Source organism: Pseudopodoces humilis, chromosome 2, assembly GCF_049639895.1.
Source record: "Pseudopodoces humilis isolate 2021_Gansu_Grassland_sample_001 chromosome 2, ASM4963989v1, whole genome shotgun sequence".
In the NCBI taxonomy this organism is placed as follows: Eukaryota; Metazoa; Chordata; class Aves; order Passeriformes; family Paridae; genus Pseudopodoces; species Pseudopodoces humilis.
Window position 1 is genome coordinate 20,984,185 of NC_142201.1, and position 144,179 is coordinate 21,128,363.

The 144,179-nt window shown below is 37.1% G+C and overlaps 1 protein-coding gene across 1 annotated transcript; it reads left to right on the forward strand.

The window, feature by feature from the left end:
- Positions 1-420: 420 nt before the first annotated feature.
- PUDP (pseudouridine 5'-phosphatase) lies at positions 421-76,602 on the forward strand. The gene is made up of 4 exons (XM_005516613.3): positions 421-730; positions 24,747-24,965; positions 44,912-45,141; positions 76,014-76,602. Exons 1-4 carry the CDS (start codon positions 649-651, stop codon positions 76,188-76,190), a joined length of 708 nt encoding a protein of 235 aa, XP_005516670.1. The 5' UTR covers positions 421-648; the 3' UTR covers positions 76,191-76,602.
- Positions 76,603-144,179: the final 67,577 nt, after the last annotated feature.

Consider the following 144,179-nt stretch of genomic DNA (forward strand, 5'->3'; position numbering starts at 1 on the left):
AAATACCCAACACCTAAACCAGCCTTCAATTAGCCGTTCCTGCACTAAGCAACCTGTAAGAGATTTTCTCCTTCCTCACAGATTTTTTTCTCCTCATTACTTTACTCTTTCCTCACAGTTTTACACAGATTTACACCTTTTTTTTTTTTAACTACCATCTGGTGGTAATATTACCCCTGTATATCTCTACACAGGCATGCAGAAGACACACTGTCTAATGTGTCAACTTGAGAGCAACTATTATGTCTTTCCCGCCAGCAGCACTAAACGGGATTTAAGAATCACGAAATAGGCTTGGTTGGAAAGGACCACCGCGGGTCTGGTCCAACCTCCCTGCTTAAGCAGGGTCATCCCAGAGCACACTGCACAGAATTGCATCCAGACGGTTCTTGAATATTTCCTCCACAAACTCTCTGAGCAAGAAGCGCTGTTCTGCAAGGGAGGAGGCCCCAAGAAGAGAAATGGACTTTGCTGAAAAAGTAGAACAAGACAGACAAAGGTACCGCTGACCCGGCCCGGCCCGCCCCAGGAAGCTGCCACAACCGCCGCCCGTCCGACCGCCCCGTGCCGCTCCCGGCCCGGCAATCTGGCCCCGCGGCGGCTCCATCTGCCTCGGCTCCTGCTGCGCTCCGGCTGCTCTGACTCGCCATGGCCGCTTCCTCCTCCTCCTCGGCGGCCGCGCTGCGCCCGGTCACTCACCTGATCTTTGACATGGACGGGCTGCTGCTGGGTGCGTAGCCTGAGCCCCTCTCCCCTCCACGGCCGGGCCCCCGCTCTGCCCCGCGCCGGTGGGCTCCACCGCGCCGCCAGGCCCGGCCCGCCTGCCCAGACAGCTTGAAGCCGTAGCTGGCGGCGGGCAGCCGCTTTCCTTTCCCTTCCCTTCCACCTCCGCCTCCCGCGGCCTCAGCGGCCCCCGCTGCACTGCTCATTCATGGCCTCCTCGCTCCGGGCGGGCAGCCAGAACGCCTCGGGCGGCGCTGCTAAAACCAGAGTGAAGGGGATTAAAGCAACAGGAAACGAATTCATTCCTTCTCCTTCCGCTACTTGCTGCCTTTCGGGGGCAGATTTCGCCTTAAAGTAACAGAGCTGGGACTGCTCTGGCTGGCGGAGGGCTGAGCGAGGTTGGGGTGGCTGTGGGGAGAGCGGTGAGGGGCAGCCTGGGGCTGAAAGGCAGGGAGAGCGGGTATGGAGGAGAACGGGCATGCAGTGTGGGGCTGAGGGACCCCCGGGCCGCGCACTACCGAAGGCCGGGAGCAGCGGGTCTCGGGGGACAGCACAGCTCTCGGCAGCGTTTAGAGCTATCTGCTCCAGCTGAACAGCCTGAAAACCGCTATGATAGTCTTCTCTTAGCCTTGGTATCAGTAGACTTTCTGCTTTTGCAGGGTTATTGTTCTGTAACCTGACACGTCCCGTGCTAGTGCTACAGATCGATTGGATCTTGAGGTTTTTGAGGTTTGAATAGTCGCTATAACTAGTCTCAAATAGCGTGAGGACACACACACACGCACACACGCACACACACACATACATACATGCATACATACATACATATATATATATGTGTGTGTGTATGTGTAATCCTATGATCCGGAACCAATTATTTTAATTTCATTCTTAGAAGTTTCAGGAAAGCTTTTTTTTATTTACTACTGCTCTTTGTCAGAAGCTGGAAATCTACTTCACACAGACAATAGTCAACAGGACAGTATTGGTAATTATTCACGTATGTGATTTGTTCTATTTTAAAAAGTTACATAAAAAGTATGTATTATATTTCAGAAATCTTCCAGGTGCAAGGAGTTAGACTGAAAATACTCTTCAAATATCTTCCAGTACAGAGGAGTAAAAGTGACAGTACCTAGGTGATTTTCATAATGTGCACTTCATTTCAGAGGACTTCAGTTTGTTTCAGCCTCTGAATACTATGATGCTATGAAACCTTTAACATTTTTGGTGAACCTGTTTGTTTTGTGATGAGCAATGACCCTTGGGAGGCAAAAAGGCAATCAGGAGACTGCTTGGACTGTCGCAAGATTCCTAAATATTTCAAGAAATTTGGAATAATTTGGGGGAAAGAATGATAAGAGGTATACACAAATTAGGTTCATTCTGCCCAACCTATGTACTGTAAATCTTCTGAATGAGACAAATGGTCATATTGATGTTAACCTACATAAGAACCCCATAATTTTCTTATAAAATTTTTAATGTGTCATATAGTGTTCATTGGAGGTGATAAAATGAACAACATACATATTTCAAGAAGCTACAGAAATAGGCCCAAAATTACTTCCTTTCAAGAGCACAGATAAAAGTTTTGGTATTGAATATTTATTATTACTAACTTTTGTAAGTGCCCCCGTAGTTGGTTGCAATTTTTAGAATCTGAAGCTTCAGGTTTTGAAAAAAAATTCCCCAGCAAACTAGTGTCTGCGAATGTACATGACTATTTTTAGATGTTTTCACCTAAACCCTACTGATTTTATAGAACAAATATAAATTGAGCTATAAATGATGAGAAGAATTGAGCATTAAATTAATTTGATGTAATGTGCCATGAACTTGCTTTCTGTCATTGATATACTTGATATACTTGCTTCTCATTAGGGAAGGTAGGATATCTTCTGATAGAAAGATTTCCAAAATCCTTGTGAATGTAAAATCCTTAAATGAGATCTGAGGTGTTTAAAAGGTTGTTGACTTTGGAAACAATCCAAGTGTTACCCTATAGAACCTACATCCTATACTTTACTGGCTAATGCTTGGCTGTGTGAAGGTGTTGCTGAGTCTGATCAACTGATATTTTACCCCCCTCCCTCTGTAATATAATTGAGGCTGATTAAGTTGTCCTTGAGTCCCACCTTGATTATCGGCTTACTTTCAATAAAGAAGTTACTGCCTCTGAACTGCCTGTGGAACTGCTTCAACCCTTTCCTTCAGAGTCCTTCTGTATCATTGTTTCAAAGGTTATCTAATACCGTTTTTTCCTGCATTTCTAATCAATGCAATCTACCCTTTTTTTTTTTTTTATTATTACCTAATCTTTCTCTTTTAGCTCTTGGATGAAATCTTAGGGGTGATCACGCGCTGTTCACCCGTCTGTCAGCTTCCTGCAGGCTCCCCTCTGTAACGCTCTGCTGCATGACACCTCCCAAGGTCAGGTGGAGAAAAGCCTCTCTGTGCCTCCACCTGCTCCTTTGTGCCTCCATGTGCTTCTGCAGGCACCTGCCACAGCCCACAGCTCAACTCCATCCCATCTTTTCCTGAAACATAAGGATCATTGAGTTCAGCTCCTCACAGGACTTCTGAAAACTAAAACAGAGGACAAAGAGCCTTGTCCAAACACTCCTTGTACTCTGACAGCCTTGGTGCCATGATGCTTGGGGGAGCTTGTTCTACTGACTGATCACCCTCTCACTCAGCTTCATTAAATAGCATAATTGATTAGTGTTGCACTGTATAGTAGAAACCAGAGGAAAAGAAATTACTACATCTTAATTTTTGTTGTGCTGCCATACTTTCTCAAAAAAAACGCAACAATCCCCCCCAGCACTTCAATTAAAGCATTACATTTCTGAAGTTAAATTTCTACTTGATTTCCTACAGCAAATAATAACATCAAATGCTCAGAATAGTAGATTGCTTTTTCTTAAAATGTGATAGTCTATTCCTACAGAAGAGCACTGTTCTAACTGCTAATATGTGGTATCGTTAAAAATATTAAACCTACTTATGTGCGCACTTATTCAACACATAGTACAGGGTTAACAGGTAGTAGTAATAACAACAACAGAAACTAGAGATATTTGATACCTAAATAAATCCTGTTGTTACACTTGTACAGTTTGGATCCTGGCATTTTAGCATATTGTAAAAACATACAAAATTAATGCTAAAGATAGAGAAGGAAAAATTTATTTTACTTGTACAAAATATAGAACTAGAGTAATGCCCCCAGGATCTATCTTATAAACTTACTGCTTAGATTTCTTTTGAAGCTATGACAAGTGGTTTTGTTATATAATTGTAGCCAACAGCTACCCCACTACCAAAACACAAATAGGATTGAATGTTTCCTTTGTTGATCTGTGCTTAAACTTATAAGGGGCTGAAAACATTTAAAATTCTCTGCAAGCTGCATGTATAGTATTAACCTTTCCCAACTGACAAATGAACTTAGGAAAATGGCTGCAAAAATAAGATGTTTCTTAGCATTCTTAGCACTGTCCTTAAAGCTAGAGCTAAACTAACATGCAAAGAACATGACACTTCATTGTATGAAGTTTAGTCATGTATTTATTTTTGTTTAAATTTCTGCTAGGGGTCGGAATTGTTTTATTTAAATTATTGTCCTTGCCAGTGCCCCTTAGTGTTGGAAAACCATTGTGGGAATGGGCTGGCTAGGACTCAAGAGTCAGACAGATTTCCCAGTGAAGGAACCAGGCAGTAGCTTCAAGCCCTGGGAAACATAACTTAGGGAGAACCTTAGAATTCCTCCCATAGTTCCTAGTGTTGTTATGTTAAGCCATCCAAGTCCTACTCCCCTACTGGTTACTTGTGTTCCCTAAAAGGTTTTGTTACTAGAGTGTTCTGCCCCTGAGAGTATATAATGTTGCATCTTCCTTATTTCTCACCTTCTGGAGTTCAACCTTATACTACCTTCAGTTTCTGGGCGTCCATCCCTGTTTTATTTCTCATTAAGTTTCTTTTTTGGGCAACACTGCGACAAACACTATCTTTACATGAGATAAATCAGTGTGTTCAGGTAGGAGAGGTGGTTCCTAAAGGAACTTAGTTTTGCAAGATACCTTCACCATAACACAAAGTCATGTTGAACTGTATGGGCACAGGTATGGCAGCTTGTGACCATTTATAGAGGGATAAAAAGTAGTTAAGACAACTGGGATCAGAAGTTGCTGCTTTTATAGCCACTGTCTCCGTTGCCTGAAGACCACTGTGTTTTGTGCCACTTCTAAGACACTCCTGCATGTCTCGCCAGACAGGTCATCTCTGGTCAATAATATAGACAAAATTAGCTTGCAGTTAAATTCATTCTAGTGTTGTGAGATTCACAAGAATTTCAGCATGTTTTCTTTCTCCCCAGTGTTACCTACTTATTGTCACAAGGTCAGAAGTCAAAAATGTACTCTTACTTTCATTTTATTGTACAAGTTGCCTAGCAGATGGCTGTTAGAAGAAAACTGATGAGAGTTCCATGCTGGAGTTTGCCTATGTGCATGCTGTCTTTTATTTAAAACAGCTTCCTATTTCTTCTGCATCCAATCAAATAACACCAATTCAATTAAACATCGGACCTCTCTAGATTGATCTATGCTTTAAGTGCAGGAATTATCTTCTTAGGCTATAACCTGGCAATCTTTGTAAGCCTATTTTCTGCTTCTGCATAGTGGAAACTTACTTTCTTGTCATTCTCACTTTCCATCTGATTTTGGGAATGAAGAAGGAAGGGAAAATACTTTCTTGCCCCTGTGTTCAGTATTTGTAATTCATTGCAAAACTAAAGAGATTAAGGATATTATTAGATTCAAATACCCTATAGATGCTTCATGAGCAAATCTTGGACATAAGTAAAACAGCTCCTCATTGAGAATTAACTAACCATAAATACAGTAAATAAGATTTGTCATATGCTTGAAAGCTAACATTTTAATTTAACAGCAAGAAAAATTTTGGCAAGAATATAACAAACATACTAACCCAGAGTCTGACTTCTGTTATTCCCCTGACTGATTTGCAAATTGCCCATCCATATGGTTGCTTGTTGTTTGTGGTTAGAATAACCCAGAATCAGACCTAAGTTAGCATTCAACAGGGAGAGTTTTTTGTGGGTTTTGGTTTTGATTTCTGTAATGGCTATCAAATTTCAAAATGCCATGGGCAGTATTAACAATGATAATTTTTTTCTTCTTGAGAAATTAGCCAAGAAATGTTCCAAAGCTAAAAGATCCATTATTTTATTTCAATATTGCACAAAAATTGCACACAAATGCAATTTAATTTTGGTGCTTATTTATTAGCTGCTTCAGACCCAAAGCATTTGGTTATAAAGTTTGAAAAAAAAAAGAAAGAGAAACTGCACGCCAAACAAGTTAATCCCAAGAGTTTTCCTATTTCCCTTTTAATAATGTGGCTTATGTTTTCTGACTGTTACATGATTGCAATTGTATAGAGAGCCTGTAGTAAGTGGAGAGGTATGTTTTCAAAATGCTGGGACTGTAAAGGTTCTGTTTAGATGTGCATACAGCAGTTTGACCATTTATAAAAAATTAATCTCTTCCTGTGCCTAAAAGCAAAGATTTTCAAATCTGTTTGTAGATGATAAGGATTTGTTGTGTATGTAAACTGTTTTGTGTATAAAGTTGCAATTATTTTGCTTTGAATGTAAATAATAAGGTGTCATAAATGGAAGAGAATTTCACACAAAGAAAAGGTGCCAGAATTTTCCATTATAATAACACAATTTCTAGCTGCTGTATTTGAATTTTCTTCTTACTTAAGAAGAAAAAGAACATTAACAACCCTGGATTTATTATTCTACATACTGGCAATAGTTACACTCTGTACCATCTTGGACCCTGCTCTGCAGCTCTTGTTCTGAGTAGCTGTAATTCATTCACGTAGCCTTGTTGTGAGTTGGCTAATTGAGCTCTTGAGAGTGGAATTTTTCAGAACATCTTAATTTGGGCAGGTTTCTGGTCTCTGTGTTCTGCTGGTATATTTTCTCTGAGACACAATCCTGCTCTTGAATACTGGCACTTCTAATTCCTCATACTTTTAATGGAGGAGGGGGAGGGGTGATTGTGGTTGTTATTACTTTTAACGTTTTTCTTTTATGTTGGCAATAGACCTTAATGGAGATGATAATTTTCACACTATGACCATTGCTCTTTTTAAGAGCAGGAACTATGATAACTAAAAATATGAAAGCAATTAAGCCAAATATCTTCTTTCAAACTTTATTGCATTCATTATGGACATCTCTGGCATGAAGTAGATACTGCTAGTGATTGTTGCTGCTCCTATTATGTGTTTATGTACATCTTCATATTGATACTAATTTCTTTCACAAGACAACTAAGAATTATGTAACCAAGATTATTTTTGTGGCTTACAATGGTTCTCTCAGAGGCTCCTGACCTTACTTATCCCTTTTCTCCCCCTTTGATAATAATAGTAAGAAAATCTGACTGTTCTGACCTAAGGTTTGTTTGAGGAAGTGTTAACCTTCACTGAGATTTTTTTTGATACTTAGGGGAAAACCATCCTGTATTTTTTATCTCTGTTCTTTGCTTCCTTTGCTTCGATAACTGGTGAATAATGCATCTTTTGTGGCTTTCTTTTTGATGGCTGAAAACTTTTTGCAACTTTTTTATTTTTGGCAATATTTTGTGACTTGAAAAGTTGCATACCTGTTGACAGTATCAGTTGTTGCTGTCTCCATGTATGTTTTCTGTTCTTGTACAGCTTTTAATTTTTTATTCCTCTTATAATGAATACCATCTTCAGTAGTAGTTTGGCAGTATATCTGGTAATGCATTTTGGAAAAACTTTCATCCAAGTGTGCATTGCTCTTTCTCAAGTACTTTTCCAAGTTACTGTGATAGATCATAGCTGTTTACCTTTCTTCCTCCTTCCCATTAGCGATATATGACATATTTTTGTAAAAGTCATCAAGTAAGTAATAATAGACTGTGTCTCATGAAGCAAGTTTATTTCCAGTTCTTGAATGATTTCCTCTGGGCACTGTGGGAAGAGACGGGATGGAGTTGAGCTGTAGGCTGTGGCAGGTGCCTGCAGAAGCACATGGAAGCACAAAGGAGCACATGGAGGCACAGAGAGGCTTTTCTCCACCTGACCTGGGGACAGGAGGTGCCAAGCAGCAGTGCCCTATGGAGAGAAGCCTGCAGGAAGCTGACAGATGGGTGAACAGCGCGTGGTCACCCCACAGAAGGACATTTAGAAATCGTGTTGCTGACATGGCATGGTCATGTAGTGAGAATTACCATGTAAGGAAATACTGTGCCTTGAAAAGTGGATAAAACCAGTTCTTTTCTTTGAATAAACAATTCTGTTTCCCTGCCAGTCTGAGTCTGTGCTTCAGTCGTTAACGGGCATCACTTATGGGTCAGCACTCCAAACATTGCCTTTTTCTCTGCTGTTCATTTTTGAATTGCCTCTGCCTGTGTATTGGTCTTTTGGATTACTTTCACATGCAGTTTGTCTCAGGGTAATGTGAGGCATTTGAGAGGAAAGCCTACTTTATTATTTGTCAGTCCAGTCTTTCTGTCTAACATCTATGTGAGTTCACTCATGACCTTTGTAATTATATAATATGGACAGTGTTACAGTGTCTCATTCTTCCAGCTCATTAATGTGAGCTCTCTGACCTGCTGTAATAGGGCTGCCTGTCACCTTTGCTCTCCAGAGGATGGGCTCGTGCTAGGCCTTTGCAGCAGCCCTGTGCTTGCACGTGCTGCACTCATGGGTTTGCTGCCAAGCTTCTCAGTCCTGGGCATGGATTGTCTGCTGTGCATAAATATGAGTTCACTCAGGCTCTCTTTCAAAGTGTCACCATATTCAGAAAATAATAGCCTGTACATGTCAGGACACCTTTTGGAATGTTGTGTCTTTAAAATTATGTTCTACTTTAATTGCTGCATTTGTGTCTAGTGTAAACTGACACAGAGTACATATTCAAACTAATAAAATATATCTATTTGATTACTGACCAGTAATAAGTGGGATTATATTTTTTGGATTGGGACATTTTATGAGTTTGACACTGGTACTGGTCATTTAGGAACATTTCTAAGCAAGAGGAATGAAATTGTACTAGAAGAATGAAGAGAAAGATAATGTGTGTTTGATGAAAAAAATAGGATTACAGTGTATCAGAAGGTTTGAAGTACAAGAAATTACTGATTTAAAGTGGAGCATGAGTATATGGAGACATATTTCATTCGATTGAATTGTTCTATAATAAAGATATTTTTCATTGTTTGTTTTGTAATTTACATACAGAAACCTCCTTTGACCTGTCTCTCCATGGCAAGAGAGTATACTCATGCATACCTGTAAAGTGGCATAACTTTGGATAAAGTCAGCATTCTGCTACAAGATCATTATTACAAAAAGTTACACCATGTGAAATGGTGGATCTTTTCATGCTAGGACTGAGTCTTCTCTATAGCATTATATTATTACCAGACTAACAAAATGTTCTTTGCTTTATGGCTCAGGGGAGATGGAGCCATAAAGAGCTTATCACAATGTAATAAATTTCTAGTCTTTAAAAATTAAAAACAGTGTTTCATGGGGAACATGTCTTAGGAAAATGAAAGTATTTGGGCCACTAAGGTATTGTAGTATATCTAATTGCTATTCTGCTGCCTAATAACTTGCACTGTTATTATTGTTGCAGATCATATTTTTCTTATATTTATCCTTCTACCATTTTTAATTTGAACATTTTCATTTTTTCATGAATGAAGGCACCTAGGATTAAAGAAGTAGTGTTCCTGTTCTGTTTTTGTGCATTCTAAAATTTCAAGTGCTTTATGCGTCAGTTGATTGCAAATTGTAGAATATTGAAAAATTTAATTTCTTAGAATGTTTGATTCAGAGTTGATTTTGCATAGTTACCAGATATGGATATATGGATATCATTCCTTAGATATGTTATGTTAGTATTGCTTTTGTCTCAAATGCTTTTCATAAATAGCAGATCTTTGAAATGTTCATTACAGTGTTAGGCTTTCTATATTGTTAATTCGTTCTTTTTTCTAGGTATCTGTTTCTTTTATGCACTCTAGAACATTTTAAACAATATTCTTTATGTTTGGAAAATTTCCAGTGCTCTACAAAACCCTACAATTCCTGTATAAAGCTTTAGAGATACAGGGGATGTCTTTTCACGTGTGTGTAAGTATACAAAGGAGAGGATTCTTTCAATTTAGATAACTGTTAAGATAATGAGCAGCTCTTCAGTAACTCTGAAGTTGTCAAAGAAAAATGCTTTAAAGATATGTCAAAAATTTCTTGAAGAAGTCTTTGCGTAGTGGAGAGCTAAGAGTAAAACTGGATTATAGGGTTTATGTTTATTAAACTAGGCCTTGTTTTTCCCTAATCAAAACTCTTGTTCTTAAGAGTTGGCATTTCAGGTTCTGTTGCGGGTACCTGTCTGCATTATATTGGTTAAAGTGCTCTCAACATAAATCCTCATGTTTCTCCCACCTCTCCCATAGGCAATAATACAAGATGTTAAATTGTGTGTTAACATGGTTTTTCTCTCCTCATTCCCCTGGTTAAATGAGAAGTAGCTCTATGTTCTAACTTAGAAGTTTCTATTAAGAGGGGAAAAATAAAAACAATATTCTTAAATTTATCACAAAACTGTGGAAGTTATTCCTCTCTTAACCCATTCCCTTTTCTAATAGTGTACATCAACATGGAATATTTTCATTTTCTTCCTTCTGTTATAATTGCAGTTTTCAGGGACTAATGTAAGTATTCCTGTTTGACCCAGATGCTTCTGTATTTGTATGTAACAAAAAATGAAGGCATAGTGTTTATTTTTATCTGGGTAATTTTCAGTCAATATTTAGTTTACCTTTTCTTCATACTATTTTACATACTGAAATTGTGAGCTTCAGTTCTCTGCTTTACATTATAATTGTATATATGAGAAACTACATTGACAGTCTAATATTGCTTAGTATAGCTCAGGAGACTCACAATAAGAAAAATACTTTCAGTACCCATTCATGCTTTCAGCGTTGGATCCTACATGTACCTTTCTTCTCTCATCCTGTTCCTTTAAAGTGTTCTTGTGTTGTGAATTAAAAACAGGCTTGCTTTAGAAAAACAAAAAATCCAAAAGTTTGTAAATTTAGGTTCAACTGAGATTTGATCTGATTTTTCTAGAAGTTACTCTCACTACCATCTTGATAGTCTCCTTTTATCTGAGTCTTCTTGACTTGGCAGCTGATTTGATAGTGCATATCAATAACTTTTCCCAGATCTCAAGTTTGGGAATTTGCCATTGTAATGGTTTAAATTTGCTAATTTCGTTTTCCAGCTAATGCACCAAATAAATGTCGTGGTTTTAAAGCAGTAACTAAAAAATTACTAGAAAACTTACTTATTTTTTGCTATGAGATATGGATTAGAACAAGAGCAAAACAGGCTTAAAACTTAAAAGGAATAAAGAAAGTTTATTAACAAAACTACAAGAATAAGAAAACCAGAATAAAACTCCAGAAAACCCTTTTTTCCCCCACTCCCAACCATTGTTTTGTTCACATGACAACATAGAGACAAAAAAAACTTTGGTGTTTACAACAGTCCAAATTCTTGCTATAGTCTTTCTGTCAGTCTTTGTAGAGAAACAGAAGTCTTCTTCTGCTAATTTATGGAGTTTCTCACAAGAAAACTATTTCTGTTATAGCATTCTATTTCTCTGATGCCAGCTGCCCAGAAAAAATCTGCCATCAGTTGTCTCCTCCTATTTCACATCACTCTGAGGTGTGTTATGGGTCAATGAGTCTAGGGGTGTCATTTTTAAGGATGAGTTATTCAAAAGCAAAAAGTTCTTTTCATCTGTCTTTGTGAGCCTCCCTGGAAACAGAAGTTTTCTCTTTGCCTCTCTACGGCCCCAAATCTTTAACTATTACTTCTCTCCTTCTGTTCCAGCATTTCACTGTATCACAATTACTCCACTTTTTGTTCAAAATCCACACTTTGAACAATCCATTCCTCCCAATATACTCTGTCATGAATTAAAGGAATTTTTTCTTTCAGAACACTACTGTCCATCTCCATAGCTTTGACAGAAAAATATTTCAGCTTATAAAGCATCTCTTTATTCTCTCTTCCCTATCTAAAACTTAACTCTTTTCTTCACTGTCTTTGATGGTTTTATGGTCTCTTCTTCATGTTGATTATCCCTCTCTCTCTCTTCTCCTCTCTCTGGGAAAAAAGGATTAATCTGTAAGTCTCATCCAGGTAGTAAAACAGTTAAAGTCTTAGAAAGCTGCAGATATTCATGGTGTCAGGTTTCAGTTCAGTGGCAGAAACTGCAAAGTAAGTCAGGCCGGCTGGCTCCGCTTTTCTCCCCCCCGCCCCAACCTCCGCGGCCTTGTCCGGCCTGGGGGGGGGTGGGGGGGAGGGGGGGGGGAAGACAGAGCCTGTTACCTCATCAGAAACCGGAAACCAAAGAGAGAGAAATTCCCGGTCTTGAGTCTTAAAGTAGGTATTCACAAGTTGATCTCACTTTTCAATAGTCAGAATTACTGTCAGTTCTCAGAAATGGCTAGCAATTGGTCAGGAAAAAAAACTCCCATCAGCCTCCAGCAGCTTCAGCTTCCCTAGCCCCAAAACTATCTTAAAGGTAAAGTCACCCTAAGACAGCCATTCTTTTTCTTAGAGATGAGGTGGTGTCAGATATCAAAGGTATAATATGGAGTACTGTACAGATACTATACTCTCCATGGGCAGAAGTAAAGGAATTGGTTACAATATCCTATAGTTCTGTTTAAATAACAGGAGCTACTGCCTTCCTTCAAACTATAAAAAGTGATATTGATAATGTAGGCCCAGAAGCATAAATCATATATTCAACAAAATAATTTGCAATTACTTATTATTAAAGCTATTGTATAGCTGTACTTAATGGCAGTCTAATTTTGGAAAATGTAACCCACTTTAGTGGTCTATAATGGAGCCTTGGAAACAATTTCAAAGTACCAAGGAAATTCTTTTTTTCACAGAATAATAATGCTGATGATGCAATTTAATGGCTTTAGTACTGACAGTGTAGATGCTTCCTATTTCCAGTTAAAGAGCTACTTAAGCTCCTCTGTGAGTCCACTGTAGGGAGTTAAATTCTCAAGAGACATGCTAGATTTTCTACAATTAATAATTAGGATTAAGAGTACTGTCAAGAAGAAATCCCCCTCCTGAAGAAAACAGCTTTAAATTTTTGTGTAATTTCAGTTTTATTTGTTAGTGGCAAAATTTTGAAGTTGTACAGTATAGAAATTCGTAACAGAAATTACGAGAGGCTGGCAGCCCTGTAACAATACCGCCATGATCTGTGTCATCCTAACACAAGGAGAAAATCTCCAATCTCTTTGCTTGTGACAAGATCAATGACTAAAGCAAACCTTTGTATTAGAGAGTGTAGACAGTAGCCATAGTCAGTAGTGTGTAGTCCTCTTTTCTCTGATTGCAATGTTCTATACAATTGGATTATTTTACTAATAATAGTTGCACTTCAGAAAATAGAAGAAAGAAAAGGTATCTTCCCTTGTTGATGGATTACCAGGTTTGCATTTTTGTGCAGTTTTTAATCTCTTTGAAAACTACTAGGTTATTAGAAAGATGTGGCCTAGAGTCTGTGCACCTCTTGCAGAAAATAAAGGTCTTTGGTTGACCAGCTGTTTTATTATTATTGAACTTGTATGCCTCATAGTTATTTTTTCCTTACATTTAGGAAACATGTAAGTTATCCCGTTTAACTAGTTATGCAGCTCTGTTTGCCTAGGATGTGTTCTAACAGTTTAAAAACATAATGGCTCAAAAAGTATATGGCTTTTTATCTAAAAGTCATTAGGTTCAGTGACTCAGTTGAATGTATTCAGCAAATAAATCAGACACTTTTCCTTTTGCTGATTGTGGGAGAAAGACTACTGGATATTTTTTCCTTCTTTAGTTTTTAGATAGAGTGAAGGAAGTTTAGTCTATTTTTATAAATAAAGTAAAAAATCTCTTCTATCTGCTTATTGAGCATATAATTTCCCAGCCTGTCTTTTGCAAGCACTGTTACAGTAAAACTAAGCACACCCCAGCGTAGTAACTCCTGTGTCAGGCTTATTAAATTTCAGCCACTGGAGAGTGAAGCTGTTTGTGTCTCAAGATGTAAACTTTGACCTCAGCTTGCAGAACTGAGGCAGAAAGGAAGAAAGATTGAGGGAAATTACTTCTAGTTTAGTTCTCAGTATCTCTTTTTATTTTCATCGCATTACTCATATGGAAGAATGAAATGATGGACTGAAATTTCTTGCACTCTTTGAGTCTCTGAACATATATTTTTTATTTCATTTAGTAGGATACACAGCAGTGTTTCTTGTAACTCTAAGCTGTCACACTCAAAACAGAGTCATAACCTAATATTTCCATTATGCCCAGAACCACTCTCTAGCAAAAGAAGATTCAGGCTCTCCCCTTTGAGATAGCTAAAAATATAACCCTAATAGCTACTGTCAGAGTCTCCTTCCAGCTTTCTATTTCTCCTTTAGTCCTCATATGAATTGGGTTCACTGACATGTTGGTGAGATTCTCTTTCCAAACCTTTTTGTAATTCCAGTGTTCTTTCAGGATTGCAGTGTGAATAAGTTTTATGACTTCTTATAAGACATCTCTGATACCTTTCTATTATTTTTCACCTATTTTAAACAAGAGATAGTAGTATTTAGGTTAAATGGATTTTGATGTTTGAGGACCTTATGCTATTTTAAAGTTGTCATAATGTGCTAAAATAATACAAGGTCTGTTTGACTCAAGCATAGGAGTTAAGATTTCTTGATCATCTCCTCTTTGCCAAGAAAATTACTCTCTTAGAAAAGCTTTAAAAGCTAAAATATTTTACTTGAAAGTGGGCACTGTATCCAGTACTTCAGCCTTTAGGTACTTGACATGTACAAAACTTTTAAGTGTTGTCTGTGTCACTTCTACTGCAATAAAATAATTGTCTGCAGTTTTTAAGATCTGATTATTGAGAGATATCTCTATCTGAATTAAGGTGCAAGCAGGATCATATGCCAAAATCAATAGTATGGATTTTATTTAACAGAAAATGTGAGGTAGAAAGATAAAAAAGAGAGGAGAGACAAACAGACTGACAGACAGATTAAGCAGACTATAGTCCCCACCTGTGGATCCAGCAGCATCCTATTGGTCCTTTTTCACCCTGAGCTTCTTGGTGGTGAGGATCCCAAAGTTGTTGAAAATTTTTCACTATTTATACGTTTAAGCAAGCAAATGAATTTATGTTCATTGGCTACATAGTTCTCTTACTCTATTTGTTAAATCATTCCCTCACTTCTAGTGCTAGTTAATCCCATGCTCAGTCTTTCTGGGTTTTGAGTCAGTGGGTTTCTTGAGTCAGTGGGTTCTGATCTCCCCCTGCCGTATTTAGTCTGACCTAATTTTAGCAGTGTTGTTCAGTTTGGTTTTCCTCGTCCATTATCAGTGATATATTCTTCTCCCCCAGCATTTTTTACCTCCCTCTAGTCTGAGATAACACTCAGACAATAGTACCACCTTTATCTTTTCTCAAGTTCCTGTCAGGTGGCTTAATTTACAGTCCAGGAATCAATGCAGGTATATTTGGGGGAGGCAACTTCAGTGGTTGCAGATGAGTGATTGCTTCTTTACACAGTTTGCCACAATGGGCAAAGACCTTCAGTGGAACCAATGTTTGAGGCAGGCAACCATAATTTTTAAATCCTTATAGAACCAAAGAGGTTGATAAAGTTTTTTGCAGATTATTGTTCCTGGGGTGGTTTCAAACAGGTGATTTGAAATCCTTTCACAGGTCTTTTGCATCAGATTTTTAATTCTGAAGTGTTTCTTCTATGTCTTACTTGATCTGTAGTTGATGCCTCGTATTTGCTATTGTTTTTCAGGCTTCCTAATCAATCTGTGTCTGCCATATTCTCATTTTATCTGAGTCTTCTTGACTTGGCAGCTGATTTGATAGTGCATATCAATAACTTTTACACAGAGATTTTATGTGATGGGACGTAGAAATTTTGGGCAACAATTTTCATGACAGAAGGCTAACTTAAAATATTCTGGTAAGATTTTCCGGTTAATGAAAGTTAATTCAGTCCATTTTTAGTTATATAATAACTAAACTAGTTGTAGTTCTAACTATAGAACTATAGTTAAAATTAATACTAATAACTAACTAGTATAAGTTCTGTACTAGTATTACTAGGTAGACAAAACATGTATGCAGAGAGGCTAAAGCTTTTCAGCAAAATTTCAGATACATGCTGGGAGAAAAATGATGCAGCTCTTTAGCAGCAGGTCTGAGAATTAGTGTGTAAATACTCATGAAGAAAATTAATGCTGTTAAAAATCTGGTTTTGTGCGCTAAACTCTGTAAGTAGCAGTTTGTTGGGGAATATTGTTACAAAGACCTAGTACTGATACAGTATGACTGCGCTTGAGTAGCAGGCTGGCCTAATTTACTGTGAATAGACATTCCTTTTCCCATATGAGGAGTTGTTAGTGCACATATCTGTGTGGTTCAGGTTCTGGAGTACGAATGGTATTTTAGTTCAGAAACACAAAAGCATTGTGTATTGGATGGGACTATGAGCAACCTGATCTAGTGAAAGGTGTCCCTATCCTTCTCATGGGGATTGGAACAAGTTGTATTTGAAAGGTCTCTTTCAACCCAAACCATTCTGTGGTTTGTGTGCCTGTTTCTCACTGGGTTCGATGGGGCTTACTTAAAAGTTTCTATGGTCAAGTATAAGTTTTACTTCATCCTGACAATCATAAACAAGCTGATTATATTCTAAAGCAAACTGTAGTCTTGCAGTATTTTCTTTGCTTTTACCAATGGTGTTGGGACACAAAAAGACCATAATTTGTGACACTTCCAGCTTTGGCTGGTCTTTCTCTTGGCTACAGGCTGTATTTGATCTAAGACTCAGTTAGGACTTGCCTCTGGCATACTGCCAAGTTTGGAGGCAGGACAAATTTTGCTGTCGTATGAGGCCTTTCAATAGTCTATGAGAATAGCCCTCTATTCTCATCCTCAATCCCACATGGGAGGTGAGGGCTGTGGTAACACATCTCAGAGAAGCTTATGGCTCATCTGTGTGGAAGTCCTCTGTTACGTTGCATTGGAAGTTCCTTTTATCATTATCTTTTATCATTATCTATATATCTATATAACTATATAATTCTACAGTTTTCAAACAGTCATTGCAGCTCATAAAACAGTTTTCAGTTTGCTGTATCATACTTGCCTGATGCATATCAAAGGTCCGATTCTTTTTTGTGCATTTTAGGTTATAGTTAGTATAAGGAGTTCTTGGTATAGAACTGTTAAAGAATTATTGTGACCAGGTCTTCTGCAGTATTTCTCTCACTTTGCCTCTTGTATGTAAATCGTCAGCCAGGATGAAAAGTCCTCACTCTTGGAAAATAAAGCTATTTGATGATTTTTGATTTTCTGCTCTTGGTGTTATCACCACAGAGAAATCACTCCATCAACAGACTTACCTCAAAAATTTAGGCACTCTTGAGTGGACAGAAGAGATTGTCTTTATTAATCTGTAGTTCTCTACACCTCTGTGTATGTTTGACACATTGCCATCATTAAATTTAGGACATTGTCCAAGGCCACAGTAGAAAAGTAATGGTTTTGTTTTCTATTGAAGTCACTCTGTCTTTTAAAATGTTTCCACTGTTGAGGAAACAGACATTTTGACAGTATTACATAATGTAATTTAGAAACATGTAACACTGAAAGTCAAACATCTTGAATTTGTTGCAGCTTGATCAAGTCTTTATATGTATAATCTCTCTGAGAATATTTACAATATATATTCTTAGAAAGATGAAAGCTTTCTGAGAATAAGGAAATCAGTATTAGGAGAGACCTGTGGTGTGCTGAAGAGAATTTTCCCTATGGCCTCACTTTGTTGTGTTTTTTTTTTGAGGAAGGAATAAAGTTTCCTGACTCTTTTTTCCCCTTTCATAACTATTTTTTTTTTCATTTTTGCTCGTTTAGATTGTGGGTTAAACAGAACAGAAAAGCTCTGGGATATATTCTTTAGGGAAGGTTATGTTTCTTATAGCTATGTTATAGGTAGCTCTTCCCAGAGAAGTATGTATTTACATTTGTCTTTGCATGGCAAAGTTTTGGTAGTGGAGGAGTTGGGTGGAATGGTGGGCTGCTTCTCTGAGAAGATGCCAGAAGCTTCCCCAGTTTCTGATGGGGAGCCAATGCCAGCCAGATCCAAGATACACCTGCCTCTGGCTAAGGCTGAGCTCATCAGTAGCATGGTAGCACCTCTGGGGTAAGAGATTTAAGAAGGTGAAGGTCACCTGCTGAACAACATCAGCCAGGGCAGAGGAGCTAGAACGTGTGAGAAAAACAGGCCTGCAGACATCGAGGTTGGTAAAGAAGGAGGGGGAGGACATGCTCCAGGTGCTGGAGGAGACCTACTTCTGCAGAGGAAGGAGCAGCAGAGATGTGAGATAAAGTGACCACAACCCTTCTTCCCTGTTCACCTGTGATGCTGCAGGAGCGGAAGTAGAGAAGTTAGGAATAAAGCTAAACCCAGGAAGAAGGGACAGGTGTAGAATAAGGTTTTTTAAATTTTGGTCTTACTTCTTATTCCCCTGCTCAGATATAATTTCCCCAAATTGTGTCTGTTTTGCGTGTGATGGTAACTGGTGGGTGATCTCTCCCTGCCCTCATCTTGACCCATGAATCTTTTATTGTATTTTCATTCCCTTGTCCAGCTGAGGGGGAGGAGAATGAAAGAGTAGCTTGGGCTTTGCTGGTACCTGGCCCAACCAAGGCCAACCCACCAGACTCTTAATTAAGAAGATACAATTGGCTATTCTGCTCACTTTGGTAAGAAAATGATCCTTCTGGTTTGATCTACCTTGTGTGGGAGTGGTTTTATACAGATGCTTTGAACATCTCATTTCAAAACAACTTTTTAGACCTTGTTTCAAACAATTCCTTGGGCCAGTGAACTGCCGCTCTGTGTTACCAGCAATATCTCAAGAAGAAGAGGTACCCCCCTGGTGAAAGGCTTACTTCCTTGTGAATATGCTATGAGCTTATAGGGTGTTCAGAGCTGGTAATTGCTCCTCTGGTTGAGAACATTGCTTGTATAAATTTCCAAGGTATAGTAGCTCATATAATAATGACAGTGTAATGTTGCCTGACTTGAGTCTCCCCATACACATTTTAAGAAGCTGTGTCTCTGTAAACTGTAGATTTCCACCCAACAAGCAGGGTTTTTCAGGAACCATATCTGTTCCACAGATATTTGCTGTTTGCATAGTTCTGTCTTTAGTGGTTAAAGGCCTAAGAAAGCATTGTAGGCAGTTTCTATGAATCAATAGCTTTTCTATTTTTAAACTAATGAGATGTTGTCACATAGATGATGCTTAATAAGTACAGTTTTAGAATGTTTTGTATTAAGTAATGTATATTGCCTTCATATTTCAAAGTTTGATTCCCTTATGCTCTGGAATTGAAATACAGACTTCTCTTTATGTTTTCATATGCTTTTTTGCATTGGTGCCAGAGTATTTGTTTACAGCTCCACATTGGAAGAGTTTGCATGCTTTATTTGTGAACTCTTTCTTTCACTTCCCTGTGGCATTAAAAAAGAAGGATAAGGTGTATATATGAATACAAGATAGCATTAAGATATGTCTACTGTATTAATGTAAACTAGAAGCCTTTTGAATTTGTTCAGAAGTTTCTTCCTCTCCTCATAGAAATACCATGTTTCTCTGCATATAAAATGAGAAATTGGCTTCCTCTGTAGCTGCCATTGAAGAATTCTCCCAGTAATGTAAGCCCACAGGGGAAAATACGTGATACTCATTTGGGAACAGTTTCATGCAGCTGATATTGTTTGAAAATCAAATTTACTTCCTTTTTAAACCTGTTAGCAGTAACTTGAATTCATGGGAGGATCTCTCAGAGAAGGGCAAACAGACTGACAACACTGAATTAGCTAGTAGCAGCATGTTTCTCTGGACTTAGTAAAGTAATCACAATGTAACATGTTCATCTGCCTTGGAGTGTACTTATATTAATATTCAACTACAAGGGAAAATAAGAAGTAGGTTTGCAAAAATTAAAGCTCCAGAACAGTCTTATACCTTCTCCTTATTAAAATTAATAATGGATCTTTTCAGTGAGTTTTTCTAAGTGCTAATCAAAAATGTAATGATTTACAAATCATTTTTCAATTAAATTGGAAGCAGTAATTTTAATTTTCAGCAATTATAATATTTTTTTCTTTATCTTTGGAAGTTATGGTTTATCAATCATGTAGAATGGTTTACTGAATAACTTGCTCTTTATAAGTGGCTTATGATTTTGAAGTAGCCATTATTTGGTGCTTGATGTTTATTTTAATAGATACTTCACCTTCCTTTAACTTCCAAGGAACAATAATATGAATTTAAGTGGTACTGGTTATGAGAGTGGATCAGTGGGAAGGTATAAGACATGAATACCGCAGCAACATTTCCCTTGGTTTGGTGGTCCAGATTGCCTTTAGGTTCAGTTTGCCTGGTTGGGTGCCTCAGCCTTGACATTTAGGCATGGCTCAAATATTTCACTTGAGCATGTGTGAAACCAGTGCTTATTTCCTTCTGTGGCAGTGAAGTGAGTGTGTCTAAGAGGATAAATTTTGATTTCATTTTTCTTCCTAAACAAGTTCATGGAAGGAATGGGGGAACACTATAGTAAGGAATAGAACATCCCTTTTCCTTGTGTAGTTTCAGTGCTAAGCATTTTGAACCAAGTTCCTTTAATGAGCTATTAAGCCAGGAGGCTTCAGGTTGATTTGTATTCTTTGGCTAATACTAATCCTGTTAGTTTTATTCTTTAAAATACACTTTTGCCTGTAAAACACAGTTCTATACATACACCATATATAAGTAAATATATAAAAATAAATGCCTGTATGCTTATGTGCAAGAATATAAATGGTTTATCTGTATAGAAGTGTGTATATGTACATAACATAATAGCAAAAAAAATGTCAGGGTACGTTAGAAAAACAGCCTTAGGCCCTTAGGATGGATTGAAAGACTGAGCTTCATTTTCTGAACTAGTGCTCCAACAGTTAGGCTGTTCTGCAAAAGGTAATTTCTGTTGTCTGCCTTCTTCATCCCTACTTTTACTGGGCTGCTGCAAGTGTTTTCAAGGTCAGTTGTTAAACTGCTGGGTTTTTTTCCTTTTAGCCATCATGGGTAACCATAGTCATGCACTTTTAAACTAGCTTTCATAGTAGTGAAAGTGTGAATGGAAGAATGTTGAGGGAGCAATGCAAACTGACCTTTTGACACAAATTGCAAGATTGTTGTCTACGACAGATTATTAAAAAAATAAAATCTTCTCTATTTTCTGTTTGCTTAGCTAAGTCAGGAGGCTATCTAGTTCTTAAGTGATTCTGGTGGTTTAACTTTTTGCAGTTTCAGACCTGTTTCAATGACAGTTGTATACTTGCTACTCTTTTGCATTACTCATACTGGTTTTATCTATCTTGTTTGGCCGATACTGTAAGAGGAATGTCTCAGATTCTCTCTGAAAAAAATAAGGGAGAAAAAATAATAGAGAATGAGTTATGCACAAACACTTATTCAGTGACATAGACTATTTCTCCCTCAGCAACCATTTCTGGTTTTGTGTTTTGTGGACTTTTTGGGTCTTTTTTGAGATGGAACTGCAATTTATAAATTGTGGGTAGTAATACCTTGACTTCTTTGTGTTGAGAGGATGTTCCTTGTTCCATTCCATGTTTGCTGTTAAGAGGCCATTTATTTCCCATTCTTTTCTCTTTTCCTGCTTACCAAAATCACCAGTAGAATCTTCCAAGTTTGTGGATACCCATGTGGCTTTTATCTTACCAGTGGTGCTTCCTAAAATTTGTGGTAGTCCACATAGCATTTGGAAATGTGTTGAATGGCTCACTGATACTCACATCCTCAGCTGTTGAAATCCTGAAATATTTCAGGAATTGGTTCATTTGTGTAACTGAATGAGCTAAGAGCAGATCCTGTCTGGGGGGAGAGAGGTCGTAGAATGGCAAGACGGATGAGAGATCTCTTTCAGGTACAGAGACTTAGCTGAGACATCCATTCCCTGGCTTTCATGCAGTGCTGCAGCATTTGTTCTCCTCCTGAGCCTCACAGACTTGACACAACTGGTCAGTGAGCTGCTCAGCCATGTCTTTTGTGTGCTTGGGAGAGGAAGAACTGAGTACATGATTTTGCTGATACTGAAATAGGTGGGCATAAGGATCAATGACCGAGCATGTGATGCTCTGGACTAGACAAAGCTAATGTTTCTGATGGGAAATCTGTAACTATTTTGGCTTTGCCACTGCTGTGTTTAAATCCCATGTTCTTTAACACTGTTCATTTGATACAATGGGAGAGTAAACACACAAAGGCCTATGTTATGTCTTAATCCAGAAGTGAGAGAAAATGTGAATGTCATTACTATAACTCTATATGTAGAGGAAATATCTAATCTTGATTGGTCTAGTCCCAGTTGTCCACATATCAGCTCTTGTATAGATTTGTTTGCAAGTTAACAGTTTATACTGTACTAAATGCCACCAAATGAGTTGCTAAAAGGAAAAATTCACACTTCTATAATCCAGTTTATAATTATACTTGTCTCCTGTACCCCAACTGAGCATCTCAGTAATTTGTATGGTTTTTTACACTGTTGCATACTCTGAAGAGATTATGGGACTAATATGAAAGACTGATAGGAAAGCAAAATCATAGTCACCTATGTGTTCATTCAGTATTGATGGTAACAACATCTAATGAGTCTTTCTCAGTCCTGGGCCAAAATGCTGGTAAAAATGGCTTCCTGTGTCTAAATTTGGCTAAATTATACAGAAAATATATACTGAATACTGAAAATGCTTCTCTTTCACTTGTGAATAGAAATCTGCCTCATGGGTATGGACACAAGAAACCTGTTGCTTAATTTAAAATTTTTCTATTTTATCAGTTTTCTATCCCTTACAAACAAACAAACAAAAAAACAACCCCAAAACCAAACTGAACAAAAAACCAAACAAAAACAAACAAAAGAAACCCCTGCAGTTTAGTTGTCCAGAGTCTGATTTTGAATTACTGAAATATATTGAATGCATACAATTAAAACTCTGTTTAAGATGGTTTAGGCTCCTAGCAGAAGGATAAATCATTGGTGTTTTTCATCTGGGAAGCTTAATGCAAAATTGAGATGTGTTATTCAAACAAAGTACACAAAGCTAATGATTAAGATGAGCTATGGCTAAAAGGAGGGTTCATACCTACTGATCTCATCTTCTTGATAAACTAGAGATTATTTTAGAATAACAATAGCATAATATTCAATTAGAAGGTGTATAAATAAATAAATACATAAATACAAAAACTAAATTCTGTATCCATGAAGTCATAATTTCCTGTCTTAAACTGTCTTTATGTGTAAGTGATAAAGATGAGGCTTACATACTATTTTGATGTTTGCTTTACCTCTAGCCTAGGTAGATCTGCACATCTAATTGTGACTCTGCAGTGATTCAAGCAGGTCATCCAATCCATATATTCACTATGGTGTGTTGCCAAGTGACTTCCAGGTCCCTCTGAATTCATGTCAGCATATTTTTGTGCCAGATCACAAATTGAGTAATCCAGTGCCTCTGTCATTTTGGTCACTTTATTTGTATTTATTGTGGCTGGCTTTTGCACACTTGAAACACCACCAGTGGAGCTGACTGTGCTTTTATATTGAAGAAGGGTCACTAGAAAAATGACTAGAAGATAATACGTGACTAGGGGATGAATATTACTCGTTCCCAGTGAAATGTAGTGAGCAGATGGACAGTATGTTGTGCTGATAATGTCCATCTAAAAGATGTTTCAAGAGATGAGAGATAGAAATAAAAAGAGTATTTTGAAAACTTACACATTTATTCAAAATTGCAGGAGCTAAGAATTCTTGCTTTTCCTTCCCTTTATTAGAACAGGCCACTGCCACATATATCCTGTTGTGTTCTCAGTTTGTATTCCGGATGGATTTAACAGCAGTAACTGACTTTTCAGAGGAGACTACTTAAAAAGATAAACAGATGGCTTTTCTACCTGTGTTTGAGATCTTTGCTGAAATGAAGACAAGAGCTGGAAGTACATTTTGTCCCCATATTAGTGTTAAATTAAATGTTAATGAACATCTTTTTCCAAAATTTGTAGGGGGAGGAGGGGAGGAAAGGGCAAATTCCTTTTTTTAAAAAAAAACAGCTTTAAACCTAAAACCGCCTTTGACATATGAGCTGATAGTATCACTGCCAAAGCTGAGTCTGAAGTTTACTCTTGTCTGAAATCCCCTGGAAATACAAGTGAGTGTGTTTTGTTTGAGTAATCTCTTGCAGTGGTGCCAGCAGCACTGTAGTAATAATAACCATAATGTCTTTGAAGACACTTAGAAGCTTCCTCTCAAAGGCACTCTTAAATAATTAAATCTTTTTTTCTTTTTTCAATTTACATGGAATATGTAATGGCATCCCCCAAGTACCAGATTTCCTTCCTTCCTTTTCTTTCTCATGAAAAGCATAAATAGAGTATTTTAATTAAGACACTGCTTGCTATCTGGGATAGTAAAGAAAGGTAATGAAAGAGCAGCACCAGATATCTATTGAGTTACCTTTTGTTTATGCAGAAATGACAGCTTGAAAGACCTGGGTACCTCTGAAGTGGTGGTAGAAGCCTTGGTTCACTCCTGCAAATAAAGGGAGACGTTTTATCCACTGTGCTACGTGCCCTCTGGCTCCTGGCAGTTCATGCTCTGACCATTTATGTGGTGTCTTAGCAAGACCAACTGCCTACTTGTTTGTACATAGGTTTAATTTTTATTTTTTTATTTTTATTTTTTACAGATACTGAATGTCTCTATTCAAAAGTGTTTGAAGAGATCTGTGGGCGTTTTGGAAAGACCTATAGCTGGGATGTGAAATCCTTGGTTCTAGGTAGACAAGCCCTAGAAGCAGCAGAGTTTATTCGAGATACTCTAGACCTTCCAATAACTAAAGAAGAGTTATTAATTGAAAGTAAAGTGAAGCTGGAGAAGATATTCCATACTGCTGAGTTGATGCCAGGTATGTTTCTTTGCAGCATTTATAAACTCTTCATGCAATTATTTAAATGCTAATCAAGGTAGAAGTTTATAATCTGCCTTCCACAAAGCAGTTACTCTTACAGATTATGTTTCATTGCTCTTGTTTTAGAAAATTTACCTAAATCTACCTGTTTATTTACCTGTTTAAAAGGATATTTTACCAATTAAAGTTGAATTTTTTTTTCCCTGTTTACTTGGGGAAAAGCTTTTTTTTTCATGTTTTAAAAGAACAAAAAAGACTAGATTCATGTTCATGCATTCTGTTTGGTAAACTAGACAGTCTTTATAATTGTTGTTGGCAGCTGTGTTTTACCTGGCTATGAGCATAGTGTGACTTTGTTAAGCACAGATCCATTTGCCTGCACATCTAAAAGTATATGGGCCCATGGGTTATTTCTGTTGGGATTAATCTCTCCTAACCCAAAAATTGTAATTCAAGTACAGAGGCTGAGTGTGTCAGTGGAGAAGGAGGGTTTTTTAGGTTATCCTAAGACAGGTGAGTTCCCTTACCTTCTGAAGATATGTGCCTTTTACCAGTGATTGTGCAGGATGCTCAAGTGAATAGCTTCAATGAGATAACTCAAGGTAAGCAAGAGGATGAATCTTACCTGTAGTGTGAATGCATTATTTTGTATTCAATTACATTTAGATTTGGAATGCTTAGAGAGAAATCTTCAGCCATGCAACACAATCAATAACTAAAGCTAGGATTGCTGTTAATTTTATGTACAATGTAAAACTTTCTGGAGCAAGTATCACTAATTAATGATGGGAAAAAATAACAAACAGAAGGACTATAAAAAAAGTATTAGAAATTAAATAACTGCATGTTACTGTAGGTGTTTAACAGTTAACATTTTTTCTCTTTGAATGTGTGCTCATTTGTTCTGACAATTTCTACAGCACATTAATATTTTAATTCTTAGATGCTTTTTTATACCTGGTTTCATAATGGATTAAGATGAAAGTGATAAATTAGGAATAAATAACAAGTAGCAAAAATAAAAAATGTGATTTTTTTCAGTGGCTTAAAAAATTTAGTATATTGTATGTCTAACTTAGTTCTCTCTTAGTTATCTCTCTAATGTCCTTTATATGGAGGATTTTTCAAATTGCATTCACTTCACTTATAGATCCACCTGAAAAATCTTTAAGCCTAGTAAAACTTTCCAGAAAAAAAAGAAAGTTGGATTGATGTATTTTTCATTCTTCATCTCAAGCTTCTGGGACTGACTTTTCAAATATATCTTTTGCAAGCCAAACAAAGAAAATCTTGTCTGGATTTATAAAATGCCTGATGAACAGACTGGGTAAAATGTTTGGTGCCACAGAGAAGAGTTGCTGTAAAGAAACAACATGAGTAATTGATGCTGTTAGGTGGATATTCCATCATGCCTGCTGTAGACTGTGATAGTGTGGCTGAGCTGGCTTGAACAGAGTTAGAAAGGTGATGGAACAGATTAACCAAAGGAAACATGAAGTTTTCTACTGTTCCTGCCTTCAAAAAGTGAATTTTGGCCTCACTGAAGCTGCACTACTATGCATGAAACAAGCAAAATCCGTACTAGGAAAAGCAAGTAAACATTTTCTTCATTGTTCAACTGATTATCTTTTCAGTTCAGCTAAATACCCATAATAACTTTATTCAGTCTATATTCTAAACTAGAATTGTGAACTAGGATACAAGCTGAATTGCCATGAAGTTTAGGATACCAGGTTGATGACAGCTAGTAAGCTAGAAGAAAATGTCTCCAGCTACTTTCTATTCAATTTCTTTAAGAACTGTTCTCCAATTAAGCAGACTTTTTAATCTGATTCTGTCTTTTTGTATCTTCTGAGGATGTTTATTAATGGATTGTAGATTTATTCTACAGTCACTTAATGTTCTTGAATTAAGAATAGGCTTCTTGCATGTGTTGTGCAAGATGTAAGATTGTGGTACTGTTTTGAGTTTGCATTTTTCTCTCATCAAACTGATCTTTCAGATGGTTACAGGTAAATACAGGAAAGTGAAAGTTAATTGTCATATTAACAGTGTAAGAAGACTCTAAAGTGCTGTACCTCTGGTTATCTTTTGACAGTTAATAGACAGGTGAGGTTCTCTTTTTCAATCAATTCCTAAAGGTTGTCCAAAAAATTGGATTGAAATTTGATTTGGTGGAAAGCACTGCTGAACAGCGACCAGTGATGTTTGAAAAGGTGACTCAAACAAAGTGGCACTTGTTTCTGGATGAGCTATGCAGATGATCTTGCCAAAGATGATAGCTCTGTAAATTCCTAAAGCAAGTGAATGACAGATATGTCAGTGATGTTTAAGGATAGTGTGGAAATTGAATATTTAATTGGCAAAGCAGTGCTTTGTCGGACAAGTTAGAAACATATCCTGGTTCCTGCTGAGATAGTTTATTTTCTTCTTAGTAGCAGGTGCAGTGCTGTGTTTTGAATTTAGTACAAGAATGAAGTTGATAACACACTGATGTTTAAGGAGTGCTTACCCCAAATCAAGGATTTTTCATTTTCACATTCTCTGGCAGTGAATAGGTACACAATAGGCCAGGAGAGAGCATGGCCAGGACAGCATATCTGAATGGCCATATTCCATACCATAGCACATCATGCCCAATATATAAACTGGGGTTGCTGCCCAGGAGGGGTACTAGTTGTGGATTGAAGATGGTCTGGGCATCAGTCAGCAGTTGGTGAGCAATTGTATTGTGCATCACTCTTAGATTTTATCTGTCTCTCCCCCTCTTCCTTTAGTTTTATAACCAGTAATATTAATATTATCATTATTACTTTTGACTAATAGTTTTGACTATTAATCTGTTCTTATCTCAACCCACAAGTTGTTTTTTTTTCCCAATTCTTCTTTCTGACCCACCAGGTAGGATACATGCACTAAGTGAGAAGCTGTGTGGTACTTAATGTCCAGCTGGGGTTAAACCATGGCACAGGCTATATGACAGGCATTAGTGTACAGCACCTCTGAGACATAAGTGGCTGAAGACAGAATTTTGGCTATTTCAGTATGACCAAACTGACAAGCTTCAGTACATCAGGCTGTGGTCAAAATACGAATTTCATCTAAGAAGAGGCTCCATCCGTTTCTAATATGGAATTTTCTGGTAACTATTTGAGAGTTTTTCACAGTTAGATTTATTTTTAGCTCTGAAGGAATCTTAAGGAATGGTAATTTGGGTTCAGTGGAGAAAGAAATTAATCCAAGATGACACAAAATGACTGGCCTGCCACTGTGCTGCTTTTCTAAATATTTCTGTCAGAGTATAGACATTATTATCTACAAGAGTAATGCAGTAGGCTTTCTGTTTCTGTAAATGCATTTTGAGCATTTCTGTGTTGCAGGGAAGTGCAGTCAGAAGACGAGGGAATGACAAGCAGAACAGAAGAAAACCATGCATATGTATATTTACCTATATGTGTATAGGTGTGCTTTTGCATAAACCTAGAATATATACAGGGTGAGAAAAGCTGAACTCCAAATCATACAGCTGCCAACAGTTGCTATAATCATGTCAGGATTATGAAACTACTGTTATTTTTTCACTGTAGTCTCTGGGTTTTGGCTTATCATCCTTATCAAAAAGAACAGATCTTTTAAGGATTGTGTGGCTGTGTATGCCTTTCAGACATTTTCCATTCCTGGGTTGTTTTCATAATAACTGGGATTTAGTTGTTGCACTCTTCAGCCAGTGCAGAATGTTACATGCAAACTATTTTCTAGTTCAAGTACAGCTGACTGTCCCTTGCAGCCTTGAAGAGATAATTTTACTCCTCAGTTTCAGTGCCAAATGAAGCCAGTCAGAAAGCACAAGAAGAGAAAAAGGGTAACAGTTAAAATTTCAATGGCAACTCACTCCAAATTTTTTTTTCTTGAACATTTCCATTCAGCCAGCAGTCTAGTTTGCTTAACTACTGCTTCCTTGATTCATGTTGTGCCCTTGACAGTTAAACAGACTTCCTACCATGATCTTTTCTTTTCCTTGCTGTTTATGATTTAATGGTAGGAAGCTCTAGTGAGTCCATGCTGAATTCAGTGAGCCTGTATCCTCTAGAGATCAGCCAATTAGCTGCAAACTTGGAATGATACTTCCTGTTTGGCTGATACTAAACATTTGGCCTTTACATCAAGTCCTAAAGGACTGTATCCCAAACATGCTTTTGTCAGGAAATCAGCAACACAATTGATGCACGTTTTGAATTATGTAAAATTTAGTACTTATATTCTTTCTATGGTCATGCATGTGTCAGTATGTCCAGATTAAAATGAGAGTAATGATTTGATGAATAGGAAGTCTCTCTGACTAGAAGGATCCTCTGATACTTTTTTAGGGAGTAATAAGATGAGAAGACAAAATTCCTTATTAATAGTCATGGCCTTCCAAAGTTGGGGCATAGGCTGGTAGTTTCCACATCCACTTTTGTAGCATAATGAAAGGATGACATACCATTGCAAAAAGCATTTTTAAACAGTATGTCATTAAAAATGAAGCAGGTTGATCTGAGAGTTGTGTTTCCGTAGTTTCATGAGATTCAGAAATGAAATGAATAGAATAGAATAGAATAGAATAGAATAGAATAGAATAGAACTATTTCGGTTGGAGGGGACCTAAAAATGTTTTCTATTCCAACTGCCTGTTCAGGGCTGACCAGGCAGTGGATTACCCCACCTCTGTCACACTGTCACCTTCACAGCAGCAATCCTGAATTCAATTGAGGATTGAGACCAAGTGTATAAAATTAATAGCACCAGTGATGGGCTTGCCATTGTTGTAGCACATCAGACTACATAAAAAAAAAATAAAGTAATTTTATTACTGAAGTTAGCAAACAGCGTCTCCTTTTTCTAAGTGAGGTTGTTTTGTTTTGCTGAGTGCTTTTCAGAGGCTGCTGAGGTTTCTTGCCATAGATTCGTTTTTGTGAATTTAATGATTATCTTGGAAACTAATCAACCTGACAAAGCTCTGGATGCTAACGTTAACTTTTCTTTGGTTAAAGAAGGTGATGAAACCTTGAAAAGCTCTACCACATTCATGTAGTATCATGTCACATTCATGTGGGAACTGTAAATGATTTTGGAAAAAAAGAGTAGTCTTTTTAAATATAGAAGCTATATTTATCCTTAAGATTTCTGTTTGTGTACAAGTGGACATAAATCATCAAGACATGCATAACCTATGCACTGTTAATTTAAACACTGCATGGACCACTTTGGTTTCCTTTAGTCTTTTTCTCAGCAATAAATCTTTTTTTTCCAAATATATACCAAACACCCTTGGACAGCTTGTTTTGTGTAACATTACAGCAAAATGAAGTGGACTTGACTATGGGTGTCTAAAGAGCCTTGATTTTGGCACAGAGGTCATGTGTCCTCTTCTTCTTGTGCTGCTTAGTGTGAGTAGAAAAGTAACTGTATCTACACAGTGGTGAATGAAGAGAAATGCTATGATAGATGTATGTGTGGAAATACTGAATGTCTTGTGAGAAAAGTGCGAAGTTGTATTTGACCATTGCCATTTAACATTCTTATTGGCAATGTGGACAGTGGGGTTGAATGCACCCTTAGCAGATTTGCTGATGATACTAGGCTGTGTGGCCCAGTCAGCATGCTGAAGGGAAGGGGTGCCTTCCAGAGGGACTTGGACAGGCTTGGGAGATGTGTCAAGGAAAACCTCATGAAGGTCAGCAAGGCCAAGTGCAAGGTCCTGTACCTGAGCTAAGGTAATTCCAAGCACCAATACAGACAGGGAAGGGAATGGATTGAGAGGAGCCCTAACAATAGAGGCATGGGGGTGCTGATTGGCAAAAAGCTGAACACAACCTGGCAATGTGTGCTTGCATCCCAGAAAGCCACCTCTGAACAGAGCTGCATCCAAAGAAGCATGGCCAGTGGGTCAAGGGAGGCGATTCTGCGCTTCTACTCTGTTCTTTTTGAGACCCCACCTGGAGTGCTGAATCCAGCTGTGTGGCACCCAGCATAAGATGTGCACCTATTGGAAAGAGTTCAGAGGAGGATCATGAAGATGACCAGAGGGATGAAGCATCTGTCCTTGAAGGCTGACTGAGAGAATAGGGGTTGTTCAGGCTGGAAAAGACTCAAAAGAGTCAGCACCTTTCAGTATCTCATATGAAATCTGAACAAGGACTTTTTACAAGGGCATGTAGTGACAGGACAAGGAGGGAATGGCTTCAAACTGAAAGGGAGTAGGTTTAGGTTAGATATTAGGAAGAAATCCTTCTCTGTGAGAGTGGTGAGGCACTGGAAAAGGTTGCCCAGAGAAATTATGAATGTTTCATCCCTGAAAGTGTTGTATGGGGCCTGGAACAACTTGACCTAGCAAAAGTTGGCCCTGCCCATGGCAGGGAGTTGGAACTAAATGATCTTCAAGGTCCTTTCCAATGCAAAGCATTCTATGAATTTGTACACAAACTACATAAAGAAAGAATATAGTGACCAGTATAGTTCTTCCGACAAATATTTCAGTTCACAGGTCTGAAAATCTGATGAATAATACAGTGTTCTTTTAGTAGGTCTGTAGCCCATGTTGTTTCTTCTTCAGAATATGCTACATCTCAGCTCGAAGACTTAGCTAGTGTTGTTGTATTAGCACAGGCTACATGGTGTAGACAAGCTCCAAAAGTATGGTAGTGAAAGAGAAATAAACCATACATGTACATCAGGGAAGGAAAAGGGAAACAGGATAAAAGAGGTAGCAGATAAACAGATTAGCCAAAAATGATGTGAAAACAAAAATAAAGCCAACTATGTTTTTGAATGAATGCAAGTAGTTCAAATTAAATAAATAAGTTTCACCACTCCAACTACCCCTCCCAAGAAAGCATAAGCATGTGTAGATAAAATAAAATATGCATAAAGAAGGATCTGGTTGCCCATGAAATATAGTTTTTGTTCTCTGTTAGAAAGAGCTTTATAACACATTTCCATAGTCTATTTTTGCAAACCACCACATTTCTTATCAAAAAGTTTGGGAAAAAAATCTTTCTTTTGACTTAATATTACAGTTAACAATAAAATAAATACGAATAATAGTACTCATTAGTACATAGTACAAAGGAAAGTGGTCTTTATGGATTACTTAAATAAGGAGAATGAGTATCTTTTCAACAACAAAAAATAACTGGCAACCAATTGATTGTGATTATAAAATACAGACAAACATAGCACAGGATTGTAACTGGATCAGTTACTAAGACCATATACTTGCAAAAGTATGGGGAGAGGGATAAGACAATCTGTAAAATTTCCTAAATACCTCACTTTTTCTTAAGTATTTTTGTACTATGTCATAGGATACCCAGCAGCACTGGGTAGCACTAAAGTCATTACTTGAATTATAATTATTTGAGGCCAATGTGAGTAATGGTTGTTGGACTCGATGATCCTTGTTGAACCCTTTCAACTCAGCTTATTCTGTGACTCTGTGAGATGAGAAGTAGTATTTTTATTAAAATAATTAAAGAGTAGAGAAGCTTTTAAATATAGTAAATCATTTTCATATCCATTTTAAATTACCCATTTTCTATTTTGAGTAGTTTTCAGAGTTCACGTGTTTACTTTCTATAAAAACAACAATCAAGAGAATGACACAGAGTAATCACTCTAAGTGTAGCTGAAGTTTTTATCATTTCCATACATGTAACCTTTAACTTTCTGTAATAATTTAATTTGAACCTCCACTTGAATCTGAAGGATACACAGAATCTATGGAAACTTTGCAATATGACCTGATTTCATTGACTATCTGGTGCTTGCATTTAATTAAGATCAAGAAATATACTGTATTTATGGTGTTTTGTTTGTAAGGGGGCACTATTATTATTATTACTATTATTATTACTTCCTGTCTTGAACTAAAGTAATCCTGCATTATATTGTTTCTTAGATTATTAGATGGCTGACACTGTAATTGCTTTAGTAAGGACAATGATCATTTCGAAGAACATGAGGTATTACTGTATATGATGGTTCTCTCTTCCAGTTTGCTCAAAATATTCTTCAGTTGGTTAACACTTCAGCTAATTTAGTTGTAAACTATAAAGGATTACTATGTGTGATGGTCGGGGCAGATCTGAAAGCCCTGTGAGCCGTTTGGATTTTGTTTAAGAGTGGGACAATGTGGAAATGTCTGCTATATGTCCTTCCTAGCAGAGAATGTTAGCTTTCAAATAAATTAAGAGCAGCAATACACACACACATTTGCTATTTCTCTATTGCCTATTGATTTTTTGATTTTCTTTATGAGATTGCACTGTGGATAAAATACTATTAATCAGAAGTAAGATGTAATTGGTACCTAAGTGCCACTCAGGGAAGAAATAAGCAGTGGCAAGAGGGGTATACACGGTGATGTTTGTGAAAGGATAGGCTGTGGGAAATAGAAAAGGTAGAAAACTCTCAGAATCAAGAGTTCATCCCTTCATTGTGCAAAAACCCATCACAGTATGGGGGAGACATGTCCTGTCCCAGTGGGGAACCAGATTAGAAGTAGGCCTTTAATAGTGACCATGTCAATGCCTGCCATTCTAAAACTGTCATGAAAACTAATAACCCTGTCTAGATTGATTAATACACTTTATCAGAAAAAAAAACAAAACTAAGTATCCTTAAAAAATTAGTAAAAGAAAAATTACCAAAAAAAATTACATCATGCCCAAAAATAGTCCCTAGAATTTCCCAGTGTTTGTCATCCACAAGAAACTTCTAAGTCCTAGAGATTGCTTCACGACTTAAAGAAGATCAATGAAGAAATCGAAGACATAAGACCTCTACAACCTAGACTTCCTTGTCTGTCAATAATTCCAAAAGACTAGCTCCTTGTCATCATAGATTTAAAAGACTGTTTTTTCAACATTCCACTCCACCCGAAGAATGCACCGAGATTTACCTTTTTAGTTCCAGCTATCAATAGAGGAGAACCACTACAAAGATATCACTAGAAATCTTTACCCCAAAGTATAAAAAATTCTACCACAATCTACCAATATTTTGTTATACAAATGTATTATACAATTTTGTTATATGTATAATATATATTTCCAACTCAACAGAAATACACACAATCCCTAATTCTACACTATATAGACAACTTACTCATTACAACACCAACACAGACAAAGATAGAACAAACTCGTAATAGTGTTGTTACTGAAGTCAAAAATGCTAGACTAGAAATTTCTATGTCAAAAATACAAGAAATCCCACCCTGAAAATATCAGAGATAAAAGATAACAGAACAATCAAGCCACAGACAATACAACTCCAGGCCGGTGTCAATACCTTACAAGATTTACAGCAGCTTTTAAGAAAAATTAATTAAGTCAAACCTGACTTAAAAATTACCAATAAAAAGCTTAGCCCGCTCTTTAACTTACTAAGAGGAGACTGCGACATCTAATCTCCCAAAACACCTGAAGAGCAGGCAGCCCTTAAAAAAATCATAAAAGCTTTCCAAAAGAGACAAGCCCATCGTTTTTCTCCAAAAAAGCCATTTTTTCTCGCAGTACTGAAAAAAAAAAAAGCAACTTCATTGCCTCATCTTCCAAGAAGATTCTTCTGAAAAAGACCGTTTGTTAATAATAGAATAAGTTTTCTTCCTTACAGGTCACCAAAAACAATTTTTACAACTATAGAAATAATAGCACAGATTATAATCAAAACCAGAACAAGATTGTTAACCTTAACAAGATAAGACTTTACAATTATTTATTTACATTTAAAAGAAATTAATAAATGCCTTTATTAGGCATTACAAATTTCAAATAATTTAAAAAATGCATTGTTAAATTTTTCAAGTGTTTGTTCTATTCATTATCCAAGCCTCAGATTGTTACAAGTAAAATTAAGTTTTAGGAAAAAACCCATGCTAAGTGAAAAACCTTTAAGTAATATAACTCTCTTCACTTATAGATCTAATAAAACACACAAATCAGTAGTAGTATATCTAAACCAAATAACTAAAACATAGAAATCAGATATTCAAACAGTAGAGAGTTCCCCTCAAATTACCAAACTAGCTGTCATTTAGGCCTTTCAGCTTTTTCCAGAACCTGTAAATTTAATTACAGATTCTACTTATATAGCCAAAGTAATTAAAAAAATCGAAAGATGAGTTTTAAAAGATGTTAGCAATGATACCCTGTATCACTAGCTTTCATGTCTTCATACAATTTTGCAGCACAAAATTAAGCAATATTTTCTCGCTCATATTGTCTCACTCTTCACTTCCAAAATTTCTACAAAAAGAAAATACAAGAACAGACAAACTAACAGTAGTTGTTTCAAACACCCTACCAATCATTTTTAAACAAGCAAAACTAAGTCATGCTTTTTTTCACCAAAATGCACAAACATTTGTGTGAATGTTTCACATTTCTAAAAGTCAAACAAAAGCTATCATTAGTACTTGCCCAAATTGTCAGCTTTTGCAACCTCCTGTCTCTACAAGAGCTGTCAACCTGCAGTTTCCAAAACCTGCAATTATAGCAAACAGTTATCACTATATACCCTTCCTCTGGAAAATTCAAAAATATCCATGTGTCAGTAGACACCTTTTCAGGCGTGGTCTTTACCTCTATCCACCCAAGAGAAACAGCCAATCATGCCTGTCAACATTTTTTGCAAGCATTGGCTTCACCAAGTGTACCCCAAAAAGTAAAAACAAACAGTAACCCTGCATATACAGCCCAAAAATTAACCACATTTTTAATAGACTAAAGTATTTATCACACTTTTAATATTCCCTACTCTCCCACAAGTCAAGCAATTATTAAAAAGACACATCACACCCTAAAACACATTCTAGACTAACAGAAAGATGAGCTTGAGCAAAGCTTTATGTTTTTAATTTTTTTAATAGCTCTTTTGCAGAACCTGATCTGCCAATTTTTCGGCATCTTTCAAATAATACACAGGCAAAATTGAAAGAAAATCCTCCTGTTTTAATTAGAAACCCTGAGACAAGACAAACTGAAGGTATTTTTCGAGTAATAACTTGAGGCAAAGGGTCTGCTTCTGTTTCCACAGATGCAGGACCTAAGTGGATTCCAGCAAAGAACATTTAACTATACCACATACAAGAACGCATGGACAATTTCAAGAGCAGAGAAACAAGCATGCAGACGTGAGCCGAAGAGAGAGACTATGGGTCATGCCTGATGATCCTTGTTCACCTGTAGAACCTACAAACCTTGATTTTTATGTCAATGGAAAAAGTGTAGGAATTGTTGGTTTCATGGAGCTCTTTTGGCAAAAGCTTAGTATCCATTGTGTTACTTAAGGATAGATGGGTGTATTCCCCATTACATTTGTAAAGGTAAAATTACTCTTTTTTTTGTTACAATTAGCTTGCCCCCAAACAAATTTGAGAGTTGAAATATATGGAGAAGTCCTTTGCCAAAAAATAACTCATGAAAAGTATAGAGCAAAATTGATTGCTATGCTGGTGCTTGCTAGTTTTATTTACTTCTTGCAGTGTGGATTTGCCCATGGAACAACCAAAAACAAATGTTTGGGTTGCCTTAGCCAAGGCTGCAGGCTCAGACTCCATATGTCTGTCGAATTCGAACCCAGAAGAGCCTTTTTCGACCTGTCTAGCTGGTGTGCCAGCAAAAGATTGGCGAGGTGAGGTTGCCAACAGGAGCAATCCCGTGATTGATTGAGACATTTGGACCAAAGAACTTCCCAAAGTAGTATCTGAACCCCAAGAATTAACAATAGGTTTCTGCCTTACATTTTCAGCTGGTGATTGGCAAGAGAGCAATCCTCCAAAGTACAATGTTACTCCCCTTTACCTTGTACACAGAAATTGGAATTTTTCATGTAATTATTCAAACACTTAAGATGAGCTTTCCTAGGCTGACCAATATACATGACAACTATCAAAAAGATATTAGTTCATTTGTAGAGATAGGGCTTATCAAGGCATTCCATCATACCTTGAAGGTAGTCCATGTAGCATTGGAATGCTTACTGTGATAGCACCTAGTGCTAAAGCAGTCGTTAAGAAAAAACACAGGGAAAAAACATTGCCTATCAATATAAAGAAAATTGTAAGAGTAATTTTAGACCCTAGAACACTGCAAAAATGGTTTCAGCCAAGTTTGCTTTTACCCCAGCTTGCTTCAGCTATGGCATTGAAACAACTGGATCGACTCGGGTGTTGGCTGAGTAAACAAACCAATGCCACATCTATTGCAATCAGTGACATGCTGACTGACGTTGGCAGTGTTAGACACGCCACCCTACAAAGTAGAGCAGCAATTGATTTTCTTTTACTGGCACAAAGACACGTGCCATTAAAGAATCGTGTTGTATAAACTTGTCTAATCACTCCAAGTCCATCCATAAAAACATACAAAAGCTGAAAGATTTAGCATCTAAAATCAAAAGAGATGATAGATCAAAGTTAGGCAGCTTGCTTACGGGATAGAGCTTTGTACCTTAGTTAAGAGAACTTTGCAAGACAAGTTTATATGTATTGATTGTTTTAGTAGTGATATTAGTAACAGTGCCTTGTATACTTCAGTGTGTGCAACAGATAGACAGATCCATCAAAGAAGCCTTTGTGATCTAAGAAAAAGTTATAGAAATAAAATTACAGAGAATTCTCAAAATCTTACAGAGAGATCACATAATGTTGTACAGTTGTCTGCTGATCCCAAGGTAGTGTATGCAAATGTAGACATAGATAAAAGCTTTGACTCAAGACCTTAGAACTGGGAAGACTTAACAAATCAAAATAGCACTTACTACCAAATTTAACTTGCGTCCTGAGAATCAACCAGATCTTTTACAACATTAAAACTGCTGTAGTTTAAAAACATTTCAAACAAGCAAAAAAGTGCCTTAGACAAGCAAAAAGAAATAAGTAATGAAAAACTTAAAAATTTGTTAATCTAACCTTGTGTGGAAAACTTGTAATACTGTTTTGCTAGATGAAGAAAAATGCACTGTAGTAGAACTATGTAATGCAAGGTAATTAATAATTGACAAAGCTGTTGAGAAGATTTCTTTGTAGTTGTACCGAGAAGGGGGATTGTGGGAAACAGGAAAGGTACAAAACTCTTAGAAGCTGTGTGAAAGCAAATCTCAGAATAGAAGAATGCAAGAATAAAGACATGCAAAGACAGGAAACAATAAGGCTGTGTTTTTGAGCTGTGTGGAGATAGGCCTTAGAAAATATAGTAAGCAAGATAATAGAAGAATGTAAGTTTAATAATGAAGCTTTATCCATTGTTCTTAAGGTATGCCAAGCAGGCATTTTTAGAGGCAAGGCATACATGTAGTTTTAATGATTGGCTTAAGCAAACTCTTAAAAGCTTTTAATATTATGCTGTTGGCTAGAAAGTTTTTAAAAAGGCATTGTAACCAAAAAAGTTTGGCTGTTGCTGTTATGGCATGAGCTTTCAACATCTTTCATGTCTCACTTTGTATTGATGAGGCTGATGCTGAATAAAAAGCTCAAGGAGTGCCTGCCTGCAGCCCCATCCGATTATTGATAAAATAAAGATCCAACATATGCCATTGAAAAAGACACTGTTTATTTCTGGCCTTCTCAGCCATGTAGGAGATTTTGTAATGTAATTTTGAGGCTTAATTTTCATAGAATCTACCTTATAAATTCTAGATGTTTAACTTACTATGGTCCTATTTGCAATGTATATTTTTTCTTGAGAGAAGGTGGTGTGAAGTTCATTTTTAAGGGCTTTTTCTTACATAGTTTATGTTCATCTTTTAGGATTGAGACATTAGAGAAGACAGGGGGGCTTTCTGTGTAGGCCTGAGCATTTGTGACCGTGATCCTGCACTCTGTGCTGACAGTACACAAACCAGCTGTTTTCCTGAAGCTGGAAGACTGTAGGATTTCGGCTGTGTGTATAAGACCATCAAACAGTGGATTTTCAGGCTAAGGTACTGTCAGAGCTTGCTGTGTGATTGTCTGTATGATGATATTATGAATATGATATGAATGAATTCAAATGAATGATTCAAATGAATCAACTGCAAGCAGAAATATAAACACCAATGTGGGTGAGTGAGGGTCTGCAGTGACACAGAGTCCCCAGGCAGGTGCAAAGGAGAACCACTTTATTGCAAAAATCAGGCCTTGTTAAGCAGTTAGCCCATTATCAGGTACATAGTTTTAAATCATGACAAGCATACTTCAACCATACACCACAATGTGAACACACAATGGTTACATAACTTCTTTTTCTGCCCCTAATTCAGCTGAGTCACTTTCCCACAGTCCTTTTCTACTTAAACGAAGTAACAGGCCTGAGCCATGATTTTACAAGGCCTTCCCTTTGTAAGGTTTTACCTATATGCGACACACCAGACATTCAGTTGGGGAACAGAGGAAACTGAAATTAAGGTTCAGTCCTGAAGCAGCATGTATAATTCTCTTCCTTATCTCATGTTTTCCCAGTTTTGCATGGAGATCACTTGTTTATTTTGAAAAACATTCTTATATAGTACTGTAACACGTTAATAGACAAAAGTTTGGTTGGAGACTAACATTTGAAAAAAATAGAAGAGCGTTATAGTCTTTTCTTCTTTATATGAAAGCATTTCAGTAGAAATAGATCTGAATCTGGCCATGCAGAAGTGTTACAAGAACAGTGTTTTGTTCAGGGATAGATAAATGCAAGAAAAGGGATGGTACAAAAATTTGAAATGATATAAAATGTATCAAAAAGGTATGTGCTGTTCACTGTTGTAAACTATTGTACATGGCACAGAGATCATATTTGTATAAAGCTGAAACGAAAATAAAATTTCCCTTTGCTTTCCATCAATTTCAGTTTGTTTTTAGGAGTTTCATCTTGTTAATTTTCACGTCATGATCAATAATGTCATTTGATTATAAAATGTGATAGCTTAAAAGGAATATTATAGAAACCAGTGTTGTAATAGCATATAAATAATTAGGGATTCTCATTAGATCACTTTAGTGTAACATTATTTGGTTTCCTGAACTCTTGTTGTGTATGTTTGTATTAGTCAATTAGAAGGAAAATGTGACAGTTAGCCCAAGGGTTTTGTAGTTCAGTGTGTCTTATTTCCAGTTTGTCAGTTGATCCAAAGTATTAGTCACCATATCAGCTGAATCTAAAGAGAACAACACTGCATCTGGAGTCTAATGGTGGGATAAAAGTTTGTTTTTCAAAACAAATAATATGTATGCTTTTCTGCAATTTTTGGAACGAAAGAGCCAATCTCTTTCTTTTAAATGTGTCTGTTGTCTCGGAAGAAATAGGTCCTTCCCTTGGTTTAATTTGTTTTCCTTTCTTTTCTTCAGGTTGATAACTTCATTGACATTTGTGATTAACTGGGTTTTAAAGATGCTGACATTTAGAGTTGATCCTCCTTTGCAGCTTCTGTAACAAAACACTGCTTACAATTCTTTTCACCTATTTTTCTATGCAAGTGTCTGGTGCTTAACTGTTGTAGTTAGTATATATTAAATTTCTGTGTCAATCTAAAACTTATTTAAAGAGCTAGCATAAAGATACAGTACTTACCTCTTTGATTATCTGAAAACAAGTGTACATTTGGAAATAAATCATAGCAATGTGGGTTATTTATTCCTAATTTTTTTATAACTACTTGAAGAATTTATGTTGTTCTGCAGAAGATATTTATTGCCTTTGTGCCATATTTGGAGTGTATTCTTATGCTGGAAAAATAGAGAACCTTTATTGTAGTATAAAACACTCGCTCATGGTGAGAGACTTCTCCAGGGTCAAGCTGTTCAGGTATAAGCAATTTATTATAAGGGTAAAGAGAGGGAGAGACCTGTTTCTGCCACCAGCCTCGGCATACATGTGGTCAGGGAGGGAGAGAGAGTGGAACGGGGAGAGCAGGAGAAGTGAGGTTAGAGGGGGAGGGAGGAATCAAGAGAGCATGAGGGAGAGCGGGGAGAACAAGAGAGGCTTAGGAGAGAGAGGGAAACAAGAGTAGAGTAAGAGGGAACACAAGGGAGTTAAGGGAGTGAGGAGAGTAAGAGAGAGAGAGGGGGGAGAGAAAGAGGGGAGAAAAGGGTATGGGGAGAAAACGAGAGTTAAGAGGGTGGGAAGAGTAAGAGAGCGAAGTTCCTGTTACAATACAATATATGTCTTTCTCTAGTGAATATTCTAATTCCCAGTAACCAATCACGACAAGATGCACGCACTAAATAATTTACATATATTAAATATAGATATATATTAGATATAGCCTGTAGGAACTACTATATTACCATACAGTGTTACATTTCAGTGTAAATGCTTTACAAATTCTTCTCTTGCTGCTTGACCTTTGGATTCTCTGTCTGCAGAAGGACATTGTTTCTTCAATCAGGGATTCTTCTTTAGCTGGCAAGGCTATTGTTCTTTAGATATTTATTAACTAGCACTCAGTATCCCATGACTCAAAGCTAGCTCTCATTTCTACTTCGATTCTAGGCTTCGTATTTTCAGAATCTTTTGCTAAACAATCATATTCATAAGGTTTCCCTGTTTCATCCTCCCCAACAAGCCCCTTTAATTTTTATTCTTGCTGTATATGACAATGATTTCAGTAGGAGAGGTGGATGGTAGTCCCCAGGAAGTCTGGCAGAGGGGTCCCTCTGGGAAGGATGGGCCTCCATCCCTTACATGGTAGCCATAAGAAAGTTGGAAGTTAGGGAGATCATGGGAATTTTCAGTATGCTTCTTCATAGCCACTAAGTTTTGAATTGGTTGGTTTTGATTACCATGTCACTGAAAAATCTTTGTAGCTGTACATGTAATGATACAGTATTTGCCAGGGGATGTTTTGTTGCACTGTATTTGGAACAGTGACCACACTGTGTTAGGCAGAGTGACAACACAGACTGTCTAGCCTTAGTTGCAAAAGAGAGCACATTTTTATCTTCCAGATCTTCTTTTATAGACAGTTCTGAGAAGGTCCGAAAAGGTAAAGCTTGCATTGGTCATCAAACCAATACATCACCATCATTGGACAGTTAGGAACAGCACCCCTTGACCATTTCTTGCAAGTAAACAACAAGGAGACAAACAATACCTACAAAGGTTGTTCTCCTTCTCTACGGACTGTTTGGATTCCTCCTTATGATTTCCAGGGCCAGAGTGAGAAAGCTGTGTACTTGACTAGCTCAAGCTAGTGCCTGAAGCCTAAAAATCTCTTATTTGACCACTGTCAGTTCCCACAAAGTTTCTTACAGATCCTTAAAGTAGTTCCTCAATTCCCCTTCTGTTGATGTTTTCTCTTAAAAAACATTAGAAAGATACTAAGGAAGATATTATCTTCTTAATGAAGAATTATATGCTGAATTATTACAATAATTGTATCAGTAATTTGATGAGGTGGCAAAGTGTCTAGAGCTAAACTGGTGGTAATTGATGCAAACAAAAATGGATTTTCCTGATCTATAGCTTTTACAAAGAGGAAAGCAAACCTGGAATGAAAATATTTTTCAGCTGCTACTGTTTTGAGCTTGTCAAGTTACACTAGCTATTCTTCCAAGTACAGTTAATTTTTTTTTTCTGGGTAGCTGATTTGCCCCCTGCATTTTTTATTTTTTTTCTATCTTGCTCTATTTACATGTATGCAAATAATATTTTTTTAAGTGGCATGTTTTCTGAATCATGTAAATATTTTCTCTCTGGAGATATGAGGGACAACTGCATTTTAGCTCCCTTGTTGTGAGGGAAGCCAAAAAGAGAAATCAAACACACATGCATACACATTTACACACTGAAATCAATACATATGCTTGAGGAATACAAGAGAGACCCCTGAAGAAATAGCCTTTCTGCAGCAATGCTTTTCTGTGGCTGGCTACCTCCAAAAGAAACACAGAATAAACATACCCAGTGAGAGATGAACTGAAGCTGTGATGCAGTAGGACTGAAGAAAATTAGCTTTTTGAAAAGAGCACAGCTTTAGAGAAAACTAACCATATCATCACAAGGGCATAGGAGATAGGAAGAGTCTTCTGCTTGTGTAATCTTTGGACTGCTTTGTGTTACTACACTTACATATGCTAGCCTTGCTAAACATTGGAGTTTAATAAGTTCCTGAGAATGAATGCATTTTATTTTAGGGAAGAGACACTTATACTACTGCTTCACATTAAGGAATCTTAGTGCTTCCATTAATTTAATGTAGAATTACTTCACATGATTCAGAATGAAGATATAAACTATCTGGTATAAAAAGCTGGCTTGTATTTAACATTGTATTTCAGTGAGAGGGCATAGGTGCATCATTTGGTAAAAAGTGCACTTGCTTAGTATAACTGCTTAAAGGAGCATGCAAAGGCTTTTAAATGGCTGATGTATTGACCTTAGAGGAGCAGTAGTGCTTGCTGTGTCTGTCCATCTCAAAATCTAACATTGGAGAAGCACATGTATTTAAAGTTCAAAGGCCATCATCAATTACAAATATGGAGCTGGAAATGTCAGTTCTTAATTGTTTGATTAGATTCTGGAGAATAAATGAGAAATCTGTAGAGAGTCATACCTACAAGTCTTATTTCCAGATAGGTAGATTAGTTACCACACTTATTCACCAATCTACAAACTTTATTATCAGTAGTACTTACAGCTTCTCAAAGCTGGGCATTTATCAAGTACAAGCCTGTACTTGATAAAAATGTATGGCAGATAACATGGTTGTTTATAGAATTGAATGGCTCGATCACAAGGGAAATACAAATCAAAGTATGGTGGCAAAGGAGGAGTAGGAATGTTTTAAGGGAGTGGAGACCAGACATAACGACAGTGAAACAGGAGGAAGAGAATAAGATTATTTTTGTATAACCAGGCATGAAAAATAGGATAATAATTAATGTAGTTGGAAGATGAAAGCAGAATTGTGCTCAAGTTGTTTCAAAGAGACAAAGGTTAACTGGAGTCTACTTGAACCTAAACTACCTGAAACTAACATCCTGTGTCCAGTACAGTTGGGATTAATGCCAAAAAGCACAGCTGAAATGATTTTACAGGTATGGAGGATTTTCTCTAGTGAATTGATATCCATACTAGTTCTTCATTAGATAATGCTAATTTTTTTTGTCTGGGAAAGGTATCCAGCATTGAGAATTCTTCAGCAAAGGAGCATTAAATCCCCTCAGAGAAGACTCAAAACTTGCACCGAATAACAAAGTATGTTTCCCTCTTACACAGACTGGTTGTATTTTCACTGTTCACTGCATTAACCTTCCCTAGAAGACTGGATCAGGTTGAAGTTTCTACCCATTAGGCTTGAGGTGTTCATTACTCTGGGTTCACAGCATCAATAGATAAAGCTCTGGTATTAACAACTGTGACTGACAGCTGCTCTCCTCTGCCCAGTGTTACTTGCTTTAGTAATTGCAAAAGAGAGAAACTGAGCTCTAACAGGCTGGTTTGAGACAGCTAGATACCTACTTCAGTAATTAAAACTCTGTAATCCAATGAGAAGAGTATACCCCTTTGATATATACATATATATTTATTTTTTTTTTCCCCAGGAGCATAACTGTATATGAAAGAAAATGTTCTCTCAAACTTGTAGAGTTTCAACTAATAAACTTACATAATGTGGGGACATTGCTTAATGAATTTCTACTGGGTCTCATTATGTAGTGTTGTTACATTTTTGACGTATTTTGGGAAAAGCATTGCTTGATAACAGAAAAAGTATGTATATAACCTAAAGAATGTTCTGTGATTTTTGAGCATAGAAAGAATGTTACAGATAAAGCAAGAATTTTCTGTTACACCTTTTCAAATAGTTTTATTGCATTCAGTAAAACGGTATTGTTGAAATATTTCTAAATGCTTTGTAATTTGGTATAAACATTAATATACCAACTTACAAGCATATATATAAAAACTAAAATGTATATGTTTGTCTTGCAGGGGTCAGTAAGCTGATCCATCATTTACACAAACACAAGATACCCGTAGCTGTTGCCAGCAGCTCAAGCGAAGAGTCATTTCAGAGAAAAATAACCAGACACAAAGATTTTTTTGGTCTTTTTCACCATATTGTGTTGGGAGATGACCCTGAATTGAAGCGTGGCAAGCCACATCCTGATCCATTTTTACTCTGTGCAGAGAGATTTCACCCTCCTGTACCACCAGAGAAGGTAAGAGGGGGAGGACAGAAATTAAATTTAGGAATTTTCTGTTCGGGCTGTATTTAGATGATTTTTTTTTTAAGGTGATAAAGACTTAGATTCATATAAACATTATAAAAATTAGCAACCCCCATTTTCAAAGATGTTTGTGGTGTTGAAGAGAGATTTCCCCCCACTACATCTAGAGTTTGTTATGCAGACTGCTCTGATTTGCTACATGGCAGCATGCAGTAATAAGAAAGTGTAATGATTTTCTGCTGTATACATAAATCTGCAAGCTTAACTTCACTATTCAGAATTTGGAAACAATTATTTAAGCATAGGTGAGTTTATTTTTCATACATTCATGCCTGCTTTAGCTCTTAAGTGTCAAAACATTAAATACAGTTCTTTGTGAAGAGGACAAATATTTTTTCCAAAGCTACATCTTTCCACCAGGAGTCTAAATCTCTGAGATCATAGTTCTCATTTCCGATTCAAACTTATCACTTTGAGCAATCTTTCTCAAACAGTAGATGTGTTTAGTTTTCTTGTCTTTGTATAACTTTACAAACTATTCTGAAATAGAAATCTGTAGGGAGAGTATTTCACATAAACTGAGAGTTAGTTAAAATAGTGTCTTCATTTTGATTTTAAATTAAATTGCCTTTATCCTTAGAATATTTTTCTCACTTCTTCTTTGTCCCAAGTGGAACATAAGTTCTGAAGTTTTGGAGCTAGTTTCATTACTGCAGAAAAATGCATTGCATCCTAATTTTAAGGAAAAAAAATTAGGTAGATTAGACTGTAATTACTGCTCTCTCAATAGAATTATTGGAAAAAAAAGTCTACACAAATATATATGGAATGATTAGCTAAGATTCCTCACCTTTCATACTTTGAATTCTCACCCAGAGACTAAATGGTATTTTCATTGCCTGGAAATACAAAGTGAAGTTTGATACACTGTGGTTTATTGTTGAACAGAGTTAACCAAACTTGGTTTCAGTTTTGGTTTGGTTTGGCTTTTCTTCTGTAACAATTTCTCTTGATATTCTGTATGTATGAATCTACTTCATTTGTAAGATTGCATGTTCAGAAACAAATGTACAGAACCAAGGAAATGGAATATCAGCTGTGTTAATGGCAAATTAAAATATAATTTCATGGGAGGAGCAGAAGGACATCTTTCCCAAAACTCTTAGTTTATGTGGTTCTACTTCATAAAACCCACAAGGTGGTAATACTTAAAAAGAGCAAAAACATTAAAAAACAACCCAAAAGAAAGCAATAAAACCAGTGAACCAGTGACACTGTATAGATACTTGTATCCTTTAGTTGCGTTAGCATTGAAAAAAATATATGAAGAAATAGTAGCATCTGTATTACATTTAATATTTTAAACTTCAAAGGTGTATTAGACAATCAGTCATGGATTGTTAATTGTAGTTTTGTATTTTTAATTTTGTTAACTTTTTTTTGAAGAAGGGCGTACATGTTTAGATACATATTTTTCCTTTGTAAAAAGTTTACAGCATCAAATTCCCTTAGTGCAGATAATTCAGCTAAACTTTTTTTCTTTTTTGTTTCATCTACAAAAGTCACAAATGTTAAAGTGTGGGAAATTCCCACATGCAGAGAATTCCCAAGAGGAAGGAAATTAAAACAGTACATGTGAAACTGTCCAAAACATTTGTGACCAGTTGCAGTGTAATGGTGTCATCTGCAGTGTTTTGACCAAGCAGTGAACTAATAGAGCTACAGGTTTCAATTTCATGTCAGCAATCATTAATATGCAATATTGCAGCCAAGTATCAAGAGGTAATGTCCACATAAGCAAATAATTGGACTCAAGCAAAGCAGGTTGTTAGCACATCATAGGCAGTGCTTAGTCCTATACATCTATGCTATATATTATTTTAATGTTTTCTATTGGATTAGATTTACTGTGATCCCAGGCTGAGATAAGGTTCTTTGGAGCTCTATATATTAAACATTGGAGGTTGCTTGATGAGTCCCTGCAGAGAACTTCCACTGGAGCTGCCCTCTAGAGCAACCTAGTACATACGAGAACTACCCAGTGAAACAAACTATCAAGAAGAAAGTGAGAATTTTCAAGTTTGCTTCAAAAATTTGTTGCTGCTGTTAGCAAAAAATGCAGTGTAGGCCTAGAAAACCAAATCCAGAATTTAGCTGTAGTGTCATACCAGCCAATGGCTATTGCTGTGCAGGCATACTTCTGCAAGTAGACCAGTATTTTAGTGACATATGAATGAGTATGATATCTGCTTTACTGTCATTGAAGGATGCCATAAATATCCATTGTGAAATTTCTTAGATCTTGACTTTTTGATTTGCAGTCTTTGATTAACTAGGAACTTAATAAGCATAATGATGAAATGATAGCACAGGAATTTCCAAAAAGATACAACCTGCAAATTCAGCCTAGGTCTTCTATCTTGTGCTGCGTGAAGCATCATATGAACTTCCAACACTAGTAACAATGCACAGTCATATAATTAATTAAGTAAATCAGTCAGGTAATCAAAATATGATCTGGAAATTAAATACTAGAAATTTTGTATTTTAATGAAATCTATTTTTTTAAAAATATATTTCAAATTCTTCTCTCAAATGCACAGCTGCAACTTGTATGAAAGCCATCTGGAGCTGTACATCTGTAGAAACAATGTGTTCTTGAATATTATAGAAATTTCAGGCACAGTGTTCAAAACACTCTGTTCTTTTTCATACATTTTATTTAGATGACTGAAAAACACTTTTCATACTATTATTTCTCTTTGAATTCTGGTCAGGGAATTCTTAAACAAATAGTACATTAATAAATCCAGGGATGCTAATGAGATGCACTCTGAGTGCTGAGAAATCTGGAAGATATTGAAAGACCGCTTTCCATAATCTTTGATCTATCATGGTCACTGGGAGAAGTGCTCAAGAGCTGGAGATGGCAAATGTCACTCCTGTGACAGAAGGATAACCCAGGGAACTTCAGGCTTCTCAGCCTCATCTCAATCCCTGGAAAAAGATGATGGAGCAACTATCCTGAAAATCATTTCCAGCCACAGTAAGGAGAAGCATACCATTAGGAGTAGTCAGTATGGCTACACCAAGGGAAAGTCATGCTTGACAAACCTGATTAACTTCTTTGATTAAGTGACTGTCCTGGTGGACATGGTGAGATCAGTGCCTGTTGTATACCTGAAATACAGTAGTGCCTTTGACACTCTCACCCATATGATGGGGATGAGCAGACAAATGCAGTTCAAAATGTGGTTTGAGAACTGGCTGAGTGGCCAGGCCCAGATGGTTGTGATCAGGGGTACAAGTCTAGCTGGGTGCCAGTGATTAGTGGTGTGCTTTTGGGGGTGAATACTGGGTATAGGCCTGTTTAACATCTTTAGTGGTGTGGATGAATTAAGAGAATTCTCAATAGGATCTTACTACTGCCTATTAATAACTTAAGATGGACTGTAATGAAGGAGACAAACTTTTTTCAGCAGTGCCCAGTGACAGAACCAGAGGCAATGGACACAGACATGCACAGGAGACTGTCTGAGCTCAAGGAAACACTTTTTTTTTTTACTGTGAGGATGGCCAAGCACTTCCAAAATTGCTCAGGAGGTTGTGGAGGTACTCAAAATTTGTCTTGACACAGTCCTGTGCAACAGAGGAGGTTGGACCAGATGAGCTCTGGAGGTCCTTTCCAATCTCACTCATCCTGTGATTCAGTGATTAACTTCACAGATTTGATCTGGGGGGAAAAAACCGAAAAAAAGTATGTTTGCTGAACAATATTTTTCTGTTCCACTTTAATTTATAGGGCTCACATTACTTAAAATCATGCTTTTAGAATTTGAAATACTAGAATATTAATTTTTTATTTAAAAGAGTTTATAGTAACTGGCCATTTGTATGTATTTTTATGATTTATACATCTATGTAGTTATATATGAAGTGTAACTTATCAGTTATCTTGGAGAAGTTTTTCTTCATAATAACAAAAATTGTATGCAAGTAAATTTATTATAAATATGTCTCTGAATTAGAGGATTTCTGTCATCCTCATGCCAACATTTATACATATTCCAAATACACTTTTGTCATCAAAACCACACCGAATAATTAACTTCCTGCTTAAGGGTGTTGAAGGCTAAGGCATTTTCAGTATTTTGGTTGATTTGCCTATAGCTTTTCTGTAAAATAAAGAACCTTAGTAGTAGTTTGAAAGCAAATAAACCCATTTATATTCACTTTTTAAACAGAGGGATAGATTGTAATAATACAAATGGTCATAACTTCTTATGAAGAATCAATCTGTTCTATTTTAAAAGTTCCAAGTGATGTAAATCATTGCCTTAATTTAAAACACTATTTTTTTGCAGTTTCTTCCATTTCTAATTAATTAATTGATTCCATAGTTACAAATAATCTCTGTACCAAATCTAGAGAGAGCTCATTAAAATTTTTTCAGACTGATTAAATGGCATTAGGATTTATGAGTCTCAGTGGGCATTTTGACATAGAACAGAGAAGTTCAAAGAAATTTTCTGTGCCTTTTTTGCTCTAGAAGATATAAGGAAAGAACAGTAGATTCAGAACTTCTTGACATCCAAGTATTTTGTAATTTTATTCTATATTGTACAAATAAAACAGGATAAATAAGGCTGATTTAGCACTTAATGTGACCACTGTTATTGTAAGCTTTTGTAAAAAAGGATGCTAAAACCATTTTTGTATCATCCCCTTAATTTTTTAACTTTTTCTACTTTTTTTCCCGACTCCTCCATTTTTAGTGTATGCATGTAGGGTGTATATTTTACTCACTATGGTGTTCAGATAAGCAAGTATTTAATTAGTGATGTTGCTGTTATTCATTGTGTATACCTGGAGGTTGAATACATTAGGAGTACTTTATTTCAAGTACAGAAATTACAGACATGAACAGCCATTTTAGCTGGTGCACTGAGCTGTAAATTGGAATCCCTGCTGTTCAAATCAAATGTTTTAGTCACCATAAATCTGTCCCTTTTCCATTTTATGAATTAATTGGCTTAAACTCTTTCCTGAATGTTTACAATTCCCAAATATTTAATTTTAGAAATAAAGGCACAGAATGTAAAAACACGGACATTTTTCAGCTTAGTTCAAATATACATCAATGGTTGTTTCAAGTTTGGCTCTAGTCTTTGCATAGGCCTAGATTACTCATTTTTTCTCATCTGAAACAGCCTTCTAAATAGCTTTTCATGGTATAAACCATTCTGATTTACCTAAGCCCTGCTGTCTTCCTTGGACTCACAGGTCGTATCAGCTGTTCTAGGATACCATTAGATATTTGGTTTTTTTCCAGTGGATATACATATATATATATATATATACACACACACACATCTGTGATGGTAATGCTCAGAGTATAAAGTTTAAACCTGGTAGGCTGCTTTCAGCAGGAGAGATGACAAAGAATTTGTAGATGGTAACTGTTGTTTTCAGACAGTGTGGTCTGACAGAGGCAGATACATGCCAGTGGCTGTTTATTATGAAGAGGGATCAGTGTTGCTCCGCAGCTCTTTCTGGCTGAAGGTGCATTTTGAGGTAGAAAGCAGAATTTGGTCCTTCTTTTCAGAAGCCACTGGGCTTCCTTGTCTGTGCTGATGTGTTACAGTTCATTAATTAATTAGGCATTTGATGGGTTAGAGTCAATAAAGAACTTATTGCCTTGTTTGATTTATTGATGCCAACTGCAGTGTAGATATGTGGTTACTAGACTGAATGAAGGTCTGGGATGTATGAGTATTTCTGGGTCTGTTTTCTTCTTGTCCGTCATCTGCAGGGTTGTACTCTGTCAGTGTTCCTCTTAGCCTTGCATCCTGTGCTACACAGTGACCAGCTTCCAAACACAGCAGAGAAGATTTTCCCATGGCAGAAGTGTGTAGTGGTACACCCCGGGAGGTGGCAGGACAGCTGAGCAACTGATTCAGTGCCACGAGAGGTTGAAACCACTGCTCCTGAGTACACACACCTTGCTTAAGTGTTCTGCAGCAAAAGCAGAGTTCACTCCCTTAACGAATTTAGATTACTTAGGTTTCACTCTTATTGTACATAGAGTGATTAAAAGACAAATGAACTATGTCCCAGCATTTGTGTGTACCCAGATTAGTTTAGTTCTGTCACATAAAACATGCCCTGAAGTGCTGAAAGTGGATAGCAGGTGAAATCTGAAAAGGTATATCTATGGACTTGGTAACAGAATGTTTCAACTTATCTGCCTTCTAACCAAGATGAGGTGCCAAGTCCAAGGTAACTACCTTTTTCTGATTTTGTAGCTTTTTGGATAAATGTGGTTTTTTTGCTTTTATGTATGTATCCAAAATTGCCCAGTCTTAACAGCTTGTGTCTTTTTATCAGGAACTAAAATTACCTAGCAGTTAGTCTTTTGTAAAGCGTAATTGGAAAAGTAGTTCCAGCACATTTCTACACTGCCAAGAAAAAATTCTCCATAGAGAACACAAGAGCAGTCTGGAACTTCTGCTTTCTTTTTAAAGCAGATAGAAGAGAGTTTTATCTTTGTCTTGTCCACTGTGTGGGCTGCCTCCTGAAAAAATGGAGAAAAACATTTTATTGTGCACTTTTGAACCTGAGAAATTCAGTCTCCCAACCTTTGGGCTTCCTTGGGAATAATCCTAGTTACACATGATACATCAGCTCTTTGCTCAGAAAGGTTCTTGGCTAGAACTTTTTCCTGAATTCCTGAAGACTTTACTTTTCTTATTCTGCAATGTGACTGAAGGCATTTCTAGATGGCAAGTTGTTTTTTGATTAATTAGTATATGTTGCTGGACTTGTTCTTGAATTCCTGCTATTATGGGCCACTGCAAAATAATAAATAGCATAACTTTTTTTTTACGGCTTCCTCTCCCTGCTGGAAAAGATATTGATATCAGACAAACACTGGAAGAATTTAAAGGAATAAATTATTAATAAATCATACTTCTAAATTGCGTACTAAGAAATTTAAAGAAATTAGGCATTGAATAATATAGTTTTATATATATTTCTAGATTTTATTACTTACTGTTTACAGTAAGATTAATTAATTACTAAGATTAAGATGTAAACTGTAAGTTTTAAATTCTAGAAAGGTATTGGCTAACACACCTTTAAATTCTTACAATACATTTCCACAAAAAAAAGTATCAGCTAACAAGCCCTTAGTTTTGTACAGTACACTTCACAGCTCTCACAAAAACCTCTTCAGAAGGTGCTGGCTCACAAATAAGCCACCACACGACCGCACAGAGGTAATGAGTTGGGGTGGGGGAACTGAGCACAAGTCTTAAAGGGGAGCAGGAAGTTGGCTCAGGACAGCACTGAGCCATTCCATGGGACCCTCTCCTCTAATCACCTTTCCTGTAGCTATACTCTGAATATTTGAGACAAAACATGCTTAGGTCTGGTCCTCTACACTACTATACACAGGCATCTTTTCCCTAAATTCATTATAGGCCACTATTTTATACTTAAAAGATAATTAAAAGAAGCAGATTTTTTGTTTGTTTTCAGGGTTTCTTTCAATTATCATGCTCTTAGTTCCTGTGGTTGATTTACTTCCTCCCATTTCTTCTGAAGAATGTGTACATTGTGTGTTCACATGTGCACTCACCCACTCTCTCGACCTACCCCTCCCCATGCTGGCAGTCCTTATTATATATTTGTGGAGGAAAAATGAGATGTTGTATGGCTTGCAAGTAATTTAACTTTTAAGTGTTCCAGACATTGCCCTTGTTACTGCAGTGCATGTTTATTTATGGATGTATTTGTCTAATGGAGATGAAGAAAGTCATTGAAATTCCATGCAAAAAGTAACCTGGTCAAGGTTTGCTTTCATTGAAGGTATCTTAATGAGTGGAAGAGGAAAGAAGGATTATAATTAGTTCTTAGTCTTTGGGGTACTCTACTTGGGGGGTGGAAAGGTAGGAATACTTTTTTTTCCTTGCATTTGTCTTGATAATGTATCAAGTAGCTGCTAAGGGACTTGATGAAATGTGATGCAGAATAATAAATTATGCTCTGCAGCCTTCTTTGCTTCTACGTGAGGTGAGTGTGTAAGCACAAAGAGGCTGGTGCACCTCCATATTCAAAAAGCATTATATTCAGATTAGCAGGTCACTGGAGATACGTTGCTAATTGTTTTAGGGAACTCATTATGGGTATTATCACATATTAATTATGCATGGTAAATAGGAAAACAGAGGGAAAAAATCCTTGTTTTATGATAACTTGCTCACTGAGTTATCTTTTCTTTCTTTCAAGACCTTGAGCATTTTCTTAGAGATGCCAAACAGCAGTCATTGAATAATTAGATTTTAATTAACAAGAATTTTCACAAAAAAAGTGTTTTTAATGTCTTTTGAGTTATAGTGAGCATGAATCCTCTTTCAATAAGATCTAGTGCACTGATTCTCTCTCTATCTGGCGTTACCTTTGTAATCACCCAGAGCTGCTTGTAGCAGTGGTTTTCAATGGTTTCAGTACAAAGAATGAAGACTAAATGAAGGAATTGCATTGTTGGTAACATTTTTTGTTTGCTTCTCTGTAAATTACTGTAATGGGGAAACCTCTGGAAACCTTTGAAAGACTACAGTGAGCTATATGTTGTTTTAATGCACTAAGGCTAGGGAATGATGAGTTTATTTTTTTGCTGTTAGTTTGTTTAAGTTACTTGTTCTTTGTGGAGATGTGTAGGCAATTTTCAGAGAGCTGGTATTACCTGGTAGGGTTCTTCTTAATCTGTTGTGCGATAAAGAATTTGTAAGAGTCTGTCTTTTTGGCATGATTGCATGGTTCTACATATAGAACCATCAATTAACACTGGTAAATTATTTATAGTCTAAACAGGGCAAAATTTTTGCTCAGACTGATTGCTACATCACAAAATAAGTGCACTTAGAAGGTGAGTACAAAGTGTACTCCATAAAGCAGTATTGGAGATTTTTTTCATTATTATTCTGATAGGTGTTATAAAGATAAAAGACCTTGTAGTATACAAAAGAACTAAAGACATGAGGACTTGTCTGCTGAAAAAGAATGCTTAACATTTCCATTTCACCATCTTTTTATCTTAGCATAATAGTGTAATTCAAAGCTGAGAAGGAAATAGTTCAAGTTAAACTTCAGTAGTGAAGTGCTTCTGATTTAAAGTAGAATATAATTCCAAGAGGTGATAGAAGTGCTGCCCTCCTATTCCATTAAACAAAAATGCTTTTCATTTTTGTCTAAATGATACTAAATATAGGAATTGCTGTTCATACTCAGATTCAGTGTCCATATTATTTGGTACCATCTCTGATGACAGCTAATAATCACATCTTAATAATCACCTTTTAGTTAGAGGGGGTTAATTCATCCACTTAAATTCTGTTGCTCTTGTATCAAGTTGTTTTTAACAAAAACAGACAGAAAAACAGGCTACAGTAACCCTTCACAGGATCTGTGGTTTTTCTTGATGCTGATGTGTACCTGGGACAATGAATTCGGTATATGTTGCATATGTTCCAGTGTCAGCTTTTTATATGCTATGAGTGAGAAAGATAAGAAGTAATTGATCTGCCACTCGGTATTGTAAATGCTGCTTGTCACATCCCTTTTTATTTTTTGCTCCGTAAATTAAGCTTTTTAGAGTCTGTTCAAAACCTCACCATCTGAAAGGGTTGTTGTATTGGGATTTTTTGTGGGTGTGGGGGCAGATATGGTTGTCTGTTTGAGGTTTTTGTTCTTCATAGGAATTCTGATTGCATTTCTTCAGACTCTTCCTATCAAAAACATTTTAATATAGAATAATGTCTGTGGGATATAGTACATAGATCATTCCAGATGAAACCATTTTATATATGTCTGTGACTATAAAAAATATCAACCAAACTCTAAGTTTTCACTGATCTGGTCTACCAGGTTCTGAGTTTTCACTGAGTTGTTTACAGTGATGTCCAGTATTTAAACCAAATGTTTAAAAATGTATATGTCATTTATTTCCGTTCAGCTAATGTGTACTGCCACATTTCTTGACCATCTCATTTCATATGACACTTGACTGCCCAGTAGACTAATTTGTCACTCCAAATTTCTTGCAGTTGTTATCCCAGATCTACAAAACTCTGTGTTATCAGCAGATTTTACCAAGTATAGAGATTAGGATTACTAGTCAATACTTCCCTGAATAGCACCAGAATTATTTTAAAATGCAGCGGCAACTATTTTCTAAGACAGTGGCATGGTAATGGAAATGGCTTTTGATGTTAGTAACTCCTTCACTTCATAGGATAGTTGCTTCAAAGCCTCAAGGTTTTGCTGACTAGCAAAGACTAGTAGATGAGATTTCATCCATTGCTGAAAATATCTTTATTACAGAACATGTTTTCCTCGTTAGGAAATTGTCTTCTTTGTCCTGAACAGACACCTGGTTACAGTGATCTGTTCAGTTTGTCTCCAGAACATATTATGGCATGCTGTAGCTCAGACTGGAGACATTAGAGGTTGCCTATTGTTCTGTTCAGAACTATTACAGACTCAAAATATTACTGATTCAAAAAAGTGCAATGTGCAAAAAGCATAATAGTATATAACTTACCTTAATGCTTTTCACTTTCAATAATGCAGTTATCCCAAGCCAATTAAAACAGAACCTTTCATTTTAGAAAGAATGATCATGTATTTGAGGTAGAATGTATTTGCAGTCTTTAGATTAGCTACAATATATAATTTGAGGACTGATATCAGTTGTGCGTTTTTAAATTTCCAGGCCAAAAATTTTTATTGAGAAGATTTTTTTTAAATTTCAGCAAAAAATGTTTGCAGTTTTTTTAAGATGTTATTCAGAAGATAATATTTTTGCAATTATAGTAATAAGTAGTACAATGGTCATATGATAATTCCATGAAGAGTTATATTGTGTAGAGTAGGTGTCTGAAATTTGGAAAGGTGGAATTCCTGTAGTCAGGCATGCTAGAAGTCAGGAATAATGCTATGACTACCATACTATGGCCAGTACTTCATCTGGGAATGCTTCCTTGGTTTCCTGATGTTTGTATACCGCTCAGTTTGGTCATTATATTTACACTTAAGTACACATTAAACCATGAGAAGATAAAAAGCATTATATTAATGTATGCTGGATCACAGGCATGGAGCCTGCTCTGGACAATTGATGGAGCACTGTGAAATATATGTAAATATCTAAGACTATAAGATGTACAGATGTAGCTTGCAGAAACTAACAACTACACACACACACTGATAGGCATTTATTTAATGAACATTGTGGCTTTTTTAGTGAACAAGATTCTAACTTTTTATTTTAGATGGCAAGGAGGTATTGCCCCTCAATTCTCCTCAGAGTTAGAGTTAACAGAGGTCATTCCTGATAGAAATAAGAAGTAAATCAGACAGCTCTGCTTTTAGCTGTGTTCTCTGCTGCCCTGGTCCAACAAGGAACAAAAGCGATTTAAGCAAGACAGGTTTTTGTTAATAGCCCAGCAATAAGAAAGGGAGGAAGAAGAGCATGTACCAATGATTCATAAAGAGTGTATTTTTAAATATACTGCTGGAGAAGGATGAAGACTGTAGGCATGAAGATTGTACAAGGCACAGGGGTCAGCATGATATAAGACATACAGCTGAAAGTGGGAGAAAGAGATAAAGAATGCAATTAAGTGAAAGGATAGAAGATGTTGAGGGAGTAGAAGGAAATAAAAGCAAGACATAAGTAATTGTGGGTAAGATAATATAGGGCCTTGAAGGTGAAAATGAAAACTTGAATTTGTAACTGCACTAAGTAATCTATATGCCTTCATTATAAATAATAGAGTTAATAGTGTGCAGTAGCCCATTTGTCCTTACAGTTTTCTCAAGCATTTTTTAGGGAGTGTAGATGAAGAGTGAGGAAATAGTATATAAGTTAATGACATATATACTGAAATAGTAAAAGCATTTACTTTTTTGAGGCTAAGCATTCTGTCTCAAGAGGATTGGTAGATGATGTGACAGTCCTAACATTACAGCAGAAACTCTTCAAACATTTAGGATGCTACATGTCTAAATTTAAAACCTCATGAAGATAGTGGAAAGAAGAGTCAGCTGCAAACGTGCACTTTGGCACTCGCTCAAAGAAGTTTTCTTTAGAAACACCGATGTCAGAGTTTCATATTCTGTTCTAGTATTGCATTAACTAGTAATTCTGAAGTGTTTGGACAATTTATTAATGTCCCTTTCTCCTGTCAATTGATTTATTTTTTTTTTCCCTTATCATCTTAGCAATCAGTTGAAGAGCAAGTATGCTTGAAAAATGATTGTTGACTTTGAGTAGGCTTCTGGAAGACTGTTTTAGTGATATCTTCATATTTACAGCTCCTCTTTACAGCTGATATTTGTAAGTGACAGCCTTAATTTTCTTTAAGATTATTAATATTTAGTGCAGTAACTTTCTTGTTTCTCTGATCATGTTTAAATAATACAGTGCTAATGAATGGTGAATAAAATGTTCCGTAAGTCAAATACTTAGAAAAGGCCTTCAGTGTAGTTTGTGTCAGAAATTTTGAAATGTGTCTATTACTTGCTAGAACAATTCAGTCTCACCAGCTTTCACACCATTTTTAAAAATCTGTCAATTGAGTTCTTAGCTTCTCTGTCTGAGTTGAGTATGTGATCTGGCTTTGTGTAAAGTGATTACTAGTAAGAGCTTTGGGCTCAATGTCAGTCCAAGGATAAAGAAATCCATCACAGAATGCTGTATTTTAATAAAAGGATTTTAGTTACTCGGCAGTATAAAGACATAATAATGCTTGTGACATGCTGTGGTGTATTGCTTTAGGATCAAACTGAACATTGGAATAATAGCAGCATTGAGAAGAAAGGAAAAATAGGATGTCTGATTTGAGCATTGCTTTTTCTTCTATTGATTTCTATATTTAGCATAGTGTATGGCATGTCAGGCCCTCGTTATAAAGACCTGTAAAAGAAAGTACTTGGATTCCTGCTCTTGCATGTTAGGAATCAAGCAGCATGTGATTCATAAACTTGTATAGAATTGGATGGATCCTAAGGAAGATCCACAACCAGATGCAGATGTTAGGGTTTGTGTTAAAGGCTTGTTTGCAGACCAGAAGAGCTGAGAGAGGTGACAGCAGGTGGGGGATCCCAAATCACACCTTCCCAACAGTTCCCACACCTGTCACAGAAGTCATCATCACATCAGGGGCTCATCTCCATATGGTCAGGGCAGTACAGATTCCCAAAGGTAGACAGAAGCTCAGATTCAGGACTCAAAAGGAGGGCAGCCTTTTCGGGCATTTCCAGGGCTGTTCCAGAAGCGCTATCAAGGTAAATCAATTCTGGGTCAATCCTTTTGAACTGAGGAGAGATGCTGCCTAGGGTGTGGTGTTACCGCTGAAGATCAATAGATCACGCGAACAAAGGTTGAGGTGTGATGAAAACAAGAGCAGAGTTTATTTTTCCTCCCAGGATTTATAGGCTTCCTACCACGGCCAGGGATTGGATGGTCAGGATAACACTTTCTCACTGCACTGGCCATGAGAGGTGCCCATTACAAGACGTGTAACAGAAAGAATGTACACATATCTATGGTTATAGTTAATGTCCTGGGAAAGTCTTTAGAAAACTATGTTAGCAAGCTCAGAAGCTGAGTTTTCAGGGCGACATCTCACCCTTTTTAGTTTAACAAAAAGAAAAGAAAAAAGAAAAATGAACAAAGAAACTAGCAAAATTATAAACAATCAAAAATATAAATAATAGAAAAATACAATACTCCATACAATCAGAAGGCTGTAATTTCAGGGTGATATCTCACCCTTTCGTTATTACAAAAAAACCCAAAAAAAACCAGAAAAACAACAAAACTCAAAAATAAATGACGCAGTTGTCCAGCATCAACACCTGCTTGTAGATGGCTCTCAATTTGGTCACAGAGGCAGAATCCACGGCCAAATCGAAAGGTGCCTGGGAAAACTTATGAAATGCTATGACAGCAGTCTGTAATTCTATCAATTGGGCTCATCCAGCCTCATGACTCTCTAAAAAAAAACTAAAAACAAAACAAACCAGCGACATCAATGGAAAGATTAATGTAATAAACCTGAGGAGCAGAAACTGCTCGCAGAACCTCCTCCAGCATCTACTGTGCCTGTGGGTCAGTGTCAGAGGTGACTTTAAAATCAGAGTCCCCCTTTAATAGACCAAACAAGGGAGACAGTTCTGTCGTGGTCAGTCCCATATAGGGATACAACCATGTAAAAGTCCATTAATATTTGGACATCATTCATGCAGTATCTGTACTGAATGCAAAAATGATAATTGCACCTCCAAATGCGGGACTGTTTGTCCCAAAATTATTTTAACCCTCAAATAATTTCAGGGAGGTTGTAGAGATGAGCAGCAGGAAACTGCTTGCAAACTCCAGAGATGGCTAGAGCCCCATATCATCGGCAAATGCCGGCAAATTTTGCATGCCTTATGGCAAAAACTCCATTGATATCTCTGTGTGGGCTCAGCATTAATGATAGCTGGCACCAGAAAGACAAATTTCGGTCTGTCATCGGGATGCAAAGGAATCATAAAAAACAATCCTTCAGATCCACGATGAGGACTAGCCAATCAACAGGAAACATGGCAGGTGAAGGCATACTAGCCTGCAACATCCCCATGCTTTCCATCATAGCAGTAACTTTCTGGAGGTATTGTAGCAACCTCCATTTCCCAGACTTCTTCTTGATACAGAAAACAGGAATGTCCCAGGGATTGGTTGAAACTCCAGATCACTGTGATCCAACTGTTCCTGCATCAAGTCACAGATGGTGACTAGTCTATCATGAGAGAAGACAACAGAAAATGCTGAACAAAGAGTCAGTCTCAAGTTCTTCTTTGTGTTGAATGTGTCAGCATCGGGTCCATCAGCAAACCAGACAATCATGATGTCCATGCCAGTGTCAAAACCCACGGAAGCTAATCTCTGACAGCATCTCACCAAGGATGGACCCGGTGCAGACCGTTCAGGATCACCCCTGGCTGTCAGAACAGCAGTCCAGTGTCCCAGGGAGGTCCAGGGAACCCGAAGCCACCATCTCCCCGCAGCTGGGTCTCAGCTCTGCGAACATAAAACTCAAAAGGCAGAAGGTGAGCAAATCCAGGTCCCGCAGGGATAGAAACAGGAAGCAGGAGTGTGGAATCCATGGCAGAAATGCACCCCAGGAATTCCGAATCGATGTCCCCTAGGTGAGCAATGGTGCCTTGGGCAGTGATATTCAACCACGCCACAAGAAGAGCACTCATGCCCTCACCCACCGGACCAAAGCATTCGGAAGCACATGGAATGCCTGATACACATAGCTGCACAGTCATTTGAAAAGAGGACAAAGTCCACAGGCCAGCCAAAGAGGCTCCAGCAGCCTGGGACCCCTGGCCCGTCAAGGCCACCGGCTTTTCCCCCGCGGCATCACCACCCGAGCCAGTGGTAAACAGCTCAGGACCTTGGTCTGCCACAGCCACAGGAGGCGACGGGGGAGGGCTGGCTCCAGCCGCAGGCTCAAGTGATGCCTGGGAACCCGAGGCGGGGGGGTTTGGAAGCAGTTCAGCGCAGCCCGCCTCCAACGCCGGGAAGGACCGAGGCGCTGGTACAGGCACAGCCTGCGAAGCCGCGGCATTGTCCTCCTCCGCTGCCAGGGAACAACCCGGGCTCGCAGGGGGAAAAATCGGCAGCGTGGGGTCCGGGCCCGGCCCGTCCCCCACCGCGGGGCAGGACACGGCCCAGCCGCAGCAGGGACACGGGACAGACCCTGAGGCATCCCCCAGAGGCAACGCCGCCCCCTATTCAAGCACGTCTCCATCGGTCTGTGCCGGGAGGGCACACGGAGGAGGCGACCCCGCCCCGGTCTTTCACCGCCAGGGCGCGGGCCGAGGCGGCGTTACACCCCCCGGGTCCGCGGCGCCCCTGACAGCCTGCCGGCAGGGATCCAACCCCGCCCCGGGCCTACACCGCCGGGGCGCGGGCTGAGGCGGGGTTACACCCACCGATCCCGCGGCGCCCCCGTTCAACCTGCTGGGGGCCCCGGCGATCCCGGGGGAGCCGACCTCGGGACCCGACCTCAGAAAGCCGCACCTTCGCCAGATCCCGAGCAGCCGGAGCAGCCGGGGCTGATAACCGACCAGGAGAGACTCGATCAGGGAATCGCCTAAAGCCTCCCAAGCTGACTGCGAAAAAATCGCGTCAACCACAGGGAAAAACCCCTCAGTTCTCCCATACTCACAATCGCTGAAAGTCAGCATACAAGACATCAATCCCTCTTTGATCATGCACTGCACGCCATATCTCCAGAACCAGGCCCTCCGTAAGAGAAAGCCCAAAACCATCCATAGCCACAGGTTAGACAGTACCCTGTAACACACGTGCAAGACACGGCGGGGTTCACCAGATGTTACCGCTGAAGATCAATAGATCACACGAACACAGGTTGAGGTGTGATGAAAAGAAGAGCAGAGTTTATTTTTCCTCCCAGGATTTATAGGCTTCCTACCACGGCCAGGGATTGGATGGTCAGGATAACACTTTCTCACTGCACTGGCCATGAGAGGTGCCCATTACAAGACGTGTAACAGAAAGAATGTACACATATCTATGTTTACAGTTACTGTCCTGGGAAAGTCCTTAGAAAACTATGTTAGCAAGCTCAGAAGCTGAGTTTTCAGGGCAACAGTGTGGCACTCAGTATGAGATGCAGAGGAAGAGAATTTGGGGTTTGATTAGGATTTATTACAGGGAAATAGAGGGATAAGAGAATAAAAAAAAACATTGGATGTGTAAATAGGTGATACATTTGTCTGGCCATACACAGCTCCTTACTAGTGCAGTGTGTCCTGTGTTAGCAAATTCTATTTCTAATTTTTCCTGGCTGAAGGGTATCTGGTCTGTGGTCTCTGTGTCTGTGACCAGCAACCAGACCCAGCCAGAGACCCATGTGTTCATGGTGCCAGCAGCTGGAGTGAGCACAGATGTGGGTGCTGGTAACTGGGCAGAATGAGGCGCCAGCCCACAGCCTGGGACTGCAGGTCACAGGGGCCCAGCCGAGGCACCTGCAGAGCCAGTGGCCAGGCTGAGTACAGGCATCTGAGCACTAGAGAAGAGGCAGCTGAATGACCCTGTGAGTCTTTGGGACTACTGAGTATAACTGCATTGATCTGTGTGTCTAGCCTTATGTGTGTGTGTGTATATATATATATGTGTGTGTGTGTTTGCTGGTGCCTGCTGAGAGGTACATGCTCAGCCTTGCTACTGTTTGGGCTGGGGGCATGGAGCTATGACTGCCTCCCCTTTGTCAGGCTATTAGATGAGGCTCTATCCCCAAAGAGCAGTAACCCATTCCCTAGCATCACATGTTTCTCTCTATAAAGGGAGAGTGGATAACCTGGTTGTGTTCCAGGTAGATAACACACTCCCTCTGTTTCAGTCTCCTAATGAACTGCCTCCTTTCTAAACATCTCTCAGAGCCATTTGAGCTGAGCTACATAGGAGAAAATATGCAAAGTAAATGTGAAGCTGTGCCCCTATTCTGTTTCCCCTTCCCCTCTCCATACTGCCTAAAGGTGGGGGATGTTTTTTCAGTTGAAGTAGTCACCATAAAAAGTCTGTTTTAATTTCTAACTATGTTTTTTATATATTTGTGCAAGTAAGTTTGTAAATACTTCTTTTTTTTCGCTTAAAATTTCTCTTTCTACCCTGCCTTCCTTGCTTTGAGAGGAGGAAAAGGAATAGATTGGTTAAGCAGAATCTGGATTTTCTGTTTACAGAGCAGTAAATGTTCTGAAATGAACTGCAGTTGTATATGTTGTAAAATTGCTTTTGTTTGACAGGTTAATAAATCTTAGTCAAAGGTCTGAATGACTAGAGATATTAAAAACTTGTGTTGCCTGACAAAACCAAACAAGCCAACCATCCTTTTGTATTTCTTTATAAATACAGCAAAGGGCTCAATATTATTTCAATTGACCATGGCTCTCATTTTATTTGGTAAGCCTTTCTCTATGAGTCTTCCACACAGTTTGTATTTTTTTAGGGTGGGTTTTGGTTGTTTGTTTGTTTGTTTGGTGTGGAAACCATAAATCAAAGTCACCTTAATTGGCAAATGTTTAAAATGCTGTACTTCAACAAGTACCCATGTTCATGGTGTAGACACCTTCCATTGTCTTTTGTAGCTATGAATAAGCCCAGGAATTTTAGAGAATTTAAATCAGTGTTTTCAAACATATACCTACATTCCTCTTGTGGGGTTACTGTTTTGTCACTTTCATGCATAGATGTATGAGACAAGTCTACCCTATTATTCACCATGCAATAAGGATCCTTCCAGCACCTGGATTTAGGTACTCTGTCCCTGGATCCCAGTCTTGCGCTTCCATCATTCCACAGAGTCTCTTCTGTGCACACAGATCTCTTAGACAGCCCCAGATGCCACAGTCTTTATAGCAGCTGGCCAAGGCTGCCCTGTCCCTCCAAGAGCCAGGACTGGTTGTGCTCTTGCCCATAGAGTCATGCCTGGCTTCCAGGACACTTCACCCCCTTGCCAGCTATTCCAGCATGCTCTTTGCTAGCCCTCACACCCTCACTTGCCCACCCTTCATCAGTGCAGTGCTGCACTGTGGGCCCGGGGGTCTCCTGGTCCCATGGCAGGACTGACACTGAGACCTCTATGCTCAGGTGTGTGCCCTTGCCCATGAAAACCATTAGAAATGAAGTTTAATTGGAGGACACAGGACAAACTACACAGACTGATGCAGGAATGGCCAAGAACAGATGGCCCTTACTGATACCCCACCAGCCACAGGGTGCCCTGACCCATGGAGCTTCTCCTGTTGGCATGTCTGTGTGGGTCTGGCCATGTGGCACCTGGAGTGGCTGAACCAGGGCCTCACAGAGCTGCTGGGGATCATTCTGCCCCATCAGGCAGTACAGGAATGAGCTTCTGGTAGGTTAATGGGGTGTGTAACTGCTGGGGTGTCAGAGCAGCTGGCCATGGACATTTCAGGCTCCCCGCCATGTGCCCTTGTTCCTGCCATTCTTTTTCCTTTGTACAGTTCTATCATATAAACTAATGTGTGTGTGCATATATGTATGTATTTCTGCATATGGAAATGAACCAATCCCTCTCTGTAGAAATTTGGCAATTTTAGGTGCTTATGTTCCATACATGCTCTTTGAAATTAGTAGTAATGTGATGAAGTAGTAATATGATAGTAGTAATACATGTAATATGATTAGTAGTAATATGGTGTTTCATAACCATAGAGTATTTGTAAGGAAAGATTCTTATTAATTAAGATCAACCTACCTGAAATGTGTTCCTTTTCTTCAAACAATGTAGTCAGGAAGGCAACCAAAGCAAAGAAAAAAAAAATAAATTACAGGATGTAGAACATGAAGAGAACCTTGGCTGGAAGCCTGTGGCACTACCACTGCAAAGCACAAAGAACATCTGATTGAGAAAAACATTTTAAGTGTCATGATCAACATCTTCACTTTCCATCAAGGTATAAGATACTGGGTCATCTATGTGAACTAGCTCAAAATGACAATTGTCACTTGATTTTTTTTAAGATTTTCTTCTTGTTCCTTTGGGTAACAAGAAGTTAAAGTTAAAATGTGACCTAGTTGAGCATATAACAGTGTTTCTAGATAGAGTAAGTATTTCTTTCCAGTTTTAATCCATCATCTTGATATACAGTAGAACTACCTGTTAAATTCTTACTTTTGTTGTCAATGAGGAGACTGTACTCTTTGGCTTTAAAAGTATTGAAGTGGTTTTATTCTGTAGATGTAGGGTCAATGGAAAAAAAAAATTCTCTGTGTCTTTTCTCACACTGTTCTGCTTACTAAGACTAGAATTTACAAACCTTTGAAGACTATGAAACCGGTATTTTCAGCCACACCTTCAAGATCTGCAGACCCAGAACATAAATCCCAGAGTCAGTTCCATGTCTGGATGAGATTTTCAGTCCTCAGTCTTTAGACATATTTGCTACTTGATTTATCAGTTTTCTCCATTCAATGATAAATCTTACCTATAGCTCACTAGAAGCAGCTGGAATCAATTAGCAAAGACTTGAAATATATTAGAAATAGAGTATAATAGACCACTATGACGTCTTAAAACAAACAAAAACAAAAGGAGAAAAAAAAATCACCTGAGCCATTTCCTTTGTGCTGAATCACAGTTTGAGATTCTCTTTTGCTTGTTCATCTGACAGGCCTATCCTCTTTTATTTTTGTAGTCACAGCATATTTTACCTGGTAGCCAGAACATATAATTCAGTGGACTGTGTTGCAGTTATACTTCTTCACCTTGACACACCTGCTGCAGTCTGGTTTCCCTAGGGAATCTTTATATAATGTCTGGGTGCTGAAGTTTCCAAGTTATCAGTAAAATGCTGCTTGTAGCACTCAGCTGCTTGTCAATTTATCCAGATTCTTGGCAATATCTTGGCATCTATTTCTGAACTGATTGTATTACTGTAATAGAGGTACTTTCTTTCAGGTCATATGTTGTGATGGTTAGAGCAATGTAAAAACACTCTTTCCAGTACCCTGTGGTAGTATAATATATAAAGACACATAATTTGTTTTTAAATAGAAGAAAAGCAGAATAGACTGTGTTTATGTAGAGACAACTTGGATTTTTTTTCCAAACAAGTTTGTGTTATAAGCACATTAACTCTCATTTCGGTGCTTCTCTGTAATTTGACTGCAGGCATCTGCAGAGAAGGCAATTTGTCTTTGACTTAACTGTGAAGAAATGTGTTTATATCAGTATTGGGGTGAGTGAGACACTTCCTAATAGAGTGTTTTATATTCTCATCATAGATTTTCTAACGGTCACATGGCAATAAGTTTTGTCTGTATTTTTTGCACATTTGTCATTCAGATCTTTAAATTTAGAAGTTCCATTACAATGACATCTGTCTCAGCACCAATGAATCTAGCTGCATGCTTTTGAACAGGAAAGAAAACCCGACTGATTTCCTGTGGTCAGAAAAAAAGTTCATTACAATGTCTGGTGGACATGAGCTGGTAATGTGCCATTGCAGCAAAAGTGGCTGATGAGGAGGAGTCTTGTGAGCAGACTGAGGGAATTGATCCTGCCCCCATACTCAGCACTGGTGAGGCCATACCTGGAAAATACTGGGTGCAGTTCTGCACTTCCCAGTACAAGAGAGCTACTGAGCTGCTGGATGAAGTCCAGCAAAGGGACACCAAGATAATTAAGGAGCTTCAGCATATCACATTTGAGGAAAGGCAAAGTGAGCTTGGAGAAGGCTCAGGGAAACATTACTATAAGAAAATACCTGAAGGGAGAATGCAAAGATCCAGGCACTTTTTCGTGGTGCCCAATGACAGAACCAGAGGCAATGGAAGCAAACTCAAAGACAGGAGGTTCCCTTGGAACATCAGAAAACACTTCTTCACCATGAGGGTGACTGAGCAGTGTTGCAAATTACCCAGAGAGGTGGAGGAGTCTCGCTCCTTGGAGATACTCAAACACTGTCTGGAACTTGTCCTGGGCTGTAGGTGTCCCTGCTTCAGCAGGAGGTTGGCCCAGGTGACCTTCAGAGATTGCTTCCAATCTCAGTCACAGAATCACAGAATATTCTGAACTGGAAGGAATCCACAAGGAGCATGAGTCCATCTCTTAAGTGAATGGCCCATATAGGGATTAAACCCACAACCTTGGCATTATTAACACCATATTGAAACCAGCCATCCTGGAATCATGTGATTATAAGTCCATACAATACTTATATATAATTTGCATATTTTCTGTGTATATGTGCATATTATTTGGGGTCCATTACATAGAAATAAGTAGTTAATAATTGTATAGTAAAATAATGTGGCAGCAAGCTTTAGAGTAACAATTCAAACAGTCTCAGAGATGTGGACATAATTTAAATGGGAAATCAGCCCTCATCCCTCTTCTAAAGACTCACTCAAACTGTTAAAGGTCAGCAAATTCAGGATACTTCAGCAGATTCACTAAATGATTCTTACTTTTAATATAAAATCATTATGGTGTTGTATGAACAAGTAGTTTTCACTTAAGCATATGGCCTGATGAAGTGTTTTGAGGACTTTGCCCACGAGACGTTGTTTTACAGGCAAATACGCGGTAGTTTTTCTTTTGAATTAGTCTGCCATCTGTCAGCTTTATACCCTGTTGAATCTGAACATTATCCGTGGTTGAAATATACAGAATGGGAGGGGGTTTTAGATAAAAATGTTATTAAGAACATCTAATGAGAACCCAGATAATGATAAACTTGTTTCTTTGAAGGACTGAGTACCCAAGAGAAGTTATGGCAGAAGTTGTATGACAAGCATAGCAACTAGTTGCTGATACCATGGCCTGGTATTCCCAAAGTAATGCTAATGTTAAGCCAGTGTCATGGCTCTGTTAGTTACTGACCTAATATATATCCTAAACTGAACATGCCTTAGCCACAGACAGAGAGAGAGAGACTATCTATATAAAGACCATATACACCATACATTTATCCACATGCTTACGTACACAGAGTTAAATAAACATGTTTTTCTATTTTTGTTCATTGCTTACTCTGATGCACTCATTTATATGCACACCTTATTCCTTTCATGGAAAATGATCTGTTACTCTTCCTGTCAGCATGCCTGAGTCAGAATAAGAATTGTGAGAGCCTTTGGTTGAAGTGACTGTTAGCATTCTCTTATCTGGTAGAGCTAGTCTAATAGAAAAATAGGCACAGCTTGATAACTGTGTGTCATCTATGCATTTTAAAAAGTGTTTCTATGCAGTATGTAAAATAGCTAGATCATATTAAGGGAATTTTGACAAAAGCATCTTGAAATGTTTTAAGATTAAGATTTAAATAGCTTTCTACATATGAATTAATTTTAAGAGTATATTAATTTTCTTATTTACAGAAATATTTGGGCTTGAACTTTACAGTAGAAGGAAATTTTCTAGAGGAGAAGTCTTTTAATGATTGATTCACAGAAAACTGCTAGATATTTACTGTCTTTCCTTCTCTGCATTTTTCATAATTTGAAATACCTAGGTAACTATTGCTTCCCTAAAATAAACAAAGGAAGCTGTTAAAAACAAGCTAGAGATGAATATGAAAAACACAACTTTTCAACTGGAATCTTAAAAAAATATGAGTTTTTTAAACTTTCCTCTTAATATGTAACACATTCTTATTAAAAATGTTGTTTTTACCAATAATAATTGTATTTATCTAGTAGAACTTGAGTGCACTTACAGTTAATCTCTCATTCAGGGTTAGGAGAGTGGGTCCATTGAATTAATTATTTCTCATAATAAATAGTTCAAAAAGGGTATATCATACATAGTGTATTTAGAAATATGGGGTTTATAATTAATTCTTTACTTTTGGTGGTAGATTTCACATTCTTTAGAAATATTGTATTTAGCACACAAATAATTTCTCAGGTAAAGAGAATTATGTAAGAAATTTTGAGTTTTGAGTTTCATTTCCTTGCAGAGTCAAAGCAGCTTTACAAACTAAGCGGCTGAGGAATCATCTTTTGAAATCACGAGGACAGTTACTTAAATAGATCTGATTATTGATGTAATGAGGCTTTTCATTTCAAATATGTGGTATTTTTAGATTGCTGTTGCAAAAATAAATTATGGAATTATGACATTCCTAACCATAACCCAATGACCAAAGGTAGGCTATTGTTGAAAGAGCACATTCGTAAATACTTGCACAGCCATTTTGTGGGCTTACATTTACAATCAGCTTTAGGCATGCCAGGTATAAATGGTAGGTTGAAAAGATGAACCTGTATGATTCAAATACTGCCCAATAGGAACTTTTATATTCTTCTTAACTTTAGGAGTTAATATTTTTTCCAATGTAGTTCTGTACATTCTTCTCCACTTTCCTCTGAAAATCTATATTGAGAAGAGAGAATTGCCATTTTTAATGTTTTGGGTTTTTTTTCTGTAGTTGAAATACATAGAAAATAATTATTATAATTTTGGTAGTGTTTTGTTTGTTTTATTAAAAGGTGGTAGTTTCTGGCTCTGTGCTTGGAGTTTTGTGCTAATAATCTTACATATTTTCTACAATAACTTTCAGTTTTGAATTTTGAAAGAAAGGCTCTTTTCTTCCTGATCAGGAAGAGTTAAAGTGTAATGCAGCTGGATCTCACCAAGTCACTCCAGACTGGTGACACTCTTGTGTACAGTTCAGTGAGAAGCTTGTACTGGATAGAAAATAAAGGACCTTTTCCATGACGTTTTTGCACTCCCAATGAAAACCTGTTTAAAGGTTAATGCCTCTTCTCACCCTTTCTCTCTTTATTGAAGAAATTAGAGAATGACATTATGTCTGAAGCATACGTGGGCTGTTATTAACACTTCCATCAAAGATTATACAATCATTAAATAATGTTTAGATCAATTTCATGAAAATTTCACTATGCAGGCTGATCTTTCTGTGTGGGAAAATAACACTGGTCAATGAGGCATTATAGAACAAAAAGAAACTGTTGCCAAAATAGATGTTTTTAAAAAATTAGCCTGCTCCATGAGAATCAAGTGTCTTCTGCAGCACCTGCTGAGGCAGTCGTAGGCAATGTGATGCTGTCCAGTTACCCAAAACAAACAGGAAGGGCACCTACTCTGGCAGCCTGCAGCTGTGAGTTTGTCCACATTCCCTGTGGAAAAACGTTCATTGCTTTTATTCAGGAAATACTTTTGGTGCCTGTCACACCGTATTAGAAATGGCGAGAAGTACGACACTGACCCTCTTAGCTGCATTGTCCAAGAGAGCAAAGTTTATTATTCTTGTTCTTCTTTTATAGACATGTTCGAGAAGGTGCAAGAGGTAAAACTCTCATTGGTCATTAAAGCAGCACATCACCATCATTGGTTAATTGGAACACCACCCCTTGACTGTTTCCTAAACAACACCTGCAAAGATTGTTGTCCTTTACCAAGGACTGTTTGGATTCTTTCTCATGCTTTCTCAGGCCAGAGTGAGAAGCCTGTGTGACTTAGTCTCACACAGGATCTGTTCCCTGCTTGCTTTTTGCATTTAGCATCCACAGGTGCCTACTTGCAGTTTCAGTTTGAGACTTAGAATTTGGATGCATCAAAACAGCTCTTCTTTTGGGTACCTGGTTTGAATCTCTGATGTGTTTGCTCATGAGGTGGGCCCAGCCTCTTCTTCAAGGTGTACAGTGATCATGCAGTAGGCAACAGGCAGAAGGTGAAACACAAGAAACTCTTAGATTCTTGGAAAACCATTTTCACCATAGGGCTGGTTTCACCATGTGGTTTTGCTGTATGGGAACAGATGTCCAGGAGGCATGTAGAATCTGCGTACAAGAAAATGCTCAAAGCCCACCTGGCCAAGGACCTGAGCAGCCTGCTTTGGCTGGACATGTGTTGAATAGGGTGTTTCCAAATGGCCTTCAAGCACCCCTCAGTGTATTTTGTCCTACAGTTCTGAGCTATGTGTGCAAGGTGCATTGCTTGAAGTGTTGTGTATTACATGTCAAGGAAGTCTGTGGAAGGAATGTCAGCACAAATTAACTATTTCATTGTACAGAATTACTTTTTAGGCCACTTTTAGAGATAAGTGACATAAAACTCCAGCATGTTATGCAATATGAGTAGCCTCAGTAGAGAACATCTTTAGTATTTACCTTGTGTTCTCCATAAAAGAGCAATACCTTTCTATAGCTAATCTAAGCTGCAGTTGATTGAGTTAGATTTCTCCTGCTGGGATAACTGGACACCGTTTCAGAAAAGCCCGAGAATTCCTTGAGGCCTGTAACACAAGTTACCATACAGAGTTCCCAGTGTGCTGTCCTCTAAACACACAGTGCTCTGTGAAGAGTGCTCCAGTCATCCAGAATGATCAGAGTAACCCCGCATGTAAATGTGACCTTCTCTCTGCCTCACAGAGATGCTGTGTCTGGGGCTGACTGTCACAGAAACACTTCCTTTCATTTGATTTGGGTTTCTAGCTCTTGAAAACAAGCAAGAAATATGAAATTTCTCCTCCTTCTTCTCCATTCAAACCATTTTATTCCTTCTGGCTTTCTTTGAGATAATGTTCTATGAACTGGTTTGTGAGAGAAGAACTGCTGGTGTGGTCTGAAATATAAAGTGGCACTTTTTTTTTTTTTTTTTTTTTTTTTTTTTTTTTAGAAATTATGGTAATACTGTTTTGTAAGCTTTATGGTAAATAATTGGATTCTTGGTATGTTGGTCTGCAACATACTCCTAGTAGAGAGTTAATAAAAATCTGAATTAAAAAGCATATGTGCATGTAATTTTTAAACAGTTCTTAATATGAATCATTGACTCATAAAGAATGGTGGCTGTAGTTAGTATGCTGAATATTCTGGTGCTTAATTAATTTGATTTTAAGTTTCCAGTTTATTCATTTGTTATAGCATTTAAAAACATCTTGGCTTACTTCTCATTTTCCTTAATGGAACTAAGTTGTTGGGCTGTAAGCTGCATTACTTCCTTAACAGCATATTTAAAATGATTCTGTTATCCCTGGCTGGTCAAATTGGCACATCCTTGAAATAAAATGAAATGTAATTCATTATTGTATTCACTATTGGAATTTTTCCCAACTATTTCTGGAAGGAGTGTAAATCCAGAGATTAGGAGAGGAACATTAATCACATTATTTCATTATTGTTTTTTCTTAATTCATTGGAGAATTAACAGTAAGAGACCAAAATTGCAAATATTGCAGCTGCATAAAATGGATTCATTCAATAATGTTTAAGTAACTCTGATGGTAAATGGGTCACTTTTTCCCCTGGTTCCCAGGTATTTGGAAAATCAAAACACAGGAAACAAGAAAACATAAGTTGAGCTAAAAAATAGCCCAGCATCTGTTATGATGTTAAAATTGTTATTTCTTCTCTCTTCTTGTGAATTTCCACCACCTCCCATAAATTACAAACAGCACCTTTTAAGCATCTCAACATTTTGTATGGGATATGGATGGATGTGTTGTACTCTGAATTATATTATGGTTCTTGAAAATTTCTGGGTCACTCACATGACTAGCACAGGTGGTTAGTACTGGAATTATTTTGAAAATCTAAAAAAAACTGAGCAAGAGAAAATTACAAAAGTTGTTGAACAAACCACAAACAATGATTGCAGTAGTAATATTTTTAAGACTGATAATTTACTTCTTAGATGCTACTTAGTTTTGAATTTTAACCATATACTATGGGCTAGTTTTTCACAAAGGAAAAAGTAAAAATACTTTTGGCAATGAACAGTCAGCAAGTTATCTGTAAAAATGAAAGGCCTGAGCACCTTCTGGTTTACAGAAATCAAGTGTTATTCTGATGTCCATGTGACCTGGCTGTACTTGGTCAATTTCTTCCTGCAGTCTGTCTTGGGGCTTTTTTTAGATATATGATGAAGTTTAAATTAGTCCTTAAACACTTATAAAAGACTGTATTGTGCATATATACATAAATTAATGTATAAGGATAACAAATATTCCTACAGTGCAGATTTTACAAAAATCACCCATCACACTTTTAACCAATTGATTGGATTATGAAGGAGGAAAACATCAATTAAAAATAAAGAAGTTACAGAGTATAAGATGCAATCCATAAGAAGCCTAAAACATAGTATGTCGCATTCTGATACCAAATGTTTCTGTGTCATTTGAGGACAGATCATGAAAACTTTCTTTTCATTCTTTCTTTGCAGAACAATAGATGGTAGTGTTAAACTTGCACATGAGTTCTATGCTTATAAATCATGACATTTTTAGTCTCATGCTTCAGTCTGTTAGGGAGCTGATATAGTAGTGTCATATGTGGTCAAGGATACTTGTTTGATAAGCACTTGCTATGCTTACACATTACATTCGCAGGTCTTCCAAAATCTTAATTTTAAAACTGATTTTAATCTTTTATCCTTCTGGCCTTCTTCGCTATCACTAACGGTGATAACACTTATGGATATCCCTGTTAGTCATATCATTATTCCATCCAGACTTTTGCAGTATATAGGGTAGAGAGGGCCTGCTGTACATACCAAGAGCCTAACTAACACTTTTTTCTTATACACTTACATTTAATGTAGGAGGATGAGGTAATGAGGTGCTGCAGTAATATTATTTCTTCCTCTGGTTAAGTGATTAATTTTTCTTTTTCTACATTCATAGAGTGAAATATAAATTCATATACTTTGCAATACTTTTTTAAGCATTTAGTTCATTCCAAAGTGAGAACTGTCCTATATTAGTATGACCTTTTGAGAGATCTCATAGGAGTAGTATTGATCAGTGACACAAGTTTTAGAAATAATGCACAGAAGCAGCCAGAATCTCAGCTGAAGTCTGTATAAATCTCATCTGTCTTTCAGTTGGAATGATGCTGATGTTGCAATATTTATGCAAAATGGGAAAGAACTTGACTGCTTTCATATCTCTAAATTTAGTGTGTGGGTGGTCCAGAACAGTGAGGAGTTTATAACATCTCTATGTATTAATAAATCCATTTCATGTGTGAACCTCTGTAAACCTTTCGTCATCCATTAAAAATGTGGCTCTGCTGTTGACAATAAGTCTCAGTAAAAACTGAAAAAGAAAGACTTATGGAAGACCTAGTACACTTATTTCCTGTAACATGCAAGACAGTGTAATTACGGGTCATTTGCCTGGTTTCTTTGGTAATTAAGATTTTTAATTGTGTCTAGTTCCAGGGAATTAGTTAAACTTTTTATTATGCATATTGACTTCCATAATCATCGGCTCGTCTCGTACAGTAAGCTTAGTGACATCATGGAAGTCAATTAGGTCTTTCAAGGCAGAGCAGTGAAGTACATTCTTTTGTATGAGCTGGATCAGAAAAGGTTTCTGAAAGGCCTTGGTAATGCTCTTCTGTGCAACATTTAAGCTTATTCTTCAAAAACCAAAGCCTGTCAGAGTTTCATTTATTGTCCTCAGAGTGCTTAAGATCATGAACTAAGCTATTGTTAAGAACAAAACCTATAGGCAGAGCCATGCTTCCATCCTAATAGCAATTGCACTAAGCTTTCCAGGATCAGCTGGTTACATATTTGTAGTTAGTAGTAGTGATAATTGTCAATATTTGAAAGTATCACATTGTTCAAATTGGAATGCAGTGACTGTATGAAGGAAATGAGCACAGAAGAGATTGGTGTGATTTCTTTGGCTCACTAAAAATCATTAATTAAGTTTTACTTTATTACATGTAAGGTAGAAAGAACCTTTTAATTTTCTCTTGACAGACTCCAAGTTGTTGCTGACAAGTTGAAAGGCAAGAATCAATATTTTAAAAAGAAAGGAAATCAGGAGAGGGTTCTTTCAGTTTTCCCTTTCCACAATCTCCGATAGATGGGTATATATAGGGTAGACATTTAATACATCTTGCAAAATTTTTTTCTTTGAATGTAATAAAGGCTTTGCAAGTTCCAACTTGGTTCCCATAAGCACAGCCAGAACAGTGTGCAGCCCTTATGTTCTGCAGTGAAATAGTTGTGTGTTTGAGAACCTAAAAAGTACAGTATGATATTGTATGTTCATAGAATCATAGACCATTCTAAGTTGGAAAGGACTCACAAGGATCATCAAAGTTCAGCTCCTGGCCCTGCACAGGGTGGCCTCAGGAATCACACCATGTGCCTGAGAGCATTGATTAGTAGATGTGAGGAAAATTGCCCTAACCAGCCCAACATCTGTTTTCAATTACTAAAATTACTTGTGGCAATAATTTTGGCATTAGTAGTAGTAGCAGTGCTAATAATATTGATAATAAATGCAGTATGAATTGGAGAAGTGTTAGAAACCATGTGTCCATATAGATCAGAATTTTTCTGGTCCTTGGATGCCGAAAGTTGCTTTGGGTTATCCATGACCAAAAATTCAAATTGAATTTGCAGGTCATGGACAGGAAGAGACAGGAAGAGTTGCTTCCTTATATAAATTCAGGAATGAGTTCTAGAAACATTATCTTTCATTATATAAAATTTCATACAATATGATTTTTATATATTTATCTTATTTGTTTATTATTCAATATTCTGACATTAAATTACAAAATCCACATTAATAATGTATGATTGTTTTTAACAACTTTGCTTCCAAACTGCAGTCTGGAATGATGACTATTGTAAGGCATGACAGTTCTGACTAAACTCTCTCTTCTCTAAATGAAACCTTCCAATATAATTGCTTGTTTTAGTTCTCATTATTCATTTGGAAGAATTAAGCAAATATAATACAACTTTGGCAGCACTCTTCTGATAAGTAGTGTCTATCTCCACTCATGCAAAGTCTTACTGTTGGCCTAGGTAGTTTAGTGTTCCCCATACCATGCGTATGTAGGAAATGCTGTACGTGTGAGTGAAAGCAGTGCTTTTGCCATTTTGCAGGTTGTAAAGTTGGTTTGGAAAAGTTAAATTGCCTGCTTATAAAGGTATTTAGGCACTTGCTTAATTTTACTTTAAGCTTGCGATTAGACACATCCCTATGAAAGCACTCAGGAACATCTGGATAACCAGTTTCTGGGATTTAAGTAAGTGTATTGATGTTTTTTGAATTGAAATTAATTAAAGGTTAATTACCATGCAGATGTTCAAACTGAGAGTTTTGCTCTTGTTCTAATTAGGGATGTCTAAGCCAAGAACAAAATTTAGTTTTCTTACTAAGTTTCATTCAGGATCATTTTGTCTTTTAAAACAAGCTATTAGAACTTCATTGTAACACTAATTTTTTCCCCTCACCTACTTGTTTCTCAGTGTCTTGTGTTTGAAGATTCACCACAGGGAGTCAAAGGAGCCCTGGCAGCAGGAATGCAAGTGGTTATGATTCCAGATGAAAGATTAAATCCAGATCTTAAAAAGGAGGCAACACTGGTGCTGAAGTCCATGGAAGATTTCCAACCAGAACTGTTTGGTTTACCAGCATATGATTGATGCCTAATACCTATGAACATGATCTTGACTGGAGATAAATTAAAAGTGAAATGAAATTTTATTTTGGTATTATGATTGTTTTTCATCTTTTATTCTCTTCTTCAAAACTATAGCACAAAAATCCTGTTAACAGTCAGTCTTTTACACATTGCCTTTGATAAACTGTCTGGAATGTTTATGATTTGTCCTTTTAATAAATGCTAAATTAAAGCAGCATCTTTCTGTTAAGTGAATTCAGCCTTGTTCTATTCATGTCATAATGTTTTCTGGGAATATTATGGAACTATTTAGACAATTTATTGTGACTGCATTGGAAGCTTCTTGTTCTGTTTCCACTTGAATTACTGTTTACATCTTAATCAGAAATCTTTTCTGGATTGCCTTTTATCCCATTAAAATGTTTTTGACACTATTATTGCTGTCAATGCATTTATCCTTTTTCTTATCTCATTGATGCCTTGGAGTGGCTACTTAGAACAGAGGCTAGACAAAGTTAAGAGAATAAAGTGTGTGTTTATTAAAGGCCTTCAAACCTTGGGCAGTCTAAAGCCTCCCATAGGCTGCACCCAAGATGAATGGCAGTCATGAGTTTTTCAGACAGACATAAGTTTGATCTCTTTGCATATCAGGAGAGAGCTGTCCAATTACAACTTCAGGTAATGAAGTCATATTCCCCCAGCTCACTCTCCCCCCACAATTCACTTTTGTTTATACTTTTCGGTGGTTGTGGCTGTAAGGTGTCCTTGGGTTCCAGGCACAGAGGAATTGTTTTGTTTGACCACACTACTGCTAAATACTTAAGTTAAATACTAAAGACAGTATTTAACACTTTATATGAAGTTTAGAGATATGCACTAATGCATCACAGGATTTGAAAAATATAAAGGCTAACCTTAAAATATTAAGGCATCACCATACTTGCCCATCTATTCCACTTGTATTGTGTTGTCTTTTTTCTTTTTTTCTCCCCGTCTTTGCAACAGGGATTCTGTTGTATTTTCTGTGTTTTTTTGTTTTCTTCTAAGATATTGAATGAGATGACTTCCAGACATTCCTTAAAATCCTCATTATTTTGTAATTTTGTCATTATCTTTTCTGATATTTTGATTACCTGCTAGGAGGTATACAAGGTTATATGATCTTAGAATTCAGCCAAAATGCTTTGTATCTTGTTTCTTTCATTTCCTTATATCCTTCTAATAGTCCCTTCTCTTTCATTTTTGTGAAATAAGTGTGTCCTGTCTCTGTGAATCAATTCTGATAAAGTTATGGCCCTAACTTCTTTATCAAAATAGCTTTCTATAGGCTGTCCTAATTTCCATTCTTACCTTGTCCTTGAGCCCTTGCTTTTCACCAATTTTCCTACAAAGAGTTTTGCAATATGTTTTGAAGTGCAGAAATTGCAGATTTGGTTTAGATAAAAAGTTAAAATTTATTTTTCTGGCTACCATAATTTCCATTAAATGTTTATATTGTCAGCTGTTCTTCTTACTTCTGTGTCTTTCTGGTATCTTGTCAGTACAAGGGTAAGGGTCTCTTTATAAAATGCTAGATACATAGACAGGTTTTGGTGGAGTCTGCAATTACATGTGACATGATGGAAGCAATGTCTTACCTTGTCTAAAGAAAATTATGGTATTTATATAGCTTTATGGCAGTTTTATAAAATGAATTGTATTCAGCACTTAAATCCCTACATTTCTAATGAGTATCCATGAGGTATTTCACACTCTCGGTAAAATACCAAACTCCGTGAAGACAAGAGGCCTGAAATATTTTAAATCAGATAATTTCCATGTATTATGAGAAGGCTGCTCTGATCTTGGGTTTTTTAATATGTGTTTATATATGATCTTCGTCACAAAAACATTTTCTAGTCATTACTGGTGTTTAACTTTTAGATTTAAGGGTGTTTTGTCAGGAACAGAATTAATGAATTATAGACCCTTCAGTATTCATGGTGAATTTCTTTAGATTTTCTTCCTTCTGTATTTATAAAAACCTCAAAATTTACATCTTTTACGTAGACTGTTCTTATTTTATTTTATAGTAGTCTGTTTATACCTCAAGAACTTAAGGACATTTTATTCTATATGGTCAGTCATATATGACCTAGATTATACCAGAACCTTTTTTACATAGAGTATAATGCTTACATAGAGTATGTATATACTACATGCTGTAGTATATATACTTGTACAGTATTTGCAGTTAAATGCTTTCCATTCTAAGGATCTGGAGACATTTTTTCAAAATAGAGTAAATATTGATTCCATGTAAGTATTCTCCATATTATGTTGTTACATTTGGCCATGGGTATTGCAGTCATAATAGTTTGTATAGTGACAACAACTTGTCCCATCCAACCTGAACTCCATTTCTGGTCTTCCCAGACAAGTTAACAGAACTATTGCTGTATAATTCCTCCTTTGACATATGTTACATAGCACAAAGTTTTACTGTAGAGCAATAATTCTGAGCTTTCAAGTGTAAAACAGGTTCCTGTTGGGATCTCCTTCATTCATAATTACTGAATTTCAACAAGGAAGTTACTATGTAGAAGAAGCTTTAATAAGCTGTAATTAGTAACTTCTTCGAAGTTTTGCATGTATTTAATTTAACTGGTGAGTTTTGCAAAAAAATAGAAGTGAGACGTCTCATTTATACTTTACTTTGAAGGAATTGTCATCAAAGTAATGAATTTTGTTTTTAAAGATGTAGATGCAATAAATATATCACTTACAAAATAGAATTATTTCACCATGACCCCCTTGGTAAGATCAGCATAGTTCTAATTTAATAGCCTTATCTTAATGAAAATTAATAATCAGTAAAATACTGCTCCTTACCTCATCAACAAATCCTATTGCATACAATTATTTTTCCATTTATTTAGTATCCCATCTGACAGCTGTCAGTGAAATTGTGCCCCTAAACTGAAATCTGTGAACCTGTGCTATATGTCATAACCTTCCCATCATTCTGGTAAAATTTATTCCATTTATTTATTCCATTCTTCTTTTTCAGCTTGTTCACCAACTTCCTGGTCCCATGCTGAACCATTTACTGTAACTGAAGTAATTTTGACTGTTGTTGTTAGCTTTTCTCTTGACTGAATGAGAAATCAAAACAGCACGCAAAATTAAATCCTTCTTCTACAGTAGACCTAAAAATCCTGTCATCTCCATTATATACAAGGGAGATATTCATGTCACCAGTAGATGACTGTAGCCTGTCTGATTAACCATGTACCAAGTATCAACATATGTTTGTATATATTTCTTTACCCAGTTTTTGGTTGGATTTGTGGCTCTGTAGCTCGATCATCTCAACAACATCTGTTCAGAAAAGAAAAAAAGAAAAAAAGGATTAAAAACTTGGATACCCTCCCTTCCTTCCATCTGCTGCTTTCCAGATGAAGTCCTGTTCTGACTGAACTGAGAAAAATGCATACCAGATCCTGGCTACAGATCATGAGAACATGTGAGCAATCAGGACATTTGAATGTTCCATCTGTGTTTTTAGAAGAGGACTGCTAAAAACTAATCAAAAAAGTCTATCCTCTAGCTCAGCAAGCAGACTTCAATCCCAGCAAATAGTTAACACATGCTTAATTCATTTTTATTAAGCAACTTAATTTTAAGGATGCATTTAATTTTATTTGGCTTAATATAGAACATGTGCTTCAGGCATATTCTGAGAAGGATACCAACCTCCAGAAAATAAAGGCAAAAATTCACGACCAAGTTTTTGCCATTGGAAAATAGGATCAGCACAGCAAGATGGAACTAAATTCAGTCATGAAAATAAGTTTAAAAAAAAAAAAAAAAAAAGAAGATAGACAGGTTTGTGATGTACAAACTATTGTACTGGAACTTTAAACTCCTTTCTACCTCACAAGTGAATTAGGATTTACATTTTACTGGAACTTCAATGGGATTAATTTTGGTAGAATTTCCAGGTTTCAAAGATCTACATAAATGGGGTTTCATTGAATATATTCAAATAAAAATTCATTGCCTTGGAACAGGATTAATTTTAAAATGCAGTCTGACTTCCATGAAGCTTGGCATTTGCCTTCTACAAATAAAGATCAGAAAAAGCTCAGATAGTCATTCCTCATTTGGATTAGATGCCTTTCTAAAGAATGCTATACTTAAACCAAAGAAACCTCTGCCCAGAATTGTTCATGTTGCATATATTCCAAGAAATGTCTTCAGTAGAATCCAAATTAGAAAAAAAATTGCAAGAAAAATCATAGTAAGAAAAAATGCAGTTATTTTCTACTACTTTAAAATTCATATGTGGCTTTAACAAATAGAGAATGAAACTTGAAATTTGCTGTTTTCTTGCTAGATACTGGTTATCCATACAGATTTTTTTTTTTTAATCTAGATAAATATAGACCAAAAACACTAGCTAGGCAGGAAATTCCACAATTCCACTGGCCATATCAAAAATTTGTTACTAATTTTTTAATATTAGAATAATGTTAAGCTGTTAAAAATATAGCAACCCTTTTTTTTTTTTCCAATTCCAATTAATTTGTTTCCATGCATTTGTTCCTAATTTAAGTTTGTATCTTTGCTAAATTTACTGTGTTTTGGCACTGAGAAGGTAGGACTGCTTTTTTGTCAAACTAATGGAAATAAAGGGAAATAGTGGTATGGAGGAAAAGGAGTTCTCTCAGAACAGTTCTCTGTCCCAGGGGAAACATGACTGTCATCAACACTTTATGTTAACCTTCCCTTTGGCCAACAAATCTAGGTTGTGGATCTAATTGCCTCATTATGATGAAGGACAGAAGAAGGGCTAAGACTCAAACTAATAAGCTCAAATTAAAGCCCCTTCCAAGAGCCAAGGAAGCCAACTTCAGCAGGAGGGCTCACTGCGTGTGCCAGTGGCTGTGTTTACATACCAGGTAGCTCAGTGTAAAAAAACTAGAGGTATAAACTAGAGGGCAGGGGGCAGCATGAGAAAGTCTGTTGGTCTCTGCTCTTTAGCCCTTTGATTTATGGGCTCTAAGCCATCATATTCAGAATGTTAGGTGCTGGCTCACTCTGGTGATTAAAACAACTTCAGCAGAGAGAGAGAACATTCCAGCTCTCGCTTTTCTCTTTGTGGTGCTTTCCCCAGAATATCTGCAATATGAAACTGGAACATGAAATAAAACATTAACACGATCATTATTAATATCCAAAGTTCCTGTGATTTAAAAAGTAGCAGAGAGGGCATTATTTAGTGGAAAAGAACAGAATGGTAGAAGAAGGGAGCTGGAAACCAGTACTTGACCCATGGTATAAACCATCCAGGACCTAGCACTCCAATGAAATAAAAGAAGAGAAACAGTAAAGTTGTCTTTAGAAAAACTGTAAAAGCAGTAATTATGACGGGAAAATTTTTTTGCATTAAAAGAAGAAAAACTCAACTCAAAAACATATATGAAGGCACTCTGTTATAAAGCACAGGTTTCTATAGATAAGAGTCAGCCCCTATGGCAACTAGAGCAATTTGCCCATAGAAGGGGATATTGATTTTGACTGCATTTCATCCATGCTATCATGGTTATTTGAGTAAAGTGTATTATGCTAGTTATATATACTATTGTGTATACTATATATATATATATATATATATATATATGCTGGCTATTATACTGACTAGTCTTTGACAGACAGTAACTTTTCCTCATTTAGAGAACTTCAGAAGTTGGATAACTGAAGTTAATTAAGCTTCCTGTAAATTTGACAAAGCAGTTTCCACTGAATCATCTCAATGTCTTGCTAGTAATATAGTTAATTACTTCTACCTACATATCTGGAGTGTGGGCAATGTGTCTAATGACAGTATCCAATCCAAATCACTGTATGGCTGCAGGTAAAACTGCTATCTTACACTCCAATGTGATAAAATTAAAAACATTAGGAATTTAAAAATAGAGGTTCTTTGTATGGACAAAGAAACCTCTTTTTGTGAAAAGAAAATGTTTAGTAGGAGATCACACAGATCTACAACTGATAGAAAAATACACTTGCCACCAGCTCTTCACAGAATGATGCAGCTTGTTTGGGGAAGAATGTTTATATGGTATTTCTACAAAATAGTTTTATTCCCAATTACTTTTTTTTTGCCCAATTAAAGGCAGTGTAGGTTGAAATATGTAGGAGAGAGAGGAAGACAAACACAGATAATAATTCTGAGCCTCCTCTGATTCATGCCTGAGACCATGAAAATGAGAGTAGTTGTTCTAGCTATTAAAGAAACAAATCCAGAAATGCACAAGTTTTATCTCTGTTCTCAGTTTTTTCTATTACACGAGAACTCTAGAGGTAAACAAAAATTTGTGTAATGCAGTTAGGCTTAACTTGCAGAAAAATCTCTGTACTCTTTGCCAGAAATGCAGAGAAGTGACTTTGTGACATACCAGAACAGCCACTGTTCTCAGTGGTTATCTCAGCTGCTGCTGCTTATGCTCCTGAGTTAATCAGCTGAGACATGGTCAAGCACTGGACCGTGGTAGTTGCACTGAAGAGAAAGTAACTGCTACACTAGGGATTTTTTTTTCCTTTTCAGAAAATGCTGAAAGACATTCAGTAGTGCTGCACCTTGAGAAGTGTCTTTTTGCTGTAGCAGAATGTAATTTCAGCAAACAGTAGATTTGTCACATAGAAATATTTCAAGTATTTAACTTGCTGCAGAATATCTGCAGAGACATGGATATCATAAGCCGCTTTTAAGTAGGGAAAGAAGAGTTTTCATTACAGTACCAAAAAATGGGGAGGAAGAGTGAGCATGAGAAAAACAAGTGTTAATGCTTGCTGAAACAGCATCTTGATTTAAAATTGTGAAGACTATGCAAAATGTATTGAATCTTTTTATTACTATGTCCTCAATCTTGGATATAATCCAGAACTGCTACATTTTACATGAAAAATTGGAAAGGTGATTAAGGCAAAATGGATTTCCTGGAGGCCTATGACTGCAGCCTTCTAAACTGATCCATTATAGCCCTCAATATTGTTCTTATTTTAGATGGCTGCATCTGAAACATTGCAAAACCCACAGCATTCAGAACAAATATATTAGACAACTGATTTTATGTTTTTTAGTGAAATCTGAGGCAGAAAAATATGGTGGATTTTTCTCCTCTTTCAAGCAAATCTTACTAATTTATTAATCACGTAATTCCATCCTGTCATATTTCCTTAACCTATGTTATGTAACTCTTAGTAATGATTTTATCAATGTTATGGAGCACATATGTGACTGAAATCCTCTTTGAAATTAATGTTTTGGTCTGAAGTGTCCTAAACCCTTTCTATGGGTACTAAATACATTCCAATTATCAAATAATTGTTATTTTTTTTGGTTGTAGGAACTTGGTTTGTGAAATTATCTAAAGGGCACAGGTCCTTTCAGTTTTGACTTTCTAGTGAAGACTCAAATGTATCAGGAACAGGTTGCAAATGTCTTCTGAAACAAAGGACTTTTTGACATCTACATGAAAGGACCTGGTGCACAGCTGTCATCTGTGCTCATCTTAACTCCAATTCTGTATTTGATAGGAAATTAATACACTTTATAACCTCAGGAAAGAGTGCTATGTCCTTAGTGAAGTTCACACCTGAACTTCTGAAATTTTGCTGAGAGGAAGGGGAAGAGGGAGGGAGGGGGGAAAGGAGGAAGGGAGGAAGGGAAGGAAGATCATGTGTTGAGATAAGAACAGTTTCCTGGCAACATCAATAAGACAAGAAAACAAACAGTAACAGCAACAATATTAATAGCAAATGGTAAAAGAAAAGGAATTATTCACACAGAAAAACTTCCTGATCATAGACAATATTGGATGTCTCCCTCTGCCACATTTTCTTGACTGCAAGAAAAGCCTTCTCTCCAGAAGGGAAAATCCCTTCTTCCTGCCCCCAGCAATATAAGGTGGATCTCAGCCATGCCCCCTCCTGGCTACTGAAAAAATTAACCCTGTCTTCTTTGGAACCAGGACAGAATAAAATTATTTTCTCAGATGTGCTGTTTCTAAGCCTTGCTAAGGACAAATTACTGTTAGAGACTAGAAAAACATCTGGCATTAGGAGGGTTGTGTTTCACTGGAAGACTTCCATTAGTTCTGTGCACTAAATTTGTTCTATAGCCAAATATCTAGTCCACTTTGTGCCATCAGCACAAACTTTGCTAGGCAAAGTTCATCAGCAATTAATTGATGTGAAAAATTATCTAGAAATCTAAAAAAATATTGCAGACTATAATGATTTATAACAAATTATCATAGCATCTTCCTGTCTGTTTTGGTATCAATGATAAGACTAAAAGTGTGCCACACACATTTTTTGTTTGACTAGGATGGCTAGAATGAAGGAAAAATATCTCTCATGAGAGGCATGGGTAATTGCAGCTCATGAAATCCTCTGTTAAATGAGCTATACATCACACAAGTATAGACAGGCAATCTCCTTTTAGCCCATCTCTCTCTCCCCTGTTACCTTCCTCTCCCCATCCCCCTGCCAGGTATAAACATTTGGGCTTAGGGTGTGCTTCAAGTTAAATGCAAGGATAATATATATTTAAATTCATAACATTAGATCAATATGTTTGGCAAGATTGAGTACTATAGTTCATATGAGTTCATCTTTGAAGATAAGAAGTCATCAGCATGTATGGTGTTAATACTGGTGATTAAATACCATCTTCCCTGGTGGGTTTCATGGCTGAGGTGTCATTCTTGGTATGGCATTTTTAATTTCTGTTAGGTTTGTATAAAAAGAAGTAAGATATATGCTCTCTTCAAGTGTATGGCTAAACATCTGAATTAATGTCATTTGCCTTGATAACCAAAAAATTCAGCTGTTCTTGCCAAATTGATTTTATTTTAATAGTTGAGGTTTGTACCCATAGAAAAAGCAAAAATTTGTTGTTCTTGTCTGTTTTGTTCATTAACTTTTCTCCTTAAAAGATATCCAAAGAAATGTCTGCTAAAATTTTATATAATCTATTCAAAACCAAAAAGTCCAGGAATTCTGAGTTCCAATGGTTGCTTGCACTTATTAATTATACAGACTCCTCGTCTTTAATACCAGACTCTGACCTAAAAGATACCCAGGGAAAACACAAGCTACTTCAAATATGAAGAGGGAGAATGTGCATTCTACTAATTAAATGAAAAACAACCTCAGATTTATTTGTCAAAAGATAAAATTTATCACCTCATCAAAGATTTTTATGGGGAAACACCACCTAGATCTTTGTTTTACAGTGAATCTTGTCCTCATGTTTCTCATTTAACAGCCCAGCATGCTGGTACAGTTATCACTAGTGATTTGAACAAAATTCCCTTTTGATATTGAATATTTAAGCTAATTCACTGGGATTCCTTAAATGCAAAGCCAACCCATTGCATGGACCACGTTTGCCATGTACATTCTGGACAAATAACTAAACTACTGTAAGCTAGGAGACATAAAGTAGCTGACATTAATCATGTTATCCCGAGGGAAAGAGAGGAGAAAGTTATCAATGACCATGAGCAAAATGTGCATATGATCAGTGATCATGTGATTGCTGCAGAGTGGCCAGATGACAATTCAGACCTCACTGAATCCCCTTTGGTGTCAGGAGCCACCTTCAGTGCCCCGAGCACCTTGCACCAGGAATGCAGAACTGTCTGTGTATTCAAAATACTTGGAGTGAGAATCATCACCATTGCAAAGCCTTACCCCTTTATAAAATCCAACAGAGAGCTGAGAGGTCTTCGATTATTGTTCACTAATGATAGGATGATACTACCCCCACCCCATACTTGCAGGGGTTTTTTGGAAGTGCATGCAAACTAGTTGAGTTATTCAATTCCTTTAGTTGTCTGATTGCACAGCTGATTACAGACATAAACAATCAGCAGACATGAGCTTTGCAGATGGAATTAATCACAAAACACAAACAAAAAAAGTATAATAGTGGTAAGTTAAAAACTTACAAGCCAGAGCATAAACAGCATTTGAAATATTGAAAAAAAATCAGTGATTCATTTCAGCTTTTTAAGGAAAATTTGCTTTTATATTATTATATTGTATTTTAAGTAAAGGGTTTGCAATTATTTTTAAAAGACCACTGGTGTCAGAAACATTTTACCCATAACTCCACAACTTAATGACCATTGAAAAGAAAAAGCCACATCTAGCAAAATGTGGTATTTTGCCTATTTAATTTTACAGTTATGTCTGTACATTTTACAAATAAAATATTCTGTTTAGAATCTAAAATTTAGAGAAAATAAAGTAAAAAAAACCTGCAATAGAAAAAAAAAAAGGACCCTAAATAGAATACACATAAAGCCCTAGCTGTCCATTCTATCTACAAAGAGGAGAGACTGCACTTTTATCCCTTTACTCTTTTTCCCTCATTCTCTTTTATCCCTTCAAATATGGAGCTTAATAAATCAGGATAACTAAGTGTACTCCTCTGATCAGCACAGTAAGAAGTTAGCATCTCAGAATTATGAACAAGTATTACAGACTGGGAAAAAAAACAACACTTTTCCTCCATTAAGCCAGAGTAAGTGGAAGCAATGTTTTTGATCTATCTTTCCACCCTGTGAATGGGTGGAATGGTTACATCAGGTCTAAGATGTATGGAATAGGGTTAAGATATCCAGCAAGTAGATTTTGTTGAGGTTGTTGATTCTGCTTCTTTTTTACTTTCATTCTAGTCACCAATTACCATGTAAAAGTGAAGACATAGTAAAATGTAAAATGTAATTGCAATCCTTCAGCTGCTTAGTGAAATTAATACCTCTGTGACTTTTCCGGCTATGTGTTTTCTGTGGGTATATCTGACTGTAGAGCATCAGGAGGCCTCCTGGGAATTCTCCTATCCATGCCCATCATGGCAAAGCTATTTCAACACACTGTCCTAAGTTATGGACCCAAATCTTCCAGTGTAGTAAAGAAACAAGGAAAATATGTGGTTAGTTTTTCTGTTTGGGGCATGGCTTCTTTGTGTTTGAGCATGGAATACAATAAAATATGATGAAACCACAATCAGTGGGCAAAGTAAAAGGTTTCCTTCAGTACCTCTGTTCTCTTTGGGGAAACATCCAGATAATATAGTCCCTTCATAGTACATGATAAAAAAAATTTCCATTACAAAAGTTACTCTGAAGGATGTTAAACTCTCCCTCTCCCTCTCCCTCTCCCTTGGATGTACAATCAGCATGTCTATGTAATTTGCATCAAAGAATTATAACAGAAGTGCCAGAGGAGTTCTCTACACTGTCAAGGTTGATTTTCAAAATTATTGAAATGTGGAGGATGTTCAGGAAACATCTGGAACAAAAATTAATGTTGTGCCAATATATAGAAAAGACAAAATAGAATAACCTATTTAGTATAAACTTTTCATAATAAAATCAGACTTAGAAAGAAAAGTAATTCCTAGTATGGGACTGGAGATAAAATTAGAGGAAACTGAGAAGTTATATTTGCATCCTAACAGAAGTTATAATGGTACAGGAATTATAGGGTAAAATACAGTTGCTGGTCCCTGGATGGAATGCAGCTGGCACACTCAAAAGCTACTCCATGATGATTCCTCAAACCCACAATCTGCATCCATAGCACCTGCTCAGGGGGACAGAACGGGGAGGGGAGCAGAGTGGAGACACTGTGGCCAGGCTCTGTTGAAATCCTTGCAGGGAGGGGAACTCAGTGGTGCTTTGCAGCTGAGAAACAGCCCAGCACCATCAGCCAGGGCAGACAGGGGAGATGTCCTGTGGTGAGCCTGCAGCTGTGGTAAAATTGCTCTCCTCCAATGAGCTTGGTTCATTGTAACCTAAATGTAACATCAAGGCACACCTCCATCCCAAATTTACCCCTATCCAGAGTATGACCACCCCTCCCTGGGCACATGCTCTATATTTTATTGACTGTATCTTTAAGATAAAAGTGAGACAATTTTGCACAAATCAGTAACAAAAGTGACTAAAGTCACTTAAGTGCCACCTAAAAATAGTCCTTTTGCACAGAATGAACTGTCCTGGTAAGCCACAGCTTTGAAAACACTTGGATCATATGGGATGGGTCCACAGAAAATGAGTTTCTGGTGCAGAAGCAAACATATTGGTTTGGAGTTTGCAAATCTTGCAGACAGGAGGCATGCCCCCTGTTCCAACCAGCAGTGATCATGCCTGCAGACCTCACATGCACACCACATTGTTCAGTTTATTGTTGTTCAGTAAACCTCCAGTTGCAAAGGTAATGCAGACAGACACATAGAGCCCTCACACAAACACAGGCAGTGCCAAGGGACACATCCTGCCTGTCCCAGTCCGCCTGAGCAGGGTGAGGGTTGGCTACTGAGAATATAGAAATACATGACAGCATTGAGGCTCTTTCCCACAGCTTTGCTTAGACAGCCAGGCTGCCCACAAGAGCTTTTATCACACACCCAGACAATATCCTCAGTCCTGACATGTTATTTTTTGATCAAGAACTAGAAACGCACTATTGTAGCAGTCTACAGCTACTCAAGAGGTGAAGCAGGGGAGCAGCACTGATCTCTTCTCTCTGGTGACCAGTGAGGGGACCATGTCCCATTCCAGCAGATGTATCCTTGGTCCCCAGGCTGGAAGGCACTTAGCATGTTTGCTCTCCCAATGTACAGAGTCACCTGTACTTGAGGCTCTCCCTTGTGCACCAGTCTTATATGGGAGCCAGTCTTGGGCACCTGTTTAGAGGGATGTCAAGTAGAAGCAGAGAGCAGCCTCTAAGTTTGGTTCTGGTGCCACCTCTGTGATAAAGGAAATTTCCAGAAGCTCTTCAATTAAGAAGGGTTTTTGTAATCTGGAAGTATTAAATTTCAAGCTAGATAAATTCAAATGAGAAAGTGTATGTGTTTGGAATGCAATGTTATTGCTAGGACAACTTGTCAATTGCTGTAGTGAATTCATTATTTTTCAAAATGTTGAAATCAAAACTACAATTTTTTTTGGTTGGTTTTGGATTGGGTTTTTTTTGTATGGTGGTTATTGTTGTTTTTAATTAATGCTTAATTAATGTAAGACCTAATTCAGGGAAATATTTAATTGTCAAAAAGTGATTTGGATGTGAAGACCATAGTAATTTTACATTGCCTTATACTTTGTGAAGACAAGCTTTAAGAGCTGTTATGTCCTAGCTGAAAAATGCTTCCAATCTTTCATGCCATTGAAACATTGAGTTGCAATCTTTTTACAATTTATCTTTTTACATCATGTCCAGGTCTGCTAAGTGAAGGGTTTTCTTCTAACAAAAACCAATTTCTTCTAACAAAAAACAATAACATTTCCTGAATTTTTAGTATCCAATGTATAAATCTAAAAAGAAATTAATCATTTTTTTTTAAATCTATAAGATATCTATCAGGACAACCATCATTCTTTAAGGGCTGTAGGGACACACAGCTGAATTGTGAAATTTTCACTATAAAGCACACTTTTCCAAATCTGATTCAGCTTTAAATGTCCTAAGTACAATATGTCAAACTTACTCTCTTGGGAAATGCTTTGAAAATTAATTTTCATAGTTTTGGGTTTTGTGAAGTTTCTTTGTCTAAACAGGAATTTCAGACACATCCCTTCAGTCCATTCACAAGAATGCAGAGAACTGTGGTGGCAATGTAACTATCAACTTTGCCTTCCTAGAGAAAAACAAACCATTATTTTCTCAGTTCAGGAAAAGAAAAAGGTAAATGAAAGGGTTGCCCCCATAGTGGTCTCATGAAAGCACTAACACAAAAGCACTATGAAAATACTTTTGCTGTTGCTTTTAATACAGTACTATCAAAAACTGAAAAGTCTGACCAGAGGGAGGGAAGGCAAAGACTCCAGAGATAATTTTCTTATTTTGCTTAAAAGCAAAAATCTCCCAAACCCCTTATTTATTTGCATTACAGTAGATACAAACAAAAAATGCGTTAGGTCATGCAATAGTTGTTGAGAAGAGGAAAATTTTTTGTCTAGCTCATCCATAATGATATTTAAAATCTTGATGAATGTGTACTCCTGTTTCTCAGTATTATCAAATTCAGAGTATTGTATTCAAATTAGGTTAATATAACATTAAATAATAATTCATAATTAAATAATTAATAGTTCAGCATAAATACTATCTATGTACTCAGGGGGAAAAAGGAGATTTTATGACCTTTAGAAGAAGGGGCATGCAACTAAAAAGGACTAGAAGGTCCTTCAAGAGGTTATGCCGGGAGAAAATTCAAAGGGCCCAAGCTTAACTAGAACTTAATCTTGCTACTGGCATAAAAGGCAATAAAAATCATTTCTATAAATGCATTATAAAAAAAAAAAAAAGCTAAGGAAAATCTCCCTCTTTTATTGGATGTGGGGAAAACATAGTGACAAAGAATGAGGAAAAGGCTTGAGTTAATTAATGCCTTCTTTACCTCAATCTTTAACAGTAAGACAAATTGTTCTTCGGTTACACTGCCCCTGAGCTGGATGGGATGGACCAGAATGAAACCCTCATAATCCAAGATGTCTACAGGACTGGATGGGATCCATCCACCCTGAGGCACTGAGGCAGCTGGTGTAAGTGCCACTGAGCCATTTTCCATTATTTACCAGGAGTCCTCTTGGAGGAGGTTTCAGTTGACTGAATGTTAAAAACCGTGACACCAACATCCAATAAGGGTTGAAAGGAGGATCCTGGCAACTAAAAGCCTTGGTGCCAGGGAAGGTCATGGAGGAGATCATCATGAGTGTTATCACATGGCATGTACAGGACAACCAGGGGATCAGGCCCAGTCAGCATGGGTTTAAGACAGGCAGGTCCTGCTTGACCAACCTGATCTCCTTCTACAACAGGGTGACATTCTTAATAGATGAGGGGAAGGCTGTAAATATCATTTACATAGACTTAGCATTTGACACTGTTTCCCACAGCGTTCCTCTGGAGAAGCTGGCAGCCCATGGCTTTGACAGGCATCCCCTCTGCTGGGTAAAACCTGGCTGGATGCTCAGGCCCAGAGAGTGGTGGTAAATGGGCTCAGTATGGGGACCAGTCCTAGCTAATATCCTCATCAGTGATCTGGATGGGGGTTGAGTGAACCCTCAGTCAGTTTGAAGATGACACCAAGTTGGGCAGGATGTCTGTAGATCTGCTGGAGAGAAGGGAGGTCCTACAGAGGGATCTGGGCTGGATGAGTCAATGGGCTGAGGCTAATTGCATGAGATTCAACAAGACCAAGAGCCAGGTCCTTCCACTGAGTCACAACAGCCCCATGCAGATCTAAAGACTGGGGTAGAGTGACTGGAAAAGGATCTGGGGATGATGTTTGACAGTGGCTGAACATGACCCAGCGTGTGCCCAGGTGGACAAGAAGGCCAAAGGCAGCCTGGCCTGTGTCATAAATAGTGTGGCTGGCAGGACCAGGGCAGTGATCGTCCCCTTGTACTCAGTACTGCTGAGGCCATAACTCGAGTGCAGTGTTAGTTTTGGGCCACTCACTACAAGAAAGACATTGAGGCTCTGGACCATGTGCAGAAAAGTGCAGTGGAGGTGGGGAAGGGTCTGGAGGACAAATCTTACAAGCAGCAGCTGAGGAAGCTGGAGGTTTTTTTAGCCTAGAGGAAGGAAGGCTCAGGAGAGACTTTATTTCTCCCTGCAATTTTTTATTACGTAAAAGGAAGACATATCAAAGTGGGGGTAATAAGTGATAACACAAGAGAAACAACCTCAATTAGAGCCAGAGGAGCTCTAGATTGTGTACTGGGAAAACTTTATCCACTGAAAGGACTGTCAAGCCCAGGGCAGCATTGGAATCGTCACCCCTGGAGGTATTTCAAAGACGTGGGATTTTAGTGGTGGACTTGGCATTTCTGGATTTACTAAATGATCTCAAGGGTCTTTTCCAACCTCAGTGATTCTATGCATATATGCATGCATTATATACATGCATGTTTTTATAATATACCTATTTTGCATATATATATATATATATATATATATATATATATATATATATACATATTTATGAAAGAGGGAAAAAGCAATTATTTGACCTTCAAAAGTAAAAATTTGATTCCAGATGGCTTTAGGTGCTAAAGACATAGGCTTGAAAGAATGGAACAAACACAGAGAGCAAAACAGATTGTCTAGCTGAAAAGCTCTAGGTTGCTAGACCAAAATGACCTTTTGATATAAAAGTTGCCTCCCTCTCCACCTCCCCCAGATTGAAAGATTTTAAGAGTATAACCTCTAGTAACCTCTTTGTGCTACAGTGACATTTCTCTTTTATTCCATCATGCATATATAATGTCCTTCAGTACGTACCTGCCTCATGTATTTTAATCTAATAGTGTAGCACAGATTTCCATAGAAAATGTCATCTTCCTCCAAAGGGTTATGGACTCAAAAACATTCAGCTGAAGGATCTTTCTCTATGATGAAATAGAAAGCATAGGTTTTACACTCACCAGTATAGTATATAAAATACAACTTTCTCTGGTGGGTCTTCTAAGATCTACAGTTTTACAGGTGCTTAAATTTGCAGCTTGAATATTCATAGGTCCAAACCAGTTACAGGATCCTCATTGCTGCAGATCCCTAAGCTGAGAGATCAGAGATCTGAAACTGTGTGTTGGGAATCAGGTGATTTCATTTGCACGTGTGTGACAACCCAAGCTGCACTTTTGCTCTGGAGGATCTTTATCACCTCACTGCTCTGGGATTATTTTATTTACTATGTTATACAAAAATGACCACAGACTACTGTCAAATATAAGCCTTGAGAGGCTTTTAATACTCATAAGCACAGTGTTTACTTGGCATCAAATCTCTGTACATCTTGTTTGTTATTCCCTTTACCTATACACATTACTTTGATAATTCTTTTGGAGCATTCTAGAGGCACCACCACTAGATTCGCCCTTCCTGGTGACAGATACCCCAGTTTTGCCCAAATCTGCAGTTAAATTTCTACTAGCCAGACAATGCTTCAGTGATTAAAATAATTGTATCTGCTTCTGTTATCACATTTCCTAAGTAAACACGCTCTCATTTAATGCAATATTGTTCATTTTTTAAAAGCAAAGAAAGAGAAAAAAGGTCAGTGTTATTGCTGGTTTATATAACTGAAATAATACAGATTCACAATCAAATATACTTTTATTTTATTTATATGAACATCAGTTTATAATATCATGCCAATGAAGAATTTAATTCTTCAGTGTTTCCTTGGAAAAGAGGCTATATTGCCAAATTAGATTGAAGCTGTAGACACTGAAAAACAGAATAAAACAATTCTGTATGAAACCATTTTAATAATACAAAAAAGATAAACAGGGTTTGAAATTTTCTTAGGATAAAAATTTACTTTTAGAATTTATAACAAAAAATTAAGGTATGAAAACTTAAAATATTAATTTGACTGGAAAGTTAAAGTAAATTGTTTTTTGGTATGCCCAAGTTTAGAGAAATTAAATATAAAAGTAATTATAATAGTATGCTGCAGTTGGAAAAGATCTGGGAAAATATGTTATGCAATGCATAAAAAGGATAACTTCTGTTGGTCTTTCTTGCTGACAGAATGTCTTGCTAGTAAAACAGATGGGGTTTTGTGCTTTTGTAAACACATTAGTTACCTTCAGTGATAGTCAATAGTTTTCATGGTCCTTTTTTCCTCCATCACATGTCTGGGCCTAAAGTCATGCATTTGGTAAATGTACAGATCTGTAGACTTGCCTATAATATTGTGTATCCTTACCTTGGTGCATTTTATGCATTTGTGAAGACAGCAGTTAATGATTCAGCTTGAGAAGAGAATCCTTCTCAATATATAGCTAATTCTTTTAACCTGAAAATAAATATAACAGATTAATTTAATATCATGCCTGCTGAAGGATTTGTACCTGTAATTTTTCAAGCACTACTGAAGCTTTTTTTGTTGGATGAGGAGTTTAAAATTCACTTACTCTGAGTTTAGGACTTGCCATTCCTAATGGAGGTGTTCTAAAGCTAAGCTTTTGGAAGTATCACTCTTCCATAAAGACAGATGTTCACCCTGTCACTTTTTAGAGAAAGCAAATCATCTCTATCCTTCTCTTTACCATGCAGGAACAATAACTTGAGAAGGCAGTGTAGGTCTAAATTATCATACATCCACTGATGTAGTCCTTTTAACTCAACTGCTCTGTCTTGGCCTACATCAGCTGTGTGTGACATCTGCAACCTACTCATGAAGTGTTTTCCAGTAGCATTGTAATTCAGCTGACAAAAATTCCCATATATATTAGATTTTTAAACAATTAGAATTGAGGGAAATGAGCCAACACAGTTTCAAAGTTCACAGCTACATTCTCTTTGTTTATCTTAGTATTTGGGTTCATTTTACTCTGCAAAATGCACACAAAACCCACGTTCCATTGCTAGGAATGAGACAAAGCACTCTGAGGTGTTGATACTATCTGAGAACACCATACAGGACGTACAAACTTTTTATTTAAATAGTGCACACTGAGGGACTCAGGGTGCACTTATAAATTAGGCTTATAAAGTATTCATCAGATTCCTTTTGTGCATTGAACTGCTGCATATGCATTATACATTTGCTTTGCCTTCTACATCTCTCTCTTCATCCTTCTGTATGCAATTCATGTAAACTTAGTCTCAAGTTCAGTTAGAATCATTGGACAAATGTGTATATTGTAAGAAGTCTACAAGCTGTATTTCCGTACATGTCTGCTATTTCAGTGTATGTCTGTGACTCTAAGGTAAAAAAAAAAAAAATGGTTTACAAACTTCATACATCCACTGTGGAACTACTGTAATTTACACAGGCTGAGCATAATATTCTCAAGCGTCTACTTCACAAAGATCTGTGCAGACAAAGCAAAAGGACCGAAAGACTACAAATTATTCAGATTTAAAATAATTATAGTTTTGGACTTTTGATGATAAAGTTAAAAATGTAAAATACAAACAGAAGTGCATATACTGTTTCTGATTATTTTTTCATTATTTTATCATATTTTTTCACTTCCCTCCTCATCTCCTCCTCTTCTTTTCTGTTCCTCCCTGGAAAGTGATTGGCAAATTTTACAACAAAGGAAAAACAATCCTGAAGATTGTTCCTTCCTTGTGTTTCAGAGACCTTCTTTCTTTGACAGAGAATTTAAGGAATCAAGGTAATTACTTCTACTCAAGAGATTCTAATCCAATTTAAGAAGAAAAATTGAGTGAAGTGTGGGAGTTGAAAGTGGAACAAAAAAGGTTATCTTACATATTTCCATGACTGAAATTTCAAAAAAGAGTAAGTTATGCTTACAGTGGTTATGCTGATGTAATTATCCAAAGAAACCTACTTTCTAATTCTGCTTAACAGCTCCAGCTTTAATGTGGGGTTTTGCCCATAAATACATCTCTAAAAAAAGGCAAATTTTTTGATTGAAATAGCTACACTTAGAAAATAAATATTCCAATAAATTTTCTTCTGGAATTGCCACTTTCCTGTAGGTTTGACACACGTATGCATCACATGTATGAGTGTGTGTCAAGGAAGTAAAAGTATCACTATCCCAATTGCAAGAGGCCATGTAATTACCATAACTGATGGCCATCATGAACACATCTTAGCTTAAAGGAAATACAGTAAATGTAACTGAATGAAATATTATTTGCCTACAAAGGAAATGCACAATAGTACCAAAAAGTTCACTGTTATAACAAAAATCATGAAAGTTCTCAATGGAGACATAAAACACCCTGTCTACAAAATAATATATGTCTATGCACTGAATACTGACATCACAATATGAGAAAGAGGGGGAAATTATGTAAGAATAAATAAGTATGTGTTTTACTAAACAGTAATAAACCCAACAGTTCTGCATTAGTCTGCAGGTCATAAGTGTGAATCTAGTAGAGATTATCTCCACTGGTATTTAAAAGAAAACAAACCAAAACCAAACTCATCTGTAAGCAAGTCAAAAATAACTCTTGTTCACTGTACAGCTGTGATTAAAGCTCTATTATATGAAATAAATGACATGCTACCAAGAGACTCTCTTCCTGCTCTGAAGACATAAGGGACATTTCAGTTCTGCCTGTGTGCTTGTATGGATGAGAGAAGGAGGTAGGGCATGACTCATTCTAACAGACAAAACCTATTCCCAGAATAAATGTTCAGACCCTAAAAATAACAAGACAAACAGAATGTGCAAAAGAGAAAAAGGAGAAAACATCTTACATAAATAAAGGAGTGAAAGAAGGGATAGCGGTCTGAGATATCAGTTAAGTATACAATAATACATTGGTATGCAAGCAAGAAAAAGCAATCATTCAGAGCTTAATGTCTTATGTCATTAATACCAGGCATGCATAAGTTGTGTCTTACAATAGTGCTTCTAAAAATATCACATTTTTGTCTTCTACAATTTAAAAAAAAAAATGCATTTCACAACCATTAGCCACATCTAATTTCTGTGATAGATTCTCAGTTAATATCAACCACTGTGACTTCATCCATGGTAGTGGAATTGATTATATTAATAATTTTAATATAGATCTTAATAAAGATTTTAGTATTTGCCTTAGAAATTCTATGAAATGTAGAATTTTGTGCAAGTAAAAAAGTTACGGAAGAAAAAAATGTTCTTAGTATTTAAATCCAAATAACATTCAAAACCAAGTAAGCTCCCACAATTAGAATATGAAAAAAAAAATATTACAGTTGTATGACTACCCATGGAAAAGGTTCTCCCTCAGTTCATTCTCTGGTATAACCCCCTTCAGGAAATGTATTGCAATATCTACTTTTCATCCAACAGCAGTCTTCAGTTCCTAGACTGGCCAGAAGACCATTAGTGGGGAGAAAAATTAATCACAGACATAATACACTATTTATTTATCATAAAAACTTAATTCATTTAGAAGACCCCAGATTCCCTTAGGACTGTAACAAATCTAAAAGCTGTTCCTAAATTATAAAGTAAATGGTTGAGTTTCTGAGCTGCCTAGCTACTAGGTGATAAAAAACAACACAAACCCTACAGAAATACAGACAACAGTTTGTTATATGGGACATACATTTGCCTACTCAACATCAGGGCCAGCACACACCCCAAATTTTGCCAAGTGTAATGCATCAGATGTCTGTGCAAATTGGCACAAATGCTGCCAAATCAGCACATACAAAGTCTGGTTGTTTACTGTCAGAGGGTTTTGTGCAAGGACTAATGTCTTGAAGTCACTGAAAAGAATGAATTTTTCTTTTTTAGATTAAGATTACTCAGCATCTTTATCTGTTGCATGTTCTTCAGCAGTGCTTCAAGACACTTTATAATGGCTAAGTAAGAAACAATGGAAAATGCAGATAGGTAGAGACAATAAATTGCAGATAGGTAGATACAATATACTCATAGATCAAAATTTATACACTTTTTTCCCAGCATTGATAGTGATTCTGATTTCTAGTTTTTGGAGGAACAAGCATTTAGTGGCCCAGGATGACCAAACAATATTTCAGTTTTATTTATTGTTTCAGATGCAATGCCTTGGAATAGAAATCTGATTTTTCTCTCAGATTAAGAAAGCACTACTGAGTGAAAATGTTAATTAGGCTCTTAGTGGCCACTTAACATAACAGTGTTCTATATCAAAGAGCAGTTCTCCCTGTACCACAAGGAGCTGCACCACCAGCTCATGGTGGTACCTTTCCTTGGAGATTTCCAGGAGCAAAATTGTATTAGAAGATGGCAAAAATGTGTTACTCTCCTAATATTAATTTTCTATGTAAATAGTTGTTTCATTTGCCATAAGACTGTTATATAATTGTATTTTGATGGTGGTGTGTCTTATGTCATTATTGAGTAGAAAGATGTCAACATTATGAAAAATTCATTGGGGCTATGGCAGACCTAAAATGACTTTTTCAAGTGTTAAATGGAACTCCTTGGAACATATTCAAATTGTAATTATTGCACATAATATACACAATGCACAATCTCCTTATCCCGATGCACAATTTTCTTTTCTACTGAAAAACAAATAAGCATCTCCCTATGCTTGCATCCAGTTTGCAGTCAATTTTGGAAGCAATGTTATGTTCATGTTATGGTGACTATACTGTGCCTTTTAGGCATGTAAATCATGAATTGAGGCAGCCTGGGTTGCTTGTAACATGCTAGGAATGTGGAAACATGACTGATTTGACAGATTTCAGAATGCACTAAGGGATTTGGGATATGAATGCAACATCACTTTTGTAACAAAATGCCATGAAGACAGAATCAAACATTAAACACTTTTTAAGTAACATAAAGGACAGTCCTGAGATTCCAGTTTTGGTACAGAATTAAAATAAAATGGACCCAGCTTCATGTTCTGCTGTGAACCTCCTTTTCTTCTGGTCTAAGTACTGAAAATTTGTGACTGCTGAATTCTGTGATGCCAGAAATACATGTTGGTGGAGGGACAAGGATATGTCCCTGTTTCTTCAACAGTAAAAAAGGAAATCTCATCCAAAAGTAAGGAAGTGATCAATCCCAGATCACCAAAGATGGGAAAAGTTGAAGGAAAATTAGATTTTTGGCTCATTTCCTTAGTGACTATAACTGTGCCAATGTAAGAAAACCTGACCAGATCCTGTTCTGTGGTCCTGGCAGAGCAGAGTTTGTCTGTGTGACTAAACCCTCATGCTTCCTTGGGTTTTACTGTTTGCATACTGGGAAGCATCTCTGGCTTGTGCTATCTTTTGAACAGGAGCCAGGCAGAGGTTTTTTGGCACAAGCTGCAGCCATGCCTGAAAGCAATCTGACCTCTGCATGAGATGCTTTCATGCCTGTACTCCAGACCATGCTTCTGCCAGATTTAATTTCCTAGGATAGATGTAACTAACAATGAACTGCAGTGGCAGTAAGGTTTACCAGTAATGATGAGGGACTGTACTTCTCAAGAAAGAACAAAATGCAGAAACAACAGAAAGAATATTTTATTTTTTTTTTTAAAGATCTTTATGTCTCAGCTCTTCACATCAAAGCAGATGTTGACATGCTGGGCAGATGGCAGCTCAGTACTGCCTACACCAGCTCCACCTGTTGCATCCTCTCAGTGGACCCTGCCTTTGGGCCAGGGAACAGACTAGTTGAAATCCAGATATCTTTATTAACATGTTTTCTATAAATCTAAATAAATTACTGATCCTGCCTACAACAGCTTGAGTGGATCTTGAGATATGTCTTAGTTCTCTGCATAATTTCATATGGTGTAACAAGTGTAAATAGAAACCCAATTGCAACAAGGATCTTGTTCTTTTGAGCATCCTCACATGCAGTTTTCCATTGCTACTGCTTTTTAGTCCAGCATATTGAATCTACCACATGCCCCGATTAAAAGGAGATGACATGGCTGAGCTGAGTGAAAATTTGCTTTTCATGTTCAACTGTTCAGGAGCTGGCTTTCTGATCAAAGTCCCTTTCCTCCCTCACATTCCCTGAGGAAGTTTGGATGAAGAGTTATTGAGGGATGATCAGTATGCTGCCACATTCTCAGCTTGGCTTTTCTGACTGAAACAACCAATTTTGATTGCAAACGGAATTGCAATGCCAGAGTTAGCGTTGCCTGTGTCACCAGCTTAATAAACAGAGCAAAGAAACTTTGGCACAATCCACAACACAGAACTGGAGCAAAATCACTGCTAGCAACTGTCTCTAGTGTCCATGGCATGGCGAGAGAGACTCCTCTCCCTAAGAGAACTGAAGAAAGGCTATTCTAGAGGTGATAAACTGACTGAAAGTCCCAGGTTTTGTCTCTTTACATTGTCAGTGAGAAAGAAGAGTTTGTAAGGGGGAGGAGAAGTGTTCTGAAGGTTTATTCTGATTTTCTTATAATTTTTCTTTTAATTCTGTTAATAAAGTTTTCTTTATATCCTTTAAAGTTTTGAGCCTGTTTTGCCCTCCTCCTAACCATATCTCACAGCAGGAAATGAGTAAATAATTTCTAGAGGATGCAAGGGCATTTAGACAGCACTAAACACACTACAACCAGTATATTTTACAGATAGAAAACTGAAACTTACAAACCTAAGGTTTTAGAAACTTATAATTAGTTTTTGAATCTTCCAGAATAAAATATATTCACAAATTATGCACAATTCCAAGTACTTGCCTGGAAAAAAATACTTGCAAATTGACTTTTTTTTGTTACTGCTTTTATTGCGATTTTGCTTGTGCATTCAAATATTTAATATTTGCTACCTAAAATAAGAAAAGTATCCCTTCTGGAATTTCTTTTTTTTTTAATTAGTCAAGTCAAAATGTGTAAGGTTTGTTCAATAAAGTAACCTTAAAAGCTGAATATTGAATTCTAAATCCATTGTAATTTTCTTCCACATAATCTCATATTTTATCTGCAGTAGAGATTTTTTTTTTTACTGTCCTGGGAAAAACAGAAATTTAACAGTGGGAAAAAAAATTGCCACACCTATTTCTGTACCCTGCAGACTTATTGTAAAACACAGAGACCTTCATTTGGTTATTTGAAATGCATAGAGCTATCGATCAGCACCATTTATTAATGCTATCTGCTTTTCATCATGTGTAATATCATAGATATGTATTGTGCCTTTACAGAGGACTCTGTTCTTGCTTTTGCTTTGGTCTTCCAAATATTTGTGTTAGGAAGCCCTTAAATGACAGATTATGAAATACTTATAGAAAAAAATGTATCAGAGCAATTGCCATCAAGTTTACCTTTTTGCTAACAGAGATATGAAGGTGGTTGTAATAGAATCTTAAAAAAAAAGAAAAAAAGTTTCTTTGCTAGGGAAGAAGCTTTCTGACAAATCAGTTAAGAAGGAATGTGCATAACTAATACTTTCAGTATTAGTCCCTTTAATTAGTTTACAGTGTTCAAGCATACCCTTGAATCTGCAGGTAAATCAACATCAAATCATTACTCTATTTGTTTAAGTCTTCATCTATGTTTTTAAATCACATGTGGTAATACGATTTTCCACATGGCTGCAGTCTTCTCTTAATCAAATCTGAATTTTGCTAGGATATTCTGTCTTTCCTCATGTGCCTAAAAACTTCAGAAGCCAGATGTGAATTACATTTTTAAGCAGTATCCCATACCATAAAGATTTCAAACCTCAAAGAAGTGGTGGGAGAAAAGACACTTTTACTGGACTAAGCTTTCATGTTATTGAAAAATTTAACAGCACTTTCCACATGTGGCTTTGAGGGACATAAATCTGACGTACAGAAATGCTTATTCTTATTTAATGAAAATGCCTGTTCTGGAGCAAATTATTTTTGAACAGTCAGAGACCAGATGGGATCCATCCCAGGATGATGAGGGAGCTGGCAGATGAGCTTGTGAAACAGCTCTCCATCATTACCAACAGTCCTGGCTCACTGGTGAGGTTCCAGATGACTGGAAGCTGGCCAAAGTGATATCCATTCACAAAAAGGGTGGGAAGGAGGATCCTGGGAATTATAGGCCAGTCAGCCTGGCCTCAGTACCCAGTAAGGTAATGGAACAGTTTATATGGAGTGTCATCACTTGCAGGATGGCCAGGGCATCAGACCGAGCCAGCATGGGTTTAGGAGGGGTAGGTCATGTCTGACCAACCTGGTCTCCTTTTATGACCAGGTGACCCACCTGGTGGAGGCAGAAAAGGCTGTGGATGTGTCTATTTGGACTTCAGCAAGGCCTTTGACACTGTCTCCCACAGCATTCCCTGGAAAAGCTGGCAGCCCTTGGCTTGGACAGGAGCACTCTTTGCTGGGTTAGGAACTGTCTGGATGGCCGGGCCCAGAGAGTGGTGGTGAACAGTGCTGCATCCAGCTGGGGGCCAGTGACCAGTGGTGTTCCTCAGGGGTCTGTGCTGGGACCAGTTCTGTTCAATGTTTGTATTGATGGCATGGATGAGGGTATTGAGTCTTTCATTAGTAGATTTGCAGATGGCACTAGGCTGGGAGGCTGGAAGGGAGGAGCGCTCTGCAGAGAGACCTGGAACATTTGGATGGATGGGCAGAGTCCAATGGGATGAAGTTTAATAAGTTCAAGAGCCGAATCCTGCATTTTGTCCACAATAACCCCCTGCAGTGCTACAGGCTGGGGATGGTGTGGCTGGACAGTGCCCAGACAGAAAGGGACCTGGGGGTACTGGTGACAGCTGGCTGGACATGAGCCAGCCCTGTGCCCTGGTGGCCAAGAAGGCCAATGGCCCCTGGCCTGGATCAGGAGAAGTGTGGCCAGCAGGAGCATGGGGGTCATTCTCCCCCTGTACTTGGCACTAGTGAAGTCACACCTGGAGTTCTGCGTCCAGTTCTGGGCCCTCAGTTCAGGAAGGAATTGAGACACTTGAGCACGTCCAGAGGAGGCAACGAGGCTGGTGAGGGGCTTGGAACACAAACCCTGTGAGGAACAGCTGAGGGAGCTGGGGTTGTTTAGCCTGGAGAAAAGGAGACTCAGAGGTGACATTATCACTCTCTAAAACTTCCTGAAAGGTGGATGTTGTCAGGTGGTGTCGGTCTCTTTCTCTAGGCAGTAACTGACATAACAAGAGGACACGGCCTTAAGCTGAGTCACAGGAAATATAGGCTGGATATTAGGAAAAGGTTTTTTATGGAGAGAGTGATAAAACACTAGAATGGTCTGCCCAGGGAGGTGGGGGAGCCACCATCCCTGGATGTGTTTAAAAAAAGATTGGATGTAGCACTTGGTGCCATGGTTTAGTTGAAGTGTTAGGGCATGGGTTGGACTCAATGATCTTGAAGGTCTCTTCCAACCCAGTCATTCAGTGATTCTGTAATATTTTGGCTTTTGTTGTTTGTTTCAAAGCTTTTAAATACAACATCTTTGGTGTAATTTTAAACAACTATACAGCTTTTACTTTATATACATGTGAGAAAAATAATTCTTATTTCTCTTTCTTCTGCCAGAAGATACTTCAATTTTCCTCACTTGTCAATTACTAGTGGAATGAAAAATAACAGACAAAATAACATTTTCTCCATGCAAATGAACAGATGTTTTTCTTCAAAGTATTGCAAAGTTTTGCATTTCTCATTGACAAAGAAAATCATTGGGAAAATTGATTAAAATGAAAAGGAAATGTTGCTGCAGACTTCTAAAACAGAACAAACCAGTGGAAAATCATATTAAAATTCCAGTTAGAGAATGCCTAGGGGAAGAGACTAATTCCAATAAATGTTTGAGAAATGAGTCTTCACCCTGCAGGACATCTGGGGAAGGCACAGTGCTTAACTTGAGTGATTTACAAGCTCACTATGGGGAACAAACAGGGTTATAATCAAAGATGACTTAGTAATAATACTTAATTGAGGTGCAGACAGCTTCTATTTTATCTGAATATGGCAACAAGCTAAATGAGAATGAATGAAGATTCATCATTAAAAAGATACTTCCCTTTTCACTATGACAATTTGAAAAAAACCAAAACATTGCAGTCAGCTCTTTTCTTAAGATTGCCTTATTTTGTTTGGCTCTTTTTCTTGTTACCTTCAAGTACTTTGGAACAGGATTATCCCTTCCTTTTTCCTTTTGCACTCCTGGGATATTTCCTAAAGACAGTTTTATTTCCTACTCTCATGTTAATTAATACATGGCACGGTACTATCTCGTGCAGTGTATATTAGTGCTACTAACATTTTGCTTCTTCTCTCAGTAATTAGCATGAGATGATGAAAGGAGACATTTTTCACTAATGAATGCTCATACAGCAGTTTGAACATGTAAGGCCCTACAGAAGGATGATGTTAAAATTTCCAGTTCTTCCCCTCAAGGTCTAAATCCATGTTTGGTTGGCTTCATTTTTTCTCTTGTGGCTAAAACGTTTCATCTACATATTGAATTTCAGTGATGCTTAATGATAAAAGATTGAGAATACAGGAGGATTTCAGTTTGTATTAACAGGAAAAACTTTTATGAAAAAACAGTTGTGGGACCAATTTATATGTAATTATTGTAATGCTAACTTCCGTAATCTTCATAGTTAGCAATATTACCTGAATATTATTTCATTCTTTCATCACATTGACTAGACTTCTGAATACTCATTCCTGAACGAACTTAGCTAGAAATATGAGTCTAACATAGTCAGTACGGCATTCTCCTGAGACCTATTTCCTACTTAGATTTTGTAATTTTTTAATTGTTTTCCCTGAATTTATGATTATTTCTTTCCACTTTTGCCTTCTCACAGTCATTCCAACTATCTTATTCATCATCCAACCATGCAATTAATATTACCAACATGAGTTATAGTACAGGTCCCCAGGAATAAGTTAGGCTTATATACATCAGAAAAGTAGACTGCAAACTTTTTTATTACCCTCATATTACAAATATATTGAAATCTGGCTAAAACAACATTGTGATCTCAATAGGAAATAAAAGTGTTAGTAAGGTATCTGATTTTTTTCCCCTTAGATTCATAGAAAATTAAAAAAGAGGCAGCACCAGTATTTTCTTGGACAAAACAGTGGTAGCTCTTCTCAGCTAGTTAGATCAGCTGAGTTATTATGACTAAGCTGATATAGCCAGTTTTATTGGTCAACTCCTATTCATCTAAAGATTTACAGGTAGATATGACATGCTCATTTCTCGTAATCACAATGAGCTTTCTAATGATTTCTGATGCTTTATCTCAGGTTATCTATGTCATTGTCTCTGGCCCAACCCCTTCACTGTGGGGTTTTTTTTTCAGAAGCTGGATCATTTCATTCCTTTCATTGTAGAAGACTCATAGTTTTGCATTATCTTCCTCCAAGAGCTATACCATAACCCATGGTTTAAGTAAGAGTTGCATGTAGTTCTAAATCTTGCTTATTTCCTTCTTGAATGTGTCCTTCAGATTTTGCTGATAATCAACTGGCAACATGATGTTCTGGCTATATAATTCCTCCTCAGGTATTATTTCAAAGGCTGACATCATTTGTGCTATAGTTCTTATGAAGTTTCAGAATATTTTTCTAAAGATTTTTCGTATAGTTCTATACTAATATACTAGTAATGTAATTTTTGCCCCATTTCTACAATTTATCATTTGTATTATTTATTTTCATAATTTTGTTTAGAATCTTGCTATGCATTATGATTGCATGTAGCTGATCTAGAAGAAATCTGGTTTAGCATATTGGCTTCATTATTACTGCTGTGTCAAGAGCAGCTAAGCAAAATAGTGGGAGTTTTCTAGAAGCCTAATAGTTCCCATATTGTTCGATAAACTGGATGTGATGTTTTGAACACAAAAAATTATCATGGGCTTGTGGAATATACAGTGTTAGGCAGAAAAGTAAGCTTTATCTTTTAAGAACAAAAATTTATAAACAGAAAAATCATAGAAATTGGAGCGGGGTGGGGCAGGAGCGGGAAAATCAAAACAAAAGCAAACAGCCTCACCTTGAAAGATGATTTACCATGTCAGAAACTTGTATGACTTTTAAATCTTGAAATTATACTGTTTCTATAACCTATTAAACAGCCTTTTCTGGCTGTCTTATATTAAGAAGAAGGTTTTCCTGATCTATCCAAAATTTCTTTGCTGTAAATTAAGCTGAATACTTAATGTACTGCACTCATGAGACAGGAGTGAACAATTGATCATGCTCATTAATAGCAGCTTCTTATATTGAAAAATTCAGTGACAGTCTGTTCTAGTCAGAGGCAAATTCCTTTAACCTGTCTTGACATTCAAATTTTCAAAGTGTTTTTGGTGTAATTTTGATGAAGTCATTGTCATTCTAAACTTTTCATAAATGCCTTGTGAAATTAATGCATTATACAGATCAAAGGCTTTTCTATTACTACTAGTGCTTACTATCTAGCTCTTAGTGCAATCCTGCTCCCCCTTGCTTTCCCACCCAGCATGTACTGTCTGTTTGGTGGTGTCATTAGTATCAAGACAACTCTTCCATGGTGAGTTGCAAAGGAACATTCTGAACTCTGAGGCTGTCTTCCAAAGAGCCTGAGTTCCCTTTCTGACCAATGTGATTTTAACATTTTCTTATATTTTTTTTCCATTATCCAGGTTTTTTTAACAAAAATACTGAGCACTACCAGACTTACAAAAACAGGCATATCCATGGTCCTGCAACAGTTAGATCCTGCTCTACCACTTGGCTACCAATACTTATCACTTTTAGTAGATTCTGTACTTGGTCTCAGCCAATTTAATTTATTTTCCCTCTTGCTCCTGCTGCTGCTGCTGCTGCTACTACTACTACTACTACTAGTAAATGTATTTTGAAGAATGTATTTTGTATTTACTGCTTCCTCTTATCATAGAAGTGCATTGAGTTGCTACACATCTTTGAAAATGACCCTTTAATAAGAAATCAATGGGCATCATCCTTAAGGCACCCTCTGCAGGCATCTGAGGTGTTACCAGGTCTGCAGAGATTCTCAAAGACAAGCTGTAACATTTAGTGCTTGATTTAATTTTTTTTAAGCCACTTTTCATCACATGATATCCTCACTTCTATGTTAGACAAAACAGTAGTCCTGGTCTTGGCTGAGATAGTTAATTTCTTCCCAGTAGCTGATACAGTGCTGTATTTCAGATTCAGAATGAGAATAATGTTGATAGCACACTGATCTTTTGGATTTTGCTAATTTCTATTTAACCTAAGTCAAGGACATTTTTATGTGTGTGTCTCATGCTGTTCCAGTAAGAAGATACACAAAAGAAACAGACAAAGCACAGCTGGGATAGGTGATCTGAACTGGCCAAATGGATACTCCCCATCACAGAATATCAGACCCATTAGATAAACTGGGGGGAGTTACCCAGCAAGGGGGACTGATACAAATTTCAGAAAAGGGGCCTGGCATTGTTCAGTGGGTAGTGATGATTGTATGGCACTTCACTTGTTTGTGTCCATAACTATTGTTGTTATATTTTATTTTTGTGGTTTACCTTTTTTTTTAATTATTAAGCTGTTCTTATCTGAACCTATAAGTTTTACTTTTGATTCTCTTCCCCATTCCACTGGGGTGGGGGAAAGAGAGGAGGGTTGAGCAAGCAGCCACATGGTGCTTAATTTCCAGCTTGGCTTAAACCATACCACCAGTAAAAAATTCAATCTATTTCTTCGCATTCTTCTGTAATTCTTAAAATGGAGGAAAACCTTCAAGCTTTTGAGCAATAACAAACACACAAAGTAACAAACATGCTTGGAAATTATTAATCTTATTACTAAATTAAGTTTTTAGTAACTTGGACAGTGAGTATAATGAAAAGAATATTTGGAGGGAAGTGGTATTTAAAACTACTTACTAAAATGAAGTGTTGTTGAATGAAGAGATGCCTTTCTCATCTTCCATTCTGATCTTTTTGACTAGGACTATCTATATAATATACCTCTACAACTAGCTCCCTAACTTCCCAGTATCCTGCTGGTACGTAAGCAGAAGCTGAATATCACTTAGGTTCATTAGGACCTTCCCAGCTGTTAACCAGTGAAAGAAAACCAAACCTACAAATACCAAGGAATTCCATAATGATTTGTACCAGACTTCTGGAAGCTTCATGCAAAATTTTTGAGTGGACATTGCTGGTAAGGACATGACAAGTCCATAAAAAGACTTCTGGAGTAATATTTCGAGTAGCTATCTTTCCTGTACTGCTTAAGTTCTCCCTCCATTAAGCAGCTAGGATAAGGTCAGATCACCAGGTACCCCAAAACCCTTCTGATGAGTTTTGGGCTTTTTTATAAAAAGTTTGTCTCATCATCATGTTCTTGGATGAAATGCTGGGGTTTTTTTTGTGGAAATCTTCAGTCTAGGAAATGTCATTTATCACAGTTTCTGACATAGAGAACAACACTATGAAAGCAGAACAGAGGCTGGCTTTCAAGACATAGTACATAAAACATGTTTTAATATCAAATCATGGCTAGAAGTAACATTTAAAGATGTCCCTTTTGTCAGTCAGCTCCAGACAGCTTTCAAATGCATTCTAAAATCTACCTTGTTCTAGATAAACATTTTTTTATGGCTGCATTTAAATTAGTCATCTGGGTCAAACCCTTTTATAATACTAAATATAGATATAGTTCCTGATTTACCTGTAAGCAGTGATTTACATCTTATTTTGGGGGATACACTGATCTAGATGTTACTTAGAAAACGTAAAGAAAGGTAGAAAGTGAAACAATATAGACCATAAAAACATATAAACCAAATGTCTAGAGATCAATTCACAGCGACTGAAAGAGGGAATGCAAAATATGATTACATTAGAGAAAGTATCTTTTGTAGACATTGTGTGGGACCGTACAAAAATGCAAAGTAATACTGAATCATCGTACCCATGGTTAACAAAACAACATGGAAGAAAGACTAGGATATGATGGACTCTGATAAATAATTCAGATTATATTCAAATATATTTTTTGTCACAATTTATGAAGACTGTTGATTGGTCTGGTACCTTGCTGAGCTCAGGACATAGCTGACGAGGAGTTAATTAAAATTGAATCCAAGGAAAAAAGAGGTTATGCCTGCAAGCAGAAGAAACCCCCTGGGGAGCTTTCCATCATACTTGCTTCTCCATTTGAAGACATGTCGCACAAATCATCAAAGCAGCCTTTGGTTTCTAGACTCCCCTCTGAACTTGGACTTATAAATAGCATGAACACCAGGGCTAAGAGACAACTTCTCACTTTTTGTTTGGTGATGAAATGACCTTAATCATGTATACCTTCCTTATCTCATGAATTAATTATCATGATGAAGCTTACTGAAGACTGAACATAATAAATACCTACACCCATGGTTGTGCTCTTGGCAACAGCTCCTTCTAGGATGAACACTGAGTCACATTTAATGTTTCAACTAGTGTTTTCCAGCTGTTGACTGAGCAGGGCCATAGTTTCTCTGACCTTCAAAATTTAACTAGCTAACTTCATGAGAAAGTGGGTAAGTCATCACATTTTTGGAGATTAAAATAATATAATGGAATTCATTCATTGGAGACACAGAAAAGGGGGAGGGGTCATTTGAATTTTGTTTTTCCCGGGGGAACCCCCATTTGGAGGTTTTCTCCCAAATTTGCCCTAAACTTGGACAAACCATAATATTCATCACTTTCGAATCCAAATGTGAAGCACAGTACTTTGAGGTTTCTTCTTAAAAAAAAAAAAGTTGAAACTATGTAAATACTTCAGTAAAATTGACCTAAAAGACCAGATTTTATGAATATTAATTTAATATAGGAAAAGAATGGATTTTCTTCCCCCTCTGAAAAATGAAAATGATGACTATTGGCAATAAAAGTTAGGTTTGTGTAAAAAATATTCAGGAAGACCTAAAAAGAATGAAAGAAACAAAGAACTTCAGCTTCAATCCAAACTTTGTTTCTTGATCATTAAATCATTTAAAATCTAATGGTCTATGACACTTCTTTTTTTTTTTTTCTCTCTGGGAATATACAGCAAAAGCAAAAATTTAGGTTAACATGATTAAGTTTAAATGCTATAGACTCTATGCCATACCAGAAATATGGAGCTGATCTCCCACTTCCAACTTAGTTGATATCCTTATAGAATGAGATGCTGGAGAACATTATAAAGATTGCCTTAGTCTCGTCTCTGAAGCCTTTTCCTTCCTTACAGCATCTATCAATTTCTTCCTTACAGCAGCTACCAACTGGGCTGTAAGAGATAGTGGGCTATTTGCATGATTTACACTGAAACTGATTTGCTTCATATGAAATTATTTACAAACTAATATAAAGAAATTATTGAGACATTGAGAAAAATTGGTCAAATGACCTCTTTTGAATTAGATAAGTGGAGAAGATGAGACTCTTGCTTAATTAGGTTTTCTAGGGATACTTCTGTTTATCAAAGTAATTCCAATTCTAGATGAGTAAAAACAAATGTTTTGCAGCTATAACAATTAACTACTTCAATATTTAATTTTTTATTCTTTTATCTTTTAGTACCCAAAAACTATTTCTTGAATTCCTCATAACCAGCAGGGTGTTGTGCTTTGGTTTGGGTATTTCTAACTAGTGTTCTGGTATAAGCTCTCTCAACCACTAATTTACTGATGACTGCCCTCAAGGGGCTTCAGAGTCTCAGTTGTAGTGGTTGCTGAGGTGATGACTTCCAAAATGCTACACGAACCACTGTTTTCTACTGTGGAAATGGTAATTTAGCACACCTAGTATTATGATGTCAAGATCAGGAAAAGACAGCAAGATTCATAAATGGCATGGACTCAGGACTTGATTGGATACTAAGTGAGTTTGCTGGTGATAGTAAATTGGGAGGAGCTGTTGACTACCCTGAAGGCATAGAGACCTGGCAGAGAGATGGGCCATCACCAGCTGTATGAAGTTTAACAAAGACAGGTGCTGCATTCTGCACCTGGGATGGGGCAGCCCTGCAGGGACAGACAGGGGAATGAGAGGCTGGAGAGCAGTGCTGCAGAAATGTAGTTGGAGGTCTTGGTTAACAGAAAAATATGAATTAGCAGTGCCCTGGTAGCCAGGAGGGCCAGCTGTGTTCCTGGGGGCATCAGGCACAGCATGGCCAGCCAGGCAAAGCAGAGGCTTTGTCCTGTGGGATGTCCCATTCTGCTCTGCACTGGGATGGCCTCGCCTCCAGTGCTGGGGACAGTTCTGGGTGCCACAACAGAAGGAAGACATTAAGTTATTAGAGAGTGTCCAAAGGAGGGCAACAAAGATGGTGAAGGGTCTGGAGGTGAAGCCATATGAGAAGCGACTGAGGGCACTTGGTCTGTTCTGCCTGGAGGAAAGTGAAGGGAGACCTCATTGCAATTACAACTTCCCCATGAGGGTAAGAGGAGGGGCAGACACTGATCTGTTCTCTCTGGTGATCTGGGAACAGCATGAGGTTGTATCAAAAAATGTGTAGATTGGACATTTGGAAAAGGTTCTTCACCCAGAGGGTGGTTGGGCACTGGAACAGGCTCCCCAGGGAAATGATCACAGCACCAATCCTGACAGAGTTCAGGAAGCATTTGGACATATTCTTGGGCACATGGTGCAGTTCTTGGGAATGGTCCTGTTCAAGGCCAAGAATTGGATGCTGATGATTCTTGTATGTCCCTTCAAATTCAGAATATTCTCTGGTTCTGTGATTCTGTGATTTGGCTTCCCTTGTTTTCCAGCTAATTTTCTCTGAAAAAAAAATGGAGATCATAGTGAATAAATGATCAGTTTTTCTTAAAAAGATGGTTATATGTCTTGATTTAGAAGCTCCAGAAATCTAAAATAGCTATAGGTAAATTTCAATTTTATTTATTACATCTCTGCCCCCAAAGTAGAGTTATTAAGGAAGGAATAACTCACAAGACCATTCACAGACTTTCTCTTTTATCACATGAGGCCATATGGGAACATGAGGAGAGCTTGTGGTCATGTTTTTACAAGCAGCTTTTCAGAAACCTGAGGAAGTTAATGGACAAGGCAAGAAAGGCCAATTTCCCAAGTTGGAAAAAAGTTTAATTAAGAGGTGGCAAAAAGAAAAGCTTTAAATTTTACCCTCACTGAAGTCGGTAGAAATCTTTAAGATACTTGTGAGTAAAATGCTACTCTTGCTCCTAGAAGGGAGCTGTAGGAAGCCTGCCCAGGACATGAAGGCCCCAGTGCTCACTTCAGCCATAGTAATTTAATATTCTTGGCAGCAATGTGGCAATTGTTCCCTCTTGTGACCCTTTTAAACCATGCTTTGGACAGAAAAAAAAACCCAACAAACAAACTAAAAGTCCTGTTCATTGCTAGAGACCAAAATTCCAGCTATTTTGGAAGGAGAATGTGCTGATACATCAAAGACACTGAATGCCATCAGCTTCAGGAAGAAGTTTTGTTAATGCAATTTGTGTATAGGAGCTAGTGTTGTAAAGGCTACAGCTCACCTTTAACCTCTCTCTCTACCTATTGAAAGATGTGGTGTTCAGGTCACCTTTTTCTATGCCAGTCTTGCTGAATCTCTGACCCACAAACGAAACACCTCCTCCAGGGTAAAAAATGCACAAGCTTGTTCTTTAATCCATATCCTTAGGGTAAATGTTTATTTTAAGTCTCTCCACTGCCTATTAACATTAGCAAAGTTTGCTATATCTTCCCCATAAAAAAGAGAGAGGAAAAAATTAGGCTAGAATGTAATGAAGATTTTATTACCCTGACACAGCAAAGTGTCCTTTTTGCTATTTTGCTTTAAAGAGTGTAATCTCTTGATATGCAACAGACAGCACACAGATAATTAGTGCCGCTTTAATGATGTTTTAATTTATTGAGAAGGTAAAGTCTCAGTGGATGCTCTGGGAACACCCATAAAGTGCTCTGAGTTTGAAAGGTTTGGGGCAGGTTTGTGTTATAATAGTTCACATTGACTTCATAGTGTCTAGAATAAAGACCATTCTATGGGTTTATTTTTTGTAATTCTCAATCTGTTTTATTAATGACTTAGTTTTAATTTCTTTAATATCCTACAGGAGTCCATGGTAGTAGGAAGCATGCCAAATAACTTTCAAGTCAATTTTATATATTCTGTTCTAAGAACTTACAATTTTCTGACCTTACCAGTCTATAAGAACTTCAATTTTCTGACATTACCAGTCTATTTAGTGAGACCATGTCTCCATTCACCAAATCATTCTTTTGAGTCATCATATGAAGTGTATAACTGCAGTGAACAAGCATTTAAGAATTCTGTGCTGTGCTTGAATGTAATTGTGTGTCTTTAGAGACTTATATGTCCCCAGGTCCTGTTGTTTTCAGGAGAGACTGCTGATGTTTCAAAGTCACTGATTTGTACTTTCTGCCTGACTTCATTCATATGGAGATACACACACAATAAAACTTTTTCTGAGGACAAAACAAAAGCAGGGAAAGAAAGCTTATGTACAAATACTTTAAAATCCAAGTAGCTTACAAAACTCATTACATTTCAGCACAAAGAAAGTCATAATGCTAAGTCAACTGAAGTCTAAGATTTATGATACCATTTTCTGTCACCTACAGGTAGATAGCACTGACCTACTTTTGAACTTAGACTTTGTCCTGTTTATATTTTTTCATGCTAAAAATCATGACTGACTTACAGGCAGAATCTTTTGCTGTCAGAATTTAATAGCTTAGAGTGCTGTTAAACACAGCATCAATAACAATAACCAAACTGTGCCTGGTCAACTTTGCCACTCCTCCACCCTCTCTTCTGATATTCTCTGTCTCTTTAAACCTCTATGTTATCAACCAATTTTAAAACAAGGTATTTTTCTTTTTTTCCTCAATGTATCAAATAATTTGCAAAGAGGAATTAATTTATCAGATTATACATTGAAAATGGGACACAAACCCATGAAACAATGGTGCTTAATCAGATGAGATACAATTATCAGATATTTAGTAAATTGAGAGTATTCTACTCTGTAATTTACCCAGTTCCTAGATGAAAAAAACCCTAGGTTTTTTAAAAGAGTTTTAAATATCCTCAATTCATGAAGGACATCTGGTAAGTTAATACTATTTAAAGACTTGCTTACAGAACATTTTCTTCTGATTCAAAATTTTTCTGGAAACTTATGCAACCTATGACTTTGTAAGTGTACAGCATTCCTTAAAATGTTTTGTTCTTGATATGATGCATCATATCAAGATAGGACCAGCACTTCTTGGGTTTCATTAAGCACTGATATATAATAATGTAAGGTTTAAATGAGAAGAAAATTTCTAGTAACTTACAAGTTGCTGCTACATCCATATTCTTCATTGTCTGTGTTGAAACTAATAGTCAAAGTAGAGTAGAAAAGATGTATGATTATAATTTCTTTTACAAAGGAGAAACATTTATTTTAAGCAACAGATACCCTAAAACTGCAGGTCTGGCAGAAAATAAGTTTCATTACCTTCTCTGTTGCCTGTAAAATACCAGGAGAGCTTCAAACAAACACCAGTAAGTGACAGTAGTAAGGTCCACTGTGTTCTGTTCATCTAACTGGAGTGCCACAACAGCCTGCAGTATATTTTTAGCATCAGAATGTGCACATTTTATATTTGAATAGTGGAGAACCAGAAGATCTGTAGACCTACCTTCACTGCAAAAAGTAAGTGGAATGACAGAGACTTTTAAAGCAGTTAACATAAGTAACTGTGCTAGTTTTGGTTGGAAGAAAGTTAATTTTATTCATACTCAGAATGCAATTTATGCAATCAATAGAGGTCACAAAACATAATTCTGAACCAAATTTTGGAGTATATTGTAACAAAAGTCTCAAGCTTCAGAAACTTCAATGGACGTGATAATTTCCTGTGCTCCCAAGTGAAGCTCAGAAGTCAAGTGAAACATATACCTGAAGGGAAAAAAAAAAAAAAAATCTAGGGGAAATAATATTGTTGGGACAGGTCTTTGGAGGCATTTTTGCTTTGCTGTGACCTAGATGTCTTGTTGTCACAAGGTATGTACATTAGCTAAGATTTTTCAGAAGGCAATTGCCATATGCAAGCCAGTGTTGAACTGCAGAGAAAGAAGAGTCCCATTATTTGACTAACTCTAGTTAAAGCAGGAATCTTTCCTTTTATTTCACAATTGCAGTGGAAAAATTTTGTGTTTTAGATATATAGCTTTTTTGGGGTAACACAATCAGATATCTGACAGTGCTTTAGAAAGATTCTGTCTTTAGGTGTGTTCAATACTTGCCATTGATTCAGACTGCTGGCAAAAATAGTTTGAGGGTTTGTGTAAACTTCAGGTTGAACTAAACTCTGAGCCACTTAAGACAGCACTAGCTTTGCAAGTGTCAGGCAGCTGAAATGTGATTTCAAGCAGAAAAAGGTGGCACTGATTATAGGAATTGTAGTAAAATTTGATCTTTAGGTACATGTATGCCTGAAAATGTCTGAGATTTTAGTCTACAGGGAATTTTTTTTCTTATTGATACTTTTTGACACTTTTAGTGACTTGAGTGAGGCTATTGCAGAGTTTGTAAGATTGTTGTCTTAGTTACTAAGGGGACAACCAAATGTTCTAGAGGAACAGGCTGCTTGTTTAACTGCCAGTTCTGCTGCTTTTATTGTAATGGATGCACCTCTCATGAAATACACGCTTCACATACCAAAATGGTCAAACCAATTTAACATGCCAAAAGAATACTTCTAGTGTCACACATAAAAGTGAGAAAAGAGAAATAGAGAAGAGGGAAGAGTTAAATGTTTTGTGAAGTAGCTATTATCGACTACCAATAACTGAGAGAAAAACAAAATGTTTTCAGAGCTGACTGCAAAGCTTCAGGGACAGCTATCCAAAGACAAGGAACATCACTGTTGTTCTTGATGTTAGTACAGTGTTCATAAGTGCTGAAGCCCAGGGCATGGTTAGCTGGTCACACATCCCAAATGCTGCTCAAGATAAATATTTGCACAGGTTTTGAGTCTAAGTGCTCTTTTCAGTAGAAAACGGAAAAAAATAAAAAGTTGTGGGTTGTCAGTTTACCTTTGAAACTCGTGGTTTCACACTTGGATAACTAAGAAGTGAGGGAATATAACAGACGTTATATAGCCTGGAAACAAGCCTACAACCTTCTGCCTTTTAGAAATATGACACAAATAAACAAACAATTTTCCCGGGATACTAAGCCTGGATGCTGTCAGTTCAAGAGTAAGGAGTTTTCTGTTTTGTTTTTTCTCTAAACAAGGATTTGCTGACATACAGGTGAATTTTTTCCCTAATGAAGAATGTCATTCCAGTCTGCTTCCAGCTATTGTCTTTGACCAGACCCTGGCTCTGTTCAGTTTCTTTAGCTCTTCCTGAGGAACTTTGATGGGCTTATTTTTCAGCAAACAGCAGGACCTATAATTCTAACAGGAATTTAGTCCAAGTCTAAGTGTCACAATACAAGCCTAGTGAATTACACAACTCAATTTAGCTCATAGGGTACATATGTAAGAGTGCAGCAAGGGCAGCTGGCCCCTGAGGGACAGGGGCCAAGGGTGACCATATCACAGGCTATGCCTTCTTCAAGGGGGCAGGCCCATAGGGTGGGCAACACCAGGTACCAGTACCAGGATCTTTGACACCCTCAGGCACAGCAAGTGAAGAGCGAGGGCAAGAGGCCAGCCGGGGCACCAGAAAGGGGCAAAAGGAGGTGGGCTTCTGAGGGTCCACCCATGAGATGAATTATATGCAGAGGAAATTCAAGGTTCTTCTGAGTGGCAGGGCCAGAGAGAAGACTGGAGAATAACACCCCAACTGGGGCAGGGACTGATGAACCCCATGTGGGCTGAAAGGGGGCTCCTGGTCCCATGGGTGGGGTGGGGAGCAGGTGGAGCTGGGCAGGGACAATAAGGTCTGGTAGTGCCCTCAGGGACCTGGTGTTGTATCTGTATGGATGTGTACAAGGTCCATAAACATGGGTACATGCCTTACAAACACAGAAGGAGGCAGACACCCAGGTGTAAAGCTCAGGTAAATCCATGTGCTCACTAGAGAGTCATCTGTCTGAGGCCAGCTACTAGGAAATATCATGGACCACTTCAACAACAATTGAACTGATTAATCCAACAAATTGACACCAAACTTATAGAGAGAGATCTTTCTTGCTGCACAGCAGTATTCCCACTTTGGACACTGGATAGTCTTGACAGACATTTCTCCTAATTAAAATTTTGTTTTTCTATATTCTATTAATTTTAATCTTTATTTCAGCAGTATGAAACATGGTTTTATGCATGAGTTGACTCTGTATGTCTCTTTGAGGTGTATCATGGTGTGGCAAAATCTCTCTTGTTAAACTTCTCTGCAGCAAGAATGATGTTAATGAGGATCTGGAGCCCTGGTGATTGTGCTAATCATCTGTCCATAGAGTCATTGTTATTTTCTGGCAAACCCAGTGTTTTTGCATGCATAAAGCAGACCAGAGAAAGAATAAAAAAGCTGCTTCCTGTGCTGCCTACAAGAAAGGAGAATGTGAGAAACCAAAGTATGAATTCATACTCCAGATCAAAGAAAGTAATTTCATCTGATCTTTCATATTTCTTATATAAACCCTAATTATTTATAAAGAGGTAGTTTATTGGCATTATTTATGCATATTCAGAAGCCCTGAGCATGTCTACTGAACCAGAGCATGTGGGTAAGTGAAATAATTTTCCAAATAAGTAAAAAACTTAGTAGTAAATTAAGCAAAAAATCAATTCAGTTGTTCCCTGCACAAAGAGAAATTTGGGATTGTAGTAGGTAAATAAGTTGGAATTTTTAATTGCTAATGGCATCTAACAAGACAAATACACATCCAAGTCTGCTTTGCAAATTTTGCTCTTTGTACCTTTCTAGTCCTTCAACACTGCCAGCAAAACAGTAGCTACTGTCACTAATCCAATTTATAATCAATCCAGTGGTGTAGATTTGCTTGAATGAATAAGAAGGTTAGTTTTAATCTAAAGTGAGACTAAAAATAGCAGTGTAAGGTGGCTGCTAAATTGCCTCTACAACTCAAATTAAATAAATTCACTTTAAAAAACCACAACTTTTAAAAAAAGGTATTTGGAACCATTTGGAGTGCACAGATGTTGAAGTCATACAGTGCTGATCAGCTAGAACTTAGGCACTAAGGTTAAAAAGTATAAAACTCTTTTGCTCTGAGTGATTATTGAACAGCGCATCTGGCTCCTGAAAGAAAAGTTAAGTTTTATATAGTATAAATGACATAACGGATTGCTATTAATTACCTGCATTATTACAGCAGAGGCTGTCATTACAGACTACAGTTCCTCTGTGCAATCTTCCAGACACGCTAAAAGTACAGAAAAAATGCTACCATCTCTTCCCAAATTAATGACTCTTCATCTACTGTAGCAAAAGCAACTTCCCTACCTGGTCTGTAATTAGGAACTAATTCTATTTGACACATGGTTAAAGGAAAAACTGATACGACTTTTGTTTAGGTTTTCAAGGTCAATTACTGCAGCTCTTCACCTCTAAAATCAGTCTGAAATGCACCATGAGGCACAGGAGACAGAAAGATGAATTCTTTTTTATTCATAATTTTTAAAATTCCTCCATTAGTCTCTGTCTTTCTGTTCCTTATGTATGGATATTTTCTCTCTTTTTATTCCTGAGAAGAGAGTTTTGTGGGTTATTTTCTGCTGAAATTAATTTTCTTAATCGTATAAATGGTAAAACAGTGTGCATGTGAGTTAAATCCTGCAAAATGGGGCACTTTTGGAGTAATTAGTCCTACAAAAATAAACAGAACAGCAGGTAAGCCTAATTTTCTGCTCAGTCCTAGCCTTTTAATTATTCTTGTACTTAGAAAAAAATCACTTATGTGCTATTAGAATTATGTTATTTGCTGATTAAGCTAGAGTGGAATCCTTGTTTCTAACAGCCTCTAATGGCTCTTTCTTCTAAAAATACATTTTAATTTTTTTTTCCATCCGCATATTCCAAAGGCTATGAGCTGTGTACTTTTTTTGCCTTATAGGTATATTCTACATGTATTTTTGTTTGTTACAGTTCCAAGGATTTTTGACCTTCCAATTAATAAAACAAAGCACCAGAAATTCCAGCCTTTTAAGGCATTTTGCCACTTTAGCCAGTGAGCTAATTAGACACATTTGCAGAATATAGACTATAATGCATAGGGGGGTTTAAACATAACTTTATGATTCTTTTAATCACAGAGAGGAAAAATCTGCTTTTTCATTTGGCAAATGGGAAAAGAAAAAGGCAATCTTTTGAACATTAAAATGCAAGGAAGGAATTTATAGCATGATATAAAAGCAGCTCACTCCTTTCTGGGAAGTTTTAACTGAAAAAGTGAAAAAACTACTATTTGAAAGCTTTGTTCCATTTTTCAGGAAGGAGGTGTCAGATTTTGTATTGGGCATTGTCATCCAGGAGTTGGTAGCAGAGGGGGGACTGCAGTGCTGGTCTCTGTGAGCAAAGGCCAGGGGCTGCCCCACGCTGGACACTCCCAACATTTCTAACCATGCTGCTGGTGATGCCTTCAGGAAACATAATGAAGAAAGGGCAAAACGCTTCACGGCAGAGTCTGTGAGAGAACGGAGTGAGAAGAAAATAAAAGTGTGAGAAATCATCCCACAGACACCAAGGTCCGTAAAGAAGGAGGGAAGGAACTGTTTCAGGTGCTAGAGTGGAGATATTCCTGCAGCCCATGGAGTGGCTGAAGGGAAATAGGCTATCCCCACTGCAGCCTGTGGAGGACCCCATGCTGTGGCAGATGGATATTCCCTGAAGGAAGCTGCAGCTCAGTGGAGAGACCTTCCTGGAGCAGGCTCCTGGCTGGAGCTACAGCCCATGGAAGGGAGCAGGGAGTGTGAGGAAAGACTGAGAGAGAAACTGTTATGAGCTGACCATAACTCCCATTCCCCTGGTGCTGCTCAAAATGAGACAAGGTCAGAGAATTATGGATGATGGACTGAAGTAAAGCCTGTCAATAAAGGGTGGAGGGAATTTTTCTTTGTAACTTCCCATCCATATCTATTTTACTTTTAAAGAAATTAAATTAATTTTCTCAAGTTAAGTCTGTTTTATCTGTGACACTAATTGCTACAGGATCTCTCTGTCTTTGCTTCAAAACCGTGATGTTTTTCATCCTTTTTTCTCCCTCTGTCCTGTTGAAGAGGAGTTAAATTGTGTCTGCGTGGGTGTGTGGCCATTGACCAAGGTCAACCCAACACAGTAGCAAAACAGGTTTTCAAAACTATATTTTGAAATTCTTGAAGGAAAAATACCTTCTTTTACTTGGAAACATAACTTTATGCAAAAATAAGTTTTTTAATTTTCTTTATTATTATTAAGGACACAATATTTTATATGTGTATATAATATTTAATATAATAATTTTATATTTAATAAATAATTTTATATTTTTATACCTAAAATCTTAGCATGTTCAATTTTTTAACTGTACAAGTGCATTTTCTAGCACAGGGATCCCTCTGGCATCTCTCACAGTTTTCAGCAAAACTGACTTATCTATGCACAGCAATATGGGGGTAAATGCTTTTCATCGTAGGGCATGAGCATTTGCTGAAGTCTACCTGCATCACTGGTCCATAGAAATTCAGGTTAATTTGTGGTGCCTAAAAAAATAAGATCCACAAGATGTAAACAGTCCTGGGAAATGGGAATAAATGGGGCCTGAGCACTCATCTAGCATAAGCACACACTAATTTTGGAGGTGCTGCACCACATTTCAGATCCTTACCTGCACCACTTGGAATCGAAGAGACAATCTCATCATTATTTGATTTTACAGTGTTCTCAGAAAGTTTGTCTAAAAATTTATTAGCATTTTTTTTTCAAATTTTTTGTACTTTAAGGGCTTTCAGAGATGTCTTCCAATAATATTAGATATTCACCTTTGTCAATATAGCCTCTCTTCTTTTACAAGAAAATCTATACAAAAGATTTTTGTCCCAAATGTGAAACATAAGCAAAATTGTATTAATCAATGTTTCCAGCAGAGTAGAGTGGAAGCTGTTTGTCATTATAATTCATGAGGGGACATTGCTTGCCACTATTGAATGTCAGTCAATATTTTCCATGAGAAGTCAGTGAGTTTTTAACACTGTAAAACCAATGATGATCGTGGCTGAGACTTAAGAACCACATTGAATGAAGGGAAAAATTAATATCACACAGTTCAGTTTGATTTGGTTTTCACTTACCTGTGTAAAACAAACAAAAAAGAACATTTTATTATCTGGTCAAAGGGGGATTGCATAACATCCCATATAGGTGTCAGATGCTGTGTGTAAAAATATAGGTTTGGCCATCTGGAATCTACTTGTTAAAATTTCTTTTTAAGCTTGGGAGGAGGCTGTAATTCCCTGTCAGACCTGTGCAGGAAAAACGCTGAAGGAACTCGATCTCTCCCTGCCAGACTGCAGGAGCAGCATGAGCTGTGCAAAAAGCTGCTCCCTGGGATGCTGCTCGAGGTGGTGAGACTCCCTTTCCCTGCTTTGGGAAGGAGGCAATATCAGATTTACCTCTGCTGAAGCAGGAATAACTGGAAACTAAAATGTGATTTGGGTTACAAAATCTCTGCACTTTGTTACAAACTGAAAATTGGGCCCTAACCATTTAAAGAGTCAAATACTGACCTTGAAGTTAAAATTCTATCCAGATGAAAGACATCTACACTTCTGCAGGTGTTAGGCTGTTCAGTCTGTCTTGACTGCAGAGTGAACAAGACAGAAGTCTATTGATTTAGGGAATGAAAGCTATTTTCATAGCCAAAGCGTGTGAGAATTTATTTTTACATGAAAGCTCCCATTCTGAAAAAAACCAGCAAAATCTGTAGAAGTTTATGGAATTCATCACTGTTGCCTCCAGTGAATATTGACTCAGTATTCAGTGCTTTAAAATACAGGGGTTTTATATGCTGATTCAGTGGGTTCTGTGAATGATGATTGAGAGTAATAAATTTATAAATGTGATGAAATTTATGGACAGAACTTTTGATATTTTCTCCAAATCCACTGAGGGAGGAAGAAAAAGGAACCAGTAATGAACCTTTTCATCAGGGCTGAAAACCAATTAATGGGTCTTAAAAGCCTCTTTAAGTACCATTGGTACTCTTTAAGTACCAATTTCTGTACCTCTTTAAGTACAGAAATTTTCTGTATTGCATTTTCATATGCCTCTTATTCAGAGTCTAAGAGGCAAAAGATTTTACTTCTTAACTAACAAATAGACTTTACTGTTTTAACTTAATCTCTTAGCTAAGATAAAATATTTTGGTCCTCTCAGTTGTGGAGGTCCTGAAAAAGTCACATGTTAAAAAGAAATTCTGGTGTATACGGCCTATCACTTTCTAAGAAAGTCACTTCCAAAGCCAATCAAACAGTCAGAAGCACAAGCCATTACAAACCCTTATAAACAGTTGTGCTCCTATTACTGGTCTCTTGCAGGATTCATTTTTTCTCCCCTAGACATAGTTCAACAGAGTAATGTTTTCTTAAAGTACAACACTTATAATATTTGACAGTTGCATTTGCTGAACCAGAAGGAATTAAAAATATGGAATTCAAAAGTAGCAATCTGGAAAACTGAAAACATTTCATTTGGTTTTATTTAAAGGCGCTGCTTAGGTATATTTAAATGTTTGCTTTGGTAAGGTTGAAATATTTTGTGTTGATTTTATTGACAAAATGATTGCATACATTAATATAGAAGTCAAAATTATCCAATTCTTTGAAGTTATTGAAACAGATTATTAATATAGTTCTTAGATATGTGTCAATTAACTAGATATTCTTGTAGAATGAATTGGTTTTGCTGAAATGGCATTTTCTGATGGAAAATATAACAGTAGAAAAAAGACAGCCATCTCTTTCTTCTGATACATGCCATTTTTAAAATTGTGTCATGTGATTTCAGTGCCCTGGTGTATCAGTGACAGTCCTGTGCATTCTTAGTGACTGCACACCTGAACTGGCTAAACTTTACAATGCAATATAGATGTGATAAAAGCTCTGTCTGCACAAACCCCCCATGTTTTCCCTATTACATCATAGCTTTTTTCAAAATCTTGCACTGGCTGCTGCACTAAACGTCTTAATTTCATAGGCTATGCTTAGTGCATTACGACTGTTAATATTAGTGAAGCTTAAAGTGAAGTTTAGTGAAGTGTAAAAGTGTACCTCAGTACTCTTCAAGTAGTGACCACTGAGGCTTTTTACTTCAGGCATTATTAGGCTTTAAACATTTTTTCTTCACTTTACCTGGAATTAGATAATTGTGGCTTTTATATTGTTATTTTGAATAACGGTGCACCTTTTATTAACTGCTTAAAAATATAATTTTAAATTATATTACTGCTGCTAAAGTGTTATTTATAGACTAATTAAGAAATGTTATAGTTATGAGAACTCATGATTTTGTACTACAATTTAAAAATACATAAAATACTATTTAAAAATAGTAATAAAATGTTATTTCTACACAATGTTTAGACTAAATACTATAGAATATAAATGTTCTAAAAGTTTTGGTATGAAACCATAGAATCATAGAAAATCTTGAGTTGGAAAGGACCTACAAGTTTCACTGAGTCCAATACCCAATGTTTTCTCTCTGCCATGCTTTTTATTAAACAAACCCAGATTTTGGATTTCAGTTTTAATTTACATTTTTATTTGAGATACAATATCTGTTAAATTCTCATTTAATCCCATTTAATCTTTTCTGTATATATATAAAATGAATAGTATATTTACATATAAAATAGCATATTAGTATATATGTAAATGAAAATTATTCTTGACTAAAAAATGCCTATTAGTCAAGAAGAATTATTGTGCTGAAAAATCTCTATAACCTTAGTTAGAAATGTGCTAATAATGTTTTCCAAATAATTTATTCAAATAATTAATTAATTTTTATTTAAGAAAAAGAATTATCATGTTGTATTATTTATTTATTCCAAGTTCATCTACAGTGCTGTAGGTCATCAAACCAAATTTCACCTATCTAGTAATCAGCTATGATGATAGGATTGACTGATCCTATGCACTTGTACAGTATTTTGCTCTATACAAGCATTCTCTGGATGAGGAATCATCTGGTGGGAAGATCTCAGTGTGTTTTCAATCCATTCAGGGCCTTCCAGACACCTATCTCAATGTCGGCACCAGCAAAGCAAAGGAGAACTGGGAGATGAGCACTTTTGGAGCCTCAGATCACTCAAAATAACTCAAACATTTTGAATCCTGGTGACGGGATTTGCCATGATCAATTATCACCTTAGAATATTACCTTAGTGATAAAAATTATAAACCCAAATTATATCCCTAATTCACATCTGTGCTCTAACAGCTTCTACATTTCTTCCTGTCTATCCAGGAACTGATACCTTGAAAATACCAGAAATAGCCAGGACTGGTTTCATCCTGCCCTCATGTTAAGAGCCATGTACTGGGTTTGCACAGCAAGGTTCTTGTAGTAGTGGAGGGGCCACAGGGGACCTACAGCAGCAAAAGTCAGCTGCTCTGGGAGGGAAAGGGAATGGGAAGCCAAGGGTGAGAGCAAGGCAAATGGGCAGTGGCAACCAGAGTCTGCTCTCACAGTATGCACGTAAGAAAATGAGGGCAAAGTTATTAGCCACCCTAGATTGCTGATGTATTCAGTTTGTGTGACCAGGTTTTGGTAGTGAGGGCAGGGACGGCTTCTGTGAGAAGCTGCCAAAAGCTTTCTCTGTGTCTGACAGAGCCAACCCCTGAAAACTCCAAGGCAATGTGCCTCTGGTCTAGACTGGGCCAATCAGAAATGGTGATAATGCCTCAGTGCTAATATATTTAAAATAAAAAAAAAGTTATCGAGCAGATGTAACTGCATCCAGAGGAGGAGGGTGTAAAAACATATGTGAGGAACAACTCTGCAGACATCAGGTCAGAAGAAGGAGGGGCAGGAGATGCTCCAGGTGCTGGAGATGAGATTCCCCTGCAGTCTGTGGTGAAGCCCATGATGAAGCACCTGAGCCCCTGCAGCCCATGGAGGTCAACAGGGATGCAGAGCTCCACTTGCAGCCCATGGAGTGACACCGCTCTTCGGCCCACTGGTGTTCTGGCTAGCTCTTCGGTTCTTGGCCGATGGCAGTGCCAAGAGTGGGGAACCGTGTGGGGACAATATCTCCCAGCACAGAACCTCCAGAGCTCCACGCACCAGGGCTCTGTGAATCTCAGGGTGTCAGAGGTCATGACGGAAGGATCAGAGAGGACTCAGTCTCTTCGACTTCCCAGGAACAAGTTTAATGTAGGATAAAAGGGAACTGGAACGAGGGTGAGGGCTGGGACAACGAGAAGGGAGCTGAGCCGAGACTCCCCGAGCACCTCTGTGCCTCGGGTTTTAAGGACAAGGGGCGGTCAGACCATGAACCAATGGGAATGCCGCGAAGGAGGAGTCGGGGGAGTGGATTACAATATTAAGGGCCAATGGTAAGGACGCAGGGGAGGTGCGGCAGCTATACAATCAATGGGGCGTCGAGGAAGGGGTGATGGGCAGGGAAGGATCTAGAGCAAAGGGTTGGGTTTACACAGACAGACAGGGATAGGGGGCAAGATAAGGGTGATGGATAGGGAACTCTCTGGAAAAAGGGGAGGGATTGACAATGACTGATAACCGGGGACAAACCATTTTTGGGACAACCGTGGAGTAACTGGGATATACCAACTTGAACTTAATAAACCTGAGCAAACAGGCGGCAACAATGGAGGACACCCATGCCAGAGCAGGTGGATGCCAGAGAGAAGACTGTGACCCTGGGGGAGGCCCATGCTAGAGCAGGGTCCTGGCAGGGATCCACAGAGCCACGGGGAGACAACCCCATAAGGGAGCAGGTTACTTGGTAGAACTCCACACTTTGGAGTGTCTGAAGGCTGTGTCTGAAGAACTGCACCTCATAGAAAAGTGACCCACCCTGCAGCTTTCTGGGGAGGACTGTTGCCCATGAGATGGACTCACACTGGAGAAGTTCAGCTGTCTCCATGGGAGAGACCCCACATTGGAGCAGGGGAAGGACTCCTCTCCCTGAGCACCAGCAGAAACAACATGTGATGAACTGACTGTCACCTCCATACCTTGTATCATTGCACCTCCAGGAAGAGGAAGCAGACCTGAGAAAGAGGGAGGGGTGGGGGGTAGGGGGCTTTTAAGGCCTTATTTTACTTCTCATTATCCAGCTCTGATTTTCTTGGTAAAAAATTCAATATCTCTAATTTAAATCCGATTTGCCCGTGATAGTATTTGGTGAGTGATCTCTCCCTACCCTCATCTCATGAACCCCTCATTATATTTTCCTTCCCTTGTCCAGCTGAGGAGGGGAGAGATAGAGAAGCTTTGGTGGGTGTCTGGCATCCAGCCAGGGTTAGCCCACACAGCTGAACAAATCTGTAGTGACATGACAGGTCCAAGGCTAAAGTATATCAAGTTGGTAAGTCAGAGCAGGTTTGTCAAGGTCTTCATCCCAGCAGTTTGATCACAGGTTACCCAGACGGGTACTGAGAAAATGCCACCAGTCTTGGCTTTTTCTCCCTTAGGCAGCCCTTCAGCTCTCTCTCGACAGCACTGTATACTCAAGTAACCCATAAAACCTCACGTCCCATATTTCCAGAAAAAAATACTAATTTTGTCAAATAGAGCACAAAGGACCCAGGGGAGATTCAAGACAGAGTGCTTCTCAGGACAAACATGGGTAATTTGCCTTACACAAGACCAACTTTAGCAAGCACGGATGGGAATCAGTTCTTGCCACTTGATTTCAGGGTCATGGATTGGTCATCTTCTATTTAGCAGAATTGACTATGTTTAGTTCTTTGGTGGTTGGCAAGTTGAGCTGTCATGAAACAAGGAAAAGCTTAGATATATTCTGCCTGTACTTCTTCAGAAGGTTTTTTATAATTGATATTGTTTTGCTGAAGTAGTTTAAAGTAAAAAAAAATCTGATTAATCACAAAATTCAGACCAGTTGAAATTTTTTTATGCAGAATTTCATTGGAATATGAAATTAGTAATTTATCTGTCATTACATCAGCACAGTATAGGTTCTCAAAGCATGCATTTCTAAAATTGATCTAACCCTGTACCAGGCTACTTTTAATTCCATCTCCTGACAAGGTGTTCCCCATATTGCAAGTCCAAATATTTTATTGGTAATGGTTTGAAAGCATTATTCTATTATTTTTGCCACCTTATGTCAGACAAAACTGTGGATCATGAAGTAAAAACAAGTGAATTACTTGATGTGTATTACAAGGGCACTAGCCATTTCAATTACATTATTGCTGCATGTCTGGAAAGGAACAAATTTTTTAGTGATATGTACCCTTAAAACAAAGGGAAAGTTTAGTTCTTCAGGCCAGAGAAATCTATTGCATTCCAGAATAGATTGTCTTGAAGTTGATGGAATAAGGTGTTTTGTCTTTTTTCCTAATTCTTCAAGCACCTAGTGACATTATAGGCATGTAAAATTGCAGTTCCTTCTTATTCCTGACTACAGGAACACCAAGTGTCTTTGATTCTCAGTTTACAGTCTGTAAGAATATGTGAGTTGCAATCTTTGAGTGTTTTGTGTTGCCCAAACACAGTAAATTTTTTTTTAAATTAAAGATATGTTCTTTTCTGAATGTCTGATAACTTTTGATAAAAAAAAAAATTGTCATCTGAGAAAAGTAGATATATTTATTTATGTTTAGACTCATATGACAGTTACATAAATCAGGCTGAAATTCCTTTCTTAGGCTTACTGAACTATTCTCCCAGACTTCCACAGTTTATAAAAGGGGTGAGAGTGAGTGCTTGAAGTGAAAGGTGTTGTTTTTGTGCTTAATAGTTCTGATATACTTTCTGCTGTGATGCTGTCCAGACATAAAAATTTAGATAAAGATTTGCTTCTTCAGCATCCTGTAGTACCAAAGTAACTTAGCTAAATTGCATGAATTAAAAATATCTTTTTAGGGTCTTTTTAACCTGAAATAAAATGGCTTAATTTGATATTTAAGGATTTTTGATTAGAAAAGACAGAGGACAGTTGATCTCTGTTGATCTATGTTTTCTCCATGCCAATCACCAGGCTATGCTCTAAGTGCTTATTTGTTTACTTCTATTCTCATTGAGACTACCAGCAAAGGATTTAATGGAATTAGAGCTAGGTCAAATTCAGGAGTTTCTGAACTCTCAGTTTTATTGCTTGTTCTTTCGTCTTCCCACTTTGAAAGGATATAAAGCTTCAAACTTCTTTTTCATTCTGACATCTTGCACAATATCTTCACCTCTATATTTCTTGTTTAATGTTGCAAATTATGTAATGCTGCATGCTGTCCACATATATTGAAGTTTGGCAGATAAAGCCAGGGACCACCTTCTTCCATTTCCTGGGAGAAGGTTGTACTGAAAACACAAGAACCATGACAATCAAAGCTCTGCAGTCATTCCTTCTTTAAAGAACTCCATATGTTTCTTAGGTAACTTGCAAGATATATGAAAGAAACACAAAGTTTATTTTGTATCTGCAGTGGCCAATGGCTTTTAAGATGACAGATGTTAATTTCTATTTAGTAGTGGTTAACTGTGACCCCATAAAGCAAATGGTAGAATAAACTTTAAATTCCTGCTTATTCTTCATAATATTTATTTTACAGATGGCAGGACAGTCTCTTTTTCAGTATATCAGACTTTGTCAGAAAAATAAGGTATTTATTGAAAACAAAACCAAGAACAAAAAGATTAATGAAATCCCTTATACAATGATCATTGAAGCAATTAATTTTCCTCTTAGATCATTCAATTTACTGTATAGTAAATTGGTTTGCCTCCAGTTAAAAGTTTTTCCAATCACAGAAATGTCAATCTAACACTTCATTGTTAGTTTAATCATTCATCAGTTAAATATTATGAGCTACCTCCCTCTTTAATGAATATCAAATACCACCTAGTCATTGATGGATACTGCTTAAAATTAGCATGTTTTTTTCCTTTTTCAACTCCTCTAGAGTGACACTTTTCATGTTATCACTCTTAACTGTAAATTCTTCAATAATCAGTTGTCTTTTTAACCAAACTTGATCCAACTGTGACTCTGCTACTAACTTTTTAATCTAGCTAAAAAGAAAACCAAAACAAAACTTTTCCTTTCTGAGAGTATATATTAAAAAAAAAAGAATTTTAATTTTTTTTTTTTTTAACATGCATCCACAATATATATGAGAAACAAAAAAATCATGGCATAGAAAGCAATGTGAACCAGTCCAACAATGTGGTTAAGAATGCTGTAAGGATGAACTATTCCTAGATGCTTCTTGGAACACTTGTTTTTGTAATTCCCTTGTTTGTTGATGAATGAGTTAGACATACATGCAGCTATGGTAAATGTATGTACCACCATATTAACTAGTGTGGGCAGAGCAGACAAGACTAATTTAGCATTTAACAGTTAAACATTTAACTTTTATGGTGGGAAAAGGGAAAAAGATTTCCTTTTGGATAGGTTTTAGTCCATTAAAAGGGACTCTTTGGAGTGCAGATAGCAGGAAGCTGTCAGGGTGAACCATTTACAAACGCTGACTTGTGCTTCAGCAGTGATGAGCAGCTCCTGCTCTCACTATTGCATCGTAATTAGCACTCCCAGAAATAGTTCACCAGAGATTTGAAGACTGCCAAGCTCTATATGTCTTGCCCTGGCCTAGTTTAGTTTAGATTTTTCAGCCAATGATGGGGAATGGTTAATGCAGACAATTCTGCTCATTAGGAATATTAGAAGTGTTAGGGGACTTTTCAAGTACCCACTGTGTCTATGAAGTAATTCATTCAGGAGACAGCTTTAAAGAATGAACTATTAATTATGTTAAAAGCAAAAGACTGAAGTGAAAAAAATTGTTCTCCTATAATTCCTTTCATTGGCTCTCGATTTTTTGGTTGTTTTAGGGTGGGAGGCTTGGATTATGTGTATAGTCCTGGTCTTTCATAGTGATGAATATGGTATATCTTTTCCCAAATAGGGATTTCTATTGAATTATGTGCAAAAATTTGCATGATCCAAGTGAGCTATATAATTATGTTAAAAAAAAAAAAGTGTGATTGCAGCAAAAAATGTCAACTAAAATCAAACAATGAACTTACGGGATCTGCTGGGGACAGAATTAAAAACTAAGGAAGCCTACACTTGTTAGTTTCTTGGGCATGTGCTTCTTCAGTGGGATGGAAGTTTTCCTGTAGGTCACAGTATTTAAAAAAATGCTGAAAAAATGTCTTCATCTAGTCAGCTGGGAAGATTGCCAGCAAATATAAGAAAATTATGTTTTCCTCTTTGGATCATATAGAAAGTAGCCCTGAAATGCTCAGCTAATTTCATCCTGTGTACTGGATGTACCCAAAATAACCACACCTCCCTGCCAGCAGCCTCCAGGGGTTGGTGGCTCCCTGGGGTTTCCCTGTGGGTCAGGGTAGAGCATGGGGATACCACGGGCACCACCCTGGGCAAAGCGCTGAGCTGGGTGGGGATGCGTCCTGTGAGTGTGCCTGGTTCAGCAGGACCATGTCCTGGCAGGGCAGGGCTGTGCAGAGCCCCTGAGAGGCCAGGGACAGTCAGGGCTGCCCTCAGGGACACAGCATGAAACCTTGCAACAAGTGCAGGTTGAACCTTGTTGAAATAAGCAACAAATTAGCATCGTAATTCAGAATCTGTTACAGAGTGAAGCTGAGGTTTGATAGGAGTCCATTTGGTGTCAGGGCTATGTGCCGTGGAAGTACACAAGAACCTTGCAGTCCAAATCTTTACAGTGCCAGCTTCTGTTTGCTATAATGCATGTTTTAGGTCTGTTTACAATCACTAATAAATACTCAGAATTTTATATGACAGCTAACATAATTGTGCATTTTTGTTGAGGATAAACTTGCAGCTAGCTAACCTTTTTGTTAGGTGTTTATCACTGTTATCCTCAAAATAAAGAGTTGTGAACTCTTAAGATAGATAATCTTTCCCTCCCCCTGCAGTGCCGTTTGAAGCAGTGATAAGTGTTAATTGGGATGACTTTCTTATCAGTTCTCAGGGAAGCATATTTATGTTTGTCCTACATAGGAAGCAGATTAAAGCTGTAATAAGGGAAAGTGGAGGGGGGATTTCCCCATCAGCCCTGAAGGATGGACAACCCCAGCTGGGGCACTGCCCTGGGATGAGGCTGGTATTTGGCTGTAATGGTCCAGATCATCATTCTCTGGGTAATCTGGGTGGATGAATCACGTTGGTTGGCATTTTGGATGGGGAGCTTCATGGTCCTTTGTGTAAAGCCTGTTTTCCACAGTGTGGAAGCTAAGTACTGTGTGTTTATATATTATTTTGAAAGTCAGTTTGTATATATGCTTGTAGCTGTTTATATCTATTTGTAGACAAAAAGGCATTGGAGTTTAAGGCTGAGTATCACTGTGTGATAAGACCAATAAACCTCTGTTTTCAGACTCACATTGCAAATTGGTATGTCTAGGCCTGCACAAGTTACAAAGACGGAAGAAAACCCAGAACTGTATAAATAAATTGTAAAAAACTCTTCATAAATCCCAGTGCTATAAACATAACTTTAGGAGGGAAAGACCAAGTGAAAGGATATAGGGGAATTTCTTAATATTAAATAGGGGAAAGTCTGAGACTCCAGATACTATCCAAACATAATCTTTTTTATTGCAAAGAGTTTAGCATACAACAAAAACACACGAACAGATTAATGCCAGCCTTTGCTTAAATGCTTGAAGACACAATTCTCCAATGAGCACAGTTTTAGAAGGGCAGATCCCTTCATTTAGATTTTCGCATGCTTCCTCTCTCTCCCTCCTTTTGTATTGTATATGACAGGAGAAGAATCAAGCAAACCTTCCAAGTTTGTCCTTAAAACAGCCTTCTTTTCATGAGTTAAGATAAAAAGGTGGGGGTCAGAAGTGACATATCTGCTTCCTATTTGTCTTTTGCAAGGCTCATGGAATTGGCTTATCAGCCATTCGCAACCAAGATAACAGGTTTACTCACAGGCTGTTATTTGGATAGGCATTGACAAAAGTGATCCTTCTCCACCTGCACCTCTTCACTAGAGGGCTTTTGACACCTAACTGAAAAAAAAAAAAAAGAATAATTTCAGTTCCCAGTTGATTCTTTGAAAATAAATAAAAAAGCTTTAGAATAAGAGAACAGTAGGAAGCATTTCTCTTTCTCTCTTTCTCTCTTTTGACCTTTTTATTTGCAGCAGTACTAAATGATGGGAAGAGATCAGAATCTACTTTGAAGCTTTTTTTCTCCCTTTCTTTTATTCTGCTTGAATATAGTATATACAAGATGGTATTTCGTGAAAAGACTTCTGAAACAGAAATGTTGAGGGCTAAAAAGCAAAACTAAAAATAGGGGGGAAAGTGAATTCACCTTCATTTTCATCACATCTCCTTCTAGATTGGTTTGTGGTTTAATAGAGCCCTGATGGGTCTTCCAGGGAGTCCTGACTTAGCCAAGCCCCTACAGCTTTGCAAAGCCACTCTTCCTGGATATCCACATTGGCCCAGGTGAAGGGAAGTGTGATTCCCAGTGGGAGAATTATAACAGAGTTTCTAACCAAGTCAGATGGCAGTGATTATTTCTGACTTCCCCCAACATCATTGCAGCCTTATGTCTTCCTAGTTAGTGCAATCTTGTGCAGGTGAAACAGCTGCTGTACATTCAATATCTGCCTGAATTTGAGCTTTTTGACCAAAGGACCTGTCCTACTTATATTTCTGGAAAGTAGGATACAGTGCTATTTAAGTGACAGGGCTGTAGAAGACATTTAATGAAACAATTAAATGATATAAATGTTCTTAATTCAAATCTTATCTCACTAAGAAACAGAAGAGTGAAAGAGTCATGTATTAATATCTGCTTTATTGATTTTAATTTTTCCTTCCTCGCCCTCTCTCACTACTTGCAATTTCAGCAATAAAATGGAGAAAAAGCAAGAATAAGAAGGACTGAGTATCTGTACTGAAAATCAAATTTTTAGATGATGTAATATAAAGTTCTGCACAATGTTAAAAAATAGTTGCATAATTTCGTTGTTGTTGGTTTCACTAAATTATTTAAATATGAAAGAACTGATCAAAGTAATACCTAAGAAGAAAAAAAGTAGTTATAATATAATAACTGATATCTCTGTTCTTATGGTACTATTGTACACAATTCAAAATATTTTGGCCATAAAGCAAATTAGTTTCTTTGCACTAAGTTTTCTCAGTATGAACTGTCCTCCTATATTACGTGAAAGAGAAACTCTAGCAGTCAGGATAACACTTTCCTACACTGAAAATATGAATAAATATTGCACTGAATATGCATATATTCATATGAATATATGAGTATTGCAGAAAATGAGTATGTGGTATGTTTTTTGTCTGGCTACAATTTTCCTGTTCTGGGTTTGCTTTATATTTTTTCTCTGGATTACAAACTGTCCATTTAAAATTACCACTAAAAATACAGCTGAAAGAGCACTGAGTATTTATTTATTTGTTTATTCAGATGCCATCTGCATCTGCATGATATTTCATGAGAAATAGTGGAGGAAAAGAAGATAATCATTTCAAGAAACAGAGAGATGGTACTATGATGGAAAGGTTGAGAGCTATAGCGATATCATGCAAATTGTGTGATTTGGACTTGACCTAGATAATATCCTCCTTGTGGAAAATTAGAAAGTTCTCACTGAATGTTGCATTCATTGTTGTTGTAAAACCTTATAAAATAAAGGGCCTTGTTACTCTTGTAAAATCATGGCTCAGGCCAGCTACTTCAGCTAAGCAGAAAAGGACTGTGGGAAATTGATTCAGTTAGGGGCAGAAAAACGAATTATATAACCATTGTGTTTTCACATTGTGGTGTATGGTGGTTGGTTGAATTATATTTATTATACTTAAGTGTAACTGATAATGGGCTAACTGCTTTAAAAGGCCTGGTTTTTGCAATAAAGGGCTCTCCTTTACACCTGCCTGGGGACTCTGAGTCACTTTGCTTTGTACATCTGGAATGTTAACAAGCCAGCGTTCTTCATTGTCATTTAGTCACAAATTAATCCTGCTTCATTAAATTATTATGGGACAATTGTTTTGGTGTTTTTTAAGACTTCTGAGTTGCTAGCAAATATTTATCTTAAATTTTGACTGGTGAAAACTGCAATTGTTTCAAGTCTCACCAACACTATAGTCACTGAAATGTACTGGTTTTGCTTTGCTTGATGAAAACACTTTGATATTTGTAGTTATAAGTCCACTCGTAAGTGGAAAGGCCATCACAAAATCAGTAAAATAATTCTTGGTTTTTTTGTTCATATAGCAGTCTTTGCTGGTGATCACAATGAAAACAGATATCATCACAGGAAACAGTTACAGTTTTTTAATTTTTTTCATCTAAAACATCTCTGCTCATGGTGAATCCTCACATAATGGATCTGGTAGCTTCACAAATGCATTAAGTAAGCTGAAATGACTGCTTCAGTTATAGGTGCTGGTGCAGCAGGCAGAATGTCTGCAGAATGTTACAGGAATAAGACCTTGAGAAACTGGTATCTCTCTACAGTTATAAGGAATTGACAAATAACTCAGAAAACTTTAAGGTAAAGCCTAAAGTTCACCTTAAGGTGAAGGTCTTTTTTAATTTTATACACTGAGGAAATGTTACAGGTAGTTGTAAAGCATAGACATGCAAAGATATTCTTACTAATGCTGGCATAGTTATATGATGAAAATTCTTCCACCCATTACTTATTAGGTTCTATGAAATAGCTTGATGAAATACACAGAATATAACCCACCTTCCATTAACTGACTTGGAATAGGGCAGGTTTTTGCTTTTCAATAGGAATCAGATTAAATGTCTATGTTGTAAGTGCTACTTACTTCTATTTTTAAAAAAATCTATTTATCTATATTCCAGAAAAAGAAATATTTTAGAACTTTGTAAGATGTTCTTACAAGTACTATGGATATAGAAATTTGCAAAGATATGTGGTTTTGTGTTTTGTATGGTCATCTCTTTCAAATTTGTGCACAGCCTTTTGACCTCAGTATTGGAATTGGATCTTTGTATACAGTGATAACCTGATATGCTTTTGTGCTAAAATAAGTTGTTTGTTTGTTCCAGAAAGGTTTGAGAGATATTATTCATACTCTCAGCTTTCCTTCATCTCTTCCTCATTTCACAATTCTGCTAGATAATTTTGATTTGCTGTGTTGCTGAAATAATCTTTGGAGGAAAAGTGAACAGTTATTGCCTATACCTTTAATGAGAAACTTCTTGTATAACATGAAGACTAATTTGGATGAACACTGCAGGTATACACAGAGAAAAAGTAATATCCTTTGCAAAGAACTACCATAAAAAGTCTTTGGGGAAGATACAATCTGTCTTGTACAGAAATAAAGCCAATTTTTTTTCCTACTCTCCCTTAAATGTAAGCTGCTTAGTGGGGTATCTCAAAAAAAAAAAAAAAAGACAAAATCTAGAGATTAAGAAGTCATATGACACATAAATCAAAAGAACAGAAGGGGTTGAGAATGAATTTGTAAAGAAGTACTTTTTAGCATTCACTATAACTGGTCTGCTACAGTATTTAACTGTTATCTGCTTTTTTTAGTTATCACCATCTTTTTGGAACATGATGGATAATTGTACTTTGGAATTTGAAAGTAAAATGTGGTATTTGCATAAAGAATTCATTTTTAGCTCAATTTCACCTTTACATTTTTACCCTCATCTTTTTAGAAAAAGGCACCTGAAACGCAAAGTTAGATTTTGTAAGGGCATATCTTATATTGCTACAAATCACAGGACCTTCTGACTTTTGAAAGGTAGGTTCCTACCTTTTACAAGATTTCTGTTCTCTGTGTCACTGTGACAGCAACCTCAGTCTGATACTATAATGCAGCTGACTATAGAAGCTGGCGCAGTATCTTTGAGGATTCAAAATTAAGGTAAAAAATGTTACCTCAAAACATTTTCAGTATTTCTAAAGAGAATGAGGGAATAAAACATAAAAACTTCAGTCTTTAAATAATACAAACTGCTGAAATATGCTCATCACACATTTAATCAACAATAGAGGCCCTTTTAGTGAGAGCAATTTATCATCACATAGACAGGGATTAAGATAGGTGATGGGTCACAGGAGAGCCTGTTTCTCTGCATGAGTCTGAAGAGGTAACTGCCCATGTGAAACATTAAGGTTGCTATACCTGAGAGATTTAATAAGGGATTTAGTAGGGCATATCCACTCCTGGATTATGCCTCCCTTTCAAACTTCTTCATAAACCAACACTTACAAATGTGTGCCTGCTGAATGCTCTTGTCTCTACTCTCCAGAAAAGGCAGACAGCTTTCTGGGCTAATGCTGTTTACTCCCAAGCACTGTTTTTCTTTCTGGTGTGCACTTTTCTGTTTAACCTTTGAAAAGTAGTCCATCATTGGAAATATCACAACAACAGTGCATCAAATAAAAATAAAATTTAAATTTCCATTTAAATAGTTGCCTTGCTATATCTCTCTGTTGATATTATTTTGTCTCTATTGAATAATTTTTTAAAATGCATCACTAACATCCCTTTCTTATGATGCTTTGATATAAATAGATATTTGTTATGCTTATTCTTGCATTTGAATCTATTGTTATTCATTACAATCTATTATCTATTGTTTTTCTTACACTTATTTGGTTTTATCCACCTGTGGTCCATCCTTCCTCTTACTTTAGGGCTGTAGGGAGATCCTCAGCAGAATTGAGGTAGAACATCTCTGCTCTCAGAAAAAGCAGAGAAGTTAGCACAGAAAATGGAAAAATTTCACCTAATTTCAAACCTGGACACAGGAATTGGGTTAAACACTTAACAAATCATGTCTCAAATGTAAAAACAAGAAATTCAAAAGCACTGAGAGAAACTTCTATAAGCATTAACGCAACAGCAAGAAATATAACTAAATATAGATTTAACCAAAATTTTCCATGTTTCAAATAATTTTCTTGACATTCACTGATTTCTTGTTTGCATATTCTCCATACTATCTATTTCAGTCCAGTTTGTGCTTTCTGTTTTTCTGCATGTTCAAAAGCTTTCAGTTTTTTTGCTGCAGTTACTGAGGTCTTTTTCTTCACATGATTTCAAAGATGAGTGATGGGATTCATCTTCCATCATGTGGCTGCCTCAGACTGAGATAGATAAGCCTTGGTTGGTTCTTCAGAGTCTTTTAATCAGAAATTCAAAGCAAAACAACTACCAACACAGCATTACATTATATTACCACACATTACATTAATTTAAAAAAGGGCATGTAATTCTATTATCTACTGTTATCTAATTCCCACCACAAATTATCAAGGAAACCAAGATGTCTTATACCCTTAGATCTTAAGATACTTGAGTGTCATGGATATTGCCTGTAATTTAATTTTTTTTTTCAGTATTTAAATTTATTTATCGTTTTAAAATTTGTCTTGCAGGTAACTTGAAGAGGAGGGGTGAGCTATCATTGTTGCAAACATTTTTCTGCCTATGGCTAGAAGTTCCTAGAAAGGTGAATATGAAGTGAATCAGACTGCAATCCGGCCTCCATTTTTTAGTACCTTTATTTTTTTTTATCCTGACATCATATCCTTTTCTCTTGACTCCAGAATTTGAATTGTCCCAGAAAAGCACAGCTGCCAGTTTTTAAATCAAAATTCAGCCTTTAACAAAGCTTTGTTATGAATATGCATAAAACTAAGAAAAATATGTTTTTCAATGAGAACAATGAGCAACAATGCACAAGATGGAGTGACTGTGTATATATACATGTATATCTGTATCTCCAGCAGTTTGAAGATTGCGGGGGGTTTTCAGCTGACTACTGTAACTTTGAAAAAGGATTTTTCATGTAGATCCTCAGTCATCTGGAATACTTTTGCAAACACTTCATTCTTTTTCTGTGAAGCTTGCTCCCAAACTTCCATTCATCTGTATGATGCCTGTGTGGGGGCTCTGGTCCACTCAACCTACACAGCCAGAAAGCTTAACACACATCAGGAACAGAGCATTTTGGAAATTGCCTATTCTCCTTTTCCCAGTAAAGTCAGTCTTTTACACATTTAGCTGCCACATTCAGAAGTCAAATGCCTTTATTATGATTGCTCATTGCCAGCAGTGTGCTCTGCACTATGCAATATATAACACTGCAGGTAGGGTCTTCTCTAGGGCCAAAGAATGTTGTTTTCTAGCTAATGGCAGGCAGTGAGACTGTAGGGATTTTTGAAGGCAAAATACTTTCTTGGGCTTTACTACTAGAACAAGAAAAAGATAAAAGTCTCTTAAACCAGACAGTGCAATCCTCACAGCTCCCTATTAGAGCAGAGTTTGAATTTGTTTTGGATGCTCTGATCTTGTGGACACAGCTCTAGACAGTTTCTCAAAATAAGTCAATACTGACATTACACTTTGCCACTGTTTGCTTGTTTACAGAAGAAGCCATTGTCTCTCTGTATATTTGGAGACAGGAAGTGCAGTCACAGAGTAGTGACATGTCCTTTATCATCCCCTATGTCAGAGTCAGAAACAGCACCTACACCTTTAAACAGTCTGTATCCAGCAGCTACATCCTTTCAGATGATGGTGCTTTGGAAGCAATACAAAGTTTTAGTGTGGTGGAGTGCCATACCAAAAGTGAACTGTACACATATTTATGCAACCATCAGTTGTCAGTGAACTCAAGAAGTCTACTGAACCATGCAGAAAATGCAGCAGTTGTATTGTCAATCATCAACCTCTGAAGATGACATTTGGAAGCATTCGCAAGAATCTGAGATCCACAGTGTTACTTTTCCTTTTGGCTCTTCAGTTACTACAGACTGACAGACAAAGCATCTGTAAAATATCATCTGTTGTACTTTATAGGTAAAGTACTGAACTTTCACACACTTGCATTGCATTAATTCTCAGTGTCATGAAGTGGGTCTTTTCATTTAACTGTAAGATACATGACAGATTTCTGGAATGAAGGTTGAGTTTGGTAAATAGCTATTGTAAAGTCAGTTCATAGTAAACGCACCTCTCCTAGTAGACAAAAATAAGAAAATATAAAGGTGCTATTTTCCAACATTGTAAATGAGAAAGAAACTTAGGAATGCCTATTATGCCATTTAGTGATGTATGGTAGTATTTTCAACAGTGTTAAATTATTTTAAAAGGGGCTATGGCTTCATAGCGGTGAACTGCTACTTACAAGAACAACTCTAGTCAGAAGTATTCTAGAAGAAGAAATACTTAGGAATTGTCAATCCTAACACAAGAAGTATGGACCACACTTTTCCCTGGAACAGCTGGTAATGATGTCAGAGAATAGTCAGTCATGCCTTTACCATTATCTGTTGCAATATAATCATGTTACTTTGAGTTTTAAAGAGCCCTGTTGCTCTCTTTTGAAGCCAAATTTAGAGATGAGCCATTGTCACCAACAGTCTTGTAAGGCTTAGTCAGAGCTTGTGCTTTCTTTGTAGAGATATCCCTTTATTAGAGGTGGAGGGTTAAACATTAGTATTAGTATTAGGAAAAAAACCCCAAAAACATAACCGCCCAAACCAAACAATAACATGGAGGAAGAAGATTAGGCTGCAAAAAATTTATTTCACTGCTGACAAATTTAGAGTGAGGTTCTCACAGCTACTAATACTGAATGGTGCTAAATCATCTGATTTGGCTTGCAGCTCACAAAGTATACAGAATTACCTTGCTAGATCATCCCATTATAATTCATTTCCTATTTCTTTCTTTCTCTTCTGAACTGAAGAGAGATCTCTCTAGAGAATGACACCTTTATGGTGGAAACTCTTTAACTAGTAACAATTCCAAATGAGCTGTCAACAATTTTGATTTATATTAGTTTATTTATACTTATATTGCTTTATATGAAATATGTGTTTTCTCTCTACATTTCTGCCTATAAATTTATTCTTCACATTTACAAAATTTTAGCTATGGAAAAAAGTCATTCAGTACTACTGCAATATTTCCGTACCACACCTCTGCCAATATATGATTGGTCTCAATAATGCAGTTTTCTCTACATTTTCCAGCATCTTAATCCATAAATAACATTTCATAATACACTGATACTTCATCTATGTTTAAGACAGGTAAATCTTGTGGATGTAAGAAACTTAGTTCTGAGGGAATTGATATTCCTATCATGAAAGTTGCCATGTAACAGGGCTTGTGGCTGGGGAGACGACAGGAATATCTTTTTCTGATGAGGCCCTATAAATATTTTTTTAGCCTTTAATAGATTAATTTCCTGATAGCTTCCCAAAATTACTGTTGAACTGAGAGCACAGGAGAGCTTTCCTGTGTTATTTTCACCATCTTAAGTATTTATGAATGTTTGTGCATGTGTTTGAAGTGCTTACATGAAGTTTGAGGAATGATTGTTTTTAAACATTTTTTAAATTAAGTAGCCAAAGAGAGTAGTCTGGCTTTACACACTCTGCCCAAATTTCTTCCTAATTTCTAAGACAAAAAGATATAATTTCTAATTTACTCAATTAAACAGAGCCTGCTCCAAGCTGTAGATCTTTTTCTCTCATTGATTACAGCTAAACTTTTATTCAGTATAATTTTGAACACCTCTGTTGTTTCAGGCCCTTACTCTCATTAATGTTATTTCAATATTGTTCTTTTAGGTTTTTTTCTCTTCAAAGAGAGTCTCTGCAATTTGTTGTGAAGTTTCTACTCACATAGCCAAATATTTTCATTTTCTACCCAGTGAATTGCTTTAGGCAATTGCATTAGGAGTTCACATTTTTTGCAATCTTCAGACCTTCTCTTCTTTCAGTATCAAAAGGAGAAAGAAGAAATTCACAGTCAAAATTATTCAACTGCAGAAACTTACACAATTGCAAATTTTATGGAGAATTTAACTTATGCTAGAGCTGTTTGCACAGCTGCCACATGTTTATACTAATGTGGGTTCCAGTTTTCCTTCTGACCCAAGCCCCAGTCGCCCACATCCTGATATGTCAGCTGATGTTCAGATTCTACTCTTGAGAGAGCCAGCTGTCTTCCCTGGCAGGAAAATAGGGGATTGCATACAAGTCTTTTCCCTGCAGACTGCATAGTGACCAGAACCATACTGATTAAAGGCCTTTCCAGAGCTCCTCCAAAATCTTTTCACATCTTTCAGACTGAGCTATATTGTCCTTGCTACCTTGACCTTATTTTTTTTGCTGCAGAAGTTCTTACAAGGTAGGCTGCAAGACAGCCCTTTGATTTTCTGGGTGAGTTTTCTGTGTGCCTCTTATGTAAAGAGTGTGATTTGTATCACAGTGAAAAAATAGTCCTCATTCATATTTTGGATGTTCCCACATATGAATTCACAACATCTGGTGTGAATTCTGTGGCAGAAAAAGGAGTCAAACTCCTAGGATTTCCTGTGCCTTAGCCAGCAGGGAAGCTGCATGGATTTTTTGTTTGTTTGTTTGTTTCTGTTTTGTTTAATTGTTTTTTTCTTCATTTTGTTTTTAAAATAAACTCAAGAGTGTTTGTTCTCTGTCATACTCCATTTTATCTGTAATAAATTGCAAAAAATACATAGCAAGGAATCTACAACTGAGACATTTCACAGGTCAGGCAGCTTTAACTAAGTTTTAGGGCAAGTCCCAACTGAAGCCTCAGTGAATAGGAATCCCACAATTCAAAGAATGAAAAGAAAACCCTTTCTAGCAGCTAGGTCTGAAGTCCCAGCAGAAAAAAAATATTCAGGAGTCTAAGGCTTTTGAATGAATTCCTTAAGAGATCCTTTAGGACCATGCTCATTTCTCCTATAGTCTACATAAATACACTACTATGTATAATCATTCTGACATTTGTGGAAGAATAGACAGGCGAATGCACTTTGAGAAAAATCAATGTTTTATGAGGGACGGACTGGTTGTAGGACCTGGCCTCTAGGACGTAAGAAACATTAAGAGACATTAAGGCATTCATATGCCCTCAGCATAAAGCATGTCTTCATCATTCTCAAGTTACCATGAGAAGCTACTTCTAGTGCAAGTGAAGGAGAATATTCTGATTTTTAAGGCTGTGCACATGCCAAATAAATTACTTTTTAGGTTTTTTCATTACTGATGAATGAAAACACTGATTCAGAACAAAACACTGATTTGTTGTTGTTTGATTTGGACCAAATTTCTTAACATCTTTTTTGCCTCAGTTAAGCAAATTGTAAAGACAGTACTCTGGCACAGTTTTTGTTTCCTATGAAACTGACCATTGCATTGCACATTATTGAGTATTGAATTATATATTATTGAACTAAAGAATATTGTTGCATTTGAATAAACATTTTAACTTATATCAAGATCCACAAGATCTTTTTACATTAAAACAATATCGAGGATGTATAATTTTATTGTTCCTGAACCATCTTACATTTGCTGAAAATACAGCGTCTGTGATATATGAAGGCTGATGAACAGCCTTCTACTGCCCTAAGCTCAAGAAATGTGTAAATGGCATTTTGTGCTATACTTATTGTACTTCTTGTACTTCTAGTGTGCAAGAACCTTTGTTTTTGGTTAAGAAAAATGGAAGAGTAAAGGATCATCCTTCCCTAAATTTTTATTTCAAGATTTTGAAAAATCTTTTCCTAAATTTTAGAATCAAGCTTCTACACAGCTTTTTTGAGTATCTTCTATCCAGAGATCCAATAGTTGAGTTGAGAGGATTCCAAGTATGGGGCTGAAAATTACCGTGTCCCGGTTTGTCTTTGTAGCTCTATTAGAACTGCCTAAATCTACCCAGAGCAGGACTAATTTTTTTATAGAAAGTTTTGACAGGTCAACATAGTTTCTCTAAAATGGAACACCATTTATTATCTACCATTAAAGTAAATAAAAAGTTTTACTCAGAAAAACATGTTGTTCTTTGTCCCCTGTAGGCCAGGAGAGTTTAAAACAGAATTATCTGTTTTGAAATACTCTTTCTCTCCAATGACATTTTACTTCAATCCATTTATGTCTATATATTTATACCTGTAAGAGAATTGATGCAAGCATTACACTGATGAATGTGGATGCCTCACTGTTACATGGTATGATACAGAACTCTTCTGCAGTGAATCTTCCTTTCTGGGAAATCTTGATTTGATTTGATTCAACACAATTCAAAAGAATATTTTTGAAGTTTTTTTAATAATGCTAACACTCCCTTGGGGTCAGTGCAAATAAAATCCAAAAAGCATCTATAAACCACACTTTATCCATCACATAACTGAAAGAGCAGTGTAAGGAGATAATATTAACAAAGGTAGAGCTTTTTATGTACCATAAAATGATCCTCTATAAAACAGTTTCTCGGTTCAGGGTTGTTTTCATTTGTCTTTTGTTAATTTGTTTGGTTGGGATTTTTTTGTTTTACAAGTACAAATACAGATTTGCAAATAATGAATCTCCAGTTGTCCTTGAAAGTGACACACGTTAAATGGAACAATGTCATTCAAAAGATTCTGTCAGTATTTTATGTACCCAAGGAGATATTCAGAATTAGCCTTGTACTGTACATTGTTCCCTCTGTCTGTTACCGTAGTACTTGCACAAAATACCTCAGCAGGTAAAGATTTTCTCCTCTACCTCTTTGCTTATAACGTTTTTCCAAGTGACTATAAAAGCATACCCCAGGCAATGCATCAACAAGCAACTAGCTGAGAGAAAAAGTATCCTTAAAATAAATTTTCTCTAGTGTATTGACTGTAACACTTTCAGTAAATGACTGAGATTTATGAGAAATAAATTAAGGTGTTTTTAGAAAACCCAGTGGTATAAAGAAGTACACTTTGCAGGTGAATTTCGGTTTTGTATTACAGTTACTGTTTTGCTTTTACTTTATGTCAAAATAGTAAAAATATAAAGTATTCAGAATTGCTTGTTTTTATAAAGTACTAATAATACTATGAGAAAATGAACAAGAATAGTTTCTTGCTTCAATCTTGGTTGAAAGATTTCTGGGAAGGAGGGAAACTGAACTGGAAAACAAGTTCAACATAATTTTCATTTAAGGTACCTAATTAACCTGGTTCGACCTGAAGATGACCTTATTTCGTGAAGTTGGGGCTAAATAACATCCCAAGATAATTTTAACCTGAATTGTGCTACAATCCTACAATTTAGATATGATTTTCCACAGACTTGAAACAGAGTTAAGACCAATCCTTTTATCTGCTGGACCGCTTCTGAATTACAATTAAATTTCTAGAAATATCCTATAAGGCTGTCATCAGAGATATTATTTAGGATTAATGGTGTATAAAATTGCAATGCTAGTTTCAGCTCTTTCCAGTCACTTTAGGCCCAATAAAAATCTTCATTAATATCTATGTTCTATGGATTTGGGGAGCCCTAAGACCAGAAAGTCACAGTAAACCTAATGAGAAAAAGGCTTTATTTCCTTCTACT

Excerpts from the sequence above, each read along its gene's own strand:
- PUDP (XM_005516613.3), top strand. The coding sequence starts at position 649 with ATGGCCGCTTCCTCCTCCTCCTCGGCGGCCGCGCTGCGCCCGGTCACT. Across the intron at positions 731-24,746 it reads CATGGACGGGCTGCTGCTGG|ATACTGAATGTCTCTATTCA; the intron begins GTGCGTAGCCTG and ends TATTTTTTACAG. Across the intron at positions 45,142-76,013 it reads CTCCTGTACCACCAGAGAAG|TGTCTTGTGTTTGAAGATTC; the intron begins GTAAGAGGGGGA and ends CTTGTTTCTCAG.